The sequence below is a fragment of the Pan paniscus genome, chromosome 2 (genome assembly GCF_029289425.2).
Source record: "Pan paniscus chromosome 2, NHGRI_mPanPan1-v2.0_pri, whole genome shotgun sequence".
Classification (NCBI taxonomy): Eukaryota; Metazoa; Chordata; class Mammalia; order Primates; family Hominidae; genus Pan; species Pan paniscus.
The window spans coordinates 149,977,383-150,121,304 of NC_085926.1; the positions used below are offsets into that span (position 1 = coordinate 149,977,383).

The following is a 143,922-nucleotide window of genomic DNA, read 5'->3' on the forward strand; positions in this document are numbered from 1 at the left end:
TACTAAATTTCAGTTATTTTGTCCCTCAATTCTAGAACTTCCATTCAATTATTTTATATATGTTCTCATACTTTTCTAAAACTCTTTTTGTTATCTATTTTGTTCAATGTATTAAATACAGTTACTTTAAAGTCTATTTTATAATTCCAATATCTTGATTATCTTTGGGTCAGTTTCTAGCACCTATTTCTTCTCTAGATTTTTGATCATTTGCTACTGTCCTCTTGTAGACTTAAAAAGATTTTTATTGAATGCCAAATATTAAGAACTCACAAGGTAAGAGTCCTGGATGTCATTATCTTCCTCAAAGAAGATTTAATTATTTGGGCCAGTAGTTAGAGTACAGACAGATTCCCTTGGTCTAACTGGGGATGGATATGGTACGAGAATAGGATCCAGACATTTTAAGGGCTGTAATATTTTTACCTTGCCCTTATTCCTGTAACTGTGGAATGTCACCATAACCTCTCTTCCTTGGCAGGCTCTGATTTCCAACTTGTGTTTCTCCAGCCTTTTTAACCTGCTTTCTTCTTAGTTTCTCAGCATCTTATGCCCTGGCAGTTTAATGTTTGTCAAATGCCTTAAGACAAGAACTTTGGCCTCATTTCTCTACAAGTCTATTTTCTCTAGAATCTTTGTCCTTTAAGTCTAGCCTGCCTTAGTGGTTATTACATTTTTATCTCTTAATCCCAAGGGTGAGACAAAAGTTCTGGCAAGCCACTTTCTGGTTGGACTGTGCCCCACAGCATGACATGGCAAATAATGGCCAATGCTTCAATGGGAAGAGGCTGCTAAGAAACTACAGCTCCCTTTGACATATTTTCCTTATTTTGGGGATCTGTATCTCCAATCCTGTCTGTCTTCGTTGGTCTCTATGCCTAAATCAGCTAAAATTTTTAAATGGAGATTTGTAGTAGGTTTTTACTGAAGGTTTTGTGTGATACAAGCTATTCTATCAGAGGTGGAGGATTTTTTAAATCAGTTCTTTAACCTTTCGTTTTCCCTCCACGCCTGACTTTTTGTTATTGAATTATATTATATCAAGTTGGAATTTTTCTCAATAATACTAGTGAACATTTTCTTCTGTAAACTTTAGAAATATTGGCAAATTTACACGAAAAAAATGAACTTAGTTGCATTTATCCTAGTGGGTTAAATTGTTGTTATTATTTATGTGCCCAGAGAGGAACATAGAAGAGAACTGGTGAAACCTGAGAATTTTTGTTTTGTTTTCTTTAAATAGAAATCCCAAAAGAATTACATTACATTTTAGCCAGTCTCTTACATCTATTTGCCAATGGACAAGTCCAAATACGGAGGAGTTTTCTTTTTGTTTGGACTGATAAAATTAGCCTATCTGTAATAGGTTAATAAATAACATAGATTATTTATATTTCTATATTTTAGCTGATGGCTTCACTTACATTTATTGAATACTCATCTATAGGAGATAAATTCACATTTAAAAAGATGTCTATGTCAAGTGTCGAAGAGAAGAGAAGATCCACGGGAAGGAAAATTTGTCCCTGCTAATGTAATGTGCCTCCTGTACCAGGAAAAACAGCAGGATGGGGGTGGGGGTGGAATGCATATACATACAGTGGCATCTCAAAACTGCTATGCATTACAAAATAAGTAACCATGAAACATGCATTACAAGAAAAACTATTTAAAGATATAAGAAAACTATGGGAGAAAAAATGTTTAAAAAGATAGAAAATTGTTCATGCAGTTTTAGGGGTAAAAGTTTTATGGATGTTTCTTGCATGACTTTAACTTAGATACAAGAATATAGTTTCATAATGTTTCTTGGTATATTTAATGCTTTACTCCTACACAATTCACTGAAATGACATATCTGGCATTTTGTGGCTTAATTTGAGAACATAATGCCCATTCTAGTTCTTGCTGCAGAAATGCTTTAATATTTTATGTTGTGCTGACAATACTAAGGTGCTTGTCTCAAAGAACTATATTTTGCTGTGTTTATTGACCTTTCTTTTCAACAATTCTAAATGGAAGATACAGAATGGAAGTTCCTTGTTCTCATGTGATAACTGTTAAAGTTAGACTGAAAGAAAGATGTATTATTAACCTACCTGAAGATAACTGGGAGTTGACATGCAGACAGTCACACACAAAGTCAGGAATATGGCTTAATTTTTAAATTTATAGTTCACCATCTTCCTTTTGAATTCCACAGAGCTTATTTATCAGAAATAGAAAATAATCAAACAAAACAGATTTTATTTTTAATATGCCCACTGGCTTAGTCAGACTTATTCTGGAATGAACAGATTAATAAGAATTGAAGGTTTTCTCTTACTCATCTTCTAGTAATGAGTTATTAGTATAATTTCTGATCTATAAGAATATTTATTCGCTTTTTGCTGTATTTGCTCTTGGAGCAAATGAGTGATTATCTACTGTTACAGCAGTGTTCAATCTCATACAGCTATAGAAGTATATCTATATATTCTTCAAAGACTGCCAGAAAGATATATACACCTAAACTGATAAGGATTATTTAAGGATTATTAAAAGAGAAACCATAAACAACTATAAAATGGAAAATGAAAAGATACAACAAAGGTGGACATGAAAAAATACGACAGAGAAGAGTTTTCCAGTTCATTTTAGCCAGTCAGAAAAGCTACCACAATGTGACATTTTGTACAGAAGAAAATTAACTTTTTGATCATCTGGCAAAGAAGAGGCACTCTAAAAGCAATTTTGATTCATTTGTAGATGTTCTAATTTTAGGCTCTCTTTGTATTCTTTAATTTGTTGCTAAAGCATAATTAGAAACTAATGTACATTTTCTCTTCTGCTTTAAGAAGCTTGACATTTAGCACTTAATTTTAACATACAGTGTCACTTCCTTTTATAATCATTATACTTTAAAAAATTCTGCTTTCACAGAATAAAAATAAACACAGTATTGTTATTGCTAACAACTCAAAGGCAACCAAAGATTCCCAAGTCATAGATATTCATACATGAAAGAAAAGTTGCATACTGCTCTTAAGAAAAATGAATTTATTGCTGAAAATATACAAATGGCTCAATATATAGTATTTTGCTGATCCAGCAGCTTGTTGCTATAAAAATACTGACAATTATTAATCCATTGCTTTCCCTTCTGCTAGTGGAGATATTATATCTTTCTATGAAAGTCGCAAGTGAGAGATGAATTTGACATCCTTGGTAGGAAATTGAATAGAAGCAAGAAATCAAGTAGAAATTTAAATCTTTCTCCTGACTCTCACAGGAACACATGAAAATGACTTTTATAATGGCAAGATTTTCTTAGAACATTAAATTGTTATTTTTAAAACATGTTTATTGCAAACTGATATGACTCAAGAGATTTTAAAAATTCACGCCTTTTGAGAATAATGCACATTGTCATTCTGAATAGGCAAGCCATGCTTAAAAATTATCCTAAAGAACAAAGAGTAGAACAAGGGGAAATATTACAATTTGTTTTTAATTACAAAATCCTCCCAGAATTTAAGTTAATTTAAAATTAAAATGACTTTATTTTCATTATTTTAATAATCATTGCCAAATATTTACCGAATGTCTACCAAGTACAAAACAGTGAAGTGAGTGTTACCAGCCTAAGGAGATATGATATAGTCTCTACCTACAGGGGCACATCATTTTGTTGGAAAAGATAAAGTAAGTTTAAAAGGATAGACATTCCCATTACCTATATGCTTCTCCTGTCCTCTTTAAAACCATACAACTCAAAACTCTTTGGGCTTTAATTTAATGTATTTTTGGATTTCTTCTTCTTGATACAAGGTAAGAAAATGGAAGAGGTGGGAAAACCTACCGCAAATCTCAGTGCATCAAATCTTATTAGAGAAAAATGATGAAACACTTTAAACGAACTAGCTTCTAATTTTTTACAGCTATATCATTTGCAGAATGTGAATCACACTGTCACCTAGCAACTATTTATTTGCTCTAAAATTTTTTACCTAAAATAGACACTTTTCCCACAATTAAACTCTATTTTAAGTCTATCACACCTAATTCATTTTCCCATGGATGTCCCAATAGGAGCCAAAATAACTTAAAGTAGAACAGATACGTGACAGAATTGCTTACAGTGGGGTCTCAAGCACCAGATGCTGGCTGGTACTCGCTAACTCAACATGTTATAGATGTTATTTTACAGCCCATGTTCATAATTTGAAGAAAATCAATAAGGAAATATTACTGGATTAAAATTCATCACGGTAGGAGCCTAACCAAGAGGAGACCTTCGTAGGTCCTTCTTTGTCCTTTGCTCTTCTGGGCTTCCCTGAAAAACACTTTTCACATTTTATTGTAATACTCTCCTTATGTTTCTTTCTTCCCAACTAAGCTTTAAGCTACTTAAATAAATAGAGCCTCTCTTGCTTACCAAGAGGTAGGCAAAATGCTAATGTTGGAGAAGTTTTTTTAAACGCTTAAACAAATGAATGGGATAAGGATCTAGGATTGTGTGCTATCTATCAGAGAGGTAATGAGCAAGTAGTAAATAATGTCACAGGATCTTGAGGGCCATGATTTCATATGGCTTGCTACAATCCGGGAACAAGGAGTGTAGAGACTGGTGTTCATGTGGAGATGGACAATCACTAGCTACAATCTTGTGATTGGTTGAAAAAAAAGTTTTTATTAGTGCTGAAACTCAGAATGAAAAATTTGCAAGCAACCCTGGCATTCATAACTTGGAATTGCTTGAAGTTTTGCTTCATCACAAATTTGAATCTCATGTACTATCAGTGACCTGGTGAGTCTCAGCTAGTAATGGAGCTTAGCCTTCAACTTCCTAGCCAATGTTTTGTCACAGTTGTGAGCACTGGGACTTTGTAAATGGAGTATTTTATGAATTCTCTTCCCACATCCATTGTTGTTAAGGAGTCCAAAATAGGAAACATTGTAATTACGGCTATGGGGGCCCCTTCAGCATCTGAACTGCAATTCTTTCATACCCCCCCATGAGTAATAACTGCAGCTGTGATTCTTTGACTTTGGAAAAAGTAGTATAGGACTTTCAAGTATTATAGATCACATATGTGCATTACATTAGCTCTAATAACCTCTGCTGTTTTCAAATAAATATGATTATACTGGTTCTTTCTATAACTCCCTGTGAGATTTTTGTTCTCCAGTTTCCTTTATAAAAAACAATGTGCAATATACTGTACGTATTTAAAGTATACAATTTGATTAGTTTTGACATCTGTACACACCATGAACCATCACCACAATCAAGATAATGAATATATTCATAAACCACAAAGTGTTCTTTAGTCACTCCCACCCAACTTTTCCTGTCCCTCTCCCATCTCCAGGCAACCACGAATATGTTTTCTGTCACTGTAGACTAGTTTACATGTTCTAGAATTTTATATACCTGGAACTATACAGTATGTATTATTTCCTGTATGAATTAATCACTCAGAATACCTGTTGTAGCATATATCAATAGTTTTTTATTGCTGAGAACTATTTTATTGTATGGACATACCACAGTTTGCTAATCCATTCACCTGTTGATGCATATTTGGGTTTTTTCTAGTTTTTGATACTACAAATAAAATTGCTATGGCTATTTGTATGGGAAAATACTAAAGAGTGTAACAACTGGATAATACTGTATGTATATGTTAAACAGTTTAAGAAACTGGCAAACTTACATTCCCACCAGGTTTATGATATTTCCAGTTCTTCATTGCCAACATTTGGTATAGTAAATCTTTATAATTTTAACTATTTTAACAGGTGTCTCATTGCGGTTTTCATTTCATTTCTCTATTGATTACTAATGTTGAGCATCATTTCTCTATTGATTAATAATGTTAAGCATCATGTTGAAAACATATTTGTCATAAGTATACATTCTTTATGTATTTGTCATAAGTATAACTTCTTTATTTATTTGTCATAAGGATACCTTCTTTGATGAAGTGTCTGTTCAAATATTCTGCCTAAATTTTATTTTTATTGCTATTTTTCTCTTACTATTGAATTTTGAGAGTTCTTAATGAATCCAGGATACAAATTCTTTATTATATATATAATTTGCAAGCATTATATCAACTTCATAACTCATTTTTACACTGTCTTTACTATGCCATTGAACGGATTTTAATTTTGATGAAGTCCAATTTACTTACGGAACATATTTTTGATGCCATATCTAAAAATCATAGATTATTGCTTGACCTAAGATCATAATGTTTCCTTTCACATTTACTTCCAGAAGTTTTATAATTTTAGTATAATTTTACACTTTGGACCATGATCCATTGTGTGCCAATTTTTATATGGGCAAGGTCGAGATTGAAGTACAGTTTTTTTGCATATAAATATCCAATTATTTCAGCAATAGTTGTTTAAAACACCATTCTTTCTGCACTGAATTACCTCTTAACCATTGCCAAAATAAGTGGCATGTATGGGTCTATTTCTACACCATCTAATATATTCCATTGACCTATTTATTTATATTTATATTTATGCCAATACCAACTATTTTTGATTACTATGGCTGTATAATAAGTTTTAAAATCAGGTAGTGTTAGTTCTCAAAGTTTGTTTCGTTTTGTTTTTTAAGTCATTTTGGCTGTTTTTGCTTCTTTGAATTTCACTGTAAATTTTAGAAACAGCTTGTCAGTTTAAAAAAAAATGAGATTTTGATTGGGATTACATTGACTATATATGCATGTATATTTGTCTGATATATATAAACAGAGAGAGAGAGAGAGAACATCTTCTAACCCACGGATATGGTTTATCTTCATTTATTTAGGCATTCTTCAATTTCCCTCATTAAATATTTTGCTTTTGGAAGAAGTAGAACAAGAAAGGGTTAAAGTATTATAGATCACATATATGTATTACACTAGCTCTAATAACCTATATTGTTTTCAAATACATATGACTTTATTAGTTATAAAACTATAAAAACAATGTTATACAGTTTTCTGTGTAGAAGTTTTGTATGTCTTTTGTTACGTTTATACCTAAGTATTATATATTTTTGATGTTATTGTAAATACATTATTTTCGTTTTATTTTCTGGATGTTTATTACTAATGTAGAAAAATAATTTTTGTATATTGATTTTTTATCCTTCAAGCTTGCTAAATTTATTTAACACTCAGTTAGCTTTTTTAAGATTCTATCAGATACATATTTTTATATTTGTTTAAGTCAACTATTGTGTCATTATGAAATGAACATTTTGATGTCTGGTAATATGTTACTCAGAAATCTACTTTGTCTGATATTCATAAACACTCTAAGCTTTCTTTCAATCTATGTTAGCATGGTATATCAATTTCAATCCCTAAAAGAATTATGTTAAAACATATTTGTCTTTATTATTTAACTGTACTTCCTATAATCAGTATATAGGATCATCTTGCTTTTCTATCCATTCTTAAATTTATCATTTAGTCTGAGTATATAGGCCATTTACATTTAATGTGATTATTGATATGGTTATGTTTAAATTTACCATCTTGCTATTAGTTTTCAATTTTTTCCATCTATTTATTTCCTTTGCTACTTTTTCTGCTATCTTTTACATTAATTAAAAGTTATTTTGTAGTTTTCTTTTTATTTCCTACCTTTCTTATTAGCTATGCCTATTTTGACATTTCATTGGTTTCTTGGGGATTGAGTAAACATTTTTACATTATCACCATCTAATTTTAAGTGATATTATATCAATTCCTTTTACCTGTAACATAAGAACCTTGCAATACTTTGTCACACATTTTACTTTTACATATTATAAAGCCTACAATACATTGCTATTATTTTTAAAGTCAATTATATTATTTAAAGCTTTAAATAAGAAATAAAAGGCATATAGATTTATCCATGAAGTTACTATTCCCCATGCTTTTCTTTCATTGCATTGATTCATGTTTCCATCTGGTATCAATTTCCTTCTGTTTGAAGCACTGCCTTTAATATTTCTTGTATTGCACATCTGCTTGACATGATTTATTTCATCTTGGATATGTTAAACAAAGTCTTCATTTCACCTTGCTTTTTGAGAGATATTTCCTGGGTATAGAATTATAGTTTGAAAGTATTTTGTTCTTTCAGTATTGAAAGATGTTGTTCCACTGTCTTCTCACTTCCATTGTTTTTATTGTTGTTATGTTAGAGAAATCTGTTATACTTACCTTTGTTTTTCTGTATGTAATGTTTTTTTCTGGTTTCTTTTAAGACTTTTTTCTTTTAACACCAGTCTTGAATAATTTGATTATAATACACTTTGGTGTAGTTTTCTTTATATTTATTGCACTTGGGGCTCACTGAACTTTTCATATGTGAGGATTCTGGAAATTTTCCAGTCACTTTTTTCTTCAAATAATGGAATATGCTTCAGAGACTCTAATTGCATATTAGTAGACTTCCATAAATTGTCCCAAAGATCACTGATCTTCTCTATTTATTATTATTCTTTTCTCTTCAGAGTTCCATTTTTGATAGTTTCTACTGCTGTCTCTTCAAGTTCACTAATATTCCCTTCTACAATTTCTAAACTGCTTCATTCCATCCAGCGTATTTTTATTCTCACAAATCAGTTGTTGTATTTAAAAGTTCAAACTGGGTAGTTTTAAAAACCAAATAGAAGCACTATTTGTCTACCAAATAGAGACATCTTTCATGTCTCTATTTAACTTTTGAACATATGTAAACTAGCTATAATAAGAGTATTAGTGCCCTTGTTTGCTAATTTTAACATTTGTATTAGTTCTGGACCCATTTCAATTTATTGCGTTTTGTCCTCAATGTCGCTTGCATTTTCCTACTTCTTTACAAGCCTATAATATTTGAAACATTTTTTTGCTAGTCATTGTGAATTTTACTTCGATGAGTGTTGGATATTTCTGTTTTCACGTAAATATTCCTTAGCCTTGTTCCATGATGCAGTTAAGTTACTTGGAAATGATTTATTCCCTTTGGATCTTACTTTTATGATTTGTTAGACAGAGTCAGAGCGGTGTTTAATCTAGTACTAAATAATCTCACTAGGCAGGCAAGTCTGTTTTGTGTACTCTACCAAATTACCTTTAAATTGTGAGTTTTTAAAATCTGACTGGTGGTACACTGTTACTTCTAATACTAGCAGGTGATTCCTCAACCTTGGACAGCCTCTTGGCATACATTTGTTAGTCAGTATTCAGCTGCATAATTCAAAGGCTATCTTTTACAGATTTCTGGAGTTTTCTGTTTGTTGCTCTCTTCTGTCTGGTACTCAGTCCTTCAAACTCTAGCTGCCTCAGTCTACCCATACTCTCAGCTCTATCTTCCTACACAGGAAATCTACTGGTATTCTACTAGTTTTCTCCCCATTGGCCTAGAAACTCTCTTAAGGAAGTAAGTGTTGGCATGCATTGGGCTCACCTTTTTTTTGCCTACAAACTCTCAGATACCTGTCCTTCCGGGGGGACTGTTGCAGATGAGAGGGTAAAACGTGTCCCTGTTAGTCCATTTTAACTGTAAGTAGAAATGTCTCTTCACAGTTTTAGTCACATTTGGAATAAATGGTCTTTAAAGGTCAGTGCAGCCATATAAATCAGTGATTCTTTCACAGGTCAGAATATCCATAGCTGTGTGAGTTCAGCAGTCCCAAATTATGTGCTACTCAATAGGCTACTCTCAACTCCCTGTTCTTGTTCTTGGCCTGAAGAGCCCTAGCTTTAGCTCACACAATTTCTTGGGTGATAAAGTCCAGCTACTACCATCACCGCTACAGATCCATAAGGCTCTACGCAGCAAGTAGAAACCACTGTTCCTAACCTCTGAGGTCAGAGCTTTGATGACTGTGGCTTCTCTATTGCCTGTGTGGAAGAGTGGAAGAGCTGGGCAATGCAACCCAGGAACTTGGGTAAGCTCATACCCCTGGAGTGGACTCTGACCAGTGAGAGACAGCTGAACCATCAGATAAATTACCTGTGCTTCTTCTACCTCATGCCCATCCTCACCCAAGAGCTCCCACATATAGTGATTTCATCAGGCTTTTCCAGAGATATCCTATATGATTGAACAACATATTGCATTTTCCTGTGAAATTACTGACCGCTGGATTCATGCCCACCCCGTTTCTTGCCTCATTTCCCTTTTTTCTTCATTTTTATTGCCCTTGCACATAGCTACACTACCCCCACCAAATAACATTTCTGCATAAGTTTTGGTTCACACTCTGTATTCTAGGGTACTCAGGCTAAGAGAGTGGAAAAATTAAAGAATATTAGAAAGACAATAATCATTCCATTAGGTAATACGACTTGTTCCTTTTTTATACAAATTTAAAATGTCTGGTTTGGCATTGTAAAGGAACAAACAAAAATATTTTAAGTTAATATGTTGAAAATTTATCTCAAATTTCCAGCTCTAGGAGAAATATTATAAGAAACTATTGGTCTTGCTGAAGGAAAAACAACAAAACCCAAATCCTCAGTTCCAGACCAGCTGCCAAACAAGGGCAGGCAAAGAATTTCATATGTAGGTACAATGTCATTGTGGAGGCTGGAATTTTACGGCTTTTATCCAGAATATGATTTGGAAGGTCTTTGGGAGAATAATGACCTAACACGTAAAACAACCTGTAGTTTGCCTGCAATTGTAAACACCATCATGACTTTAAATGGAAGAAACTGAAAATGTTTTTGCCTCAGTGCTCTGCCCTGTGTCATAGCTTTGTGACTTGTTTAAACAAGTTTCCTCGGCACAGTGGAGTGATATTAAACATGTAACACCTAGACCAAGTTACAGGCTGTGCAATGGTAGGAAAAAAAGATCATTTGGTAAGTATGAATTAGAAAGCGAGTAAATAAATTTTAACAGTTTATGTTGACAGCATATTTCTAATAAGAATCTCCTGATAATGTGAGATTTATTCATAAAATGCTGTTTTAGCACAGTGGAAGTCATCATTAAATAATTATTTTTAAACTTCCTTTTATAAATTATTCTTATTTATTCATAAGAATCAATAAAGTGAAATGTTGGGAGCTGGAAGAAAATGCTACCTAGTGTTAACACGATTTTTTTTTTAAGAAACTTAAAGTATTGTGGGTTGAATTACATTTCCCAGTAAGACATGTTGAAGTCGTAACTTCAGTATCTGTGACTGTGATCTTATTTGAAAAAAGGGTCTTTGCAGATATAATCACATTAACATGAGCTCATACTGGATTGGGGTGGTCCCTAATCCACTGATTGGTGTCCTTAAAAGTAGTGCAGAGATATACAGAGACACAAGCAGGGAAGAGGGCAATGTGATGATGGAGGCAGAGATTAGAGTGATGCAACTTGAAGCCAAGGAATGCCAAGGATGCAGCAACCACCAGCAGCGGGGAGAGATATCTGTAACAATTTCCTCCAGACCCTCCAGAAGAAACCAAGCCTGCAAAACTCTTGACTTTGCACTTCTGGCCTCCTGAACTGTGAGAGAATACATTTCTGTTGTTTTATTTCATTCAGTTTGGGGTAATTTGTTACTGAACACAACAGAATTTTATGTAGAACAGAAAAATACTCTTGTAATCATCAAGTCCAATGGGCTGTAATTATTAAAACCACAATTTTAAGTGTACTTTTCTGCATAGTATTAAAAAGTTGCTGAAAACATATAGACAGCTGTTTTCTTATGTGTACTAGTCTGCTTGGGATGCCATAACAAAATACCACAGGCTGAGTGACAACAGAAATTTACTTTCTCACAGTTCTGGAGGCTAGAAGTTCATGATCGAGGTGTTGGCAATTAAAGTTTCTGGTGAGGGCTCTCTTCCTAGCATGCAAATGGCTGCCTCCCTGTTGTGTCCTCACATGTCCCTTCCTTTGTGTGTGTGCCGAGAGAGAGACAGCACTCCAGTGTCTCTTCCTCACCTCTGCTGGATTGGAGACCCACCTTTATTACTTCATGTAAACTTAATTGCCTCCACAAAGGCCCTATCTCTAGGTACAGTCACATTGAGGACTGAGGCTTCAACATATGAATTTGAGAGGTACACAATTCAGCCCATAACACTGTGGTTATTTTTTATTTACTTGTTTCTTTATTTTTATTTTTGTTTACCCATAATATGATCCCTTCTTCCTGTAACTTTTTTTTTTTTGAAGTCAAATCTCCCTACAAGACTTGGTTTATATGATTGTTGTAGGAGTAACCAAACCCCCACACCAGGGATGGAATATTACATAGTCCTAGCTACTCAAAGGACTTTATCTTTCTATCCAGAAATGAGCATGAGGTTTAATGAAAGTGTTGGTTGGGACTCTTTACAAAGACATAGTGACCACTACAAATCATATTCCCTGGGGTTGCTAAAGTTAGACTTTACATGATGTGGAGTGAGCCTGCCAGAAGATAAAGCCACATAGAAGAAAGTAAAACCAACGAGAGGAGTGACAGACGACATCCTACTAATATTCATTCAATGTAGTCAGTCAGAAGGTAGTCCCATTATATAGACTTTTGAGTTACCTGAGTCAATAAATTTTCATTTTTGTTTAAACCATAATAAGCTGACATTCTATTTATTCATACTAGTGTCCTGACTATAACAATTCTGAAATTTTAGAAAACTTGTGAATATATAATAATCCTCTATTTTCAGAACAATGATGTTAAATCATGTGATAGGCAGTTTCTAAAATAATCTCCAGTGATCCCCACTTTCTGTTATGTATTTCTCTATACAATCTACTCCTTTTAAAAATAATCCAGGCTGGGTGCAGTGGCTGAGGCCCGTAATCCCAGCACTTTGGGAGGCCGAGGCGGGTGGATCACCTGAGGTCAGGAGTTCGAGACCAGCCTGGCCAACATAGTGAAACCTTGACTCTACGAAAAATACAAAAATTAGCTGGGCGTGGTGGCATGCAGCTGTAATCCCAGCTACTCTGGAGGCTGAGGGAGGAGAATTACTTGAACCTGGGAGGCAGAAGTTGTGGTGAGCAGAGACCGCAAGACTGCACTCCAGCCTCTGCAACCGAGCAAGACTCTATCAAAAAAAAAAAGAATAATCTGAACTTGTTGATTCACTTTTAATGTTTTAATGAACAGAATCAGCATAAGAAATGAGAATCTCACTTAGGTTACGTTATAAAAGACTGCATCTTCTCTCTTGAGTGTTCTGTCTCTTGTTATTTATTGGGTCATTTACCTGGGTGAAACCAGCTGCCATGACATGAGGCTCACCTATTAAAGGACCACATGAGTGAGACTGAAGGTAGATTTTCCCCACACTCCCCAAATAGTTGAGCCTTCAGATAAGACACAGATAAGCCAACCTGATGCTTAGCTACAACTTTATGAGCCAGAAGCACCCAGCTAAGCCACACTTAGATTTCTCCTGCACAGAAATTGTAAGATTACAAATGTTTCAAGCTGCTGTGTTAGGGGTTAATTTGTCACACAGGAATAGATGACTAAGACAAATCACTTTGAATAACAAATTATCAAAGCTACTGGAAAGAAATAATATGCTATAATATATTATTCACAAACAAAGATAGAGCCATTGACCATTTATTAGTTGCTTTCTAGACAGGACACTGATTTTCATTAACACTGAGGATCTCACCTTATAATTACTAATAGGAACAAAGCATCAAAGTATAGAGCTAGAAGAACAGTTTGTGCTTGAAAAACTCAAGTGTGAATGCTGGGTCAGCCACTACTAACTAAATGGTCCTGGAAAATCATTTAAAATTTCTGTGCCTTGGTTTTCCTCATCTATATAATGGAGAAAAGAAAACTTAAAGAATTTCCTGGCGATTATAAATTATGTATGCAGGGCACTGAATCCATGACTGGACATACAGGACAGAGCTCAGTAATAGATGACTATTATTTCTTTGACTATAGTAATTTGTCTTCAAGGTGAAAGATCAGGTTAGCAATAGGAATGCATGACTGGATGTGGTCCCAAGTTGTGACCTCTAGCTTGTTAGCATTGTTTTCTAATCAATTTGCTTGCCCAGACCACAGACCTTATAAGGGCTCACAGACAGCAAGCATAGGAAGGTGTGACAGGCTATTGCGCAATTCAGATTCTCACAGATGAGGTTCCTTGTAGCCCTCCTTTGAAACTGAGAGAGGAAGTATAGGTTAAAGAAAATATCTATGCAATGTGTGAACTTAGTTAGTTTTTCCCCATAATGGGACTTTTCTGATGGTAATATTTAACCAAATGTCCCCAGCACCATTTAATATGCCCCTTTTGGTAAAGGTGTTAAGGCAATGTCAGCTTTGTTTATCTGCTTATACCATAGTTGACTGTGATATTTTCTATCAGTCTAAATTACAGTAATCTTTATATCCCTGGAGGCCAGTTAGGCAGGCTTACAAATCATCAGTCAAATGGGAAAATCAGTACATCTAGAGGTTAAAGCCATTTATAGTCTGGAAAAATCAAAGCCTGTTATTGATTTAGAAAACCCCTGGAGAGTCCTATATATGTTTTGAGTTTGTGAAATCGGAATTATACATTAAATCAATAGAATTATTGACTGTAGCAAACATGAGGTTATTTCTCAATATATTCAAGGCTGATCAGATCCTCCTTAAAAGCATGGTGCCCACTTTAAAAATCCATAACTATAGAGAATCTCTCAAATGGTACCTGTATTGAGTAATAAATAAAAAATTAATAATTATTACTATGAAGCATAGCTATAGAGTTGCCATGAAGATGATAGCTGAGTACATCAGGTGTAGGATAAAACAAAGGATTTTGTTGTTTATAAACCCAGTGTTTGGTGTTTATTTTATAACACAACCTACAACTCTCTATATGTATTTGTGTGTATTTAAAGCATGTAGGAAATAACACAGAATCCAAGGCACCCAAAACTCATCAAAAAATGGAAACAAGGATTCATATGCCGTTATGAAATTAGGCAATCCTAATCCTATTTTAACAGATCAGAGATAGGAGCATTAAAATTATAATTGTCATTTTTTTTTGATTTCAGCAATATGTTCTCATCATAGAAAAAATGGAAAATACTCAAAAAGAATTATTTAAATCATTTATAATTCCAATATCCAGGGATAACTTATTGTAATTTGGCATATATCTCTATAATCTTTCTAAATGAATACTATATCTATATATTTATAGAAATATGTAACACATATTTGAGATTATACTAAAAACATAGTTTTGTGTGCATGCTGCATTTTTACTTAACAGTAATATAATGCCAAACTTGGCTTAATGTTTAATATGTCATTAGGCCAGTATATTGGACACACAAATATAGGCTAGACACTGCATGATTGTAAAGGATATCTTTCAAATAGAATATAACATGCCTCCTGGAGTTGTGTAGTATGACAGCCTATCTTAAACATTCTTAGGAAACACTTGAAATGACCATATGATTGCTCATTACAGGACTATGCCATTCTTTATTAACTATTAGCCTACTCTTAGATGTTTAATTTCTGTTCATTTTTGTTGTTGTAAATAATGCTATGTGAAGTTATCTCTGCAGAAATATTTCTATTCTCCATTCATTCATCCAAGGATGTCCATGGAAGTAGAATATACAAGTCGAAGGATATGTACATTTTAAAGATTCTCTATAGATACTGAAATATATAACAAATGCTTCAAATAACTTCCATGGTCAGTTTTCTCATTCTTAAACCTCTATGTACATCACAGTTCTCCTGGTTTCACTTCAAACTAGAAGAAAAATGTACATCTATGACATGGTTTGGGTGTTTTGTTCCTTCCAAATCTCATGTTGAAATATAATCCCCGATATCGGAGGTGAGGCCTAGTGGGAAGTGTTTGGGTCATGGGGGTTGTGTGTCCCTCATGAATGGCTTGATGCTGTCCTTGCGATAATGAGTGAGTTCTCACTCTGAGTTCATGGTGAATCTGTTTGTTTAAAAGAGTGTGGCACCTCCCCTTTCTCTCTTGCTCTTGCCACGTGACATGCTGGCTGCTAGTCACCTCCCACCATGATTGTCAACTTCCGAGCCCTCACTAGAAGCAGATACCACCCCACCACCATGTTTCCTTTAAAGCCTGCAGAACTGTGAACCAATTAAAACTCTTTTCTTTATAAATTATCCAGCCTCAAGTATTTATAGCAACACAATAATGGCCTAACACAACCTACAACTCTCTATATGTATTTGTGTGTATTTAAAACATGCAGGAAATAACACAGAATCCAAGGCACCCAAAACTCATTAAAAAATGGAATCAAGAATTCATATGCCATTATGAAATTAGCCAGTCCTAAAATCTGACCTCTCTGCATTTTCACATTATTCTCCTCTCTCTATCCCTGCCTTCCTCCCTCCCTTCCTCCAACTGTCAGAATTGTCCTGTAATCAAACATGTTCACATCACAGCTTTTCATTTTCTATTTCCAATCAATTGACCAGTCTAGACCAAGTAGCATCTTGGATCCGTATTACATATTCCTAGACAGTAAGCCAGATTTTTTTTTTCACACTAGTTGTTTCTTCTCACTTAATTGATAACAGTGAAGAACCTCAGATGCCATGACAGGGAGAGAGTAAATGGAAACTGGATAAATTGAACCTGGGTCTGGGACTTTTACTTCAATGACAGCTGCCTATTTGTATATGTTTTATGTATGGGAATTTCTTGTACACTTCCAGAGAAAGAGAGAGAGCATAACAGAGAGTGTGTGTGAGAGAAAAGGTAAATAAAATAAAAGAGAGGAGGCTAGAGGGGAAAAAAGAAAGAGAAAAGAAGGGAAGGGATGGGAATGAAAAGAAATTGATGAAAAAGGAAAGGAAAGAGAAAAGGATGAGAAAGAGAAAGCAAGGGGAGGGAAAGGGGAAGGGAGAATTCTGTGGCTAAAAAAATCACTTGAAATCACTATGTACTACACCTTTTTTGTTGTATCCCGATGGAGAAACAGAACTTTTTTGTATCCTGATGGAGAAACAGAACTTTTTTCTTAAAAAAGAAAGTAAATCTAAAATGTGGATATATGGATACCCAGTATCACATTCATTTCTTTATAGAATACTACCTTTGACAGCTTTTCAAATTCCCATTGACCTCACATTAAGATCTCTCTCTATAAAGGGTTCCTTTAAGGAACATCTTGGTTGCTGTTCCCAGAGACCAATACTTATCTATGAAGCCCCAAAGAATAATAATATGCAACTACCCAAATATCTAAAGAGTAATACTTTTGCTGTGTCAGCCATCTTAGGAATTATGGGACTTTAAAAATATTAGCAACACTGAGATTTTCATGAATTATATAGATAACTTTATGATTCTAGAAACATGTTAAAAGCCAAAAATAGTCCAAGAAGCTATTATGTCTTCTGGGCCACAAATCTGGCTGGTATTAGGGATGACAGTGGAGACCAGTAAGTTGGATTTAAATTAGATATATAAATAAATGTTTATACTTGAAATATTTTGAAGAAACAGAAGTAACTGCAAAATTATGAAGTGTGACTGAGATAGTGTCACAATAGAGAACAAGGAAGCTTAACAGTGCAAGGTTGAATGTAGTGAATGGAAAAAAATAAAATAAAACCATTTCATGTCTTTATTCCATCAAGCTCAAACTGCTTGCTAAACTTCTTACACCATCAATACACAGACCTACCCAGTGTTACTTTCAATGTAATGGCAATAAACTTTCAGTGACATTTGGTGAACTCCATAAAGAAGAGTTTGTTGGTCTTTACCTACTTACGTGAATAATATAATCTCTTCATATTTACATGATAGAGAACTAGAGCCAAAAGCAACAAAAATAAGCAAATAAAAATGTTATTTGTGTTTTGACACATGGTTTAGTTGTCATTAAAGTTTGAGGGTGGCGGGGCACGGCGGCTCACTCCTGTAATCCCAGCACTTTGGGAGGCCGAGGCGTGCGGATCAAGAGGTCAGGAGATCGAGACCATCCTGGCTAACACGGTGAAACCCCTTCTCTACTAAAAATACAAAAAATTAGCCATGTGTGGTGGTGGGCGCCTGTGGTCCCAGCTACTCAGGAGGCTGAGGCAGGAGAATGGTGTGAACCCGGGAGGTGGAGCTTGCAGTGAGCCAAGATCGTGCCACTGTACTCCAGCCTGGGTGACAGAGCGAGACTCTGTCTAAAAAAAAAAAAAGAAAGAAAGAAAGAAAAGAAAAGAAAATAAAAAAAAGCTTTGGGGCTTAAAACTTTTAACGGTGTTGGATTTTGTCTTGACATACTTTGCTCATAGAAATAAAAGTGTTATTGATGTTTGACATTGCCCTTTCGGTCAGCATGACTGAGAGTTCTCAAGACTGCCCCAGAGCCTTCCACTCAGATGATTCCTTTTCTCCTTTTGTATGTACTCATGTGAAAAACAGCTCCTCTTGCTCCCTTTTACTTCCTCTTTTCCATTCTCATCCTATTCTACTTCCCCTTCTGCCGGAGTACATCTCTAAATACTGTTGGAGGAAGGGAAATTAGAAGTTCTACCTGGCTGCTTCTCCAGCTATGAACAAAAGGACTTCCCACCCAGTCATCTCTCAGGAAGGTGCTGCTGCCACTTCTCCATTACGAAGGTGGAGGGAAGAACACAAGGTCTACTCACTCAGAGCACCTCTATACTTAGCCCAGAAGATTTAGGCAATTATTCATTGAAGGTGTTTGAGTAATTGTGACCAAACTATAAAGAGCTGGGTGGTGGCAGTAGGAGAAGAGTGAGTGATTGAGTTTTGAACCCCTGATCAAGTTATTTTGTCCCTTTATATCACACAACGGGCCCTCACTGCCCAGACTTTTCTTGTTACTCTCGGAGACACCTATCGAGAGTATACCATAGATAGCACATGTATTAAATTGCTCTTACTTCTCCTTGAACTGCTACAGTCCTTTCTTTTAGTAATATGGCCCATCCTCTCTTCTCCTCTCTCCCTGAAGCAACAACTTTGTAACTAGTCACCATCAATCCCTTTGATGTCTTGCACATTCCACAGCTCAGGCATGGAATAGTGCTGGCTTATCTCCCCTCCACGTGAGACAAGGGTGGGACTCTGAGTCATGGTCCTACGTTTTTCCTCAGAAAATGGTGGAATAAGTGCAGTTGCCTGGATGGATGGAAGGAGAGTAGAAAAACAACAGGGTTTTTCATTCTGAACTTCATTTAGTACTCTCTAAAATCAAATACAAAATTTCTTTTGACTCCATCCTTTCTCAAAAGAAATCTATACTTCTTATTACTTTGATATTATCTCTTCCATGTAAACACATACCCCAAGCTTATTATGTGAAAGCAAGCCATGAGTTATTTAAGAAAGTATCCTCTATTAACTTGACAATGAAAACCATTATCAAATAAATTATTTCTCTCTAATCTGGGAGGCTAAAAATATTTTCCTTCCTCACCTGGGGATAATTAATATATTTTATATAGGGAGAAAGGCACTGAAATAAATCACATTATTAAATTGGGACCAAAATTTCATTTTCACAATAGAGGAAAAGATTTTGATTAAAACTTTATCTTGAAAAATAAAACCAAAATTATAAAAATGTGATAAAATATAATCTGATATTTAATCAAACTTTGTTTATAACTGCAAACATAGTTCAATTCTTGGAAAAGACAAATATATTTGTTTTTTTGCTGACAAATCTATAGTATTGCATGTTACCACATTCTACACCAAACATTTGATTATTTTCAATACAATTAAGTGGATTATTTTTGCAAATATATATATGTATGTATATACACTCAATCAATTTTTGCAAGGACCTCTCTTAGATCATCTTAAATTCTTGAGTTTTCAAATCATTCTCTTTTGCAACTTCAGTCCTGTCCACATCCTTAGTTTTTTTTTTTTTTTTTCCTTCTCAATTGTTTGCTCATTTGCCAATGGCATTGAATAAGATCTAAGTATTTTTCTAACAATTCTTTCCTGGACTTCATGGAATTCTGTATCTTTTGCAAAACATTAAGTCTCATTTGGTAATAAATTTGCAATATATTTACCTTGCAAACATCCAGGAATAGAGGTAAAGTAAACCACAAAGAGATAGAAAGTTGCATGCAGGAGATGTCTATACAGATTCTACTGTTAAAGCAAGATACTTAAAGGGTATTTGAGAGAGAACTGAAGTTTCATGTTAGTTCATCCATGAATTTTCTTTTTGATTCTCTATGCAACCTTGTAATACAGGTCCCTAGAAAATAACTACACAGATAAACAAGGACCCTGTGTATAAGAAAATGAGGTTTAACTCAATTGGCTTCCCAAGATCTCTTAGAGAATTAAAAAGAAAAGGAAAAACTACTCTATGCTTCTTAATTTGTTCTTGTTTTACAAATCTTGATAAAGTCATGCATATTAAGCAGTCAAAATTCCTATGGAATCATTTGTAAAACTAATAGTGCAAGCAATTAAATATGTCTGGATTTTACTCTGGGTACTAATAGGACTGGTTCCAGGCAAAGCTGTGATGTGAAAGGAAGAGATATTCATGTTTACCCTCCTCCAAGTTTGTGTTAGGTAAATTTTCTTAGATGCTTTGGTACTTGTACTCTTTCTTTTCTGAATTTCCAACACTGTTCTCCTGGTTATCTATGATCACATGACAAACTACACCACAACTTAGTGGCTTAAAATAATATTGCATTATTATTTCTCATGATTCTGTGAGTTTATGAGTCTAGTTACGTGGTTCTCACTTGAAGTCTTATATGTGACAACAGGCAGATGTTAGTTGGGGCTACAATCATCTGGAGTCATCCATAATGATTCACTCATACGGTTGGTAATTAATGCTGCTACCAGCTGGTAGCTCAATTGGGACTGTTAAGCAGAGTACCTACCCTTGGCCCCTCTGTTTGGTTTAAAATCCTCTCAGAATAACAGCAGGAGCATCCAAGAAGTAAACACTCCAAGAGACTCAGGCAGAAGCTGTAAGACTCATCATAGTGACAGCATCAGAAGACACAGAATGTCCCTTTTGCTACGTTCTATTGGCCAAGCAAGTCATCAAGGCCAGTTCAGATTCAACAGGATGAGGAGGAAATTAGCCTACAACTTCTGATGCGAGAGTGTCACATTAGGAAGGCATGTGGAACTGGGGATGCTATTGTGGTCATCTTTGGAAAATATTATCTTCCATGCCCTCCAAGTTGCCTCCAGAAACCAAGGTTACCCAGAGTGTGAACTTGTTCCAGATCCTGCTTCCCCCAAGTGTACCCCATTATGAAAGCCTGTTTTCATCTTCTCTTCACTCAAAATGAACTTTTTCTATGTTTATGGCCTATAACCATGCTTTCTTCTGGGAAACTGAAAAATAATGTAGATTAATGTGTTAATGACTATTGAGCTATTGCCTAACACTGGTAACATATTTGTCGTCAAGCCATAATTTTGTCACGGTAAATGACTTAACTCAACATAAATAATTAAGAACAATTTTTGAATATTTTCAAAATGTATGATGAATAATAGATACCTTCTTATGGGCCATGTAGTAAACTCAGTGATATATGTATATAGTAACTAATTTACTATTCATTGCAATCCTGTGAGTTAGATATTATTTGCATGTTCATTTAGCAGGTAAGGAAATTAAGGCTTAGAGAAAGTAGAAGCCTTGACAAGTATTTCATCACTAGTAAAGGACAGGGTTTGAATTTCTTCCCAGATGTGTATGAGACCCAATTGTTCCTCCAACCACTAAGAATATTGCCTCCCATGCTAACAAAATCTGTCTCCAGTCCCAAGAATATAAAACCTTTTTGAACTTCCTTTTCTTCTAGTATTTTACAAGCCATCAAATTTTCATCTTTTTATGGGATTTTCAAATAAAATACAAAATATATATAATTGTCCTTAACTTTTAATTCATCTTGCCCCTTATCACAAACACAGTATAATACATAACAGTTGAATGAGAAAAATAGTAAAGAAGGTTGATTCTGCTTATTATTTGGTCAAAATAATAAACATATATACATGTACACACACAAAGTAGAGTCTAAATTTGGAGGGTTTTCCAAAATATCTTACTTCAGTCAGAGTAGGAATATTTTCCTTTTACTTGAATCATACCTAGGATTTAAATTTGGTTCAAGTTAAAATATGAAGTGATCCCATTCATGATATTTCTTTATTAGAAAGTATAAGGGACAAATACAAGAAATGCCAAAAAATGAGCTGCTCTCTCAACTTGTAGGAACTTCTCAGTTCTATTGCTATTGCATATATTTATTATTTTCTGGCAGCATCTCTTGGAGTTTGTTCTCTCCTTGTCCTTAGTTCCTATATGTGCAGCTGACCCACCCTACAGTTCTAGGGTTGAAACATAACCTAGAGCCTTCCAAAAGAGTGACCATTTCTATGGCTACAACAATCAATTTAGGGGTAGGTATGTGAAAAAACAAAAAACAAAAACAAAATTTAGAGTCCTCATAAATATTTTTGCAAGTACTCTTAGGTAAAAGACTCCCCTTTGCTCTGAGAAAGCTAATGATGTGGATGATGTAAGCCCAGCATTACACTGGGTGACCCCTAGGCTGTGGTAGGTAATCTGCATTAACTCCTTCTTATCTTTGCATGCATGCCCTTTGCATTGTGACTTTGCTACTTGTGGCAAGAGATGAAGTCCTTAGAAACCATACAGAAAGAGTCTGCCATAAATAAATTATTCAATAGAAAAGTAAAAAGAGATAAATAGAGATTTTAAAGCTGTAGGGACCTTAAGATTTCATTTAAGCTTCTAGATCTAGTGACACATGAAGTCCATCCTGGACTTTGTAGATACATAAGTAAATAAAATCTATTTTTACATAAGCTATTTGAAAGGGGGTTTCTGTCACTTGTGCCAAAATTGATCTGGCTTACATTTCAAATTATGTGTCCTTATGAATTTCAACTTAAAAATTGTAAAATTCGAGATATAGAAATAATAAAATGTTTGAAATAAGCTTCAAGTAGGAGTTACTATTTCTACTCCTTAACTATTAAATATAATAGCTAATATTTATAAAAATACATGGATATTATTTAAAATTTGTTATATATAATTATTACTTTTTATTAATATTAGCAGATCTAATAAACTGTGTAGCTAGTATCTAAAATTCCAATCTCATATTATTTGTAGTTACTATATGCTCAACTTCTTGACCCATTATCAACTATTAAAATACTCCTAAATTATGATAATTCATACTTTTCCTATTTAATATATATTAAATATGGCTGTTTTCTTTTTTAAAATTTTTCAATGTCTTAACACAGTTTATCATTCAACAAACATTTATTGAGTATATTTTTAAAATGTTTACTGATTATATATCATGTGCTAAACACAACTCAAGACATTGGAAACTTCTCAATGAATAAAATATATAAAGCCTACGTTCTTACAGAGTATATGTATTGGGGATGAGAACAATAAGCAAATAAGTATTAAATAATATAATTTATTTTGACAGGTGTTAGAAAAACAAGGGAAGAAAATGACAGAAAGAGAGGTGATATTTTGTGGGGCCAAAAAGTCCTCTCTGAAGTGGTGATATTTTAGTAACATAAACTTGAATTATGGGAAGAAGGTAGCTATGGAAATTTCTGGCTAAAATGTTTTAGGCAGAGGGAATAGCAAGTTATTTAAAATTAAAATAGAAAAAATAAGTACATAGATAAATTCGGCACACAGAAATACACAAAATGTTCATCACTTTTATCTTTTTTGAAATTACTATTTTTAAAAAATATAAAATGTGGGGTATAATATGATTAGATAACACTCCAAGATATTACAACTAGGTTGATGTTTAATAAAATTATGTAAAAAATACATAAGAATATTAAGGGGAGCATCTGCCCAGGGATATGGGGTGGCAGCCTAATGAGACATGTTGGAGCCTGAATGGGGTGAGCAGAGTATCTTCACGAGGAAAAGGTCAGTGACAGCAACATCCCTGCACAGTGTATCAGAGCCCAGCATGAGTGAGGAAAACATGTAAGTTTGGTGTGGCAGTGTAGCACTAGGAAGTTGAATACACAAGAAGCAATGATCAAAAAAATACATTAAGCATAATAAGAGCCTAGTTTCTCAAATGTCAGACAAAAGGGTTACAGACAGGAAAAAAGAAAAAGCAAGAATGAACTCTGTGGTGTTGGATTTTGCAAACAATGGCATTATTGTGAACTATTAGATAGATGATAGCTAGCTAGACAGATGATAGATAGATGATAGATAGATGATAGATAGATAGATAGATAGATAGATAGATAGATAGATAGATAGATGATAGATGCTCCATATAAATGTAAGTGTGTGGGGTGTGTGTGTTTGTGTGTGTGTGTGTGTGTGTATATTCCCTACCTCTCGCAGCTTGGGATCGTTAATCTCCAATAGTAATGAGCACACCTCACACTCAGATTCTGATTTCTAAATAGCATGGTCCACTCAAGGGAAGCAGAACTCCTTGGAGAAGTGATTCATTTAGGGTTGGGAAAGAGAAGCTGTAATATGAGCGTGGAATATCTTGTCAAAAAGAAATAAATTCTTAGAAAATGATAGAGAAATGTCAAAGGGACACTACAGAAGTTACCTTGAAAGGAAACCCACTGACCAAATCTGGGGAAATTTTAACATCAAAGTAAATAATGAGAATATTGGACTGTGACCCATTAAATAAAATGAGAATCCATTAATCCATGCGGATATAAATTAATTAAAATTTTGATGAGAAATTGAATATTTGCATAGCCTCAAAATACCTACCCACAGAAAATATTTATTAATTATAAAAAGAAAGAAAGTATGGTGAGAAGCCTGGAAGATACCACCTAAATCAGGTAATCAAAGTTAACTTCACCAGTAATGGAATAAATCAAACTTATGTGTCACCTGATGGGATGAAAGCATTCAGAGTCACTTTGTGATATTCATGCCCAACTTGCATAACTTTAATCTTCTAATCATGAGGAAACATGTGATAAACCCAGTGGAGAAACATTCTAACAAATGACAGTCCTATAATACCTTTAAGAGTGTCATGGTTCTGAAGTCAGGGAAAGACTAAACAACTGTTCCAGAATGAAGGAGTTCAAAATAAGACGACAACTAAATGTTGCACATAATTCTGTACTGGTTCTTTTCTTATAAAGTACCATATTGAAATAAAGTAGCATATTGAAACTGCTGGAAAAACGTGAATGGAATCTAGGGCTTAGATGGTAGTAATGTATTAATATAAATTTCCTAAATGTGGTTATGTAATAGAAAGTCTTTGATCTATGCTAAAGTATTTAGGGGTGATGAGGCATTGTGATGTTCCTTCACTCTCACATGGCTCAGGAAAGTGTTATTTAAATTATTCTTGCAATTTTTCTAAGGTTGAGATTTTTTTCAAAATAAGAGCATTTTTTAAAACTTAAGTGACAAGGACAGAATAATTCAGCAACACTTAGTGATAACAAGATAAGAGTAAGTATTACAATGAGAAATTGAAGGACCTAAAGTAGAGCCACTTACTCTGCTAGTATTATTATATTATCAACACTAGTTTAGGTCGTCCCCAGGCAGGACTTTAATTCTCAGTGTCAAGAAATTAGAAATTAATATAAGACCCTAACATCTAGAATATGGAATACACACACACATATTTAAAATAAATCTTATGTTTTGTACTTTCTACCTAAAATATGTGGTGTAGTGATTCTAAGTCAACCATATTTTGTCTTTGAAAATCCTGAGCCCTCCATGAAATACCTAGGTATACATACTAACAGATTATGTGTAAATGTGTATTCTAATATAAATTCCTGGACATACAGAAGTCCCAAGTAGGCAAAAATTAGGTAAGTGGTTCTCCATACAGAATTCCCTCGTATACATAATAGTTCTCCTAGATGTTCTACCTGTGAGACTATATTTTAAAATGCTGAGCTAAATTGAATGTGATATAAATATTTACATAATGAAATTCCCAAATTAGGTCTACAAAACTTAATTATAAGTGAAGATCTAATATAAACATTCTTTGGATTTTAGTGCCAGAGTAATTCTTTGAAGTATAGTTAAGAATAAAAGGAAAGTAATTAATAATAAATCACTCCACCCTCAAGAGTCATAAATCTATTTGCACTTTAAAATCTTCATTCTTATATAAAGATTATAATCTTAATGTTTCTTTGGAAAGTGACAAAATTTACATAAAATCAAAAGATTAAGTCTTCTTAACTGACTTTGCTGTCCTTGGAAATGGGAGGTATCAGTTTTAATGGGAGGAAAGACTAATTGATGGATTAATTTCTGTTTGTCTAGTCCTTTGAAGATTAAGTGTTACCCAAACGCAATAATATTAAGATTTATTCATCACTATCAAGAGCAAAGCCTATCATAGATATAAATTCCCCATAATCAATCTTTCACTTATAAATGGAATCAGATTAATTCTATTAACAAAAATTAAAATAAAATGTAAGATTCCAATACCTCCCCCAAAGGACAGCAGCAATTAAGTTCAGTAATTGTGACAAGTATAAATAGTGCTATTGTCTTATTTTATTTTCTGTTGCTTAGAGCAGAACATCTGAAACTAGGTAACCTATAAAGAAAAGGAATTTATTTCTTACAGTTATGGAGGCTCAGAAGTCCAAGGTTGAGAGGCTGCATTTGGCGAGGTCCTTCTTGCTGGTGGGAACTCTCTGTGGAGCCCAGAGGCAGCTCAGGGCATCACAAGATAAGGGGGCTAAACATACCAGCTCAGGTCTTTCTTCTTTTTATGAAGCCACCAGTCTCACACCTATGATAACCCATTGATCCATTAATTCATGAGTGGATCACCTCATTCATGAGAGCCCTCATGACTCAATCACCTCTTAAAGGCCCCACATCTCAATACTGCCACAAAAAAGTTTCAACATAATTTTCAGAGGGAACAAACATTCCAATCATAGCAGCTATGTTCCTTAGTGAATTGTTTTATCTGCAGATAATATAAGCATTACAGAATACATCAAAATGTATCAGATTTGCTGACTCCTTATTTTACACTTACATTAGACTGTGTCATTTTGTTAACTTTCGTAAATGCAGATTGATGCTTGGTCTGAACATAACTTCTGAAAGCATTCAAAGCTTATATTAATTAATAAAACATTCCTTTTAAATTAAATCTTTATACTACTTTAATTTCTTAGAATTGATTTGGAGACATTGGAGGAAAATATATACATATTCCCTGGAGCTTCCAAAAATAATATCTAAGTATTACTCCTAGATAGCATTTTTCTTGGTTTACCATGACAATGAATAAAATTCCAAATTGAGTCATAGATTATAATGTGCTCTTGGAATAGTGCTAACAAATTTATAAAAATTAAAAAAAAACCAGGCCAACACTATTTAAAGTAGCCATGTAATACCTCTTATTTTACTTTAGATGTTTATAGGACTATGTAAACTGAATGACAAATTATTTTATCTAAGACCAAACTGAATTCTTGGCTCCTTTCAGTGGAATTTTATGCGATATCTGAATATATTTTCTGTTACCCAATCAGAACTGTTTATTGAATGTCTTTCATAATCTCAATGTACTGCTAGATGTTGGGCAGGATATAAGAGAATTTTAAGCACACCACCCTGTTCCAGAAAACTTTCAAAATACTTCACAAAGATAAATTTTAAAAACAAGTTAGTATAAATTAAAAATAAATTTAAAAGAAGACAAATTAACAAAGGTAGAGACACAAGATGTTACACAATCACATGCAAAAATGTAAACTTCCTCCCCAACCTAATTCCATACAGACATTCCCTTATTCACTCACTCCAGTCATACCAGCCTCATATCTGATTTGTCAACATGGGAGCTCTTGGGAACTTGCTTTTCCTCTACTATGTTCCTCCCACTTGGAATGCTGATCACCTCAGTTATAACAGCACTCTACATTTATTCTATGTGTTGCCTACCTTTACTGCCTTCAAAGCATTTACTACATTGGAAAATTATTATTTATTTGATAGTTTGTGTGTCCATTGTCTTCTGAACCAATTAGAAGGTCATCTCCATAATGACAAGGACTCCCTCTTTACATTTGCATCCTCAGTACCTAGTACGATATCTAGGATATAGTAGGTGCTTAATAAATATTTGTTAAATGAATACATTAAATATAGAAATGCATTATTATTTTTCTGAGCTCGCAATAAATTAAAATTAAAACATTTTTGTGGGCTCCTAAAGGTATTGTGGGTTCTTAGACTCTATGTCTACTGTGCTTATAGAATAAGTTTACTCTTTTTCCAACGGTAATTTAGATGTCACTTCATCCCCCCAAACACTTCTCTGATCCCAATAACTGTAGAAATGAACACACAACATGCATTACTCTTTTATCTTCTCCACTTTGATAGCACTTTCTATGAGCCCCAATAAACTTCATAATAGACTAGAAGCAAAGTCTGTATCTAATTTATCTTTCTACTCCTCAAAGCTTCCACCACAAAGCTTGACTTTTTTTTTTTTTTTTTTTTTTTTGAGGCAGAGTCTCGCTGTGTCGCCCAGGCTGGAGTGCAGGGGCGCAATCTCGGCTCACTGCAAGCTCCGCCTCCCAGGTTCACGCCATTCTCCTGCCTCAGCCTCCAGAGTAGCTGGGACTACAGGCACCTGCCACCATGCCCGGCTAATTTTTTGTATTTTTGGTAGAGACGGGGTTTCACCATGTTAGCCAGGATGGTCTCGATCTCCTGACCTCGTGATCCACCCGCCTCGGCCTCCCAAAGTGCTGGGATTACAGGCATGAGCCACCATGCCCAGCGGCAAAGCTTGACATTTTCTAATTAACAATAAATGTATTTTGATTTCATATTGGATTCCTATACTAATAATATCAGTTCTAACAGTTAAGGAAGTTTCATGAAACGAAAACTACTTTAGATGGCCCTAGAGGCATTGACGATTCATGTCATAAGTGATAAAATGTTGAACAACTTTGGTAGAAACACTTCATTGCTCACACCTCCTAAAATAATAGATGAATTGGGACCAGATGACAAAGAACCATGAATTTCTTTTTTTTATTATTATACTTTAAGTTCTGGAGTACATGTGCAGAATGTGCAGTTTTTTTACCTAGGTATACATGTGCCATGGTGGTTTGCTGCACCCATCAACCCATCACCTACATTAGGTATTTCCCCTATGCTATTCCTCCCCTAGTCCCCCATCCCCCCGACAGGCCCCAGTGTGTAACGTTCCCCTCCCTGTGTCCATGTGTTCTCATTGTTCACTTCCCACTTATGAGTGAAAATATGTGGTGTTAGGTTTTCTGTTCTTGTGATAGTTTGCTGAGAATTATGGTTTCCAGCTTCATCCATGTCCCTGCAAAGGACATGAACTCATCCATTTTGATGGCTACATAGTATTCTATGGTGTATATTTGCCACATTTTCTTTATCCAGTCTATTATTGATGGACATTTAGGTTAGTTCCAAGTCTTTGCTATTGTGAATAGTGCTGCAATAAACAGACATGTGCATGTGTCTTTATAGTAGAATAATTTATAATTCTTTGGGTATATACCCAGTAATGGGATTGCTGGATCAAATGGTATTTCTAGTTCTAGATCCTTGAGGAATCGCCACACTGTCTTCCACAATGGTCGAACTAATTTACACTCACACCAACAGTATAAAAGCATTCCTATTTCTCCACATCCTCATCAGAATCTGTTGTTTCCTGACTTTTTAATGATAGCCATTGTAACTGGTGTGAGATGGTATCTCACTGTGGTTTTGATTTGCATTTCTCTAATGACCAGTGATGACGAGCATTTTTTCATGTTTGTTGGCTGCATAAATGTCTTCTTTTGAGAAGTGTCTGTTCATATCCTTTGCCTACTTTTCCAGGGGGTTGTTTGTTTTTCTCTTGTAAATTTGTTTAAATTCTTTGTAGATTCTGGATATTAGCCCTTTGTGAGATAGATAGATTGCAAAATTTTTCTCCCATTCTGTAGGTTGCCTGTTTACTCTGATGATAATTCCTTTTGCTGTGCAGAAGCTTTTTAGTTTAATTAGATGCCATTTGTCAATTTTGGCTTTTGTTGCCATTGCTTTTGGTGTTTTAGACATGAAGTCTTTGCCCATGCCTATGTCCTGAATGGTAATGCCTAGGTTTTCTTCTAGGATTTTTAAGGTTTTAGGTCTTACGTTTAAGTCTTTAATCCATCTTGAGTTGATTTTTGTATAAGGTGTAAGGAAGGGGTCCAGTTTCAGTTTTCTGTCTATGGCTAGCCAGTTTTCCCAACACCAATTATTAAACAGGGAGTCTTTTCCTCATTGCTTGTTTGTGTCAGGTTTGTCCAAGATCAGATGGTTGTAGATGTGTGACATTATTTCTGAGGTCTCTGTTCTGTTCTTTTGGTCTATATATCTGTTTTGGTAACAGTACCATGCTGTTTTGGTTGCTGTAGCCTTGTAATATAGTTTGAAGTCAGGTAGCATGATGCCTCCAGCTTTGTTCTTTTTGCTTAGGATTGTCTTGGCTATGCGGGCTCTTTTTTGGTTCCATATGAAGTTTAAAGTAGTTTTTTCCAATTCTGTGAAGAAAGTCAATGGTAGCTTGATGGGGATAGCATTGAATCTGTAAATTACTTTGGGCAGTATGGCCATTTTCATGATATTGATTCTTCCTATCCATGAGCATGGAATGTTTTTCCATTTGTTTATGTCCTCTCTTATGTCCTTGAACAGGTTTGTAGTTCTCCTTGAAGAGGTCCTTCACATCCCTTGTAAGCTGGATTCATAGGTATTTTATTCTCTAAGCAGCAATTGTGAATGGGAGTTCACTCATGATTTGGCTGTTTGTCTGTTATTGGTGTATAGGAATGCTTGTGATTTTTGCACATTGATTTTGTACCTGAGAATTTACTGAAGTTGCTTATCAGCTTAAGGAGATTTTGTGCTGAGACGACGGGGTTTTCTAAATATACAATCAGGTCATCTGCGAACAGAGACAATTTGACTTCCTCTCATCCTATTTGAATACCCTTTATTTCTTTCTCTCACCTGATTGCCCTGGCCAGAACTTCCAATACTATGCTGAATAGTAGTGGTGAGAGAGGGCATCCTTGTCTTGTGCCAGTTTTCAAAGGGAATGCTTCCAGTTTTTGCCCATTCAGTATAATATTGGCTGTAGGTTTGTCATCAATAGCTCTTATTATTTTGAGATAGGTACCACTGATACCTAGTTTATTGAGAGATTTTAGCATGAAGGGGTGTTGAATTTTGTCAAAGGCCTTTTCTGCATCTATTGAGATAATAATGTGTTTATGTCATTGGTTCTGTGTATGTGATGTATCACATTTATTGATTTGCATATGTTGAACTAGCCTTGCATCCCAGGTATGAAGACGACTTGGTCGTGGTGGATAAGCTTTTTGATGTGCTGCTGGATTCGGTTTGCCAGTATTTTATTGAGGATTCTCACATCGATGTTCATCAGGGATATTGGCCTGAAATTTTCTTTTTTTGTTGTTTCTCTGCCAGAACCGTGAATTTCAAGTAGAGAATTTGAGTGTTTTTGTTTTTTGTTTGTTTGTTTGTTTGTTTGACAGAGTCTTTCACTCTATCACTTGGGCTGGAGTGTAGTGGTGCAATTTCAGCTCACTGCAACCTCAACCTCCTGGGCTCAAGTGATCCTCCTGCCTCAGCCTCCAAGTAGCTGAACTACAGGCATGCACCACCATGCCTGGCCAATTTTCCTTTTTTTTTTTTTTTGGTAGAGATGGGGTTTTGCCATGTTGCCCAGACTGTTCTTGAACTCCCTGGGCTCAAGCTATGCACCCATCTCGACCTGTCACAGTGCTAGGATTACAGGCATGAGCCATCATGCCCAGCTGAGTATTGGGATCTTGATGCAGTAATCTATGAGGAGAGCCTGTAGGTTCTTGACCAGGAAAGAAACATGGTGAGAATGTTATTTTAGGAAGATTTATCTCTGAGTTGGGCATTGAAGAGATTAAAGCAGGAAAAGTCTGGAGACAAGGAAACAAGAAAAATTGTAGAAATGAATTAGTATGACTAGACTATGCACCAAGATATAGTTTCATTCTAGTTTTTGTCTTACTTTTTACTTCATTTAATGGTAAATACAAGGCATTGTATTCAGGATATTCATTTTCTAAGCTACTTCTTTTTTCAAAAATTTATTATCTTGGCCAGGTGTGGTGGCTCACACCCGTAACCCCAGCACTTTGGCAGGCTGAGGCAAGAGGTTTGCTTGAGCCCAAAAGTTTGAGACAATCCTGGGCAACATAGCGAGACTCTATCTCTACAAAAAAAATAAAAAATAAAAAAAAATTAGCCAAGCATTGTGGCATGTGCCTGTAGTTCTACTCGGGGGTCTAAGGCTGGAGCGTTACCCGAGCCTTGTAGTTCGAGGCTGCAGTGAGCTATGATCATGCCACTGCACTCTTGCCTGGGTTATAAAGTGAGACCATGTTTGAAAAAAAAAAAAGTCATGATCTTAAATGTCTTGACACATGTTTCATCAGAAACATTGCCTATTTCCTTCACACATGAAGCAACAATGTATTCTTAAATTTTCAGTCCAATTAGTCAACAATCAAGCAATTTTTGAACAATCTTGGTAACTTTTTTTGACTGAGGCCACATCAGATTCAAATGCAAAAGCATAATAAAAATAACTGTTCTATATGTGGTACTTTCTAATAAAAAACTTTAAGTTACACTATTTTATTTATTACTATATCAACAAATTATTGGTATTACATAAAACTCATTTTATTGAAGACAAAACTGGTAAGTTATGAAGCTAAGAAATGAACCTAGTGTATCTGACACAGAGCCCATTTGCCTTCTGTCGACCTTCTCAAGGAAGGTAAACATATACATAAGACCATCATACTAGAAAGTAAGAGAGCAGATGCCACAAGGTCTAAACCCCTGCCCAAAATAAGATCTCATGAAAACACTGAACATGGAAACATGAAAACTTTAACTGGACCTTGAAATTGTAGCTTGTTCAGAGAACATTCTGAATAGAGTAAACAGCAGGAATGAAGAGTGGAGATAAGAATCATCTTGTCCTGTATCTAGAAAGGCTGTGTAAATGATAACACCAGATGAGAGGTTTCATGTTGAGTCATAGAGTGAATTGAACTGGATCAGTAAGATATGGTAAGAAAGAAAAATGAGACACGAAGAATGCTTCAAAGAAGTCTAATTTAAAAAACAGGCCGGGAACGATGGCTCATGCCTATAATCCCCACACTTTGGGAGGCCAAGGCGGGAGGATCACCTGAGGTTAGGAGTTTGAGACCAGCCTGGCCAACATGGCAAAACCCTGTCTCTACTAAAAGTACAAAAATTAGCCATGTGTGGTGGTGGGCGCCTGTAATGCCAGATACTCAGGAGGCTGAGGCATGAGAATCGCTTGAACCCAGGAGGTGGAGGTTGCAGTGAGCCGAGATCGCGCCACTGCACTCCAGCCTGGGCGCCAAGAGCAAGACTCTGAAAAAAAAAAAAAAAAACCAAAAAAACCAAAAAACACCTGAGTATGTGGGAGAATCACCACCCGGGAAGAGGAATATGGACGGAAGAACACAAAGAAAGGAGGGCTGACAAGAGAAAGGATAATGACTTTAGTTTTTAATATGCTATATCCACATGCAGTTATTTTTCATATAAAGTTCCTCAGTAGACAACTGGGGATGGCAAAATTCAACTGAATTATAAACAGAGAGACTAGAAGCTCTTAGAGTAACCCGTTACTAAAGAGAGTGCGGACTGAGCCATGTTGGCATCTATCAAGGAAGCCTGAAAAAATATGGTTACATCTTCAAAAACGCAATACTTAGAGAAAAAAAAAACGTGAATTATATGGGGCATAGATAGTCATGTATATCAAAAAATTGTCAAAAAATTGTAGGGCAAGTTAAAATAGGGATTAAATACACTTGTGTAAAGGTATGATTTCCCTGAACTTAAAGTTGGAAATTTTTAAAAAGGTATGATTTTCCTGTATTATTCCCCATTTACTTTGCGTACAAAAAAAAAAAAAAAGAAACTGAGATTTTAAATTTTGCTCATTGTAGCATATACCAGTATACAACAACCACTTGCACCACAGGAATTTCTGTGTGTGAATGGAGGAGGGGGTCACTGGACAAGCTTACAATGTGCAAGAAGTAGAAATAGGCCTTTCCTTTGTGCTACTAAATTTAATTCTCTCAAAAGCTTGTGATCTGGCTACTATCATTATTTTCAAGTTGGAGAGGTAAGTGTGGAGCTCACACTACTTGTTTACTGGATTGGAGAGCCACTATTCAAGCCCAGATTTGCCTGACTCTGGAACAGGCACTTTTGTCTACTATATTGTAAATTTCACTAAAATTAATGGGCTGAGTTAAGTCTGGATGCTGGAATACGAATGAGTAATTGAATGTGTTCAAAATTATAGGTCACATTTCATCACCATGCAGCAAAGGTGGGTTCCTCACCAACTCTCATCACTATTGCTCAATAACAGGAAATTAAAGATATTTAGCACATTTTTAAATAAATAAACTCAGCTTAATTCCACTTATCTTTTTCCTCCCAAACCTTTGAGGTATGTATCTACAATGTGCAAGGCTCTAGGCCTTCTCTTGAATTCATTTCATAAGCAAGTGGAAGTCAGATGTAAGTTGCAAACAAATAAAAATAAGTAAGAGATTTTATTTCTCTCTGACTTTCATCAGCCTCTGGTGAAATCTTATTTAAGTATTTTGTGGTAAACTCATTCCTTTCCTATCTTGAAGATGACGAGCTTTTTAGTCATCATTTTAAGAAGCCAACTCATTCTTTAACAAGAACAGTTATAGAGAGGCCAAGAGCAATAACTCTTATCATTTTATTCTGAGGCAGTGAATGTATTTTATACCATCTTTGGACACAATGTAAATCTCAGAATCAGGAGCTAGACTGTTTGTTTAAATGAATTAACTTCATACTCAAGTAACTATGATACCTTGAACCATAAATTAAGCTGATTTAAAAGAACTCAGCAGAAGAACATTCCGAAACTGGTTATAGAACCAAAGAAGAGACTGAGATGTTTTACTTTTAAAGGAAGTTATTTTAACAGGATCTAATATACTTCATTTTCATTTTTGGTACAGTGTACTTTGGGACTTGGAAATTGGAAGAAAACTATATGACCATTACTAGAATGCTGTATCAATCCTCCTTACTAACAGCACATTAAAAACTTTTTCCCTTCAAAGTTTATGTAAGAAAAACTGAGTATGATATTTTCTCCTGAAATAAAGAAATAAAAAAAGAATACTTTTATATTAGAGAAAAGAATAATTACATATGTAGATTTGAACTATCTCTTATAATTGAGATTGTATTATTAAGGTCCATTAGTAAAGGTTTTCTTGTTACCTCTAATTTGTGTGTACAGAGAAGATGAAGTTATGTCCTCATGGCCCTCCCCGTATATGCTTTACATGCATTGTCATGTTTCCTTAATACAGCTACTAGGGAATAGATATTACTGTTAATTCCAGGTGATAAAGAAACTGAAGTGTAGAGGGTTGTCACTTGCCCACTCAACTTGTAAGGGCCCCAGCAGGAATTCAAACCTAAGAAAACATACCTCCTTGGTGGGTTGGCAAAATTACTATGTTTACAACATTCTTTTTCTTTTTTAATCAACTTTATTGAAGTAGACTTTACATAGGACAAACTACATTCATTTTAAGTGTCCAGTTCAATGAGTTTTGGCAAATGGATGTGGCCATGTAACCATCATTACAAGAAAGACACAGAACATTTCCACCACTCCCAAGAGTTCTCTCTCACCCATTTGGTGTCAGTACCTCATGTCTTCTTCCTTTCTGGCAACCACTGATTTGCATCACTAGCTACATTTTTCATTTTACTGCATGCATGTTTTGTTTGAAACAAGGTCATTTTACATAAAATGCCAAATGCATTTTTCTTCCTATTTAACAGTAGAGTTTGAAATGATAGGGTCCTTATATTAATATTTGTAAATATTGCCAAATAAAACTCCTAACCAGATACATAGCAATCAGTTTAGGGTTTAAAGGCTTGATGGCAATAAGAAAGGGAATAAAAGACTATATAAGTTTATTTTACAAAACTTGACTGAATGAAAAATCAAGTAGTAAATAATTTTTAAATAAAATAAATAGAAATAAATTTAATATGGTCTTATATACCCCAAAGTGATAGTACCCAACTTGGAGAGCGATCAATATGTCCAAATAATCTGAATCTCAGTCATGTTATCACCAGTCTTCTTTCTGCCTGACATCGTACTTCCTGCCTCCTTTACTCTCCTCGTGTCTCTCAACTTCCCTGCTTCCTTCTTCATACGTAACCTGAGGCTCTCCAGCTACCTTCCTTCTTGGACCTATGAGTCACTTGTTCTGACCTGTGACCCAGGCAACAATTGAGAGCAGCAAATTGCTACAGGGCTTGACTAGCCCGAATGATGTCTTCTTAGTCCTTTACTATCTGATTGTTGTGGTATAATTAAAAGAAGTAAATAATTAGTTACAAACAGATGAACCACTTCAAGAGGTAAAGAAATTACAAACAATGTTCAGATATGCAAAACACACGGCATTTTTTTTCCTATAACTCATCTGATTTTCCTTTGAAATTCCTACTTCTTTAAATAGTAGAAGGGAAAACAAAACACTCTTCAAATAACCTGGGCTACAGAATTTTTTTTCTTCCTTGTTCACTTGTCTCTTCTAATTGACTTTGTCTTTCTCAAGGAGGTCTTTCAGATGCTTTCTCCTTCATGCTTTTTGGAGAGATGGTGTCTGGATAACAATGGGCTTTCTTAGCCATATGGAGGTAGCAGAGAAGGATGCTCAAAGCCACCAAGTTTTAGAAAAGTGTCTATCTACACTAGATGTTCTTTTCTATTTTGATTATACTTGTCTTTTTTTTTCACAGCCAGATGGAGCACATAGGTTGAGCTCTCTACTGCCTCTTCTGCATATCATCTCTCACTTCTTCTCTAGAGGATTAAGCTTTAAAAGAGTGTCCACTCCACACTGGTGAAGGAACGCTACAATAGAGTCAGATCACTGGCACCAGATCTCTCAGTGAAGCTACAGAAAATTAGAAAATCCTCTTATATTGTAGCAACACTAAAATATTAAGGCTGTTGTTTTGCTAAGAACACAGAAACAGAATTTTGCGAGTCAAAATTAGTACTGATGTTCTTTGTCTTCTCTGTCTCTCTCATTATTGTTTTAGTCTCTGATATAGCAATGCCGATCTTCCTTGAGATAAAGTGAGGCTACCTGAAGGACTGTACCCCAAAAAATTAAAGAAAGAAAATCATATTAATAGACATATTTAAATGTATTGCCATGACTTCAACTATAAATGGGGGAAAAAAGAATTCAAAACATACACATTTTTGTTTAATATTGTTTCACAGTGCCCTTTCTTATAATGTCAAAACTTCCCAGCCAGGCATTCAGAATTTTCCAGAAAATTATCCATTTTTTCTTGCACTATTTTCCTGTAAAATACATGTTCTAAACACAACAACCCTTGTTTTCCTAAATGATGTCTACTCTTTTGTTTCTATGTCTTTTGCTCGTACTATCCCCACTATCTAGAATGTCCTCCTTTGATAGACATCTTTGGAAGCCTGTTCACTTAGGCCTAACTCAAATCCCATCTCTCCCGTGAAGCCAAGCAATATTGTTCAGTCTCTATCTTGTTCTACTTCATATTTCTATTATATGTTTTATCCCTCGTATAACAATTTATCTTTTTCTATATGTATTAGAAATTTCTCAGTGGCTCACGTCTGTAATCCCAGCACTTTGGGAGGCTGAGGCGGGTGGATCACGAGGTCAGGAGATCGAGACTATCCTGGCTAACATGGCGAAACCCTGTCTCTACTAAAAATACAAAAAATTAGCCAGGTGTGGTGGCGGGCGCCTGTAGTCCCAGCTACTCTGGAGGCTGAGGCAGGAGAATGGCGTGAACCTGGGAGGCAGAGCTTGCAGTGAGCAGAGATCGCGCCACTGCACTCCAGCCTGGGCGACAGAGCGAGACACCGTCTCAAAAAAAAAAAAAAAAACAAATTTATTTATCCTTCTGTCTTTCACACTAAAGTGAGTAGTTGCAGGGTGGGAACTACAGCTGGTGACAATTCACCCTGGCCTCACTGATAATATTCAGCTCAATGCTTTACATAGTGCTTGGCATGTGGTATGTAATCAAATCTGTGATGTTGGTCGAATGACAATTAAAACAAAATGTTATTTCTAGGTGGGCCCAGTGGCTCACGCCTATAATCCCAGCACTTTGAGAGGCCGAGGCGGGCAGATCACCTGAGGCCAGGAGTTCGAGACCAGCCTGGCCAACATGGTGAAACGCTGTCTCTACTAAAAATACAAAAAATTAGCCGGGCATGGTGGCAGATGCCTTTAACCCCAGCTACTCAGGAGGCTGAGGCAGGAGAATCCCCTGAACCCAGGAGGTGGAGGCTGCAGTGACCTGAGATCGCACCATTGCACTTTGGCCTGGGAAACAAGAGGGAAACTCTGTCTCAAAAAAAAGAAAAAATGTTATTTCTGATAAAATTCAGAAGAATTGTGCCTGGCCTTTTGGGATCAAACAATACCTTATATATAAATCCCATACACAATCTATATAATACAAAGAACTTTACAAAAGACAGATTTTTAAAAATGTACTTTTCTAGTAACCAGAAGAGATTAAGAAGGTCTATGTTCTAGTAACTAAAGGAGATTAAGGAGGTCTTCGTGTTTAAATTGCTACATTTTTTAAAAATAAAAAATGCATTTTTATACTATTTGGAAAATTGCATGAAATTAGGTTTTTAGATCTTGATACCTAAATATTGAATCAATTTAGATTATTTATATTGTAATTTCAGAAGAGCAACTACAGTGATCAGAGTCAAGGATAGTAATTCAAATTAAAAGCAAAAAAATTAGCACAGACTAATTTATATCTTAAAAGCACAGCTCAAGCTGAGCATGGTAACATGTGCCTATAGTCCTAGCTACTTGAAAGGCTGAGGTGGAAGGATCACTTGAGACCAGGAGTTCGAGACCAACCTGGGCAACATAATGGGACCCAGCATATCTTTTTAAAAAGTGCAACTCAAGGTATCTTAACATACTTGAAGAGTAGGAAGGCAAGAGGAGACAATATTTTTATAAGAACATAATTAGGAATAATTTAAATAGCCAAATATGGTATGATGTATTACTTGGTAGAAAGTGATGGCAACAAATTTTAGTGCAATGGGTAAAATGAAGGTAAAAAAAATTAATGTATCTGAATAGAGCATATCGTTATTCAGAAATACATTGACATTAACATTGGCATAGTGATAGCCAGGATGACTGAATGAGCCCAATGCCTCCCAACCACAGATCCATGGATAAAAGATACAGAAAGTAAGACCAGAATCATGAGAAATTTAAAGGGGGAACTAAAAATAGCTCAGGAGTTGTAAAAGTGTTCAGAACAAATCACAAATAAATAGAAAAAAACAATTTTGTTATCAAAGATAGACTTTTTAAAGCTAGGGTGCGTGCTTACCATATTACCCATGAATACTGTCAGTAGCCATTACTTTACATGTCTCTCTAAAGCAGCATTGAAAAAGCTGTTCTGAGTCAGAACATTTAGCAAGAAATGTTCTCTCTGACAGCAGTGCCAAGGGACATCTTGTTGATGGATATAATCAATCACAAAGTCCTCTATTCCCACTGTCATGCTTCATCCAATCACTAAATATTATCTGTACTTTTGCTATGTGCAAGACACTGTTCTAATTTTAGTACACCATAAGAATGAATCATAGCATCTGCTCTTAGGAACAATCTACTCCAGAGGACATATAGATACCTCTATTATAGGAGCAGAAGAAGTATGTGCCACCCAAATTTCTTTCAGGAGTTCGTAGAGGAAAGATTACAAAATATTCTAACCCAGTGCCTTATATACGATCAATATTTGTCACATTGGTTAATGAATTTATGAATCCAGTAATTTTCCTATGCTCCATATAAATCTATTTGAGATTTTCATCCTGTATTATGTTTGTGGCACAAGATTTAGAGTTACCTCTCTATATAATATGTGTGTATATATGTGAATAAAATGACATCATTCAAGATTCTGTGAATAACATCTTTTTTATGAATCTTGGTCTATTACTAAATTTGTACACATGATTTTATGCACTTTGATTATATACATCTTTAGCTTTAATTACTCAGAATTTTACATTTCATAATTTCCCATATTCTCTTCAAAAATCTTTCTATCTCCTGGTTGCCCTCCCATCCTACTGGCTTCAGTTTCTCAGTCTCCTTTGTGGCCTGTGTTTCTTCACTATCTTCCTTATAATTTGGTCTTGCCAGGTTTCTGTCCTGAGCCTCTATTGTGTTCACTATGCATTTTTCTCTAAGTGACAACATTTGGTCTCGTGGTTTCAATGACCCACTAGTCTCACACTATTACCACATCTAATCCCCTAGCTTAGATATATCTTTTAAGCAGAGACTCAAACACTCAACTCTATACTGAAAAGCCACATCTGGATGACGTGACTCAACTCTGTACTGAAAAGCGACATCTGGATGACGTGACACACAGGGATCTGAAACTGAACAAGTCCTATTAATTCTATCACCTAAATATTTCCATAAGCCACACATCCTGCTCATTGCTACACCTTTAGTTGAGTCCCTTATTAGTTCTCAGAAACATTAATTCAACATCACTTCTCTGACTTTTCTATCTCATGCTTGCTCCCCTACCAGCACACCAGGATATATTCGCCACACCACTGACAGACTGATCTTTAGAAAGCTAATCTTATTTTGTTACTTCCCAATTAAAAATACTTTAGTGATATTACATAAATTTTAAAATAATTAGCATGGTATATGCCAACATTGATGACCTGGCCAACAACCACCTTTCTACTTTTACCATTGATCATTCCTATTATTCTCTATAAACCAACTAATAGAAAACTTGCAGGCTTTCAAGATATCCTTTCTTCATTCTGTGCCATTAGAAATGTTTCTTTCTCTGCTCTTTCTCTCTCCTTTATCTGGTTAACACCAACTCAAGCATTTCTCCTAATACATTTCTCCTAATACATCTTCAAAAAGCAGTCTTTAATCATTAAAAATTTTTATATATTGCACCAAATATATTAGGCAGGTTGCAATCTTTGATGTAGGTATGAGTGCTTCTCTAAGATCATTTTAAGAGTTTAAAGTCTTTTTCTTGCTACTAGGAAATCTGAATGAAAAGATAATACAGATTAAAATTGTCATAGCTGTCTATATTGATGGTTAAGAGTTACTGATCTAAAGACATAAGTTTGAATCCTGTCTCTCTCAAGTACCAGTTTGGTAACCTCAGGAAAACATTTATTTTAATCTCTCAGTTTTCTACTATCTAAAGTGGTTGTAGTTAACTGCTTCACAGGGTTTTTATGATACTAAATAAAATGTCATATATGAAGCATTTACATGAATATAATTATCCCAGAAAAGCCCTACACATCATCTACTATATACATTATATAATCTTTTATATTTAAAAGTGTATATCTGATATATTTATGAACAAAATGATATGGTGTCTGGGAATTGCTTCAAAACAATCAGGTGAAGAGAATAATCAAAGATGTGGAGGTATAGAGGAAACATGATTGTTTCTGAGTTGCTAACTCTAAAGCTTGTTGGTGGTATGAGGAGGGTCCATTACACTAACCTCTCTGCAAGAGTATGTGTTTGAAATTTTTTAGAATAGAAGTACTTTTAAAAGTATGAAGATTTGCGGTTTCTTTTATTAGAGTCAGATGAAGTGTTGGCTTGCATGTAGAGATCTCATCATATAAAAAGTATGTATCTTTGACTAAAATCACCCTCTGTAAAATGAGAAGCTATGCTTTGAGAGGTATGACAGAACTGATATGATTTAGGGAACAGAAAATTCAGAACTCCAATCTCATGCTTAGTCCAAGGACATGCACCACAATGTGCTCTGGCTAGCAGATATACCCAGAATACTTAAATTCTCTCTCTCTCTCTCTCCACGCACCCGCCCCCCCACCGGCTTCCTCCCCTCTCTCTCTCCCACCCCCAGAATAAACTGTTACATTCATTTAATATAAACGCATGTATAATATCACATCAACATATACGGTTTCATATTTTTTTCTTTCAACTTTTATTTTGGTTATGGGGGTACACGTGCAGGTTTGTTACATTGAATTATCCTATCCGTGAGCATAAAATGTTTTTCCATTTGCTGTGTCATCTCTGATTTTTTCAGCAGTGTTTTGTAATTCTGGTTGTAGACATCTTTCACTTCCGTAGTTAGTTGTATTCCTAAGTATTTTAATCTTTTTATGGTTATTGATGTGCCTCTCAGCTTGAACATTATTGGTGCACAGAAAGGCTACTGATTTTTGCATATTGACTTTGTATCTTGAAACTTTACTGAAATTGTTTATCAGTTCTAGGAGCCTTTAGACAGAAATTATGGGTTTTTCTACTTATCGAATCATATTGTCTGTGAAGAGAGAGAGTTTGATTTTCTTTCTTCCTATTTAGATGCCTATTATTTCTTTCTCTTGCCTTATTGCTCTGGCTAGGACTTCCAGAATGTGTTGAATAGAAGCGGTGAGAGTGGGCATCCTTGTCTTGTTCCAATTCTCAAAAACAAGGCTTCCAGATTTTGCTCATTCAATATGTCAGCATACATAGTTTTAGATAGCAGAATTGTATTGTATTCTCATTGGATTTGCAAGTGCCCTAAATTTATACATTGTGGACCCTTAAGTAATTAATATAGAATTCACGTACATATTATAATAATTAAGGCCGGGTGCGGTGGCTCACGCCTGTAATCCCAACACTTTGGGAGGCCGAGGTGGGTGGATCACGAGGTCAGGAGATCAAGACCATCCTGGCTAACACGGTGAAACCCCGTCTCTACTAAAAATACAAAAAAATTAGCCAGGCGTGGTGGTGGGTGCCTGTAGTCCCAGCTACTCGGGAAACTGGGACTCGGAAACTTACAAATAAATATGTAAGTAGTGTTATATAAAAGAAGAAGAATTTAATTGGGTGTCAGTACACTAGGATTTTAAGCTTGGTTTCAAATTCTCCTACCTGCATAACTATGACTACATAACTCAAACTCTCTGAGCCTCAGTTTCTTCAACTGTCAAGTGGATACCTTAATTTAAATGTTGCTTTGAGGAGTAAATGCAAGAGAGTGGGAAGAAATATTTTGTGTACTTACAATGTGCTAAGTATTTTAACATTAAAAAACAATTAAGCCTTCACAGGTATTTTGGCTGGGTGCAGTGACTCAGGCCTATAATCCCAGCACTTTGGGAGGCCAAGGTGGGTGGATCATTTGCAACCAGGAGTTCAAGACCAGGCTGGCCAACATGGCAAACCCCATCTCTACTAAAAATAAAATAAATAAATTATCTGGGCAAGGCGACACATGCCTGTTATCCCACCTACTCAGAAAGCCAAGGCATGAGAATCGCTTGAACCTGTGAGGTGGAGGTTGCAGTGAGCTGAGATTGTACCACTGCACTCCAGCCTGGGTGACAAAGCAAGACTCTGTCTCAAAAAAAAAAAAAAAAAAAAAAAGAAAAAAGGAAAAAATAAACCACCTTCACATGTATATTGTCCTCTTTTAAAATTAACAAAATTGGGGTTCAGGGAGATTAAATAATGAGATAACATGGGTATACACAGTGAGCAAATAGTACATAGTAGATGCCTACTAAAGACTTGTTCTTGTCATATTATCCCAGTTCTCTGTTTATAATTTGTATTCAAAACTGCTTTAGAGTAAATTAATTTTAACAGCCAAACCTAAAGAATTTTATGACAGGTCTTTCATCAGATAATATTCTTCTGATGCTTTTTGGTTTTTGTAGATTCTCTTCTTTCAGTGGTTTCTAATATTACATTGTGACAAAACTATGAACTGACCACATAAAAAGTTAAATTCTTATTCCTTAAAGAACAAAAAGTAGATCTACCATTTGACTCAGCAATCCCACTACTGGGTATCTACCCAAAGGACAAGAAGTCTTTATATAAAAAAGACACATGCACACGTATGTTTATTGTAGTGCAATTCACAATTGCAAAGATATAGAAGCTACCTAAGTGTCCATTGACAAATAAATGGATTTTTAAAATGTGGTATATGTACAACATAGAATATCACTCAGCCATAAAAAGGAATGATACAATTTCTTTTGCAGCAACTTGGATGGAGCTGAAGGCCATTATTCTAAGTGAAGTAACTCAGGAATAGAAAACCAAATACTGTATGTTCTCACTTATAAGTAGGAGCTAAGCCACGAATACACAAAGGCATACAGTGTGATACAATGGACTTTGGAAACACAAAAGGGGGAAATCGGGAGGGAGATGGGGATTAAAAAAAACTATATATTGGGTACAACATACACTATTCGGGTAACTGGTGCACTATAATCTCAGAATTCACCGTTATATAATTCATTCATGTAACCACAGACCACTTGTACCCCAAAAGCTATTGAAATATGAAACTACATTTTAAAAATAAAGTTAAATTCTCATAGGAAAATTTAAATATAGATTTTACAATTATATATAATAAAAGTGAATATTGGAGATAAGTAAGAAAACTAATATATATGATTGACAATATTATTTGTAAAATAAATAAGTTAAGGAATAAATGCTTTACTGAATATACAAATAAACAGTCTGTGATGTCGCTGTGTCTTGAGTGTATACACCTTTATTAAAAATAAATGGCTTATTTTCTAGAGTCAAACTTCTTTTTAAAGAAAAAAGTTTATGATTCATATAGTCTGCTTTTGTAAAATTTAGGAGGTCTTCATGCTCGGGAATTTTAGTTGGAAATGGGACATGAATTTTTTTGAGTGAAGTATCCATTGGAATGTGACAATTCACATTTAATATCTCTATTTACTTACATTTGATGGCCCAATTCATGTAGAGTCTGGTTTTTATTGGGAGTTCTGGAGATTTTGGCTTTAAGAATGACTTTGTTTGCAAACTGGAAGTCATATTATACAGGCCAAAATAAATGAAATTACTCCCCAGGACTTTTGGAAATCGCTAAAAATTTAAGGATGCTTTTCTTTGTGTTTATGAAATCATGAACATGAAAATGGTAAAAATGAAATTTTACATACTTTAGATTTTTCAAAAGGTTTTTCTGTTTTACTTTGCTCAATCTTGGAACTTAAAACTTTTAAAGAACTTACACATATACACCATAACAAGGAATAATACATAAATAAGGATAAATATGTTCAGTAGAGGTTCATGTTTACATGAACATTTCCTAGATCATTTTTGACCGCATTTTCTTCTACTGACTTCATACATGGATTCCTTTGAATACAAATTCCTCCTGTTTGTTCAGTTATCAATCTGCTCTCACCAGTGTATATCCTCTGCTAACCTCTCTCTTTTTTTTTTTTTGGGATGAAGTCTCACTCTGTCGCCTAGGCTGGAGTACAGTGGTGCGATCTTTGCTCACTGCAACCTTCACCTCCCAGGTTCAAGCAATTCCCTGCCTCAGCCTCCCGAGTAGCTGGGATTACAGGCACCCTGGCCACTGCATCTGGCTAATTTTTGTATTTTTAGTAGAGACGGAGTTTCACCATGTTGGCCAGGCTGGTCTTGAACTCCTGACCTCGTGATCCACCCGCCTCGGCCTCCCAAAATGCTAGGATTACAGGCATGAGCCACCATGCCCAGCCATCCTCTGCTAACCTCTCTATGTCCCTTGACTCAAGCATTGATGCAAGTTATTCTACTTCATCAGGCAAAGCATCTCAAATGAATTTTTGCAAAAGATTTAGGGGGAAAATGACCTTAAAACTGAATGTCAGACATCATTTCTAAATTTTCTTAACTATGAATCTTAGTTTGTAGTTTAAAAAATATGAACACAATGATGAGTGAGTAAACGCAACGAGAGAGAAAAGGATATATGAAATGAAAGCTGTGAGAGCTCTGACTTCGTTAGGGAAAGGGGAAATGTAATTTAAAGATACAATATAAATAATATTACAGATTATCAATGTGCTATTTATCCATAAATTATATGTTTCTTATTCCTCCCATGCCCTAAGTCTAGTCTTTTCTATAATGCTAATAATAGGGTTGCACTATTACATAACATTTAGGATAAAGACAAAATGTAATCACTTGTTATCCTATTCCACTAGTCCTCTTCCTTTTCTTCTTCTTCCTCCTTTTTCTTATCCTCCTTTTATTTCCAAAACAGTTCAATTCTAAAGCCATTCTATGTCGCTGATAAAGACAGGTGCCTGCAGAGGTTAAGGGAGGAGTTCCCTGAAGAAAAGTATTCTGGTGCTTATGTAGAGGAAGGATAAGGGGAAGATCCTTCTGTGAGAAGAGCCAAGCATAAGGTATCATAACCCAAGAATGTGAAAGATGGTTCCACATTGAAAAACAGCCTGGGATGAGAGTTCTATCAAGGTGAAGAAGGCAGCTTTTAAAATTTATTATTATTTATAGAAATTTACAGGATACAAGTCCAATTTTGTTACCTGCATAGTGGTCAAGTCAGGGAAGTTTTTTAAAATGCAAAGCACAATAATTATTGACTACATTTGAAAAATGTTTGATCCTCTACAATATGTTCTTCAAAATTGTGAAGAGAATTTTTATCCAGAATATAGAAAGCACCTCTTACTACTTAATAAAAAGAAGATAAACCCAAATTAGCAATAAGAAAAAAAGTGAACAGCTCCTTCACCAAAAAACATATGTGGATAGTAAATGAGCACATGCAAAGATGCTCAGCATGATTGTCAATAAGAAAATACAAATTAAAACCACAATGAGATACCGCTCACTACACACTCACCAGAAAGGTGAAAATTTCAAAGACTGATCATATTCAAGTATCATTGAGGATGTGGAGCATTCAAAACTCTTATATACTTCTGATGGGAATGAAAAATGGACAGTTACTTTGGAAATGAGTTTGGCAGATTTTAAAAGTTAATAGGACTCAGTCATTTCACTCCTAGGTATTCACCCAAGAAAAATGGAAGGATATGTCTATACAAAGACTTGTACACAAATGTTCATAGAGGCTTTATTTGCAATAGGCTAAAACTGGCAACAACTTGAATATCCATCAGCAAGTGGATTGATTAGTAATAGTATAGCCATATAATGGAGTATTGTTTAACAGTAAAAATAATGAACTATTAATATATGCAACAAAATGGATACAAAATTATTATGGTGAGTGAAAGATACTAGATACAAAAAATAAACATATGTATAATCCCATTCATATGAAATTCTAGAAAATACAAACTAATATCACAGGATGCAATGAGAACACAGAATCACTTCAGTGATGTTTCTACTAGAGATGCATAGTCTGAATCCAATCATGAGAAACTACCAAACCCAAATGGAGAAAAATTCTATAAAACAATGGCCTGTAATCTTCAAAAGTTCCATGAAAAGCCAAGGAACTGTTCAAAGAATATAAAGAAACATGATAATTAAATGCAAAGACAGACATTCTACCGGATATGTTTGCTATAAAGGCATTCTTGGGACAATTAGGAAGTTGAATGGGATGTGAGGATTAGATTAGACTGAAATAATTGTTCAGTCTTTATTGGAACTATTGATAATATTTGAATGACATCTGATTCAGTGGTAGTAAGGTATCAAAATATATTGCATGATTTTATTTATGTCATAGATATATTTAAAGACTAGCCCAGTTTGAAGAAAATGCTAAAATATCAGGGGAAGGATAGGGCATCAGGTTGGCAACTTACTCTCAAATGCCGTAGGAAAAATGAAATTGTTCTTTGTAATATAATGGCTAATTTTTTCTAAATCTGAATTGATAGATATTATTATTGTTTATGTCAGCCCATCCCAATCATTTTAATCCTATACAGTATTCAGAGTCCTTTTATATAATAAGTTTTAGATTCCTTTAATAAAAATTTCAGAATTTTGCCCTACTGCCCCTACTTGCTCCTCTCTAAGATTGTATCTAAATGTGTAGAAGTAGGAAGGCTTAGGTAGGGCAACCACCAAATTAATAATTATATGTAGACAACAGACACAACTCAGGGCCATCCTGGGAAAACCAGGAGGGATGGTCAATTTAGACTTGTAATGTTGGGAATTAGACATTCTCAGTTTCATTCCAGATCCTCGGCATCTTTTGTACTCAACGTCAATGACACTCTTGTGCTGCTTGCCCTGTTGGCAGTAACAACCTGGGCAATCCATGATCTGATCTCTCTTGAGTCCTGTCGGGTTCTTGTTGTTTCACCTCTACTTGGCACCTGCCCTACTTTGGTCTTAACAGGTACTAAAGAAATCTCTGAGATCTGCTTGGCTGCAATCTCTCATTTGGACCAGACCCACAAGATTTCTTTTAGAAACTCTGCAGCCCTGTCAAGCTTCCCAGCCAGAAGTCCTACAACCTAGGAGTCCTGCCTGTGCCATAAGCAAACATGGCGTGGCTCCAGAAAGCGAAATGCTGGGCCTCTCTCTCTTTTCTTTTTCTCCTAACATCTCTGGACCTCTTTGTTACATTATCTAACACATATTCTCTTTTTTTGGACTTCAACCTCGTGGCTAAAACTTAATATCATATGTGGGTACCTTCTCAGAGTTAAGGGAGAAGATCTAAAATCTGATTATTAGACATGACCCATGATATTGTTAAATATGAACGAAAGGAATTTGGAAATTACTTCCTATCTCTAAAAAAACCTATCTTTTAAGCCTTTTGTAATGCTGCAAAATCCCATTTTAAATGCCAGATGTTGAATGTTAGCCCTTGGTTTCTTATGACAATCTTTCTGTAACAGTTCCAACATGACTCTTTCTTGCGGCAGGCTTGGGAAAAGGTCATCGTGGAAAGAAAAAAGAAAAAGAATACTATATATATATTTTTTAATTTTTTTTTTTTTTTGAGACGGAGTCTCCCTTAGTCGCCCAGGCGGCTGGAGTGCAGTGGCACGATCTCGGCTCACTGCAAGCTCCGCCTCCCGGGCTCACGCCATTAGCCTGCCTCAGCCTCCCGAGTAGCTGGGACTACAGGTGCCCGCCACCGCACCGGGCTAATTTTTTGTATTGTTAGTAGAAACGGGGTTTCACCATGTTAGCCAGTATGGTCTCGATCTCCTGACCTCGTGATCCACCTGCCTCGGCCTCCCAAAGTGCTGGGATTACAGGAGTGAGCCACCGTGCCCGGCCGAATACAATATTTTTCTAATGCTACATAATACCTTTACATTAAATGCTAAAGTCTTGTTTCACGTAAATATTGCAAGTCCAGTAACTTTTCTTAAATTTCTGAGGATCCTCGAGGTATTTCAGGGGTAGATACAAGCTTTTGATACTCATCTCATGCCACTGAGTACACACTTTTGGTACCTGGTTAATTATCCATCTCCTCTTACTCTCTTGGCTTTTAAAAGCTGTTATTTCTCTACAATCCACCTCAACCAGGGGCCCTGAAAATTCTCCAACATTCTGCACAACATTGCATAAGGTTGTTGTAGGTAATAGACTTTCTGAACTTTCAAAGTGAAAAACTTGAAGTTGAATAAAAGCATACCTGTTTCTACACTTTCCTGTTCCTGCATATTGTGTCTAGCCATCATTCCTCTCCTTGGGAAATGCTCAGTAACTGTTGGGAAATGCCCAGTCCTTTAAATGTCAATCCCAGCATCCAAGAATTCAAAACCTTTTTTAAAATTTAGATGGGATGCTTGTTTATTACTCAAAGCAATTCCTTCCTTTTTTTTTTGTCTCAAAATCTCCCAATCATGAAGGCTCTTTGGCCTTCTCTTACATCCCCAAAATGGCTCATTAATTTCTCCTCACCCCCACAAGATGTACAAATCTCTCTCTGGATGAACTCTGCTGGAGGTCTACAATAGAGAAACTCAAAGCTATAATCTAGCCTAGAGACATGCTTTGCTGGTCTGCAGAATTTGCTTGTTTTCAATTCCTGTCTCATGTATTTTGGAAGCAGATAGTTTATTTTATAGTTTTATGGGTCCAGAGATGAAGAGAAATTTTGTCACAATATGGATCATACTGAATCTCATTCATATCTGATTTAAATAATTTAGATGATAATATGTGGGGCTTTTGAGCTGACAAGATTTAGATGAGAGTCTGGACTTGAGCTGATGCTGTAGTAAGTTGACACTTTTGGGGATGTCAGGATGGGGTGCATGTATTTTCCATGTGGGATGGATATTAGTCTTTGGGGCCTATGGTGGACTACGGTAGGCCAAAAAAGCACCTGTCCCCCCCCAAAAAAAGATATTTATTTAAAATCCTTGGAAAGCCAATAAAAAAAATGAAATCATGTCTTTTGCAGCAATAGGGATGGAACTGAAGGCCCTTTTACTAAATGAAATAACTCAGAAACAGAAAATCAAATACCACATGTTCTCGCTTACAAGGAGGAGCTAAACAATGGGTAGACATGGACACACAGAGTGGAATAATAGACACTAGAGACTCCAGAGGGGAATCAGGGATGAAAATTTACCTATTGGGTACAATGTTTATTATTCAGGTGATGGGTTCACTGAAAGCCCAGACTTCCCCACAGTGCCATATATCCATTTAAGAAATCTACACTTGGGCCAGGCGTGGTGGCTCATGCCTGTAATCCCTGCACTTTGGGAGGCCAAGGCAGGTGGATCATCTAAGGTCAGGAGTTCGAGACCAGCATGGCCAACATGATGAAAACCCATCTCTACTAAAAATACAAAAAATTAGCCAGGTGTGGTGGCAGGTGCCTGTAATCCCAGCTACTCAGGAGGCTGAGGCAAAAGAATCGCTTGAACCTGGGAGACAGAGGTTACAGTGAGCCAAGATCATGCCATTGCACTCCAACCTGGACAACAACAGCAAAAACTCTGTCTCAAAAAAAAAAAAAAAAAAAAAAAAAAAAAAAAAAAAGAGAGAGAGAGAAATCTACACTTGTACCCCCTAAATACATAAAAATAAAAATGAGTCTTTTCACATGTGATTAAGTTAAAGATCATGAAATGAATTGATAAACCTGAATTATCTTGGTGAACTCTAGATCTCATGGCAAGTGTCCTTATCAGAGAAAGACAGAGGGACATTTGGGGCATACAGAAGAGCAGAATATATAGATACAAAGCAGAGAACATGATGTGAAAGAGACTCAGAGATTGGAGTGATGTGGCCACAAGCCCAGGAATGCTGGGACAGCCACCAGGAGCTGAAGAGGCAAGGAAAAGATTGTCTCCTAGAACCCCAGGGGAAGAACAGCCCTGGAAATTTCAGACTTCTAGCCTCCAGAACTGCAAGATAGTAAATTTCTGTGGTTGAAAGCCACCAAGTTTGTGGTAATTTGTTACAGCGGCCTTATAATACAAATATAGTGTCTGTGTGTGTGTGTGTGTATGTGTGTGGTTTTATTTATTTATTCAGAAATAGGGTCTGGTTCTGTTGCCAAGGCTGGAGTGCAACGGCACAATCATAATGCCTCTTCTCCATGGGAGCTGTGCCCAGTCAATTACCAGGAGCTACAATATAGCTAGCTACAGGAGTATAACTTACCAATATTTGCTTTTGCTTTAAAAAATAAAGATTCAAATATGAAAATTGTATACATCAATTTTTATAAAAAGACTGATATAAAAACTAAATATTGGAGGAAATATCATTATAATATTCTTTGAGGAGAGTGAAAATAATTATTAGAAAATAAATTATCCTGAACTTCATTAGATTATACACAAGATAAAAGCATCTCACATAAAGTATCTCTTAAATACAAACATGGTTGCACTTATACAGATAGCCAAAAATTCATTTTCTATGGTGTATCCTAGTGTATTATTAGAGACTTGGGGACATTTGGAGGACATAACAGATTATTCATTCATTTATTCTTCATTCAACTCTCATTCAGTGATTACTAACAAAAGGCACTATTAAAGGCCATGGATTTACATGGTGAGCAAAACTAACAATGTCTCTACAACAAGGCACCTATATTCTGGTAGAGGAGTCAGACAAGAAATAGATATATGTAATTATGAAAATAAAGCAGGATGAGCAATGTATAGACAGGGGATACCATTTTCAGTCAAGACTTTTAATTACCCTCAATGTCCATTTCCCTGAATGTTAGCAGGGAATGGGTAGCAACTGTATTTCTTAGCTTCTTTATAGCTAAGATTGGCCATTTCACTGCATCTTAGCCAATAGAACATGAAGAGACATGCTTAATAAAATTTACTCTTCTTCCTCTTTTCTCCCATGGCCTCCATGGAGTGGCAGAGCCTCCACATAGAATGGATCTGTATCCCTGAGAGATGCTTGAAGAAGGTGCCTCCCTCTCATTGATCACCTGTCTATTTCTCGAATGTTATATGAGAAAAAAATGCATTTCTTTTTTGAAACTCTCACTATTGGGTTGCTTTTTAATAATAGCCAAGCCTGTACCTTATCAAATAAATATTTTAATTAACATGAGCGTGGAAGGGCTTTCTGAGCAGAGACCAAATGAACTAAGGAGAAAAAAGATTGTGGAGAGGCAGCATGGTACATTAAGAGCACAGCATCTGTCCTAATTTATGTTGCTTCAAAAACAAGTCCTGACATAGGGACAGGTACTTTTATGAAAGGTGATCCCAGGAAGCACAGATGAAAGAGTGAGGAATGAAAGAGAATAAAAGAGACAAAAGTGTGCCAATAAGTGGGTTACCCCTGAGAGCAACAGGAGCTCCATCCCATTCGGAGCCCTCTGAGAAACTCTGTAGAGCATACCTCACAATAGTTCCCCTGGAAGATGAGGGACCAGGGTACTTATCCACCATACCCATCCCCCATACAGAGTTTCCTCTGAGGCATTAAAGATTTGGCAATTCTGAGCTTCCCTGCATGAGAGCTGAGCAAGCTGCTAAACAATAGCGAGAGAAAGTTCTCAGGCCAACTAGTATAGATATCTAAGTGCCTAAGGTGAGAAGTTATAAGCATTCTGGAATTTACCACCTCCACTGCAGATAAAATCAGAGGTAGGCCAAAGAACAATGTGGCAGGACATTAATGATGTCTGATACAATATCTGAAGCCAGACAGCTAAGATTCCTGTGTGAACAAGGACATATTGTTTAACCTCTCTATGTCTGTTTCCTCTACCTGTGAAGTGAAGATAATTATAGTAACCACCTCCTTATAGGCTTGTTTTATTATATATTAAAAGTTATTATGTATAGTAGTTAGAATAGTGCTTATCACATAGTAAGCATTATTTAAATATTAGATTATTATCTGAGGTCAGAGCTCAATATATTTATTAAGCCTAAAACCATCATCTGTTTACTGTTGAATCCTCAGTGCTTATCACAACCAGTATCCTCAAACAGCTACCCAGAAGAATTGTTTAAGATTGTCCAACGATGAAGTTTACTATGGGGACAGTGATTGAATTTGATTCATGAATGGCCTAAGATATAATTTAAAAGAGTTTCACCAGCCTATTTTCTTGGGTAAGTAACTTTCTTGGGTAATTTTCACATTTCATAGAAAGCTTAGCTATAAATAAAATTCACAGAGTTTATTGGTAAATAGAAGAAAATCAAGGACTTAAGCAGCTAGTTTTTAAAGAAGTCATAAGTGCCAAGAGATTGTGCTAGGAGTTACAAATGGTGTCATTTGAGGCAGGACATGGTGGCTCATGTCTATAATCCCAGCTCTTGGAGTCTAAGGTGGGAGGATCGCTTGATGGCAGGAGTTGGAGACAAGCCTGAACAACAGAGTGAGATTCTGTCTGTATAAAAAAAACTATAAAAATTAACCAGGCATGCTGGTATGCACCTGTAGTCCTACTTACTTGGGAGGCTGAGGCAGTAAGACCACTTGAGCCCAGGAGTTCGAGGTTACAATGAGCTATGATCACTACGGCACTCCAGCCTGCATGACAGAATGAGACTCTGTCTCTAATACATTAAAATTTTTTTAAATGGTGTCCCTTGAAATCAAGAATTGAGGCTGAATTTGAAGATCTTCAGAATACTCCCCAGAGAACGTAAATGTAAAGAAAGACCAGGGAACTTTTGCTATGCCTATGGGAAAGGTAGAGTACTAGAAATAGCAAATGAGAGAAGAAAAAGTCAGTACTCCATACCAAGCAATTAGAGCCATCAATGGACCATAGAGAAAAGAATACACTGAAGTGAGAAGGGGAATAAATGGAATGTTTATTGAATGTAGGTCTCAAAGCCTTGCATTTAGATTTACAGAAGCACTTTTACTTAATCCTTACAATAATGTATTTAATAACTATTACTATCCACTAAGTCATGATAGTCAATCTCACTCCAAAATCCATTCTTTTATCAGACAATGTAAAGAGAGAGAAGGTATCATAAAGTCCCTAATCATGAGCTGTGTACTACATCCAGACTATCAGGACAAACCCTTGAAGAATTTGCAAAAGAGCATCAGGACAAGAAAGATCTAACCGCAGGGCTGCCAGCTCTATAAATTTCAATTGTTTGAAGCAAGGAAGGAAATATCAATTGCCTTAGTCCCTCTATAAATAACATGATTAAGATAAGACTTTATAGTATTCCACAAGACAGAGAAAATAATATTATCCTACCAGATTACCAAGTAGATTTCATGTTCCAGAAACCCATTATGAGATGTCCTGCCAAGTGACAAAATTAGAACCCAGGTTCTCAAAGAAAGGTGAGGTGGTGAAAACTCTGAAACTATGACTAATTTCAAAGAAAATAATGATGAAGATAATATGCTGCACCTTGGCTTGGTTTGGTTTTACATTTAACATACTTCAACAAAGTATCGGGTTTGAACCACAAAGGAAGCCTTAATTTTTAAATTTAAGTAGACTGCATAATATGGATAAACATCTTGGCTTTTTGCTTTGTTTTATTTTGCTTTTGTTTTTCAGTCAAAGGTATGCTGCTGACATTTACAAATAAATTTACAAATACACATCTTTGATGTGTTGGATTATTTAGAAGTTCAGAGGTAACTGTTTACTTTGTTTATACTTTTTATTGTTACTGAAGTTTTTTTTAATTTAATTTTACTATTTTCCATCAGTGGGAAAAACATACATATAAATGAGTGAAATCAAGGTCTAAACATCTCTGGTAAAATATCTTCAAAGATGCTAGAGTAGAGTGAAGCTCCAGTGTTTTATGTGTAACTGTATCCAATAGCAATATGGATTATCTCAACAAGCACAAAGTACAAAAGGGAAGTAATTTCCTTTCATACACTACCTCTGGGAAATTTCTCTGGATGGTTTGTGTGTATGTTTTAATTTGGCAATAAATTTCCTGTTGGCATAATTCTCATCATCTTAATTCACTTTGTAGAGGGCCTAGCCCCACCTAATATATATAGTGAATTTATTTAAAAAAAAAAGTATTACCTGGGTTTCTATTAACAACAACAACAAAAGGTTTATTGAGTTGAACTATATAAAATCACTGATATTGAGCTACTTTTGTTTCAAAATTACATTTTCATATGCTTCAGCCTAACATACTCATGGTACTTTTAGTGGTATAAGAATAAATGATGGCCAGGTGTGGTGGCTCACAACTGTAATCCCAGCACTTTGGGAGGCTGAGGCGGGTGGATCATTTGAAGTAGTCAGGAGTTCGAGACCAGTCCGGCCAACATGGCGAAACCCCATCTCTACTAAAGATACAAAAATTAGTCAGGCAGTGGTGGCACACGCCATAATCCCAGCTACTTGGGAGGCTGAGGAAAGGAAATCACTTGAACCTGGGAGGCAGAAGTTGTGGTGAGCCGAGATCGCACCACTGCACTCCAGTCTGGGCAACAGAGCAAGACACTGTCTCAAACACACACACACACACACACACACACACACACACACACATGATGTCCCCATTAACATCTCTACAGCCTTTTAAGACTTTGAAATATATTCTTGATTATAAAAGATAAAACACAAATATAACATGAAATATCATTATCTAAAATTTTTGGACTCAGTAATAATGTTATTATGAATATACCTCACATTTGGAGGAGCCATTATGGGGTAAGGATAGGTTTAAAGAAAGAACTGGTTTGTCCTATAAAGTCATTACAACACTTTTATATTTTCATCCTTTGATTTACCATTATTTGTACTTTGTGATAAACTTCTATAGAATTATCTAGCATAGAAATTAGCTGATGATTGACTGAATTCATCAATTCAGATCAGTCATTTTCCATCAATATTACATCCTGAGGAGGGTTAAATTCAATTTCTCAATTTGACCATCCATATCAGTTCTATAATCTTACCAAAAATACCATTGTTATGTTCATAGTAGGGCAGTAGATATAACTTGCGAAATAAGAGTCAAAAGATACTGGCTCATTACTAGAGTTTCACTCAGTCATTAACAATTAGTCCAGTCCACCATCATAGGACCAAAGTGACCCACAGTGATGCCACTCAGGTTTGCAGCCTTCCATTCAACCTTGCCAGGTCCCAAAAGCAATTTTACCATCATCTGGTATAATTGAGCTAATAGAGAGTATCAATTCTTTTACCGAACCTCCCTCAAGGTAGTAATGTAATATTTGACTTATCTCATTGCATAATATATCCACTCATTCCCTTACTCAGCTACTGTTACTCCCTAGCTCTATTAACTGTTTAGTTTTGTCCAAACTTTTTCACTTTTGGAAGAGACATGAGATTTGGCCACTGTGCAGGTCCATATTGCTAACAGCAATAGTAGTCTAGCAAGTGTTTCCCCCATTCCAGCCCCCTACCATCCTCTCTTATTTATTTAGGGTGGGATTACAAAGTCACATAACTAGTAGGTTATCTCAAACACTAGGCAATACAGCTACATTTTTTACTGACCCTAATTTTGCTCAATAGGGTAAAGGTACGGCCCACCCCATTAGGGCCTTAGGAATTGTGACATAAAGGCGTAAAGGTATAGTTACAGTCTTTTGTTTAGAGATCTTTCCCACTTCTGGCACTCATAGTCCCAGGTCTGTATCAGGTAGGAAAAAGGAAAGTTGGAGTAATGGTGAGGAGGTTGGGGTGGGGTCGGAAATAGCGTAGTCACACCAGCATCGTCTCTCATATATTTCTCCCCAAATTCCCCAGAAAAGTAGAATTTATCTAGTGGAAACCCTCTCTTGGACCTCCTCATGTTAAGTGTGAAAACACATTCATGAAGATGTGTAAACCAACCTTTCTTGCTTTTACCTACTCCATTTTAGCAACAAATTGTCCAACTGCCTATTCTAATTCCCTATTAAACTGCTACTCAGAAGATTATATCTCTCGGCCTATTGTTGGACATTATGAGCTGTAAAATGTGTTCCTTGGTCTGAAGAAATGTAACTTAGCAGTCCAAATTGGTGCAGTATCTTCTGTTCCAGTCCTTTTATAGTATTTTGAGCATTTGCACCTACCACTGAGTATGCAAAGCCTAGCCAGAGTGTCTATTCCTGTCAGGGCTCATTTGTAGTCTCCAGGGGCTACCAGCATCAGTCCTACTTGCCAGCTATGTGCAGGAGCTTCCCCCTGGGGACTCTGACCCAAAGCTGTTAACAGTCTCTGTCTTTCTTGTTGGCAGACTGGACAGTTCTTATTGTCAATTTCTTCCTCAGAGTATATAAAAGGAATATGTCTAAGATTTGGCAGATCTCTGCATTGCTGCAGCTCCACTGTCCACACATTTCATGGATCCAGGTGGCCTCCTCGAGCAAGTATACCAGGATATCTATTTGCCACTTCCAATCACCTTCTGATCCTGGTGGGGTCTTCAGATTGGCATCAGCATATCCCACTATAACACAACCCTCAAATTCCCATGGTGATTTCCTTAGGGCTATGCTCCATATGTGTATCCCTTTAATAGGCTAGTTTTCTATTGCCTCTATGCCTAACCCTATGGCCAGGATATTGACCATCACATATGACTCAGTAAAAACTCAAATATAGAGACAAATAGCATGCAATTCTGCCTGCCGGCCTAAGTTATTTTTACCTCTTTCAACTAGAATATCAGCCTTCCAAATAAAGTGTTATCCACTCACATTGGAACTGCCAACTATAAACCAAGGGGCTCTTTGTTGATCAATCAAGAGCTGTTAATAGGCACCATCTAAGTGGCAATAGGATTTAGCAGGTCTTCAGGTGGTTTCAAAGTCAGCTCTAGGGGGAAAGATATTCATGGCACCTCCTCGAATTCCCCCACTAGTAGCATGTTCCCGTATAAACCATTTTCATTTTATTACAGAATTTTTCTGGGCATTGTCTTCTCCATCAGAATGTTTCTTTGACATCACTAAAGACATATGGGTATTTCAGGTTACAAGATTATTTTTTGCTTTGCAGACATAGGAGGTTTTCATTCAATTTCCCAATTTGACCATCAGTATAGGGCTGTCTTAAATGGCACACAATAGCAACATAGCTGTCTCTCAGTGGATATTTTTCAGGTCCAAAATCTCAGTGGTCATTACTAGGAAGCACTTACAGTCTTTTGCCATAAGCCCCAATATGTGTTTCACACAGGCTTATTGTACTGAGAATGTATCCATACCAGCACTCCAGTTTCCGGTCTATATTTCAAATTAACCACTTTTCTGGGTTCCCGCAAACTTATTGTTCCTATTTGGTATGTCCAATCAATATAGGAAAATGGGCAGATTGATACACCTTCTGTTTTACAGTAAGTAAGAGAAATATTCCCCAGTCATACAGAATATCCATCTTTAATAATACATTCAGATAAAGGAGATGCAATTGCTCCACTTAAAGTCCATTCAAACATTTCAATTCTTATATAACTCTCCATCTTTAGTTTATTTATTTATTTATTTTGAGACAGAGTCTTGCTCCGTCACCCAGGCTAGACTGCAGCAGCTCGATCTCTGCCCACTGCAACCTCTGCCTCCCAAGTTCAAGAGATTCTCTTGTGTCAGCCTCCCGAGTAGCTGGGATTACAGGCGTGCACCACCACGCCTGGCTAATTTTTGTATATTTAGTACAGCTGGGGTTTTGCCATATTGGCCAGGCTGGTCTCGTACTCTTGATCTCAAGTGATCTGCCCACCTTCGCCTCCCAAAGTGTTGGGATTATAGGCGTGAGCCACTGTGCCTGGCCTCCAAAATTCTTGAGTTGTTGTTGGGTTATAGAAATTCATATCTTCTGCATAATAATCCTGTGTTAGATGTGATTTACAAATTTTTTTTCCTATTCTGTAGGTGGGTTGTCTTTTCACTCTCTTAATAGTGTCCTTTTTTTTTCTTCTTCTTCTTTTTTGTTTTAATAGATAGAGACTTGCTTTATCACCCAGACTGGAATACAGTGGCACAATCTTGGCTCACTGCAAGCTTTGTCTCCCAGGTTCAAGCAATTCTCCTGCTTCAGCTTCCTGAGTAGCTGGCTTTATAGGTGCTCTACAACACCAGGCTAATATTTTGCATTTTTAGTAGAGAGGGAGTTTCATCATGTTGGCCAGGCTGGTCTTGAACTCCTGATCTCAAGTGATCTACCCACATCGGCCTCCCAAAGTTCTGGGATTACAGGCATGAGCCACTGCACCTGGCCCCATCTTTAGTTTATTAATCATTGCATTGCTATATCTTCCCAATCTAACTGTAGGCCGGGTAAGCACTTCAACAATAGGCTTTTGGCCTGTAGTACATGGAGCTTCTATGTCAAGGAATCCTAGACATGTTTCTTTTCTACCCCCTGGCCATTTTACTCACTCAAGTGCATATGGCCTTTGTTCCCCAGCTGGGGATTGGGCTAAGGAATCCAGGCCTTCTCAATATTCTTTATCTTGCTTAGATTGTAGAACCATCATTACAGGCAATTGAAGGTTAGCTTTCTCATTGTCATTATTTTCTTGTGGCTTTTCATACTACTCTAAACTAGGGTGAACAAAGCAAATTTATTTATGGTCCTTCAATGTTGGGGACCCGTAGGGGTTCCCACTGGTCCACTCTACTTCCAAGAGTGTTACATTAAGACTTTTATCTTCATCCTATCAATGTCTGATTTATTCATCTAATTTCTTAATAAGTATTTAATATTTCTTTTCTTTTCTTTTCTTTTCTTTTTTTTTTTTGAGACAGAGTCTAGCTCTATCACCCAGGCTGGAGTCCAATGGCACAATCTCCACTCACTGCAACCTCTGCCTCTAGGGTTGAAGCGATTCTCCTGCCTCAGCTTCCCGATTAATAGGGACTACAGGCACGTGCCACCACACCCAGCTAATTTTTGTATTTTTAGTAGAGATGGGGTTTCATCATATTGGTCAGGCTGGTCTCAAACTCCTGACCTCAAGTGATCCACCCATCTTGGCCTCCCAAAGGGCTGGGATTACAGGCCTGAGCCACAGTGCCCGGCCTATTTAAAGATTCAACCATCATTCTCAGCAAACTAACACAGGAACAGAAAACCAAACACCACATGTTCTCACTCATAAGTGGGAGTTGAACAATGAGCACACATGGACACAGGGAGGGGAACATCACACACTGGGGCCTGTCAGGAGGTTGGGGGCTAGGGGAGGGATAGCATTAGGAGAAATACCTAATGTAGATGATGGGTTGATGGGTGAAGCAAACCACCATGGCAAGTGTATGCCTATGTAACAAACCTGCACGTTCTGCACATGTATCCCAGAACTTAAAGTATAATTTAAAAAAAAAAAATAAGATTTCTACCTAGCTGGAATGAGTCCCTTGTCTCTTACCCCTTTGTTTTGCTCATTCTCTTAAAAATCATTCCAATCTTCTTTGTTATGTTGTTTCAGCATAATTATTTTCCTTTGAAAGTAGCTCTGAGGTTATTGGCTGTAGGTTAGACCAGCCAGAATCTAAGCATAAGGATCTGCCCTAACATGCTCCTTCACTTTTATTTTTATTTTTTCCTATTAGTAGGGGCTCTGCAGCCAGAGACTGTAATTTGGGCCAGCCAGAATCTAAGTTTGGCCCAGTGTCAGGACCCACTTCAAACATTCTCCTTTACTTTTGTTTTCACTATTACTGATAGTCATGACCAGGGGATGGTATAGTTGTTGTTTTTTTCTACTTTGAATTTCCTTACGTATGCAGTGAACCAACTGTCTGGGAGTTGGAGCTATTATTTCAAAATTCCATTAATAAGTTTTGTCTCCAATAATGAACTGAGGTACATAAGTAGTTTCATACCGTAGCTGACCCTGTAGTCATCCAAGAATCAAAAGTTTGTTATCATTTGCCCTTTCATTCTTTCTCTTCCCAAACTACATATTTCAGTGACTCAGGATTATTCTAGTGAATCTCACTTCTTCTGACACCAAATATCTATATTGAGCCAAACTTCAAGTTTTGAGGACACAGTTCGCTAGACTGACAATTGTATGTAAGACTTCTGACACAAGGTACAAGTTCAGGAGTTTCCCAAAACCACCACCAGTTTTGATAATTTACTAGAAGGACACATAGGACTCACTGAGAGCTATTATGCATACAGTTATGGCTTGAAACTGGGAAGGGATGTATTAAGATCAAACAAGGGAAGAGACACACACAGAGCACAGTCTAGAGAGTTCCAAACACAAGACTTCCATTGCCCTAAGGAAAAATTACCCTCCTGGTATCAGTGTGTGACAATATGCTTAGAGAATTGACAACCCAGAAAGCCCACCTGCACTTCAATGCCCAGACTCTTTATTGGAGTTTCATGACTTGGGCATGATTGACTGATTAATTGGTTGCCCACATGGTTGCTCTCAGTCTCTATCCTCCTACTTCTCAGAGCTCAGGCTGATATCACATGGCCCAAGAGGCCCACCATGGGTCAACTCATTAGCCTAAGCTAACAGGTGTGGTCAGAAGTATCCACCAGGAGTCACCTTGTTAGCATAAACTAGCAGATGTAGTTTACAAGGCTCCCATGAATAACAAAGACACTCCTATCACTGGGGATATTCCTAAGAGTTTAGAGATTATTTTCCAAGGGCCAGGGCCAGAACAAATTCTTTACTAAAAAATATACAATTTTAAAATAGATAATCTATTGAATTTCACCTTTGAAATTGTGTTTTTATGAAATTTTTGCTTTTCTTTAGCCCTCTAGGGTACATGAATGCAGTTTCCAATTGGGTGTGAGACACACTGCTAGTTGACCATGCAATATCCGTTCAACCTTTCATCCTTATGAACAGAAGAGAAAATGGAGAAATTAACACAGAAAAGAAAAATGCATAGAAAGAATCAACAAAGCCAAAAACATATTACTATTTTTTTGGGAAAACTAGCAACTTTAACAAAGAAGAAAGAGAAAGGGAAGGAGGAGAAGGAAAGGGAGATCGAGAAGGTAGTGAGAAAAAGAGGTAGGGAAGCTTAAATAATTAACTTTAACAACAAAAGAGAGACATAACGGATGCAGAAATTTTTAAAGATAATATAAAGATGTTATGAAGAGCTTTATGCCAGTAAATTTGAAAACTTACATAAATTGGTCAAATTCCTGGGAACTGAATTAAAAAAGAAAGAAAATACCATAGTCCCATAACCATTAAAGTGTTTGAATCCCTAGTGAAAAATCTTCTGACAAAACAAAAACAAAACTAAAACAAATTCAGATATGGCTTTTCCAGCAAGTTCTACTAAACACTTTAAAAAAAGAATGAAAAAAAGAAAACCTACAATCTTAGACACACTGTGTCAAAGTATATAGAAAAGAAGGAAACATTTCAGTAAGGACAGCATGGGTTCAAGGAGACAGGAATTTAGCTCCACCTCTTGTGCAAAGAACAGTAAAAAATCCGTAGTTCATCTTTAATCTACCACAAAGTGGTTTTCTAAAGCATTGTTACAAGAAGGAGAGTCTTACTGGATCCTTTCACCTCTAAGAAAAAAAAAAAAAAAAAGAGCAAAGTAGAAGTATGCTTATATACAGCAGTAGAAATTTAAACTTATGGTATAATTTATTTTATTAATGGTGTTCTAAAATGAAATATTCAAACAATGAAATGGCTAATATATAGATTATGGAGGGTAAGGGGCCAAACCACGTATATTGGAGGGAATTCACTCTCTTTCTACATGTCTTAACTTGTACTGTCGTCATAATGGATTCTTTCTGTGCTTTGCAATCTTTGCCTTTGCTAAGTTAGCAAATTCTTTTTAGGAAAAAAATGTGTGTATTTCCACATAAGAATACTTTTTATGTAAGTCTTTAACACATTTACATAGGTTTTTATTTTCTGTTTTAGACACTGTTTTACACACAAGACATTCAGTATTTGTTGAAATTAATGAAAGAATAGAGAAACATGAAAACGGTCTGAGAAGACAATAATCTGCTTTGTAATTTATAGACAGCAATTAGGTCAAACAATTATAATAATGATGATGACAAAGAACAATATCTGAGGTACACGCAAAACCTGATGAGGGTTATTTGCCAGTTTTCCTAGCTATTTCTACACCCCTTGATCTCTAGTGAATGTTTCTACTTATAACTACACATTCTGTAAGCTTCACCTGCTGTATTTCAATCAACACTGTAAAAAATGAGGAGAGTCTTCTTGCTTCAAATTTGGTTTTTAGTTAATTACGTGATGTGTATATGATTTTTGTTACCTTTTCTGTATAGAAATCAGGAGAATCGAAAGTATGTTGATGGTGGAATTGTGGTATGACATTTTTACTGACTACTACTCAAAAAAGTTTTATCTATGAGCTCTATGGGTCGTTCCTGGCTTTTGAAAATTTATTTCAAGGAAGTGTTTTTGGAAATGAATTATAAGTATACAGTGTGCAATCTTATGTATTTGCAACTGTCTAAAATGTTATGATACCTTCCTTCCTCCTTGCAATCTGGCATTCATCCATTCAAGACATTTTAATTGAACTCTTACAATATTCTTAATACTATGATAAGCCTTGAAGGTAAACTGTGACTAAAAATGTTGCCAGATAAAATACAGGATTCCCAGTTAAATTTGAATTTTAGATAAACAGCATTCTTGTACTAAAAATTATTCTATGTTTATCTGAAATTCAAATTTAGCTGAGTGTCCTGTAATTTTTTGTTTGTTTGTGATAAATACGGCAGCCCTAGTAAATACAGCCCCGATTTACTCTAACTTACTTTCCAGTTGGCAAGGAAGGCACTAATCAAATAATCCTCCAGATAAATGAAAAACTGCAACTGAGATAAGTATGAACAAGAATAAATTCAAAGCTGAAGAAGAAAAAAATAATTGGTAGATAAACCTGGTCAGAAAGGGGACTTCAAAGGAGACTTCTCTGTGGAAGGGTCGATGGATCCCAAATACAGCCGGGAAGGAAAGAGATGCTCTAGCACTTTTTCTTTAAATGACAGTTTTATATTCAACTTTAATGTTACAAGCAGTAGAAAGCCTAGCTGCTCACAAAGACGCAGAAAACATTCAAAGCCTTGTTTCAGGACCCACCCACAGTCTTTCCAATTTGCCATCTGACTCATAATGAAGCCAGAGGCTGCAAGTTTTAGATATATGCAAAAGTGGTACATTTCAATATTCAATTCCAATTAATGTGGACATTTTCTGGGGTCGGAGAAGGAAAGGTTATTTGTCCTATTAGGCCTCTGACCCTTGCGCCTACCAGAAGTGAGAGGAACCATGCCTGTTTTTAAATAGCAGGGAAAACTTTTTCAGCACAGGCTGGTGGGAAAGACGCAAATCTCTCTACTCACCTGGGAGTTGTCAGACAGGAGTGTTGAAAGTGACTACACCCTGCAGTGCCTCTGGCAGGATTAGGGCTCTCGAACTTTCCCAGTGGCCCAGCTTGTGATTCCTTCTTGCTTTCCAAATTTCCATATGCATGCAATATTTAAAAATGGTCTTGGACAGTTTGTATTAATTACTCAGCTTTTGAATATGCTCATTGTTTAACATCATTATAATAATAGTCCTACCTCAGGTTTATATGTTTATGCCCATATATTTGGGTTCCTTTAATTATCTTATTCATCTTTATGATGTCTGCAAAATAAAAGGGGAATGAGTGTTATTATACCAATTTTTATGGACACGGGAACCTGGGCATAGTCTCTACATGAGTTGCCAAAGTCATTTTTCTGACACAATCCACAACTGGACTGACTGCTTATCTAGACTCTTAGCTTTGTCTGGAGCTGTATCAAGTTAGTTAGAAGTGCAAAGTCCAAGTTTATTGACTGAAAACAAAAACAAAAACAAAAACAAAAAAACCTTTAAAAGATAGCACTGACTGGCCGCGGTGGCTCACGCTTGTAATCCCAGTGAGAGGTGACAGCGTGCTGGCAGTTCTCACAGCCCTCACTCGCTCTCGGCGCCTCCTCTGCTTGGGCTCCCACTTTGGCGGCACTTGAGGAGCCCTTCAGCCCACCGCTGCACTGTGGGAGCCCCTTTCTAGGCTGGCCAAGGTCAGAGCCGGCTCCCTCAGCTTGCAGGGAGGTGTAGCGGGAGAGGCGCCAGCCGGAACCGGGGCTGCGCGCGGCGCTTGCGGGCCAGCTGGAGTTCCGGGTGGGCGTGGCCTTGGCGGGCCGCGCACTCTGAGCAGCCGGCCTGCCCTGCCGGCCCCGGGCAATGAGGGGCTTAGCACCCGGGCCAGCGGCTGCGGAGGGTGTACTGGGTCACCCAGCAGTGCCAGCCCACCTGGCGCTGCGCTCAATTTCTCACCGGGCCTTAGCTGCCTTCCCGCGGGGCAGGACTCGGGACTTGCAGCCCGCCATGCCTGAGCCTCCCACCCCCTTCATGGGGCTCCTGGGCGGCCCGAGCCTCCCCGAGGAGCGCCACCCCCTGCTCCACGGCGCCCAGTCCCATCGACCACCCAAGGGCTGAGGAGTGCGGGCGCAAGGCACCTGGACTGGCAGGCAGCTCCACCTGCAGCCCCGGTAAGGGATCCGCTGGGTGAAGCCAGCTGGGCTCCTGAGTCTGGTGGGGCAGTGGAGAACCTTTATGTCTAGCTCAGGGATTGTAAATACACCAATCAGCACCCTGTGTCTAGCTCAGGGTTTGGGAATGCACCAGTTGACACTCTGTATCTAGCTACTTTGGGGCCTTGGAGAACCTTTATGTCTGGCTCAGGGATTGTAAATACACCAATCGGCACTCTGTATCTAGCTCAAGGTTTGTAAACACACCAATCAGCAGCCTGTGTCTAGCTCAGGGTTTGTGAATGCACCAATTGACACTCTGTATCTAGCTACTCTGGTGGGGCCTTGGAGAACACTTTGTGTCCACACTCTGTATCTAGTTAATCTAGTGGGGATGTGGAGAACCTTTGTGTCTAGCTCAGGGATTGTAAACGCACCAATCAGCGCCCTGTCAAAACACCACTCAGCTTGCTGTAAAATGGACCAATCAGCAGGATGTGGGTGGGGCCAGATAAGAGAATAAAAGCAGGCTGCCCGAGCCAGCAGTGGCAACCCGCTAGGGTCCCCTTGCACACTGTGGGAGCTTTTTCTTTCACTCTTTGCAATAAATCTTGCTACTACTCACTCTTTAGGTCCCCACTGCTTTTATGAGCTGTAACACTCGCTGCGAAGGTCTGCAGCTTCACTCCTGAAGCCAGCGAGCCCACGAGCCCACTGGGAGGAACGAACAACTCCAGAGGCCCCGCTTTAAGAGCTGTAACACTCCCCGCGAAGGTCTGCAGCTTCACTCCTGAGCCAGCGAGACCATGAACCCACCAGAAGGAAGAAACTCCCAACACATCTGAGCATCAGAAGGAACAAACTCCAGACGCGCCACTTAAGAGCTGTAACACTCACCGCGAGGGTCCGTGGCTTCATTTTTGAAGTCAGTGAGACCAAGAACCCACCAATTCCGGACACAGCGGCACTTTGGGAGGCCGAAGCAGGAGGATCACGAGGTAAGGAGTTCGAGACCAGCCTGGCCAACACAGTGAAACCCTGTCTCTACTAAAAATACAAAAATTAGCTGGGCGTGGTGGTGGGTGCCTGTAATCCCTGCTACTCAGGAGGCTGAGGCAGGAGAATTGCTTGAACCTGGGAGGCGGAGGTTGCAGTGAGCCGAGATCATACCACCACACTCCTGCCTGGGCGACTGGGTGAGACTCCATCTCAAAAAGAAAAAGGAAGGAAAAGATAGTACTAAATATAGATAAAGAAGTCACAAAATATGCAACCAGTTAGATTAAACTCATCAAAAATAAACTGACGCATAAAACTATTTTTTAAATCCCACCTATTAAATTGTGAAGTTATATGATTGCCATTATCATGGTAAACAGAATTATTATTAACTGCAACACTTTAGATCCCAAAGGTGGCATATGCTCTCAATTTTACCAATAAAAAAATCTGCAAGTGTGGAAATAAGTAGGTTTTTTCCTCCAAAGATTATTAAGTATTTTTGAATTATAATAGAACAGTGTATACTTTCACATTAACCCATGCCTGAGGAGACAGAAAATGAAAATAAGGTGTATCTTTAATATCTCAGCCTCTTTTTATAGCACTTTATTTCTGAATAACATTATTTTTTATAATTATATATATATTTTATTTTATGGTGGTTTAATTTATGTGCTTTTGGCTCAGAACTGATGTACATATCAAATGTATAAAAGATCTATGGATTTCATAGTTATATAATGCTGTATTTTTTTAAGCAAAGGCTTTATTTTTTCTAGGAAAATTTAGAAACAGTAATACATGTAGTCTTTCAAAAGAGCAAGATTTAATTTTTTCCATTTTTTAAAGGCTAGAGAATTTCCTCCTTATTACTGGAAACTCTACTATTGAAAGCTCCTCTTCATATGTAGGTTTCTATCTTGTTTCTGAGGAAAATAAACAGGTAATTTCAAAAAAGAATGATTATTTGCAGGGCACTGAACCTCAAAAATGATTTTACGCTTTTTAAAACTACCTGTGTTCTTCAATACTGCCCCAGACACTGGAGCAGAAGGAGCTCCAGGGCCTCCTCTGCAGTCAAAGCGACCCCACTTTTATCTGTACCAAGAAAGGTTTCAAATAAAAAGTGTTCCCCTAAAAGAAGCACCATTAAAAATTTCAGGGCAGAAGTATATCTCCCAGGTGTTATCAGATCATGTGTGTGACTTTTTCAATCTGCTCATGAGACAGGCCTACCAGACTTTGAAATTACTTCAAACTTGAGGATCCTTTTGATAATGAACACATCTGTGATTTATGAGAATGTGGTTGTACTTCAGATGGACTGCAATTTTTTTTAAGCATGGTATAGAGCTACTACCTACCATCTCTGCAGATTTTACAGAATTATCTGTGGCAGGATGCGGAAGATGCAGAGCACCTCAGCTCTAACTTTGTGACCAGCTAAAAGGGTTCCAGAAACTTTACATAAGCAATTCCAGTCAATCCTTGCTGTTATCCCGTAACATATTTTGGTAATAATCCTATTACTATTTTCAGACCCTTCTAGAATTAAACCACTTCTGTGACTGGATGGTCGTGGAATCTGTGATATTTAACACTACCTCTCTCTTCCTACCACTTAAACTCATTGCAAAGAACAGAAAAAGTGACTCAATTCTGAATAATTAGTTCTTTATAAGATATGCTGTCACATAGGAAGAATAATATTTTAGATGTTTTTACTAATTCATAAGACATTTCTAATAGGCAGCACTGCGGTAATATGCTTACTAAGTTCCAGTTTTGTTTGACCTGCCAGAAGTAAATTGTTCCTGTAGTTTTAATAATCCATGACATGTAACTCAGGATTTTTTCTAAAGGTTGTCATTATTAGCACTTATATAAATCCAGAAAACATTTTAATGTAAGTTAAGAGCCATTAGGACCTAGGAGGAAAAACGACTCTTAGGGCATTCCTGACATTCAACGAGGATATTTTGAAACAATAATTCCTCCAGACTAACAGGCAGAACCCACTGCAGCCCTATGCTGTGGTGTCTGGAAAAATTCTTTTCATTAGTTCTGTAGATCACAACAGAAGAGGCCTTTCTCACACAGAGACATCTACTCAGCTTGCTTAGTTTTTGATCTCCTTTCTTCAATTCAGATGGATTTTGTAGGAACTTGCCATGTGTCACACTTTACCTTATAAACAGTAATGTATCTTTGGAACAACTCCAAAGAAACTATGAGAACATGTGAAATAGACTAGAGTTTATTTCAAGAAAGGTGCTTTGTAATTATGAAGTATTATGATATGTTGTATGCTATAAACATCTGAACACATTCTGAAGTTGTAGATGTTCGTTTCTTTGGAGTGTGAGACTGCCATACTCACCTTAATAACTCATAATAATCCTGTAGATATTAATATTTACCCTATTCCATTGACTATTATTTTCATTGAAGGTGTGTTTTCAGTCTGAGAAAAAAATAAAAATGACAAACCAGACATTCCCATTTTACATAAAATCATGGTGTTAAAATGAATCAACCATAGAAAGATATTATTTATAAAACCGCTGAATTGTTCTAGATAGAGAGATCCAAAAAGAAAAATCAGACAAGTCATGAAAATAACACTCAACTAATATTCTAAGGCCCAAAGAGAATTGACTTGGGTGATTTAGGGTGCTCTATATTACATTTCTGTATCTGTTGGATTTAGGTTTTTTGCCAAAAGTATCTATTAGAGGCAACCCTTGTGATTTCTTAGTTTTAGTGACTTGGGAATAGGAAAGCAGTAGAAGTAGTGGGAGATAATGTCAGCCTTGGTTAGAAATTCTAAAATCTAATAAATGGAAACAAAGCAGTTTTTGAAAATTATGCCTAAGGCCAATTTTTTTATTATGAATGAAATAAGTAACTTCAGTGAAAGTTTTGTAAAGTATTCAAAATGTTTTCTTGATGTAGTTAGCTTCTTGAGAATTTATGTATTTATTGTTGTTGTTATTTTACTCTATTTTTTGATAGCTGGTTTGTTTGTTTCCTTTGAATCAAGATTATATGCTGAATCTCAATGATGGTAAACCATGAGATTTAGAGAGCTATACCACAAGCAATCTGATTTACCCAGTTTCCAGAATGTTTGCCTGTTTGCAGCAGTCTGCCTCAATACTGAAGTTTAGCATACTTGAAAATTGCAAACCTTTAGCTAAAAATAACCATTACACATTCTCACGTTGAAAGGTAAGCCTGGGTATTGAAACAGTCATTAGTGTAGAGAAGGAGTGCCTCAAAAATACTCAAACAGCCCTTTCAAACAGTCCATTATTTCTAACTTTTCTATTCCTGTCATCACTACCAGTATCTCCCAGATGACAGAGCTTATAATGCAAAGGGTTAATTCCCTACGTTGCTTGGTCTCCTAAGCAATCAGTTACTTTTCTTTTTTAGTTGTTTCCAAATTAGCCTAATCTTTATCACTTCTTTTTCATAATATTGTAATAGACTAATTGTGTTCCCTGTCTATCTCTTTTGACCAAAGGGAAAAGTTTTGCTTGCTGATGTTACAGTGATAAGAAAGGAAAGAAAGAAAGAAAGAAAAAGAGAGAAAGAAAGGAAGGAAGGGAAAGAAAGAAAGGAAAGAAAGAAAAAAAAAAGAAAGAAAAAGAAGGAAGAAAGGAAGGAAGGAAGAACGAAAGAGAGAGAGAAAGAAGGAAAGAGAGAAAGAGAAAATGTTGTTTGAGGTCCTAATAAAGTCTTCAGTCTAGTATTCATACATTTTATCTCTCCAAGCCTGACTCTGTGATCTTTACAGCTGTCATACCTCTTCATCTTACACTCATTTCTGTTTTTTCTTGCTTTTGTTCTTACCTTCTACACCTTTGAATGTTCAGCTTCTCTCTGTAATCAAAATTCTAAAATGCTAAGGTTCAAGTAGAGTTAAACTTCTCCCGGAAGCCTTCTTCAAAAATTTACCCTCAAGAATCTTTTCTGTACTATTTCCAGGACATTTTATGACATGGATAGTGTCAATATACCTGATATTTACTAGTTTTCTGTATTTAAGTTAAATTAGGGATAAGCTGATTCTTATATGTTTTTCTATTCCACAAATTAGTTTTCTAAATTACAGTTTATGACTCATAAAATCAATTTAGTTCACCAAGAAGTTTATTTTTTCCAATGAAATAGATATGAATAGAAAATACCAGAGAGTGGTACATGGAGTAAAGATGAATATTGATTTGTAACTCTTTTGTTTTTGTTTTTTTCTTGTGTGTGTATGCACACTCTTCTGTTTTGCATCCCAATGTACAAATGTATTTTTTTACCATGAATCATGGTCGTAAATATTTTTTAAACTTTACGAAAATTATGTCTATACTCACTCATTCATATGTACAGTTATTCATGCATTCAACATGTTGAGTATGCTGGAAAAATAAAACATAATAAAATAGTCTCTATCTTGGAGGACCTAGGATTCTCTTAGGATAGATTGATAGGTACACAAACAATTGGAGATGATGTGCCTGAATTCTGATATGCAGAGAACAGATAATTCTCTGGGAAGATGAAAGAAGTAATAGCAGTTTCTTAAGTGTCTCCTGTTGGCACTTATTCTTCATTTTCCTAGTCAGAAATCAGCATGCTACATTTTAATTTAAATACTGTAAAGATATTTGTTTAATGCCTAGTTTCTTCTCTTTTAAATGAATTATATGGTTATTGACAAGTAATGAAGTTTAAATGAATTATATGGTTATTGACAAGTAACAAAGCTATCATATAATATAAAATTCTGTTTGGGCAGGTTGCAAAAATAATAAAGCCTCTTCAACAGGCTTGAACTATTTTTTTTAAATGATAGATTCATACTTCAGACAAGCTGTATCTACTTAAAGGAAGAAGTTTCTGTGGAAAAAAATTGGCCTTCGTAAAGTTCCTCTTTACACAAAATAAGAAAACTAACTCATAGTAAATCACCTGTCTTATTCTTTCCTCATATTATTAAAATAATATGCAAGTATGTTGCAATATAATATAAAATTTCAACAGTAGTATACATGTGAAATGCCATATTGATGCCTAAAAATCATATAAATCAATAAAAAATATTTGATAAGCACAACAGATTTAAAATAATTTAGACTGACATTCTATTTTAATTTTTTCTTTCCCAAAATTCAGTGCTCTTTCGTTTGATTGGGTCTACATTAAGAGCCAAATAAAGAAACGTTTGTATAAAAGGATTTTTAAAACACTTGAGAGTCTCTTTGACATAGCAAACATTAGAATCACAATCAAATTAAAAAAGAAAACAGTGGATTGCCATTCTGCAAATGTAACCAAAACATGCTACTGATTTCTAAATAGAGTGTTTTCTTGAAACCTGAAGAAACACACCTCAGATGTGTAACCTATCTGCTCCTCTGAATTCTTAGTACATGCATTTCAAATAAGTGGTATTTTATTCTTTATCCAGCCCTAATTAATTTATGTCATTATTCTTCATTTGAAGTCCATTCGAAGTTTTTACATATCCTAGTTTCAATACGTGATTTTAAAGTTAAGGAGCTTCTCCAAACAGTTAAGTGCATACCCACACTGTCTTTCTCCACATGTTACATTAACTGGAGCTCTTTTCTATGTTGTGCTGCATGACGCTTTTTGTGCAACGCATTTCCAATGGCTTAATCACTCTATAAAGTCATGAGGAACTGTTTGCTTTATTTTGAGGAATCATGGTTCAGAGTCCAAGCCACTGGAGTTTATGCCCATATTAGGAGGTTGATTGAATAACCTTAAAAAAAAAAAAAAAAGGATTCTCCATTTTATTTAGCTTTCTGAAACAGCTTGAAATTTTATTAAATTTTCAGTACATCATGTTTAAGCTAATAATAGGTATAAGCTCCAGGAATGAAACTCCAGTTCATTAGTTTTTCTTTCAAACAATCTAGTTTTATTTTCTAAGAAGTCCTGAGTTTCTCATAATTAATATTATCTGTGTGTGAGTGTGTGTGCTATAGAATTATGAGAATTTTTATATGATTGGCATAAACTGATTTTACAGATTGAAAATATTTACTTCCTTGAGAATTACTTCCTTGGAGATTGTGTAGCATTTTTCAATGTAATTGATCTGTCTTAATTCTTATATCTCCTCTGGCATACAATATATTGTTAGTTCATCCAGATCAAGACATGATAGCTAACAACTGTATAGAGTTTTATACTTTCTTTTTTTCTTATTTATTTATTTTATTTATTTTTATTATTGAGTTTTATACTTTCAAAGGCTTATCTCATACACTAATAGATTTTTTGATGTCCTGTTAACCACATGAAGAACACAAAGCATGAAATATTTTTGTTGCCAATTTATAGATGAGAAAACTGAGGCCCAAAGAGGTCTTCTGACTCCAAATTCCATATTCTGCATATATATATATAACCTGAGTATATAAAATAGTGAAAAGTCAGAATTCTTAGAATTGCCCATGATTACTGTCAATATGTTGAGATTCCTCTTTTGAAAGTTCCGTAAACTCAATCTCTGTCTTTAGAGCTAACCCCCTCTCTTCTCCTTTACCTCTCCACTCCTGCTTAGGCTGCCTGTCTTCGTGCTGCTCGGCCCTGAATCCTGTTTCAGTAGACTTTGGGAACTCAGAGTAGGGAAAAACTCTGCAAAACTCAGTGTCAATCTGAAACCCGGAGTGAAAATCTAGTCAGGGAATGAATTATCTAGAAACTAAAAATTCTAGGGACTGCACTAGGTGCTTTCCATCTGGTAATTCTTTTATTACATATAACAATCTATGACAGGTATTTTCAGCCCCACTTTAGGATGAGCTTAGATATAGAAATGTTAAATGACCTGTCAAAATTCCCTTGATATACAGGGAGGATTCTAGGATTCACCTCAAGGTCCATGTGACCTAAAACTTAGGATCATTTCACTACATCATTCTCTCAGAACATGCATGCAAGAGTGCTTGTTCTCACAAGTGGGGTTTCTGAAGATGGTTTAGCCTTTTCTTAAGTTGTTGTTTTGTTGACCTTTGTTCAAGAGCATAAAAACATTCAGCTTTTTTTTAAAGCAAAAAGTTTACGTCTGCTATTATTTTCACTTACGTAACTGGAAGACCTGACATATACAGTGAGCTTTAGAAATTCATCACTCAGACCATAAGAAAGGATTTGCTCTGAGAAGCTGTGCAAACTGTAGTTATCAAAGAGGATTGGATTGAAATCAAAAGCAATTTGTATTACAACTGTCAAAAAAAGTCCAGGTTAAGCTGCATTACATGATATTGGCTTATAGATTAGCTATACTCCATAGATGACATATTTAATTCATGACAGTGTTTGCAGCCCCTAAAGTAAGAAAAGAGCATGCAAAACATAAACTCCTGGATAAGGACAATCAGGGAAATGGGAAGGCAGAGTAGAAAATGCTTGTTAAAAATTTTCAATAAGTATCTGTCTTTTGAAAAAGTTTTTCAAAATTTCACACAATTAAAGCCACCTAAATTATTGTTTAATTATATTTAATTTTTAATGCCCTAAATATATAATTCATCTTTTTTTAAAGCAAATTATCTCGTTAATCTAAGAACACTCTTTAACTCCTATGTTTGTTTGGTTTTCAGTCAGATATGTTCAATTCCAAAACAATTCAGAGTAATTTTGATATAGACGAGTGTAAAGTCAAGGAGATGGACTTGTCTATAACTAGTCGTGTTCACAAAATAAATCAACATTCCCAAGTTTACAGAGACGCATATACAAGTAATTCTTACCTTAAGAAAATCAAATGTATAAATGTTTGATTTATGAAACAGACAAATCATGCCTTATGTTCACTATAGAAGGATCTATTGCTACTCTTCGTAACACAGATAACACAGATTTCAGTTATCAAGACAACAGAGATACTTACAATGAAAATTCCCAGGTTCTAGTGAATTTTTTTTTGAAGAACATATATTCTTGATTATTGACTGCATTTTCTAGTTGTTTTAAATGAATTCTCCTCTATCCTTCTCCCCCAAAAAGTCATACTCCTACCTAAAGTTCCAAGTAAATTTGGAAGGTATCTTTGCATATGTGGCATTAAAATATGCACTGATTCTTCAAACTTAAATTATCAGAGAAAATGTTCTTTTCCACAGAACAATAAAACCAAAGAACGGGCTACTTTGGGTACCAATCTTTAAAATGCATGTAACTTTTATAGGAGCCAAGAGGAATTTCCCTGGGTCAGGCTGTTCCTCTCAGTTAATTGCCTTGGAATTATGAGCCTTCTTTTCCCTGCAGTGTAGAAATATTAACCCTTGCAATGACACACTCATAAGCCAATTAATAACAACATCCTGACTCTTCGTGTTTTGTGATTAACCTTCACAAACCTAAAGGGGTTGAAAAATCTTTGAGATAAAGTAGTTTCCATCAAACATCTTAATCTACTAACAAATGGGACTAAAAATAACTCTGGCATAAAAGTTTTGGGGGGAAAGCCAAATAGAGTCTGTTCACTAACTACTACAGATCCCCTCCAAAAGACAATACACTTCCATGCAGGACACAACCAGACCATTAAAATTACTGGTAAGGGCTGGGTGTTGTGGCTCAGCCTATAATCCCCGCACTTTGAGAGGCCGAAGTGGGCGTATCACCTGAGGTCAGGAGTTCGAGACCAGCCTGGCCAAAATGGCAAATCCCTGTCTCTACTAAAAATACAAAATTAGACAGGCGTGGTGGGAGGCACCTGTAATCCCAGCTATTGGGGAGGCTGAGGCAGGAGAATTGCTTGAACTCGGGAGGCAGATATTGCAGTGAGCCGAGATCACCCCATTGCACTCCAGCCTCGGTGATAAAGTGAGACCCTGTCTCAAAAAAAAAAAAAAAAAAAAAAAAAACTTAAAAATTTTGCCATAAACTGAGAAAATCATTTAAATATTCTAATTATAAAACTATCAAAGCATTTTTTCTATCTTTAGGTTTATTTGTAGATAAAATATGATTATAATGGTTTGGTGCCAAAAATCTCATAGCAAAAGATTATAAAGAATTTCTATGCAGACAAAAAAACATAATGATCATTATTTTCATTATTTTTGAATTGACAATTTCAAAAACAATGTTGAGAAAATCAGTGTAAGATTTGGTAAAAAAAAAAAGTTAGACTCCTGCCTCACACAAGATGTATTTTTTAAATCCAAATGGATAAAAGGGTTAAATGTTAAAACAAAATAAAAGATACATGCTATCAACTATAAAAGTATTAAAATGAACTATAGGTACACATATCTATAACTATGACTGAGGAAGGCTTGAAAACATAAATACCAGAATTCATCATAAATATTTATCATAAATTCATCATAAACTATAAAAAGTTTGCTTTGAATAATGATTCCTTAAGCAAAATTAAGACAAATTATAAATTGGGAAACAATATGTAAAGCAAACATAAGAAAGGATAAATACTCATAATATATGAGAGCTCCTATGAATCAATATTATATGAAATAACAAAAAATAGAAAAATTTCAAAAGAACAAAAAAATGCAAATTGCCAATAAATGTGTGAAAAGATGTTTAACCTCTTTGATAATAATGGGGATAAAAATTAAAATAATGTCATATCTTTTTTGTTCCCACTAGATTAGCAACATATAAAGCTGATAATATCCAACATTGGAGAGAAAAATGGACACTCTTATAAACTGTTGGTGGGAGTATCATTTGGTAATACCTTTTTAGAAGGCAATTTAGGCCAGGTGTGGTGGCTCAGGCCTTCAATCCCAGCACTTCGGGAGGCGAAGGTGGGAGGATAGCTTGAGCCTAGGAATTTGAGACCAACCTGGGCAACATAGTGAGACCTCATTTCTATATAAAAAAAGGTTTTTTTAAAAAAAATTAGCCACAAATGGTGGCATCTGCCTGTAGTCCCAGCTGCTTGGGAGGCTGAGGTGGGAGGACCTCTTGAGCCCAGGAGTTCAAGAGACCTTGTCTCCAAAAATAAAAAATAAAAATTTAAAAATAATGTAACTTACCTAGAACATTGGACTTAAATTTAAGACCTGAAACTATGCACTTCAAAGAAAACATAGAAAAACATTTGCCTTTATGTATTTGGCAATGTATTTTTAAATATAACACAAAGACAAGTAATAAAAGGAAAAATAAATTGGACTTGATGAAAATTTAAAACTTTTGTTCATCAAAGGACACTATTGGCCAGGTGTGGTGGCTCATGCCTGTAATACCAGCTACTCGGGAGGCTGAGGCAGGAGAATGGCGTGAACCCAGAAGGCAGAGCTTGGAGTGAGCCGAGATCGTACCACTGCACTCCGGCCTGGGCAACAGAGCAAGACTCTGTCTCAAAAAAAAAAAAAAAAAAAAGAAAGAAAGAAAACAATGAGCTATCACTAGACACTTATTAGAATGACGAAAATCCAAAACCCTGACAACACCAAATGTTTGCAAGGATGTGGAGCAACAGGAACTCTTATTCATTGCTGATGGGAATGCAAAATGGTACAACTACTTTGGAAGACATTTTGAGAGGTTTTTACAAAACTAAACATAGGCTTAACACAAAATCCAGCAGTTGCACTCCTAGGTATTTACAAAAATGAGTTGAAAACTTCACAGAAACCTGTACGCAAACTTTTATAGGAATTTTATTCACCAAAAGCAGAGCAAAACCAAGTGTTTCTTGAATAGATGATTAAACAAACTTGACATACTGTGCAATGAAATTTATTCAGCAATGAAAAGCAATGAGCTATCAAGCCATGGAAAGATATAAATGAAACTTAAATGCATATTGCATATTATTATTCCAATTATATGAAAGTCTAAAAAAGCAAAACTGTAGCAGTGGTAATCAGATCAGTGGTTACCAGATGTTCAGTGGGTGGTGGAGAAGGACTAGCTAAATGTATGAAACAGGGGAATTTTTAGGGTGGTGAAAATATTTTGTATAATACAATAGTGGTGAATGCAAGATATTAAGCATTATCAAAATCCATAGGATTTTATGGCAAAACATAAACCTTAACAGGTACAAATTTAAAAAAAAATTAGTTTGGAGAATACAAGGATGGAATGCAGAAAGTGACAAGTCTAAGTATATGACAAGTTTATAAAACAACTTCACTGAAGGTGGTTAGGGAATAAGGTGCTCACCCACTTAACATTGGGAATGAGTGTAATCTGTAAAGTTAAAGGGAAATAAATTGTATGTACACTGTACTGTAGCTGATAAAGTTGTTTCCCTTAATGGTACAGATTAGCAATTTTGAAGTCACTAAACATACATACTAGAATTGAACAATTAGGCAAATTGATGGCAAATGGTTGGAATCAGACTTCTTGCTGCTAAAATGAAAGGCTCAAATAAGCAAGGGAAGAAGACTAGAAGGATCCATATGGTAATGGATTAGAGTTGGATACATCAATAAGAACTTATATTTAGTTTGCTATATCTGCTGATGTTTACCTGTAGAAATATTTATAGATTGATAGATAGAATTTTTTTTTTGAGACGGAGTCTTGCTCTGTTTCCCAGGCTGGAGTGCAGTGGTGCGATCTCGGCTCTGTAGATGGATTCATATATATACATATTTCTCCTTGATCTGTCTGCTGAAAGAACCTGGAAACAATGGCACTTTAATTGCAAAGAGCACACATAGTGCTCAGATCTTGGTTTTTAATACCATTAGAAAAGTGTAAAAGAAACCAAAGCTCCTTGGAGAATTGGCTGAATCTAGGAACAGTGCATGACATAGACAAGATAGGTCCATACTGATATACATAAATGATTAAATAAATAAATAAATGGGGGAGAAGTGACAGGTCTCCTATGGTGAAGAATTTTTAATACCTTACAGATACACCACCTTAAGAACGCAGAGCGTAACTTTCCACTCCTTTAGTGTGAACTATATACATGGTGGCTATAAAGAGGATTATATAAAAAGAGAAAAAGGAATAACTATATAGTGGAGAAACCTGACATACCTCAAGCCCAGTGATAAAGGTTAATATCAAGAGTGGCAAGTCATACTGATAGTATGCATGCTTAAAGTATATTGTGAGAATGACATTATATCTTAGTGGGATTCCTCTCAAAAATAATTACCATAATTTAATTATGAGAAAAACATCAGACAAATCCCAAGTGGGAGACAGTCTATGAAATACCTGACCAATAATTGGCAACACTGTGAAAGCCACCTAAAACAAAAAAAAAGTCTGAGAAACTGAAAGCCAAAGGAGCCTAAGGAGAAATGACTATTAAATTTAATGTGATATCCTGAATGGTATGCTGGAACCCAAAAAAAAGGCATATTAGGGCACAGTTTAAAAAGAAAAGAAAAGACAAACCACAGACTGAGAGAAAATAGCTGCAAAACATGTGTCTGGTAAGGGACTAGTATCTAAAATACACAAATAACTCTTAAAAGACAGTGATAAAAGCAAAAACTGGATGTGGGATACACTGGTACTCTCTTTACTATCTTTGCAATACTTCTATAAATCTAAAATTCTCGTTAGTTGATGTAGTTTCTTCCTAGCCTCGATGGTCTTTACAATTTGGCATGTTTTTGCAGTGGCTGGTACCGGTTGTCCCTTTCCATGTTTAGTGATTCCTTCAGGAGCTCTTTTAGGGCAGGCCTGGTGGTGACAAAATCTCTCAACATTTGCTTGTCTGTAAAGGATTTTATTTCTCCTTCACTTATGAGGCTTAGTTTGGCTGGATATGAAATTCTGGGTTGAAAATTCTTTTCTTTAAGAATGTTGAATATTGGCCCCCACTCTCTTTTGGCTTGTAGAGTTTCTGCCGAGAGATCAGCTGTTAGTCTGATGGGCTTCCCTTTGTGGGTAACACCACCCTTCTCTCTGGCTGCCCTTACTATTTTTTCCTTCATTTCAACTTTCATGAATCTGACAATTATGTGTCTTGGAGTTGCTCTTCTCGAGGAGTATCTTTGTGGTGGTCTCTGTATTTCCTGAATTTGAATGTTGGCCTGCCTTGCTAGATTTGGGAAGTTTTCCTGGATACTATCCTGCAGAGTGTTTTCCAACTTGGTTCCATTCTCCCCATCACTTTCAGGTAGATGACTTGATTGTATATCTAGAAAACCCCATTGTCTCAGCCCAAAATCTCCTTAAGCTGATAGACAACTTCAGCAAAGTCTCAGGATACAAAATCAATGAGGAAAAATCACAAGCATTCTTATACACCAATAACAGACAAACAGAGAGCCAAATCATGAGTGAACTCCCATTCACAATTGCTTCAAAGAGAATAAAATACCTAGGAATCCAACTTACAAGGGATATGAAGGACCTCTTCAAGGAGAACTACAAACCACTGCTCAGTGAAATAAGAGGATACAAACAAATGGAAGAACATTCCATGCTCATGGGTAGGAAGAATCAATATCGTGAAAATGGCCATACTGCCCAAAGTAATTTATCGATTCAATGCCATCTCCATCAAGCTACCAATGAATTTCTTCACAGAATTGGAAAAAACTACTCTAAAGTTCATATGGAACCAAAAAAGAGCCCGCATTTCCTAGTCAATCCTAAGCCAAAAGAACAAAGCTGGAGGCATCACGCTACCTGACTTCAAACTATACTACAAGGCTACAGTAACCAAAACAGCATGGTACTGGTACCAAAACAGAGATATACATCAATGGAACAGAACAGAGCCCTCAGAAATAACGCCACATATCTACAACTATCTGATCTTTGACAAACCTGAGAAAAACAAGCAATGGGGAAAGGATTCCCTATTTAATAAATGGGGCTGGGAAAACTGGCTAGCCATACGTAGAAAGCTGAAACTGGATCCCTTCCTTACACCTTATACAAAAATTAATTCACGATGGATTAAAGACTTAAACGTTAGACCTAAAACCATAAAAACCCTAGAAGAAAACCTAGGCAATACCACTCAGGACATAGGCATGGGCAAGGACTTCATGTCTAAAACACCAAAAGCAATGGCAACAAAAGCCAAAATTGACAAATGGGATCTAATTAAACTAACAAGCTTCTGCACAGCAAAAGAAACTACCATCAGAGTGAACAGGCAACCTACAGAATGGGAGAAAATTTTTGCAATCTACTCATCTGACAAAGGGCTAATATCCAGAATCTACAATGAACTCAAACAAATTTACAAGAAACAAACAACCCCATCAAAAAATGGGCAAAAGATATGAACAGACACTTCTCAAAAGAAGACATTTATGCAGCCAACAGACACATGAAAAAATGCTCATCATCACTGGCCATCAGAGAAATGCAAATCAAAACCACAATGAGATACCATCTCACACCAGTTAGAATGGCAGTCATTAAAAAGTCAGGAAACAACAGGTGCTGGAGAGGATCTGGAGAAATAGGAACACTTTTACACTGTTGGTGGGACTGTAAACTAGTTCAACCATTGTGGAAGTCAGTGTGGCAATTCCTCAGGGATCTAGAACTAGAAATACCATTTGACCCAGCCATCCCATTACTGGGTATATACCCAAAGGATTATAAATCATGCTGCTATAAAGACACATGCACACGTATGTTTATTGTGGCACTATTCACAATAGCAAAGACTTGGAACCAACCCAAATGTCCAATAATGATAGACTGGATTAAGAAAATGTGGCACATATACACCATGGAATACTATGCATCCATAAAACATGATGAGTTCATATCCTTTGTAGGGACATGGATGAAGCTGGAAACCATCATTCTCAGCAAACTATCACAGGGACAAAAAACCAAACACTGCATGTTCTCACTCATAGGTGGGAATTGAACAATGAGAACACATGGACACAGGAAGGGGAACATCACACACCGGGGCCTGTTGTGGGGTGGGGGGAGGGGGGAGGGATAGCATTAGGAGCTATATCTAATGTTAAATGACGAGTTAATGGGTGCAGCACACCAACATGGCACATGTATACATATGTAACTAACCTGCACATTGTGCACATGTACCCTAAAACTTAAAGGATAATTTTAAAAAATCTAAAATTCTCCTAAGATAAAAGTTCATTTTGAATGCAGTTAAAAATCCTATCCATTTTGAAACAATACAAATTTTACCTCAGAATAGACAAGCTGGAACAAAGCAGTGAAGTTCATTTATGCTGCATTATTCCTGAAGAATTCATAAGAGGTTCTGGCTTATTTTACTTTTCACCTAAAGCCAAGGTGTGTGTGTGTGTGTGTGTGTGTTGGGGGTGAGTGGGGTGGGCAGAGGAGATGATGATATAAAACATTTCTTCCATAGCTTTTTCACTTTTTAAATTTCTAAAGGCAGGATATAGTCCACAATTTACGGGAAAGTCAGGATATAGTCCACAATTTACGGGAATATTGGATATCCTACAGATTTTGGATTTTGTTAAGTTCACTTTGGTTTCTTCTCTGAAAAGCTGTTATCAAATCAGTTGTGCATCTTACAATCTATGGTGTTTTATGATTGAAGATAAATGGTCTATGAACTCCATACAAGTGTAGACAACAACACTGTTCTTCCCAAAAGAATCATTCAGTTCTTTCAGTTCATACGACAAAATAACTCTACAAGGAAAAAGTTGTATTTGTTTACTTTTATATTCATAATTCAACTTTGTGAATATATAGGTCAAGGTTTACTGAGTTCAGTTTTAAACATTACCTTTAAATACTATCTTATATACATATACCAAGGCCTTCTGACTGTCACCAACCAAGTTAAAAAATACTTCAGGATGGGGTATTTGAATGCTATCCCATTTTTTTTGTTTCATATTAAACTTCTAGAGAATTGAGTGTTGTACTTGGATAATCTCAATACTGAAATCTGTCCCAAATCACAGCAACAGTGCAAAATAGGTAAAATTTCCTGTGTTGATTGGCACACTCTCTGTCTTAGTCAGTTGGGCTGCTAGAAAAAATTACCATAGACTAGGTGGCTAAAACAACAAACACTTATTTCTCAAAGATCTGGAGGCTGGGAATTCCAAGTTCAGGGTGCTGGCAGACCCCATGTCTGGTGAGGACCCTAGTGTTAATTTGCAGATGACCATCTTCTCATTGTATCCTCACATGGTAGAGAACGGAGAGAGATAGCAAGCTTTCTCTTTATTTTTCATGAGGTCACTAATCCCATTTGTGAGGCTTCCCCTTCATGTCCTAATCACCTCCCAATAGCCCCATTTTCTAATATCATTATATTGGGGTTTAAGATTTTAACATATGAATTTTGGGGGACACAAACATTGAGTCCATTGCACTCCCTTATGGCATATTACCATCCAGTCTCTCTTCTTTAAAGGCCTTCAGCTGTGCATGGTGACTTTTTGAAGATAGTCACCATAATTCCCCTCAAGGAAAGATTTTAATCTCCAAATTCCCTCCCTGAGTTTTTCTATCCATAGTTCCCATTCTTGTAGAGACTTCTTCATCCTTTCAGATGTTATAGATATATGATAATTGACAACGTATTAATGATAGTATATTAATACAAGGGTCAGCAAACTATTGCATGGCCCAAATCCAGCCTGTACCTTTCTGTGAATAAAGTTTTCTTGGAGTCCAGCCACATCCATTTGTTTAAGTATTGTCTATCACTGCTTTTGCTCTACAATGGCCATGTTAAATAGTTGGGATGGAGAACATACAGCCCACAAAGTCTAAAATATTTATTATCTAGCTCTTTATATAAAAAGTTTTCTGACCCATATTTTAATACAGTTGACTTGAGCAACACATATTTGAACTGCACAGGTCCACCTATATGTGGATTTTTTTCAATAAATATACTGGAAGATTTTTTGAAGATTTGTGACAAGTTGAAAAAAATTTACATATAAACCTGTAGTCTAGAAATATTTTTAAAAAGTTTTAAAAAAAGGTCAGGTATGTCCTAGATGCAAAAATATATGCACATACTATTCATCATTTGCTATAATAAAATGTATACAAATCTATTATAAAAAGTGAAAATTTATCAAAACTTATGCACAAACACAGACTAGACATGGAACCATTTACAACTGAGAAAAATATAAACAAATGTAAAGGTGTAGCATTAAATCACAACTGCATAAAGTTAACTTTAGTATATACTATATTACCGTAATAATTTCATAGCCAGCTCCCATTGCTATTGCAGTGAGCTCAATCTGCTTAAAACACCATTTCACACTAATCATCTCTGCATGAGCAGTTTGTCTCTCCAGTAAATTGCATATTGTAGTAAAAGATGATCTCTTGCAGTTCTTATACTGTTAGTGTCTCATGCAATACCGTAAACCTAGAATAACACTATGGGACCAATACAAAGTGCCACTGGTGAGGAAGGAAGTGCTTCCAAAAAGCTGAGACTAGTCATGACATTACAAGAAAAAGTTAAATTATTTTATATGTATCATACGTTAAGGTCTGCAGCTGCAATTCCCTACCATTTCAAGATAAATGAATCCACTGTCAGGACCACTGCAAAAAAAGAAAGGGAAATATATAAAGCCATCACTGCAGCTATACCAGCAAGTGACACAACCTTACGGTTTTTGTGAAATATCTTTTTACTCATAATGAAGATGCAGGTTTTATGTGGGTTCAGGATTGCTATAAGAGAGGCATACCTATAGACACTACTATAATTCAAGAAAAAGTAGTCATTGTATGACAACTTAAAGCAAAAGAAAATTATGGGTTCTAGAGCTAGAGGTTTAATGCCAGCAAAGGATGGTTTGATAATTTTAGAATGAGATTTGGCTTTAAAAATGTCAAGATAACAGGAAAGCATCTTCTGCTGAACTAGAGGTAACAGACAAGTTCCCAGACACTACTAAGAAAATAATTGAGGAGAAATAATATCTACCTAAACAGGTTTTTAATGCACACACAAGTTTCCTATTCTGGGCTGGGTGTAGTTGCTCATGCCTGTAATACCAGCACTTTGGGAGGCTGAGGTGAGTGGATCACTTGAGGTCAGGAGTTCAAGACCAGCCTGGAAAACATGGTGAAACCCCATCTCTACTAAAAATACAAAAATTGGCTAGGCATGGTAACACATGCCTGTATTCCCAGCTACTAAGGAGGCTGAGGCAGGAGAATCACTTAAACCCAGGAGACGGAGGTTACAGTTAGGTGAGATTGCACCCCTGCACTCCAGCCTGGGTGACAGAGTGAGACTCTGTCTCAAAAAATGAAAAAAAGTTTCCCATTCTGAGAAAACAAAGCCACAATAAATGTATTATTAAGGAAAAGAAGTGAGCACCAGAAATTAAGAGAAGAAGAGACAGGCTAACTCTACTGAATTTTTGCAAATACAGTTGAGTTTATGATCAAGACTGCCCTTACCTAAAAGCTGCTAAACTCTGAGCCTGAAGGAAAAAAATAAACACCAGCTTTCAGTCTTTTGGTTGTACACCAACCCGACCTAGCTAATGAGAACCCCTGTTTGGGATCGGTTCCATCAATGCTTTGTCCCTGAAATCAGAAGGGACATTAAATCAGAAGCACATTACCAGTAAGGAGCTGCCTTATTAAAATTATTTTGATATTGGACAGTGCCCCTGGTCACAGAACCTCATGAATTTAACACTAAAGGCATCAAAATGGTCTACTTGCCCCCAAACACATCTTTAAGTCAGCTTCTGATAAGGGGGTCATAAAGACACTTAAGGCTCATTGCACATGGTATATGAAAAGGATTGTCAATGCTATGGAAGAGAACCCCAAAGGAGAGAACATAACCAATGTCTGGAAGGATTACATCATTGAAAATGCCATTGTTGTTATAGAAAAGGCTGTGCAAGCTGTCAAGGCAAAAATGAGAAATTCCTACTGGAGAAAATTGTGTCCAGATGTTATGCATGACTTCACAGAACTTATGACAGCCAATCAAGAAAATAATGAAAGATATTGTAGATACAGTCTTTTAAAAAACGAGGACAGGAGGTGAAGGGTTTCAAGATTTGGATCTTGGAGAAATTCAAGAGCTATTAGACACTGTACCAGAGGAGGTAACAGAAAATGACTTGATAGAGATGACTGCTTCCAAATGTGCTGGACAATGAGAAAGAAGACATAGAAGAAGCAGTGCCAGAAAAAAAATTGATATTAGACAATCTGGCCAGAAGGGTTTCAGTTATTCAAGACTGCTCTTGACTTCTGTTGTGACATGGACCCTTCTATCATATAGGCACTGCAACGAAAGCAAATGGTGGGGAAAAGATTAGTAACATATACAGAAATATTTTTAGAGAAATGAAAAAGCAAAAAGTCAGAGAGAAATTAAAACGTATTTCCATAAAGTTACACCAAGTGTGCCTTCTACTCCTGCCTCCCTTCCACCTTCTCCACCTCTTCTGCCTCTGCCACCACTGAGACAGCAAGACCAACCCCTCCTGATCTTCTTCAGCATACTGAACATGAGGATAAAAATATTTATGATGATCCATTTCTACTTAATGAATAATCAATATATTTTCTCTTTCTTATAATTATTTTCTTAATATTTTCTTTTGTTTACTTAATTGTAAGAATACAGTATATGATGCATATAACATACAAAATGTGTGTTAACTGACTGTTCATGTTATCATAAGGCTTCTGGTCAACAGTAGGCTATTAGTAGATAAATTTTGGGGGATTGAAAAGTTATATGTGAATTTTCAACTGCAAGGGGGATCAGTGCCCCGAATGCCCACACTGTTCAAAGGTCAACTGTTTATTATTTGCATTGAGATATAGAGGTAATTCAGCAGGTAATTGATTTGAAAGGGTCCTGCTGCATAATAAGAGATGGCCGCCGCTATATTCTACTTCACTTTTGCTTTACAAAGGTATTGTAGAAACAACTCATTAAGTAAAAGTGGTGGTAATAATGTTGAGATAAAGCTTATGAGACAGAGAATCCTGTAAGCACAGGCATTCAGTATTTTATTAAGATATCTGACAAATACATTATGCTCTACTTATGATCAAGATTGAGAAATGTTGACCAAATTGCAGTAAGGTCAGGCAAATTTCACAACTAATTTTTTCTAAATAGTTAATATGAATCTGAATAGTCATCTAGGAATGTACTTCAGATTCTGGCCTTATTCAACAATTTTATTAATGCCTATTATAAGGTCATTTGCTGCATGCTGATCAAACCTGTATATAAACAATTTGGGAGTAATAGATAATATGTTAACTGAAAGAATAGCAATATCAACAGATTAAAACAAGAGACTAATTATACCCAGATGTTATTTAACAGGTATGTAATGAAAAGTTCTAATTGTGGTATACAAAACCATTTACACAACTATAAAATATGGGTCTGATGCCTTAGTAGCCTGGTGGGAAACATTTAAGTTTAGTTGACAGTAAACTCAATATGATTTCCCTTTGTATAGTAATTGCTAAGAAAAGTTAATTATGTTATTATGTATTAATTGAAATATGTGTCCAGAAGGGAGGAAAAATAATCATACAATATCCAGTTAATATGTTGTGTTGTATTTAGTGTTCAACTTACAGAGAAACTTTCACAAATTGGAATTTGTCTAAAGCAGACCACCTAGAATAATGAGGGACTTGACATTAAGTTACAAGAATAAAAGCAATAAGAAAGGGACAATTTAAGCTGTTGTTTTCAGATTTGAAGGGAGGACTCAAAGTTTTAAACTTGCCTGTAGCGCTAATCTTTGGATCAACATTAAATAAACAAGTAGAGTTGACTCAAAAGATAATCAGCTTAGTTAGCTGTATACTCATTATCAGTGGGGCCATAAAAACAGATGATGAAAGTAATTCAGGAATCAGAAGTTAAACTAAGTTTTTCCTAAGACACTTAGAAGATTCTCTAAGATTTATGATTCTTTAGGTTTTAGTTGCTATGTTGTTGATGATGTTTAAATGAAATGCCTCACTCCAAGTACCTTGCCATGACATTCTCAATTTTTTTATCTGTTACCTACCCATATATCCACCTTTGTCTTCTACTATGCCAGTCTTGAGTCTTGTGCACTTGGTGATATTTGACCATTTCTTACCTATAAGAACAGCAATTTCATATGGTTAAATCCAATAATCTAAATTTTCTCCAAAGATGCCTTAAACTTTCCAGCCTCTAGGTATATACGATTCCATTTCTGTAATGTAACAGTCCAGAACACTCTCCACCTCCACTTATTCAAATACTACTTTGTGTTTAAAGTTCAGTTTGTCCACTCATCCATGAAGACTTCTTTAGTCATTTCAACGTCTGATTGTCTACCTCTGCACATCTTTAGGACTTCTCACCCAGGACAAATGATATTGCTTTATATGGTTATTTGCCTTCTGCTATTAAGCCCTGGCTCTCACAAGTGCCATACCCAGTGTTTATCGAGCTACAGTATGACTTTCCAAACAGTAGGGGCTCAATATCTAGCTGCCGATGATACAGTTGCAAAGTTCAGAAGTGGCTAACCACTCTGCATCTGAATATAACTGATGCTGAATGAAAGGCTATCATAATTTCTCACAGGGTCTCTGACCCATGATTCACTGTAAAATGTAATTAACATACAGTTCTCATACTTTGTAGTTAGCAGAGACAAAACTGAACATTTGTAGGTACATGCATATTAGGAAGGCTTTGGGCAGTGCAGTTACCAGGGTTGTTTGTGTAGAACTATGAATTAAAGAGTTTTGCAAAGGCAGATCTAACATTCTTTTCCGCACAATGAGGTAAATCTTCCATTTGTACATTCACTCCCATTTTCATCTCTTTCTCTCCTTGAAATTTGTTTTGCAAGAACATTTTAATGCATTTATCTCCTTCCCTCAGCTTGTGAAATTACTCATGCCTGGGATGCATAATCGAGAGGTGTCCTCTTACATCCATGGGATTTGAGGCTTTATGAATCATTCCAACATCAGAAGAATGTTTGTATAAGAAGAAATAGATTTATATGAAAAAATGTATAAAGAATTTTTAACAACCCTGGCTCTTGGTTTGGGCAGGCTTACAAGGGAGAATTTCTATGTATGCAGGCAGCAAATACATATAGTTGGCAACATTTAAATATTAAAATAGCTTCATGAAGGCAGGTGCTTTTTCACTGGGAATTTGCAGTGTGCATTTTCATCAATTTATCCTCCTCATTTTTACACATTGGAAAGGAATGTCTTTAATCCTCAGATTAGCACATGGCAGTCCTTTAAAACTGGAATTACAATTTCTCCAAGCACACGGACATACGTGGTATGGAAAAGGGATAATTATCTTTACAGAAAAGCTACTAGGATGATTTGCCTGAGGGTGGATATGAAATCCTCTGGACATATTTCAGAGAAACAGCAATTTTTAAAAACATGATAGTTAGCTACTCTCTACTTGAAATAATGAGGTTTGTTTTTATTAATGAGAAGTTCTGGAGTTCTGTTTTCATAATGGTCGAGACATTGTGTGTGTGTGCATGTGTGTGTGATCTCTAAAATTTTATTTATACTTATTAAAATTAGGTTTTAGGCTACCAAGAATTTTTGAGAACACTAGAGGCTCCTTGTCACAATAGGAATCATCGGAATTTCAGTAAATGTTATTTAGTCTAGGGAAGCCCTTTCAAATGAAATGGCTAACACTGGAAATAATGCTGGCCATAGGAAGAGTGTGGTTTGTGGTTAGAAAGCCTGCAACTTCTAGTTCTCCAAAAGATCCTTTTTGCTGTATTCCTGTTCTCCTCATTTTTTGAAGTTTCCTAGCATATTTGATTTTCAGAAACTTTTCACAAAAATACCTGAAATTCTTTCACATAAATGAAAATGAATCATTAAATGTAAAACAAAATATTGGAGCTGTAATGGAGACCTGGGTCCCATCAAATCCAACTCCTTTAGAATTCTATAGAAATGAAGCATGCTCTACAGAAGTTAAGTGTACAACTGAATTATTGAAAAGCTGGACATGCAGACAGTGTGTTCATTCCTTTTCATCATTGCCCTTTTAAGTCTGTTTTATCAAATACTTCTTTCCTGCCCTGGGATAAAATCTTGGGCTTTTCCAACTACTCTCAGGTATTAATGAATAGTGTGAATGAATAATCTAATTTTCCAAGCATTGAAAAGTTTAATATCCGTATCAGTTAGCTCTGGGCGCCATAACAAAATACCACAAACTAAATGGCTTAAAATTTATTTATCACAATTCTGGAGGCTGGGAATTCCAAGATCAGAGTGACGGCTGATTTGGTTCTTGATGGGGTATCTCCTCCTGACTTACAGATGGCCACCTTCTTGATCGTGGGGAAAGAGAAGGAGAGATCTTTCTCTCTCTTCCCCTTCTTATAAGGCCACTTATCAGATTAGCACTCTCTCTCCTCCATGACCTCATTCAGCCTTTACTGCCTCCTAAAAGCCCTATCTCCAAATATAGTCACATTGGTGGTTAGGGCTTCAACATCAAAATCTGGGGGAAGGGGACACAATTCCAACAATAACAATATCAAAGCTTCTGTCTCTAATTCATAGCTGAGGCCTAACTAAGCCAGTTTTGGAAAGTGGTCACCTTTTTCCAGTTTTATGTTATTATTCATCCTAGCTTTTGTATTCCTCAATGGTCACAAAGCTGCTTCTTTCTTATGTGATGTGGAAGAAAGATGGGGAAAGAAAGAAGGGGAATTGGTATCATGTAGTTCTCCTTTCTCTATTCGTGCACTTGAGCAGATCTCAAAAAGTTTGTACTTTTAGGGTGTCCTTGGGAGCTTTTCAAACAAACCCATCATTATTCAGGGTCCTCTTCTGCTGAAGACCACAATGCTACAGAGTGTCTCCTCTAGTTGACTGTGTATGACACCTTCCTCAGTCCCTGCTTCTGAGTTTCCTACAGAGACTTTCCTAGTTGTGTTGCCATGTTCCTCTAGTGACCTTCATAGTCAGGCTCCCCTTCCAGATAACTCAAATCCAGCTACCTTCTGGGAGCCATGCAAATGTCTACTTTAACTTGTCAGGAAGAAATAACAATCAAAGCTAGCACTCACTATGTGCCAAACCCAGTGTCAAGCACTCACCATACTTCAACTCATTTCATTCTCACAACCCTCATTTGAATTATTTCTACAAAGCCACAGAAAAATTAGTTACGCAACCATGAACACTTAGTTAATAAGTGGTGGATGTGAAATATGGACTTAACCAGTAGAGACACAGAAACTACACTTTGAACCACTGCACCACACTGAGAGAATGACCAAGAGTGTTTCTTTTCCTCCAAATCTGTCTCATCACTCTGTCATCATAGGCAGCTCCAGCCTCAGTTTCTAGGTGTAAGTCAGGGACTCTTCCTCATTTTTTTCCAACTGAAGGAGCACAGACTAAGTCCTTCAAGGGTTTCATGGAAGTCTGCCTCATTCGATTTATCTGGAAAGCACCACCTGCTCTCCTCTATAATGAGAAGGAGAATAATCAAAACAATGTCTTTGGACAAGCTCACTGGATCCTTTTAATGAACTCATATGGTATTGTTTAGCTAAAGATGGAAGATCCAATTTTAAGGCCCCACTCAGATGGCCTAGAAAATCCCACTAGAACATACGGGTATTTCATACCTGGTGCTTTAATCTTTGAGGCCCCACTGAAATTTGCCAAGGGAGGGAGCGTACCATTTTGACATTCTATTTAATGAATTGCTCACTATCACACAATTATCTAGTTGCTAAGCCAGAAAGAAAGTAGTCACATAGCTACTAACAAAGTTAACAAATCTCTAGGAAAACATGGATTTTCTCAGGAATCAAAGCTAAAGGATAAAATGGCAATGTATGTGGGTATATTTCTGGGGTGTGTGTGTGTGTGTGTGTGTGTGTGTGTGTGTGTTTAATCCGCTATCCATTCTGTCTTCTAACAATAGCAACCATATTTTCTTCTAATGAAGTACTCCACTTATACCTCAGGCTATGTGATCCAGGCAAAATTTACTCAGCTCCCATAGTTCTAGGGGTAGGTATCTGAACTCATTGCAGCCAAACTTCATAGCCACAATAACCAGTTAAGGGATGTACAAGGGACCCAGTTTAGTACAATGAGAGTTTCCTTAGACTTATTCTGGAACTACTATAAAACAGATACCTTATTTCTTCTGGACTTGCTAAAACTGGTAGCCAATTTTTCTACCAATGGAGATGACCTACCTAGGTATGAAGCGCAAATATAGGAAAACAGCCTGAAAAGAAAGTGAAAGAATCATGATGGCATATCAGAAACTCTGGATCCAATCATATCTGAAGCTAAATACCTAAAATCTTCAATTATATGGAATCAATACATCCATTTATCAATCAACTTGAAAATAAAATATCACAATAGAGTATTAATGGATGGTAAAGAGTTTTTACAGGGCCCATCATGGGGTGTGGACTGATCCTGTTGACACTCCTGAAATTATATTTCATATGTAGTTGATTTTCCTGCTTCTCTACCCCAGTCATTGTCAATGTCCTATCTGCATCACTTTGCAGTCACCTTTGTGCAGAGTCACGGGATTTTAAATTCAAACACCTGAGACTCTGCTTGAAGGCTTCTGGCCATGAAAGACCTTTCTGCTTATGCATTGGTTAGGCCAGAATTTCTGAGAAGTTTATGCATCCTTGAAGTAGACTTCAAAAAATGACCATAAAAAAATTGGTAGATAAATACCCTAGTTCCCTCACACCTTATTTGAGATGACACACAGCCTACCAGAGGTCCCTAACAGAACTGAGCCACTATTTCCACAGAGATAGCCTGCTCAATTATACATTTAATTGGCTTTCTTCCCTTACTCTAACTCATCACTTTCCACTTCCTTAGTGACTTCTTGAGATCACCTCCTAAGTAAACTATTTGCATTCAGAGTTTGCTTGTAGGGAAACTCAATCAAGACACCTTGCACTGGTTACGTGTCCTCTGACACACTTATAGGTGTAGTGGTGATGATTAGCACTGTCATTGTACATAAAATCTCTTGGACAAGGGAGTTTTTGGACAAGGAAGAATTTCTATCTATGCAGGCAGCAAATACATATAGTTGGCAACATTTAAATATTAAAATAGCTTAATGCAATCAGGTGCTTTTTCACTGGGAATTTACAGTGTACATTTTCATCAATTTTGCCTGCTCATTTCTACACATTGGAAAGAAATGTCTTTAATCCTCAGATTAGCACATGGCAGACCTTTAAAACTGGAATTACAATTTCTCCAAGCATAGGGACATACCTGGTATGGAAAAGGGATAATTATCATTACCCCTGAGCTTTCAAAAACACTTCAACTACCACTTCACCCAGGATCTAGCTCACTGGCACAAGTGAAAGGCAGCATTGTATCCTTTTTCAATTCTGAGGTTTTCAACCATTCAATGCGTAGGAGAATCTTGTCCCAAGACAACACATTGTCCCATTTCCCACAAACACACCAACTTTTCAGAAGCACCAAGATAGAGTGAACTCTCCTATATAAAAGGATCACAGGGTTACGTTGAATTTCTGAATGGGAGAGGGCCCTTCCTTCTTATCTAAAGGAAGAGAAATGGTATAAGAATTGATTTTCACACAGGAAGGGGAATATCACACTCTGGGGACTGTTGTGGGGTGGGGGGAGGGGGGAGGGATAGCATTGGGAGATATACCTAATGCTAGATGAAGAGTTAGTGGGTGCAGTCCACCAGCATGGCACATGTATACAGATGTAACTAACCTGCACAATGTGCACATGTACCCTAAAACTTAAAGTATAATAAAAAAATAAAAAATAAATAAATTGTTTTACTTTACATATGAAAAGGTTATAGAAGGAATAAAATATTTTAGCTTAAAAAAATTGATTTTCCATAAAATGTATTATGCATTCTGGGACAATTTTCAATGTAAAATAATTACTCCAGGAAAACTGGTGTGAACTGAGACTGTCACATGCAACCTGGGACATATAGAGTTACCCTAGGTAAGACCCAAGGTAAAAAACAAAGCAGAACTCTCCTTAAGTGAAAAGATTTCACAAGTTTCCCCCAAATACCTCTGCTAAGCAGGACTTTAATACTTTCAAAGTGGGCTGCCCCTTTTTGTCAAATCTTATATCTTAAAATTACTTTTCCATGAGCCAACATGCTGCCAATACAACCATCTATTTTCACTTTCCTCAAACAAAATTTATGCTCCCTGAGAGTATAACCACTTCACCCACCTTCCAGGAACATTTACATTTTAAAAGGTAATTTTGTTAAATTATGGAATGTACTATTTAGAAGAAACAGAATAATGTGGTAAGTAATTTTTTTTTTACTTTTCAAGTATAAAAAAGGATATTTGGAAACAGGGAAACTTTCATATATTCTGCCAGAAAGAAAGTAAGCTTTTAGCACTAGATTTATTGTGTAGAGATTTTCAGTGGAGTGTCAAAATAGTTTCCCGCCTCATGTGGACTTCTTATTCCAAGCCCTACTATGTGAAGGGTGCACCCTGGAGATTACCAGGGAGAAGGCCCTACCTTGGCTCTTGTCTCCAAGATTCAGAAGGCAAGTATGGGTGGAGTATATCCACACAGTTTTTGCATTGGGATTTCAGTACCACCCTTCCCCAAACATCAATTAATATTATTATAATATGGTCAGATTTCAAAGAGTCATGGAGTTCCTTTATTTACTGTTGATCAGAGTGCCAATACCTCTGCAGTTTTTCATAAACTACATGTAGCAATTCTATCTTTGTATCCATCATATTGCCATAATATCTTCCAGATGTTGCTTTTCTTTACACTTTATTGGACCAAAACAACAGAAACATGTTTGTATTAGCATACATACACATGTGAGCACATGAACACACATACTCTATGTCATTTAAGTGTAGGTTTTCAAAAAACTGTGCAGTTTACTTTGACTTTCAGCCATACACAATTGCTCAGGTAATGTTTTGAACATTTCTAATGTGTTCTTTTGCATCTCTGAAAAGAATAACCTTTGCCTTGAGTACATAACATGTGTATAGGGGAAATTATAAATTCTTAACTGAAGAAATTCAGAGAAAAAAACACACTGTATCACTTAGGAATTGACTCTGGCTGCTAGGAACAGAGAACTGACTATAGTGACTAAAAATGTGGGCATTTTATTCTTTCATTAATGGAAGTCCAGAAGTAGGCCCTCCAGGGTTGGTATGGTGGCCCCAGAAAGTCACTGAGGGCCTAGGCTCCTATTATTTTTGCTCCACCATCTTTAATACATGGCTTAAATTTTCAAAGTCAAAAAATGGCTCATAAAGTGTTACCATCACAGTGGCATTCCAAGAAGAAAAAAAAAGATAGGGACCTCTTTTGAGTTTAGTGTTCCTCTGATAGAAAGAGTGTGATATGACCAATCTCTCTTAAATCCTTGTCTAATAGGGCTATTTGCTAAACAATCCCTTTAGTTAACGCTCAGCCTTGCCTTGGGGAAAAATTGCTTAGTTTCTACTGTAATTTATCTCTCCCTTGTCTTCTACCTCTGAAGTGATATATAATATCTGGAGGAAGAAGTATGTGGCTTGGGAGACTTGGTGTCTTTAGCAAGAGAGTGCAATCACCTGGCTTCACAGTGGGCCTTCAATGACATCCATGGGTCTCCAGTGTCCAGTCTTTGACTTCCTACTACCTAAGTGTCTTGCTGGCCTCCAGGACAAAAGTTTGTAATTTTTTGCTACAGTGAAGCATGCTATTTCTTTACCTGCTTGATTCAGTTTTCTTCTTGATTCAGTTTCCTCTTGATTCAGCTTTTCCTGTATATAGACCCATCTACTATTTCTACCTCCTAAAACAGCCTCCTACATGGCAACCCACCCATCTCCTTTGCTGTCAACACAATGTCCACAGTACATAGGAAATGAAAGAGCCTCTGGGATGACCCTACAAATTCTGTATGCATGACCACGCCACTGTGCCCTCATAATTGCACTAAGGCTCCCCTGCATTGGGCTAGGATACCCTACACAGCAATTTCTTCCTTAGGTACCCACAAAGGAAACAGAACAAGAGTGTACTGACTTGGTATTGTTATCATTTATCAAACATGTTGCTTCTCTGGATCAAAGCTGGAAAAGAGAAGTCTAGATATAGCACCTGATCTCTTGGAAATATTAACAAGACAAATATTAATTTGTCTTCCTAAATACATGAACTCATCAGCTTTGCACTAATAGACCTAAACTATCCATCTGCTGGAGGAAGACTAAAATGTATTACAAAAAGAAACCACTTATTGCGGTGGGAATGAAAAGAGATATTTCACTGCTGTTATGCAAATAAGATAATGCAGTAAGAAAAGTGTCTTGCAAGCCACTACATTATCTTGAAAAATGATCCAATAAACTTTTTAAAAAATCTGTTTTTCTTACCGTTTTGTATTTCAATAACCAAGCCTGGAAGATCAGTATCAGAGTTTTCTCCAGTGTAGAGAAAATGTCCCTGTCTCCATAAGGTTTGAGAGGAGATCAGAGTTATAAAAGAGTTTGGAACAGAGGGAGAAATTCCCAGAAGATGGCACAAAGAAGGGGAGATAGGAAGATAGAAGAGGAGAGAAAAAATATGTTGATTAACAGGAGAGCAAGACTATCAGAAACGTTTCCAAATCTTGAGCCTTTGGTTATCCATACCAATCTGTGATCTTGTCAGGTGGAAGAAAGTCTTAAGATTTACCTTTCCTAGTCACCTTTGGTTTCCATACAACTTAAACAGGTTGTATAGAAAACTTCTCTTAAAGTGGTTGAGAATCGGGTGTGGACTTTGGCAGATGGGATGGTTTTGGCAGGGACAAGGTGGATTTATGGAAAGCGCAGCAGAGTAGACCACCAGATGGAGCCCAAGTGAGCTTTACAACTTGACATTGAGGGGCCTATAGCAGCATCAGGAAATGAACTGGGTTATCCATTTCTTTATCCATCCACTAGACTCTTACCAAGCTGTCAGAGAGACTAGAGTGTGCACCACTCCACCACAGCCACAAATCCATACAAAGTGCCGAATGAACAAGTAGTGACAAGGCAGAAAGAAGACACTGCTCTGTAGATACATTTAGGAAGAAAAGCTGATCAAACTAAGCTTTCTCTTTTTCCAGAGAAACGGTATTAATGACGTAGAGAAATCATATGAATTATCCAATTGAGCTAAGTTTTAAATCCGGCTTGGTATTTAGTAGTCTCTTCCCAATTCCTGGTGAGTATTGGTTGTCTTCGCCTCTCTGAGTTACAGTAAAGTTTTTGACTCCTGTTATATTAGGATTCCCTCTCCTCAATTAGACTCAAAATCCCATCCTATCACCTGCTTCCTGCATTGCAATGTCCTGGAAAAATAAATTAAAAGGACATTTTAACAGTAAACCTACTTTGCTTCCTAATTTTTGAAATAATCAGATCTGCTTCCAAATCCTCATTAGCTGTATTGATGAGCTGAACCAAACAATGAGGAAACATTCACAGCTATACCTGAACTTTCAGCATGGGCCCCACTAGGAGAAATCTTTTTGCTTCTATGTCCTTACAGCCTCATGTTCTTTTGCTCTATTCGTACCTTCTAAGTGGTGGGTTATATAATCTTTTAAAATACACATGTAGAACAATCCAACCTCTATGTTAGAGGAAAGTAAAATGATGTCCTCACAAAGGTCTAGTTATATCCTCTTCATTCTTCCTACTAAATATTGAATCTATTTAGACCCCTGAGTTCTTCTAATGGAGTGAGGGTATTATTGTATACACCAGATAGGAGTGGCCTCACTCTACTCCCCTCCTCCTTCCACCTTTTTTTCAACACATAACCAAGAGCCCTTCCTGCAGATTTTGTTTGTTAGGGCAGGTTGGTAATATGTTGACCACCTAATAACATTGGCAAGAAAATTGCATAAAAGTTGAGTCCTACATATGATTTTACTTTATAGTCATGAAAGACTTTCCATGAAGTCAATTCTCACTGCCCCTGCCTCTTTTCCATGCTTTTTAAATGGGATATGAGTACTCACATATGTGGGAGTGGGTCAGCGATTTAAGAAATAGCCGAGTAACATTTTCCCAAAGAATCAATTATACTTAAAGACTTGGATAAAAACCATTCTCAAAATCCTATGAACTTATGCCTAAGCAAGAGTTTTAAAGAAAGTTCATCTTTGAAACAGAAGACTTTGAGCTATAGTCCCAAATCATCCCATACCCTCCCCATCCCTCAAGACACATGCTGTCTCCATCCACTGCCAAACTTCCTCATTTCATACAGATAAGAAGCTTTGGATTTTTTTTTTTGCATAAGTCCATGTAAAATTCAAGAGTTATCATATTTAAGAGTGAAATTGCCCTAAGGAAACTTTCTACTATTATAGTTTAGTAGTGAAGTAAGGAAAGTAGGGAAGTAAGGAAAGTCCGAATTTGGGGCAATGTATGACTGTATATTTAAGATAATCTGGTATACAGGTTCTTGACACAAATTCTCAAAGGCAATCAGAGTTTTTGACTATTTAGATATGAATTATCAATATTAAATAAGCTAAGAAATACCAATTGGGTTTTGAAAGAAGTAAAATTGGGAGATTATATTCATATAAATTATGCTATTATTTGGCCCTGATTTTGTGTGTGTGCGTGGTGTGAGTGCATACATGTGTGTGAGTGCATGCACATGTGCTTGTGTGCATGTATGCATGCCTGGGTGTGTGCGTGTACACATGTGTGCATGTGTGCATGTATGTGTGTGCGTGTGTGTTCTACACTAAAGTGAAGTTTGTTCTGCAAGCTACTGGCTTGGTTAAAAAGGTTTGGAAACATGAGTGCAGTTCCAGTCATAACATTTAGACCTTCATTTCAATCCCATAATAGTTAGCTTAAGTAATGTCTAAATATTTCTTTAAGCCACAATATCCTATTTTCAGCAACGGACTCTAAATCATAATGCACTGTATTTGCCTCTTTCTGACTTGGAATAAGTTCCCATGTGGAACAGTTGTAAGCTCCTTTGAGATGTATCAACTGCACCAAGATATAAAGTAAGACTGGCAAAAGGAAATATGTTTGAATCCCTGCTCTGACGAAATAATTCAGAAAAATTTTATCTATATGCTCTGCATCTGATTTAGTTCTGTGTTGGCATCTGCTTCTCATTGAGCAGAATCACCTCTGTTACTATTAAAAGGCCAAGAGCTGTCTTTGAAATTACAATGACGTGCAATTAAGAAGTTATTTCAGTTATCAGCATACAGTAACTCAACTAGCCATAGTTAAGAAAGTGTATAAATTCCAAAGACATTCAAAACATCTGGATTTGGATGCTTCTCCCTTTCCATAATTGATGTGTTAGCTGCTCATGGGTGAAAGAACATACAGCACATTTTAGGGACATCTGTTTCAAGTTAGGGTTAATTGATTTCCATTCATGTCTTTCTCTTTTTTTGCCCAAAATATATCAGAAAATACAGATCAGGAAAAAAAATGCATTTCAAACAAGCTTTTGTATTTAAATGCATGTATTAAGAGAGAAATATACAATTAATATAAAACTTTCTGGAATCTTTCACTACACTATGACTCAATTGTGATAATTGTCCTCAAAATCATAACTAAGACATTGAGTAATTAGTATGTCGTCATCACTGTGTTTAGTAATTTACAATCATTATCTTTTTTTTTTCTTCTTTCTTTTTTATTTTAGACAGAGTCTCACTCTATCACTCAGGCTGGAATGCAGTGGCGATCTCGGCTCACTGCGATCTCTGCCTCCTTGGTTCACAAGATTCTCGTGCCTTGGCCTCCTGAGTAGCTGGAATTACAGGTGCACCCCAACACGCCTGGCTAATTTTTGTATTTTTTGTAGAAACAGGGTTTCTCCATGTTGGCCAGGCTGGTCTCAAACTCCTGACCTCAATTGATATGATTTTCCAAATGAAGAAAGGTAGTCAGAGATGGAAAGTAATTTGCCCAAGGGCACAACTCTTAGCAAAAGGAACAGCTGGAATTCTCACCTAAATGGTTTGATACCAAAGCCCACATTGTATAATTGCACTAATGGGTTATAAAATGCAATAGTGACAAAACCATTATATGGCACCAATCCTGCTGTGTGCAAAGCCTTACATGAAGTACGTTCAAAAATTTTTCAACTTATGGAACTGACCACTTCACAGTCTGCAAACCATTTCATGACAAATTTTAACAAGGAACTGGGACTGAATATTTTCCCAGTAGTGTCCATGACTTGGTAAATCTGTAAACCTCTCTGAATCTGGGTTTCCTAAGGTAAGCTGGCTGTATCTATAATAGTAGGATTGCTATGAAGATACAGGGTATTAATCTGTATTAAAATGTTTTGCATACACAGAAGAATAATTTCCTGAAGTGTTAAGTCAAAAGCTTACTTCCCCAGAAATCGTAACAGATGTTTTGAGTGAAAAGAGTTCCAGGTCAAATTTGTTTGGGAAACCCTGCATTTTGCTGTAACTATTTACACCTACTACCCACCCACCCACCCCACCCCACATAGAAGACATGTGTTACCTTGTTTAAAACCTCTGCCATCCTTTTCTGGTAATGGGATTCATGCTATTGGGATATTCCTCCTCCTCTGACTCCACAGGCTGCTGGTGGAGCTGCTACTCACCCAGGAATTACAGTGGAGCAAATGACCTTATGCCCTGGAACATTTTACCTTGCTACAAGAATTGTGGGATATATCCAGGAGCAGTAGCTCACACCTGTAATCCCAGCACTTTAGGAGGCCAAGACGGGCAGATTACTTGAGCCTAGGAATTCAAGACCATCCTGGGCAACATGGGGAAAACCCATCTCTACTAAAAAATACAAAAAATTAACCAAACATGGTGGCAAGCATCTTTAGTCCCAGCGACTCAGGAGGCTAAGGTGGGAGGATCGCTTGAGGAGGAGGCAGAGGTTCAGGAGGCAGACGTTGCAGTGAGCTGAGATTGCACCACTGCACTCCAGCCTAGGCAACAAAGTGAGACTGTGCCTCAAAAGAAAAAAAAAGGAAAAAGAATTGAAGTCTAAGACTGTGAACCCAGACCTGTTGGTGGTCATACTCTGTCATTGCTGTAGAAATAAATTCATCTAACTTGCTTTTTGGCTTAAGCTTCTTTGACTTTGAGGTATGTTGAATATACTCTTTGTAGAGATTCACTATGAGAAACACTAGAAAATGTTAGCCCATTTCAACAAAGTGTGGGTTTGAAAAATCAGACATCTGTCTCTAGGAGTATGTTATAAAAGAAGAAAAGAAAAATCAGACATATGAAGTGGAAATAAAGTATTATTAATAATAAGGAAATTGACAAAGTATTCTATGATAATCTTTTTAAAATTTTTTTATTGATACATAACATTTGTACATTCGTATGGGGTACACGTGATATGTTGTTACATGTATAGAATGTGTATAGAATCAAGTCAAGGTATTTAGGGTACTCATCACCCCAAGCATTTATCATTTCTATATGTTGGGATCATCAAGTCCTCTCATCTAGCTATTTGAAATATACAATACATTGTTTTTAACTATAGTCACCCTACTCTGCTATCAAACATTAGAACTTATTTCTTCTAACTCAATATTTGTACCCATTTACCAGCCTTTCTTCATCTCCCCCGCTCCCCCTACCTCATCTCAACACACATCCTTCCCAGCCTCTGGTAACTATTGTTTTACTTGCTACCTCCATGAGATTAAACTTAGTGAGGAAGGCATGTTAAAAGCTGACATAGGCCAAAAGCGAGGCCTCTTACACCAAGCAATTAGCCAAGTTGTGAATGCAAAAAAAGTTCTTGAAGAAAATTAAAAGTGCTACTCCAGTGAACCCACAAATTATAAGAAAGTGAAACAGCCTTCTATGCTGGTAGAGAGAAAGTTTTAGTGGTCTGGATAAAAGATCAAAGCAGCCACAGCATTCCCTTAAACCCAAATCTAATCCAGAAGAAGATCCTAATCGCTTCAATTCTATCAAGGCTGAAAGAGGTAAGGAAGCTGCAGAAGAAAAGCTTAAGCCTAGCAGAAGTTCATTCATGAAGCTTAAGGAAAGAAGCCATCTCCACAACGTAAAAGTGCAAGGTGAAGCAGTGAATGCTGACGTAGAAGCTTCAGCAAGTTATCCAGAAGATCTAGCTAAAATAATTGATGAAGGTGGCTACAATAAATAACAGATTTTCAATGTAGATGAAACAGCTTTAAATTGAAAGAAGACACCATCTAAAACTTTCATAGCTAGAGACAAGTCAATGCCTGGTTTCAAAGCTTCAAAAGACAGGTTGACCCTACTTTTAGGTGCTAACTTTAAGTTGAAGCCAATGCCCATGTATCATTCCAAAAATCCTACAACCCATAAGAATTATGCTAAATCTACTCTGCCTGAAAGAGAAAGCCTAGATGAGAGCAATTCTATTTATAGTATAGTTTACTGGATATTTTAAGCCCACTATGGAGACCTACTGCTCAGAAAAAAAAGATTCCTTACAAAATATTACTGTTTATTGACAATGCACCTGGTGATCCAAGAGCTCTGATGGAGATGAACAAGGAGATTAATGTTTCCATCCCTGCTAATGCAATATATATTCTGTAACCCATGGATCAAGGAGTAATTTGAAGCCTTATTGTTAAGAAATACATTTTGAAGGCCTTTAGCTGCCATAGATAATTATTCCCTTGGTGGATCTGGGCAAAGTAAATCAAAAACCTTCTGGAAAGGATCCACCATTTTAGATGTCATTAATAAAATGTGTGATTCATGGGAGGAGGTCAAAATAATAACATTAACAGGAGTTTGGACAAAGTTGATTCCAATTTTCACGGATGACTTTGAAGGGTCCAATATTTCTATGGAGAAAGTAACTGCAGGCATGATAAAAATAGCAAGAGAACTAGAATTAGATGTGGAGCCTGAAGATGTCACTGAATTGCTGTAATCTCATTATAAAACTTAAACAGATAAAGTAGTTGCTTCTTATGAATGGGCAAAGGAAGTATTTTCTTGAGATGCAATCTACTTGCGATGATTCTGTGAACATTATTGAAATGACAACAAATGATTTAGAATATTCCAAAATCTTAGTTGATAAAGCAGCAGCAAGGTTTGAGAGGATTGATTCCAATTTTGAAAAAAGTGCTATGGGTAAAATGCTATCAAACAATATCATATGCGACAGAGAAATCTTTCATGAAAGGAAGAGTCAACCAATGCAGCAAACTTCATTGTTGTCTTCTCTTTAAAAATTGCTGCAGCTACCCCAAACTTAAGCAACCACCAGTCTGATCAGTCAGCAGCCATCAACATTGAGGCAAGACCCTCCATTAGCAAAAAAGATTATGGCTCACTAAAGTTTCAGATGAATGCTAGTATTTTCCAGCAATATAGCATTTTAAATTAATGTGTATATATTGCTTTTTAGATATAATGTTATTGAATGCTTAATAGACTACAGTATAATGTACACATAATTTTTATTTGCACTGCAAAACCAAAAAACTTGTGTGACTTGTTTTATTGTGATATTTACTCTATTGCAGTGGTCTGGAACTGAATCCACAATATCTCTGAGATATGCCTGTATATAATCTTAAACATTAAAATAATTCCAAAGATATGGATATTTGGAATGATAGCGTTTCATCCTAAGCCCAACTTGGTCTTCATCTAATATCCCATGTATCAAATTATAAAGCTTAATTGGTAGAGTCTGCACATTTAATAAGGAATACTAAACTGAATGGCATCTTCTGGTATTAACTCACATCCCCATTCTCAGTAGCAGCCATGAGTTTCTAGAATTGGTGATGTCTGTTAACATGCTTTCAATGAAAGCAACAGAGGATGCTACTCAAAATAGCTCTAAACATTAGACAATGTATAACCTTGCATATCCAGAGGATTTTATCATTGACTCAGGAACTATTCAACTTTTCTTTCTAATTCCTCAGCTTTGCCCTCAGGCTTATCTCTTCCACCTAATTGCAAGTGACTGTAGCAGCTCCAATTATTGCATTCTCATCCCTCAAAAAGACTACAAAACTCCGTATCTTTCCCTTGTCCCTCTTATTAAGTAATAACAGTTTTTCCAGGTGCCTCCCAACAGGCTTTCCTTTGTGTCTCATCAGCTGAGTTACATCATGTGACCATTTCCATTTCTATTACTGGAAAGATAAATAACTGGTTTAAACTAACCAATATTTACCCTCCTATGGTGAGAGAAGTCAGACTTAAAGCAAATGGTCTCCCATTACTTCAACAACTCACAATTCTGTGTATACATGGAAGGAGCAGAAATAGGGGAGAGCAATGTCTATCACAAGTACCTAAAAAATAAATGTTTTGGGTGCACAATTACAAAAAGAAAAAAAATTCAAAAAAAGAAAATGTAAGTTTAAAATAATCTCAGAGGAAAATTAAAATAAAATAGAAATTACCTTAAAATGTCAATAAATAAATATATTGCATTTTATATTGTCATTGGAAATTATGTTAAGGGAAAACTAGTGCAGCTAAAAAGAAAATTTTTTTGAAAAAATATCTTACAACAGCTAAATTAGGAGAAATGAGAGCTATATAAATTATCACAATTTAGTTAATATTCTTCTATCCTGCCTGTTAAAATGGGCCTCCAATTGACATTTAAAAAATATGCTTAATTAGATTCACAGATTAAAGTTTTCTACTGCAGTTAATTTAACTACTTTCTAGGTAGATTTTATATATATATATATATACACACACACACACACACACACATATACATATGTGTGTATATCCGTGCATGTATATGCATATATATGTATGTGTACATATACACTTTTATGAAGAACTGATCCTGGTTCTATAGAAGGAGAGAAGCAGAGTCCAATATAGATTGATTTTGTTTATAAAAAGAATTTTTTACAAGATGTCTTTTATACACACCTGTGAAATATTTGTTGCTCTGTAAATGAATGTGTTGGCACTCTGCCCCACAGAGTTTTATATATTTTAAAACTAAAATGTCTTCCTAATTTTTTTCATTAGATAAAACGTTTCCATGCTATAACAACAACAAAAAAATTGTCAGGGGTCTAACTGTGCTTCTCCATCCCCGCTCCTAAAGCCTATATTTTGGGAGCAGAAATTTAAAAAATGAGTGCCTCCTTCCCGATGTCAGAGCAAAAGCCAGATATCTCAGAGAGCAACTCCCCACAAGGGTGAGGATGTGGTTCACTGTGTGTACAGTGCATCAAGGCAATTTCTGTGCTGTTTGCTTTCTTCCCAAACCCTGTCTGTCTCTGCTCCTCAATCTAGATACTCATGCCCCCCAGAATTAGAAAACACTCTGCTTTCCAGCAGTCTCTCCACCATCACATATGGGCACACTCTCATGTGTGCTTAAAACTTTTCAGCCTGGTATACATTTTCTGTGGACTCAGGCTGCCTTCCATAGACTTGATAGCTACCTAGGCATCAGGACTAAGAAGATACACATAACCATGGTATGACGTAAAAGAAGAATGATCCAAGCACCCTTTCATTATTATTTAATAAGCATTTATTATCTGCCAGGAACTATGGATAAAGATATTAAGAACAGGTGTTCTTAATTAGCCAGGCATGGTGGCATGTGCCTGTAATCCCAGCTACTCGGGAGGCTGAGGTGGGAGAATTGCTTGAATCTGGAGGCGGAAGTGGCAGGGAGCGGAGATCGTGCCACTGCACTCTAGCTTGGGCAACTCCGTCTCAAAATAAATAAATAAATAAATAAATAAAGTGGTCTTTATACTCAAGGAGCATTTGGCTAGAGAGAAAGAGAGAAAATGATAAAAATAATTAAGTACAGGAAGATAATGAGGTGTCATGAAAGATGTACAATGTATAAGTAGGCCACCAAGGAGGAATTCTCTCTGAGGACTTCAGAAAAAAAGATTGAGGGATGATATTTTGTTCATTAATGATACAGGTTTACTATATCCCATCATTGCAAAATGAATGCACTCTCTTAATGAAATCATAACTCCACATCTCTAAATAATCACCAAATAGACATAATGCTGGATTTACTCAGTCCTGCTTGGTTGCATAAGTTTGAAATTCACCTTCTTTCAAAGCAGTGTTTTTAGTCACTAATTTCACAATCTGTTAATAGTTTATCTGAAAGATAATAATGTTCTGCAATTGTTATTAATGAAAAGAGTTTTCTGTCACTGTTTGTTGAACAAGGAGAGATGACCCAAACCCAGGTTCAGTACACGCATGAGGTAGTCCACTGAGATCCATAGAAGGCTTTCATGAAATAGACTTGGAATCTGTACATTTTGCCAAGAGGCAATGAATTGAAAGGTATGTCGTTTAAAGTCCTATTTACTCTGCAGGCACCTTTTTGACTCACTGCTAAAAGTACCCATAAAAACTCTTGAGCTAAAACAGTTTAAGTTGTCAACTGCACTAAGGAGGCCATAATCCATGGATCATGATCCAAACAGATAGTGAGAGCTCAGCCTGTCATATTGAAGCTTAGTAAGAAAATTTTGATTGTAGCTTGGTGAACTGATTAATGAACTAAAAAAAAATTCTTCTGAATTCTTAAAGGGGCTTCTCGTACTCTGAAAAGATTGATTCAGTCAATAATTTTCAATATTTACCCCAGCTTCTCATAAATATTTCTTAGCACTGTTCTTATCTAGACTAAAAACGAAACTAGTTCTTCCAGGCACCCAAAGCCACAAAGCTTCAGCTGTAGAAGGTCCAATTCAGTCATTCATTACCAGGCGCACATATAATGTGGTTAATCCATCCTAATTGAAGGTTTTTTACTGCTTTTGCTTTTTATGCAAACTTCCGTAGACTCATCAGCATGGTTCTGAATGAAATGTATTTCTCCACATTGATATCTCTCACTCGTACTTGTGATATGCGACAGGTGGCAAATAATTTACAAAATGCAAAGAGATCTGTTGCCTAGTAAACAATGCCTGGGACTTTAACTTACTCATTTCCTAGTGTTGGGGATGTAGATTTGAGAAGTAATTACACACAAAAAAATTCTGCTTCAATTGAGAGGGTTCCAGTAATATCTGAATAAGTCACAAGTGACCACATCAATATAGAGCTCAATGTGTTATTTAAGAAATAGTACAACTGAGAGGCCGGGCGCGGTGGCTCACGCCTATAATCGCAGCACTTTGGGAGGCAGAGGCGGGCGGATCTCAAGGTCAGGAGATCGAGACCATCCTGGCTAACACGGCGAAGCCCCGTCTCTACTAAAAATACAAAAAAAAAAAAAAAAAAAAAAAAAAAAAAAAAAAAAAAAATAGCAGGGCTTGGCGGCGTGCGTCTGTAGTCCCAGCTACTCCGGAGGCTGAGGCAGGATGGCCTGAATCCGGGAGGCGGAGCTTGCAGTGAGCCGAGATCGCGCCACTGCACTCCAGCCTGGGCGACAGAGTGAGATTCTGTCTCAAAAAGAAAGAAAGAAAGAAATAGTACACTTGAGAACTGAAGATGTTTCCTAAAGGAGAACTTTGCTCATTTCTAAGCCATCCATCACATAACTCATATGAGACTCATATGGTGTGCCTGGAGTATAATAGACCCTAGTAAAAAAATGACCTGCAGAACTATTCCAATTAGATCCTGTTGGCCCTTGAATCATTAATTCACTCAGCAAGTTTACATTCATTGAAGATTGGCTACATAATTTTGGGGGGCTCAATTCAAAATGAAAATTCAGGGTCCTTTTTAAAAAAGTATTAAGAAATTCAGAACAATGGCATCTGAGCATTAAAGCAAGAGTGTGCCCTTCTAAGTGCAGGATCCTGTGTAATTAATTACACAAGTCCCACTCAGAAACCCAGTCTTATATTCATTACCTATTGTGCATTGTGTTGAACAATGCATGGAACAAAAACATGAATAAGAAATAGTCAATGGCCAAGCATGGTGGCTCACACCTGTAATTCCAACATTTTGGGAGGCTGAGGCAGGAGGATCACCTGAGCCCAGGAGTTTGAGACCAGCCTGGGCAACATGGTGAGACCCCATTTCTACAAAAGATGAATAAGTTATCTTTATTAACAAAAATAAACATTTAAAAAATTAAAAATAAATAGATCTTGCCTCCAAGCAGTTTACAATCTAGGATCATACCTAAAATCTGTAAGTGTTGTTAATTACATTAAAAATATTCATTACTCAGGTTAGAAGAAGAAATGAAGGAGTATATCCACTTTGGCTACCTGGGAAGTGTATTCTCTCTATGGGCAATTCCCTCACACTATGTAATGGACACACTTGTGTTTTTTATAAACTTCAGTGTATTTGAAAATGCTGTTCTTTATGACTGAACTGATTTCCATCGAATCTTTGCTTGGCTAATCCTGCCCATGCTTCAGGTCTCACAGTTTTACCAACTGAGAGATTGAATTAGATCGCCAGTTTCACTCTCATAGCTCTCCAGATCTTGCCTTCCAAGTGTCTATCATAAGTTTTTAGTTTTATATTTAAGTTGGTGTTTTTTGTTTTTTGTTTTGTTTTGTTTTGAGATGGAGCCTCACTCTGTTGCCCAGGCTGGAGTGCAGTGGCGATCTCAGCTCACTGCAGCCTCCGCCTCCTGGGTTCAAGTGATTCTCCTGTCTCAGCCTCCTGAGTAGCTGAGACTACAGGCACCCGCCACCCCGCCCAGCTAATTTTTTGTATTTTTAGTAGAGACAGGGTTTCACCGTGTTAGCCAGGATGGTCTCGATCTCCTGATCTGGTAATCCACCCACCTCGGCCTCCCAAAGTGCTGGGATTACAGGCGTGCGCCACTGTGCCCGGCCGGTGTTTTGTTTTCATTTACTAAAAACTCCATGAATGCAGGGAAGCATCCTTCATTGCTGTTCACTGGCATCTCCCCACTTCCTATTTTAGGACTAGGCCCAGGGTGGCACTTAATAGGTATTTGTTAAATAAATATCATTAAATGAAAATCCTAATGGAAGTGGACATAAGCAATAAGAAGTTAAAAGGGAGTAAGTGTAAATAAAAAGACTGAACAAACCTGTAAGTTATTAGAAAATAGTTGGCCGGGCGTGGTGGCTCACACCTGTAATCCCAGCACTTTGGGAGGCCGAGGCAGGCAGATCACGAGGTCAGGAGATCTAGACCATCCTGGCGAACATGGTGAAACTCTGTCTCTACTAAAAATACAAAAAATTAGCCGGGCATGGTGGCGGGCTTCTGTAGTCCCAGCTACTCGGGAGGCCGAGGCAGGAAAATGGCGTGAACCCAGGAGGCGGAGCTTGCAGTGAGCCGAGATCGCGCCACTGCACTCCGGAGTGGGCAAAAGAGGGAGACTCCATCTCAAAAAAGAAAAAGGAAAATAGCGAAGAGCCCAGTTTGTCTGGAAAGTGGGTTTTGACTTATACTAGGAAATAGAAGGAATTGAAGTGCTTGGTGGGGAAGCCATATTGTAGAAGGAATTAAATAGAAGGAATTAAAGTGCTTGATGAAGAAAGCCGTATTGTAGAAATACTTGAGACCCTAATTGGGGAGTTTCTATGTCATTTAGTAAGTAATGAATGGGGAAGGTTGTTGTTAGACTTTTTTAACCAGGTAACTGTTTAAAATATATATATAAGAAAATACAAAATTGTATTTTGAACAGAAGTGCTTCTAAGCAACTTACGGGCTTGATTGAAGCGTTTTATGGGAGAGATGATTGTCTAGGCAGTATATTTAAAGAAAGTTAAGGCATGAATTTGAATTGAGAGAGAGGATTTGGGGAGGAGATATAGGAACAAAGATGAAGACAAGAAAAATACTTGAAATTTTGTTAATAGAGTGATTTAATTTAGTCATCTAACTTGTCAGTTTTGGGGAAAATTAAAAAAAAAAAAACAACCCTTCTCCTTTTTTTCTAATCTTCTGTTGAATTAATAAACTATTAACTACAGTACATTTGCCTAAAACAGGAACTTAAAAGTTGAGAAACATGCTTAAGTTCAGTCTACACTAACCACATGCAAGTTTCATTTTCAGTCATGTTAGCTAACAGAACTGCAAAGAGAGACTAAATCTTTGATAATGTGTTTTTTGGAGTGATTTTTTAAATGGATTATACAAACGTTACCATTCATATTACTTAGAGGCATCTGAGCACATTTTGAAATGAAGTGTTTCAGTAGAGAAAGAAAATCCTCACCCCCACCAAAAAGAAAAAAATTGGGGATTTAAAAAAATTAAAAAATAAAATAACTCCATCCTTGGAAAAGGCTTTTTTAAAATAAATTAGATGTATGAAACAGAAACAAATGAAACAAAATTTTTTTGTGTGTTTAATCAGCATCTAAGAGGTTTATTAAATTGCCTTTCTAATGTTGATATAAGGCAAAAGTGCAACCACTACTTCCATTAAAGGGAGAAAAAAATGCTAGAATAATGTAGAAAAGAAATTATTTCTGTGCACTCTATGATAGGCTGATCATTTCACATCTTGGCATATTGCTGTTGAATGTGGCATGTGAAGTTGGACGATAGTAAAAAGATTGTTGAAACTCAACGATTACAGCACATGCTTTAAAACTCAAGGGTTTCTATTGCTGGGTTTGTGACTCAGATGTCATTCCTAATAGGGTTATTTTGTGTTGCTGCTCAGTTTTTAAACTCTTACTACTTAATCTCTGAAGATGAATAATAGTCTACTTCAGATCCTTCATCCATTTTAAGACTTTCTTTCAAACAAACTACACAAATGATAAATCAAACTAATGTATATTAGCAATCATTTATGATTTCAACATGCATCCTATAACTGTACTGAGTGGTGATGATGAAAATAATAAGAAAATATACCTGTCACAAGACAAAATTACCACAAATTTAATTAAGATCTTAATTACCTTTTACTTGTGATTCTAGCATCAGGCAACACATTGTTTTATAAAATAGAATGGATGTTTTGATGAGCCAAGCAGAGAAATTTGGCTTTATAGACAGAAAAGGGCTGAAGAAAGAAGAAACAGAACAACAACAACAAAAAATGGATTGGTTGCTTCAAAGTTAAAGGTTAAAGTGAAGGGGACTTCCTTGTCATGCCCACTGAAACTGGCCTGTTTGGGGATTTGAATATTATCTCTCTCTCTCCTGATTGCTTGGAAGGTTAGATAAACAACTTGGTTTCAGCTTGGTAGTATGGAGCTTTAACGTGAATAATTCCATTTTGGTTTGGTCTCTTGGGCCTAGTACAGGAGCTCAGTTCAAACCAATGGCCTCCCATAAATTGTATTTGACAAGCCCCCAAAATAACTCTTAGTGCTCTATCCTCTACTTTGATAATTATTCAGAAGAATATTCAATGCATGAACCTAACTATGTAAAGCAGCAGGCATACAAAAATATTTTTTTTCTCATGCCAAGCATATTATAGACACTATTCCTGAGATTTGAAAAAAGAAACATATGTGCCACAGGTAATGTAAACAATATTCCTAGATATTTTTTGTTATCTCATGGTGGAAAAAAAATTGGCTTTGCTGCAAGCTGATTAGGAGATGAAGAATAAATATTCTTTTGCAAAGAAATTCTGTTTATCTATCATAGTAATTGCATCACATTCACTTCTTTTTGTATTAAACTTTTGTTCCTTATATTAAAAAATCTCTTGGCAAAATGTTCCTAACTTTTCCCTTGCTTCCACATAAATAATTGAGACACAGAAGGTATATGGTCTGACTGACTTTAGGAAAAATATCTACCCTTAATAAATGAGAAAATTCATTGAAACGGCTCCTCACATTGAGTAGGATGAGTAAGCAGTCAACAAACACATTTTAGCTAGTGCTAGCATCAGTGAGGGCACCATCAAGCTTTGGACAAGGTAACACAATTTAGATTCTGACTGCCTGGCCCACAGTTTCCCATGTCTTGAAGAAGCAAATAGGACTTTCAATCAGTAATGTTAACAGCTTCTTTTTGACTTAGAAAAAAAAAAAAACTGTGGAAGAGAATATCAAGTGAAACAAAGCAACATTTATAAATGTGAATCTAAAGAAAATTTTGCTCTCTTTTATTTCCTATTGTTTTACAAGCATATTTGCTTTATTTCACATTGACTAGTCATGTTAAAAATTGAAGAAGCTCATCACTTTGTGTTTATGTTGATGTTAGAAAAAGACAAGACAAAAACTCTGTTCCATAAGCCAAAAAGTTGCTGATATCAAATATGCCTGTGTAATATAGGCATCCCCCTTAATATGGCCTTAAACATTTATGTACCGTTTAAATCTCTGTTCCCTTGAGAACTTGGTTTTGGGGGTTTTCTGTTTTGGTTGGTTGGTTTTGATTGTTTTGGTTGAGTTTTTGTTTTTATTTTTTAATCTGTAAAATGAGTCACAGCTTCCTGACAGAAGAGAAGGAAAGACTAATGTGTTAATATTTTAAAAGAACACTCAGGTAAGTACTCTGCTTACCTCCCTGTAAGTCTTATGGGTATTGTAAACAGCAGATGGATTAAGAAGACTAGAAAGGCATAAACACATGCTTTGCATGTGATTTTATAAGATTATTGCAAAAATGAACTCTCCGTACACAGGCTAATCGGAGACATTACAGGGTTGCTGAAAATGCTCTGAAGAAAGCAATCATGTCACATGGTGCAGTAAACAAATGCTGGACTTGTGGAGGTTTGGGGGTTGGGTTATTGTCAAGAAAGCAGAGTGCTGGCTGGCATTGATGTAACTGTAATTATTTATAATAGAGCTTCTCAAAAATTAGCTAGTATTCCTGGATGATAAAACATAAGACTGTTGGGCCCTATGTACAAAGTTTCTGATTCACTAGGTATGGGTTAGGTCCTAGAATTTCTAATACGTCTCTAAGTGATGCTGGTGTTTATCTAAGTGATGCCAGTGTTCCTGATGAGACCATTGAAAGAGGAGTTTAAACTAAATTAAGAGCAGGTAAGGAATGTAAATATGAGAAACTGTCACAGTAGAATGTAGTGAAACTTTGACGAGAGAGAAGTATGCCCTGCCTAAAGTATTCAAGTTGAAAATAAAATAATAATACCAACAACAATTATAATAAATGCAGTTTTAAACAAAATGAAAGGATATGAGCCTGATTCATCCTGTCTGCTTCTTGAATTTCAAGATTTCTTAGGGTCCTCCTCTAAATTTTTATATACTCCAAGTACAAACTTGATTATGACTTTATTGAATTTGGTCTCTGTATTTTCATAGCGGAAAACTGAGGCTCATGGAGAAAATTAGAAAATTTAGTGAGAAAGCCACAGTGAAAAATCTCAAAAAGAGGGACTTTTCAAAAATAATTACAGACACCTAGGAATTTAAGAGGTACGCTGCCACTTGCTGCAGGAGGCTCAGGAGAAACTGATAAAAGTCCTGGACAACAAGTATTAATAGCTTGTTGTAAAAGTATCCAAGGGCTGGCACTTAAGGAAAAGAAAGCCAATATTTATTGGAGGTCTATGATATGCTGTAATTTCTTCTAGGCATCTTTTGAATGTTTTTCTCATTTATCTTCACAATTATTCTATAAGACGGTATTGTTAGTACATTTTACAGATAGGAATCTAAAACTCAGAAACATTAAGAAGCTTGCCTGATGTCACATATCTAGTAAATGTGAGATCTGGGAGCTGAACAGAGGCCTGTCTTTCTCCAATGACCATTTGGTTTTTGTTATATCACTGGCTTCTGCTCAGCCGCAAAATTGAGAACATGAGAGAACTGTTTCTACATGAAACCCCTCCCTAAGTCTACTTTTCTATCTGAAAAAAGAAATTAGCAAATTCTTTTCAGATAGTCAAATAACAGAACCATTATCATCCTGGAAGACAGACAGTACTTTTAATTATTTTATCAAAATACTCCGGAGAAAGGAAAGTAAAATGCAAAGAGCATAAGTTTTAGCAGCCAACTAAGCTAAATTTAAATCATGGTTTCATTACTTCTTGTCAGTCTGCTTTTCTCAGTAACATACCAGGGTGAGGTAAATTATATCTAAGTAATATGAGAATAAACAGACCTATATGACCCAACTTAAATTTAACTGATGTAAATAAAATGTTCAAGCATAATCGCTGCCATATTACAGATGTTATAGAAATATTATTTCCTTCTACCTTTGTCTAAGTTAATATGATAAGCCAAAACACTCAGAAAATGCTCTTACTACTTGTTAGCAACTCACTTTTGTTTTTCTCAGCAGTCCCTTATCTGAACTCTTTTACTTTTGTTTCCTGTTCCATTGGTCTCTTCTGCTTTGCAATGCTTCTAATGCTTCTAATCTTTTACTGAGCAAAAATGCCTTTGTCTCATACTCTCTTATAAAATACATATTAGCCCAGATCCTAACATTCTCTAAAGAAAAGATGCTACTGAATGCAATGTTTAAGTAGCCTGAAATTGCACCTGCATTATCATATTTCATACTTTCATATTTTTGTTTATATTTCTTTGAAATTAGTTTTAGTCTTTCCTGTGTATAAAAATAAATATGCTCATTGTAGGAAATACTAAAAATGCAGAATTTTTTTAAAGTCCTCCAAAATTCTGCAACTCAGAAAACCTCCACATTGTTAGTATTCTCAAAAAAAATTTTTTTTTTGCAGGCTTCCTTTCACTGGCTTCCTTTCACTGTGTGTGTGTGTGTGTGATCATAATTGGCTACTAAATGGGTTATTTCACTTGAAATAATACCATATTCTTTTTCTTTTGTCATTAGAAAATAATTTAATAACATAGTTTTTAATGGCTGCATAATAGTTCATCATATAGCTATCCCTGCTTTATTTGTTTATAATCTCTCCTGGGAAAAGCACTGCAATACAAATATCTATTTAAATTGCCATTGCTTGAAAAATAGAACTAATGAGAAAAGACACAATTACAATGCATATTCAGTCTCATAATTACAGAGTTTGTACAGCTGTGGCTTTGGCAACAGAAGAATTAATTAAAATATCAAAAATTCACTATCATTCACTAAGTGACTCATGAATAGTTTTACAAGTTTATATTGTATATTGTTCTTATGAAAATGTTCATTGATATACCATTTTGTTATTGTTAGGAAGGAAATAATTTTCTATAAATATTTGTTGAGTAAACAGAAATAAAAAAGACTTTTGTATCTTTATATTCCTATGGTACTAAAAATATTTTCCAAGAAGGGAAATACTGTTTCCTAACATTACACAAAATACATATGATAGATGGACAGAGGTTTATATAGTCATTGAAAGAATATTTCAGATTTTAAATTTTAATTACTTTGTTCATATTCAAATTCCTCTATCAATTCTTTATTCACAGCTGCTATGTGAATCCAAGCAAATTTTTCATCTAGTGACCCTCTCCTGCAAAATCTTTAAAGACAGTTGAACTAAACAATTCTTATGTCCATGTCAGCCCTAAAATCCTACATTTCTGTGTTCTAACAGGTTAATTAATATGGTTTCTAAATCAAAGCATAATAAAATTATATTAGGTACCTTGTTTTTGAGGATGAAAGAGAATATGCTCAAAAAGCTTTATTAATATTTTTCAGGTATACTGCTATATGTCAGCTAAAACTTTGGAAATTAAATAATTACATAAAGTATTATGACTATAACTGCTGATTATATAGAACACATGTAGGCACAAAACATGCATCTAAAAAAGATCTTGCTTACTTAAAAAAAAAATCCTGTTTTTAGAGCACTATCGTTTTGATAAGATAAACCATTTGTGTAAGGCACAATGAATGGCAAAATTCTTTTATCTTATCAAATAGAGGGTTACATAGGAAAGGATGCATTCTCCAGAATTTTGATAGTGTAAAATATTTAATACTGTAAGAGTTCTTAGTGGATCAGTAAAGACATACCATGAAAAGTTATTTTTGAGGAGTACTTAAGCAGTTACAGTGTTATCATATGAAGGCAAATTATAATATTCCTTCTTACTAGCCAGGCCTCCGTGTACTTTTTGATCTTTTCCCTAAATGCATTTCATATTCCTTGGTTATATCTGAAGAAAGCCAATACCTTTAGTCCAAACATAGGAGAAAAGTAATCGGGGCTTTCACTGGAATCCAGTAGATGAATACATTATTTATTGATAACCTTTGTTATGTGTACACAGCTGGGGATGGAGGTGTGGTCAAAGTGTAGTAGAGATCACCAGAGGACACTTCAGACACCACTAGGACTGGTATGGCTTTCTCCTCTTCACTCCTGTTTTAAAGATTGCTCAGACTTTTTCAAGAAATGTGTAGAAATATGTTTGAGGCTCAGCATGCTTCTCTTATTTTGCTGATAAAGAGTCTCTGGCATTAGCCAGACTTCTTGGAATAGTAATATTTTTTAATAGCAAACTAACATGTCCTCTAACAAAAACCTTCCCTTCCCACTTTTTTTTAACCAGTTTGCTGAGTTCCATGTTAGTATTCACTTTTTTCTTCATAAGAGCCTAAAATGCCTTGCATTTTGGCAAAGTGAATTTATTTTATTTTTTAGCTTCTACATTATTTAAAACAAAAAGTGTCGACTGCTTGAACTTTCATTTTTATATCAATCAATATTTCCTGGTCTCCTTTTCAAACGAGCTGACTTTTCTGAAGATTTTTAAGAGGCCACCTGATTTCAGGAGTAAAAATAAATAAACGAGAAGAAAGTATTTACTATTTTCAACTACATCTGTGGCAAAGAATCAAAATGTGCATATATCCCAACTGCGAAGTATCTCTAGTTAAAATATAAGCTGGTTAACATTAACTTTAATGTTAGCAACCTCACAAATGCCTTCTCTACAAGTCAGGGCCTCACAGAAAGCCATAAAAGGAAAGGAATATAATTTCTCTTGCTGGCACTTACTGAAAAGCTAAAATAGAATAGTAACAGAAATCATATTTGCCAGCCCTAACTGAAGGAATTGTGAAACATCTCAGAAGATTGTAAGTTATTATAAAAATGTTGTAATTACCATGCTATTAACTATGCCTTATAGGAGTTGAAACTTTTGTTTAACCAAAAATTATTTCAAGAACAGACAGCTAATTACTTACATTTAGAAAATATATTGCATACAAAGATATGGAGCATTTTAAAACGTAGCTTTAGGTTGAAATGCAGTAGTCCATTTTTTACTCCCTAATAAGAACTAGGATTTTTGAAATGATATTTTCAAGTATAGTAATAATATCTTTGAAATAATTCACTTATTTTTCCAGTTGTTGGCTTCAAAAGATTTTTAAAAACTGTGTCATTTATTTCATAAATTCTGATTTCTTTAAAGCAAACATGAGTGTGTGAAAGTTAGTTAAAGCACACCTACAGTAAGAAATTACGTGATTCTTACAGTGAGTTATTGCTCTTTTTAAAAGTGATGCATTGACTATGGCTTGGGTAGCTTAACCCTTTGAAGTACACATATCTGCATATACAGATTACACATGTTTTGGAAAATGCGTAAGTTTTGAATTACAGGTATGTGTGTGGAATTGTGAGGTCAATACAGAAAGTTTGGATAAAATGCCACTTTGTCAGAACGCTAAAGATTAGTGTCAGCTGTGGGATCTTTTTGTTGATGTAATAATGCACATTTCAGTTCACCTTAAACAATGACTATCTTGACTACTGTATTATGTCATTATATACTGCATTTATGGCTCTTTCAGGAATAACTGTGAAAGCTTTATTGAATTATTTTTCATTTCTTTTCTAATTACAATTTTCAATTTATGTCATATCCAAGGGAACATAACAAGAAACTAAATCAATTTATTTCTCTGTGTTTCTTTTTTACTAAAAAGAAAACTAAGCTTTTCTGATTTTTTTCTGAAATTGCTTTTTTATGCTTTCTTAAAAACAAATTTATCTTTAAATTTAAATTCAAATATGAAACCCCTTGCCAAGATACATGTTTAGCTTTTTTTTTCCTTCAGAGAATTTTTTTCCTGGTAAGAATAATTTATATGGCTGAGGCTTTAGTCCCAAAACAGTTTTAAATTGAAAAAAAAGTGGCTTTTAAGAAACCGAAATGCCCATTTTTTGTCTTAAATGAATCTACCAATGCCTCCTTTCTCCTTTTCTCCACTATCCTCCCTCACTCACACTTCAACAAGTCTACCCCCACACTATTTTTCACACTGTTTCTTCCCTAGAGTAAGTCCTTTTCAGGCTACCTGGTGGTTTGTCCACAGCCTAGGCAATGCAAATATCACCCAAATGAGTCCCTGAGATACATGTTAATAGAAGCTATACGATGTAATGTTAAGAACCAGTTGGCTTCTCTGTCTCCAAATACTGATCTAATACATGTTTGCAGATTAGATTTACAATGGATGAATTTACATACAGTTCTGTGCTCTGTAGAGAAATGTAGTTGCTTTAGAGTCGGAACGGCAAAATGTGGCTCTTCTGAACCTAGAAGAGAAAATTCTGACCCCTCCTCCTTCCCCATTTTAATGGTTTGACTAACCACAGACAAACACCCTTAGCATATTTGGGGAAGTAAGTTGTTATTTTATCGGTTTGAGGACTTCTCTAAACTTATCTTTTATATGCTCTCCAGCCCTAGGCTGTGATGTTTTCTGGTTGTCTTTAAATATCTGAAGAGGCAAAAGCTCTTGCTCTCAGTTCTTATTAACTTCTCGTCACAACAGGAATAGTCTGTTAATCTCATTTGCCTATAAACTTATTTTTTTCTTTCCTTGGTTTTCTACCCATAACATTCCCCAACTTAATTTGCTGCTTGGAACTTCTATATTGAAGACCACCCATTTCCTTATCTATTCCCTGCTCATTCTTCACTGTGTCTATGGATATATCTGATGCTCTCTATTCTTAAAAGGATGAGAAAATAAGAAATAGGAAGAAACTGAGGGGTTGTTTTAAAACTCAACCAATAAATTATTGACATTACACCTAGCTGATATAAATCTATACACTCGTGGGTTCAAGAAATTTCATTTTCTTTTACGATCACGATTTAAAAGTTTAATTCTAACTCTGAGACATCTTCCCATTGGGATGACAGGAAATTCAATCCCAGGCACTCTCGGTACTCCCCATCTTCTCTCCCTCCTCTTCCCCCAGGCCCAGAGTGTTAAGGAATAGAAGTCACAAATATGATGTGGAAACAGTAAAAGGTGGCACCTTTTCAAGATTGTGCCCCTCCTCTACATAGGCCCATCTGATTTCTGATCTTGCTTGGACAGATCTTCTGTATTTTCAACAGAAGGCATAAATGTGAATTTTTATGTGAATTCTCTCAAATTATAAATATTTATTTAAATGATGCCATTTAAAAATATATAGCTTTAAGCCAATTCAGCCCATTGGCCACCATTTTACAACTTCTATCTTGGACATGGTAAGTGCCATAAGGGCACTTGCCATCAGGCTGCTTCGGCCTTTCTGCCCTGCGTGAAGGCAAGGGTCGGCCTGGCTATCTGTCTGATAACTTTTCAGAGCCCAGGGGCTCAGGGGAGATGCTCACTTAGATAGCCTCTACCCTAACATTTGGTGATTATCATTTATTACAGAGTACTTTGTGCTTCAGGAGTTCTCTAGTTCTAAAGGTTATTTGCACAAGCAAAACAATAAAAAATTAATTACACCAAATAGTAGGCATTGCATGGTTCTTATCAGGTGAAACTAGAGGAAGTATTTGGCATGTTTCTTTATTCTTTGCAGAGATTCCATAATTCCAACACTATGAGGAATATATTGGTAAAAGGAGAGAAGCTGGTGTCTGGCCCCCTAATACATGATGTGCTTCAAAAGTCCAGGCATGAGCAAATAGAAGATGTGTGAATATGGACATGGATAAGGGAAAGAATGGAAAACAAAATTGCAAGAGATGATGTAGAGTAAACTGGATAGGATTTGGTACCAAAGATATAGACAGTGACTGGAGGAGGGCAGAGTAGACACAGATGTCTACAGTTTAAGGACTCTATGGATAAGAGGATGAATTTTCCCTTCAACAAAATATTGACTAATGCCAAATTAGTTTCAGATGATCTATAATCAGTTCTATTTTCAACAAATCAGATCATGACTCTCCGCATCTTAAAAGTTTCCATTGGCTCTCTGATACAAATGGGACACATTTTAGCCTCTTCTACTTGGTCTAAAAAGTCCTTTAACATACAACCTCAAACTGCCTCTCTAGTCCTTACATAGCACCCTGAATGCTCAATATTCTACATCTGCTCAAACACACTATTTTTTTCTTTGTTGTTTCTAAAACATGCCAGGCAAATGTCACAAGTATGTTGTATTCTCTGTTAAATTGGCAGAATAAGTTTATTTAAATCAGTTTGTGCCTAAAACAGCTCTCATTTTAGCTCTTGCCTATCTTTCCCCTACCCAGATCCTTTGAAAACAACTTGAGATAGTGTACAGAATTATGGTCGTCCAATAGGTTTTTACTTTCTTAAGACTGATTATTTCAGTGAAAATAAAAATTCTCTACCATTCTTACCAATTAAGTCACTTTGAACAAGTGACTGAACTGTTTTTTTTTTTAAGTTTGGGGTGCTAATTGTGAACATTAAATAAGACCATGTTTGTACATTAGATAGTCAAAAAATGTTAGATTCCAATTAACTGATCAGCAATTTGGCCAAAAGGAAATTGAGGCCACAAAAATACAGGAAATGGGAAAAGGGAGTGAAGGGTAGAAGAAAAAAAGAGGAAATATAGATAGTTGTGTCCCTCCAACAGAGTCCCTTTAGATACTGTTTACTGGTAGACAGTAAATAGGCTCTTCCTAGAAAATTTAAAACATATATTTGTTAATTTATCAAGTGCTAGAAGTATAAATTTACTTAGTAAAATACTGCTTCTATTAAAAAATTAGATAGCTTTGTAGATAACTTATAAAAATGCTTGATTCTCATTATCTATTGTGTCAACAAATCTTTAAAATGAGTACCATTCCCTGTCAAAATCACACTAATGCCATATTTTTGCATAAAGTAAACATTCCTGATGACAGATGGAGGGCAATAAATATGCTTGAGAAAATACCTTATATTTCAGCTGGCCACAGTGGCTCACGCCTGTAATCCCAACACTTTAGGAGGTCGAGGCGGGCAGATCATGAGGTCAGGAGATGGAAACCATCCTGGCCAACATGGTGAAACACCATCTCTACTGAGAACACAAAAATTAGCTGGGTGTGGTGGCACATGCCTGTAATACCAGCTACTCCAGAGGTTGAGGCACGAGAATCGCTTGAACTTGAGGGGTGGAGGTTGCAGTAAGCTGAGATCATGCCACTGCACTCCAGCTTGGTGACAGAGGGAGACAGTCTCAAAAAAAAAAAAAATTACATTTCTATTCTTCCCAAAAGATATCTCAAAGGTGAACTGTGAATGAAAATCATTTTCTACAGCAGTGATATGGTCTGGCTTTGTGACCCCACCCAAATCTCATCTCCAATAGTAACCCCCACATGTGGAGGGAAGGACCTGGTGGGAGGTGATTGGCTCATGGGGATGGTCTCCCCCATGCTATTCTCGTGATAGTGAATGAGTTCTCACAAGATCTGATGGTTTAAAAATGTGGAACTTCTCTCTTTCTCTCTCTCCTGCTGCCAGGTAAGACCTGCTTTGCTTCCCCTTTGCCTTCTGACATGATTGTAAGTTTCTTGAGGCCTCCAGAGACATGTGGAACTGTGAGCCAGTTAAACTTTTTTTCTTTATTAATTATCCAGTCTCAAGTCGTTTTTTATAGCAGTGTGAATGTGGACTAATACAAGTGGTAAGCTGGATTTTGAGATAACTGACAGGAAGAAGTTTGGCTGGTAAAATGAACACTGTACTTCTGATACCCTTGGTTGTTTTCAGCTACCATCAGTTATAAGACTTCAGAAAGGTCTTGTTTGTGCCTGTCTTCAGAAAAAATAAAGAAAAGAAGGGAGGGAAAGAGGGGCAGGAAGGAGGAAGATAGGCTATATTGCCTTTGGTCTGGAATTTCAGCCACAATTCCAGCCTCGTATTTGCTAAACACCTGTTTCTGGCCCTCTAGTTTAATTCTCCTGCTGTCCTAACCACTTAGTGCTAGATCCATCTTTGTTCTCTCATCTCTGACATTGAACTTGGCTGAAATTTGTCATACTCTATTCTCTTTCCCATAAAGGTAGTCTGTGTTCATTCCTAGCAAATGACTCTCTTGTGCCAAAGGTCATCCACCATTTAGTCAAGCTTCCCCACCTCAACAGAGTCTAGAGAATTAGATTCACAAATCCTCCCACTTATACCTCTATCACTACTGTGCAACTCCCCATTCTATTCATAAAACTGGCTACTCATAAGAAGAATATCTTTAGGAAATGGTTTGTGGCTGTGGAAAGCTCAGAGATAGCCCTCTGGCTCAAAGGAAGAGTTAATTTAAGTCACTTCAAACAGATTACGTATCTGTTTTTTCCCTCTCTGTCTCCCCAATCCATTTTCTATGATTAGAAAATAATGTTTAAAAGTGATTTGTGATTCAGCTCTTGCTGCAAAGTGGGTATTTGTAGTTACAACTACAAATTGGCTTAACCAATTAAAGTCTTTGTGCAAAAAACCTTGGGATGAGAAGGTGCTTACACTGACAAACCAGTCAAGATAAAGCTTTTCAAAGCATCTGTCAGGAGGAGACATATGGAGTGAACACTGCAAATGAGGACAGCTAACTTGTCCTTGTCCTTCTCCTGTCTTTTCACTTTTCAGAAAGGTTCAGAGAAAGAAGGTACACAACTTTCACTATAATTCATTCCAGTGATTCTCCTAACATTGCGGCTAGGAAGTTTAGTTCTTTTAAGCGCGCATCTCCTTTTTTCCTATAGCCATTTAGATCCATTTACCTTTCTGCTGAATTCAATGGCAGCTGTTCAGTCCTCCGGTGTACCTGTTTCATAGTCTTTGCTAGTGTTTGATGTACTTACTATGTCTAGTTTATATCAACTTGTTCCTTTTGACTCATTTCCTTAGGTACAGTCTCAAGGTTTTCATCACTGTTCAGTTTTCAAGATGTTCATTGTAGTGATCTGTGTCCTTGTCTGTATCAACGTAGGATTTAGTTTGCATACATTAACGCAGGCTTAGAAAAACAATAAACACATTTGTCTTTTCTAATGTAATAAGGAATCTGGAAATAGTAACTGCTGCTGGTTCATCAGCTCATCAGCTCAAAAAATGTTAGGACTTGGCTCCCTCAGGTCCCCTAGATACTTGTGATTACATGATATCTGCACCATCTTCAGTCATCAGTCCAAATTCAAGGCAAGAGAAAGAAGGACAGGGAAAAGGTCAAGAGGCCCTACACCTGGTCAGGGCAGCTGAATCTGCTAGCCCCTTTAAAGAGCTTTCCCAGAACTGTATCCAATGACTTCACTTACATTACTCTGGCCAACTATAATGGTAGGGAGGACTAGAAAGTTTCGTATTTTAGGTAGGCTCCTTGACCTTCATACAAAAATTTTATATTTTGTTAGGAAGGGAAAGGAGAGAATTAATATTAGGTAAACAGTGAACAGCCTATATTATAATGTCTTTCTCTTCTACAGGATCATAAATCCTTATTCATAAGAGAAAAAGCACAAGTTTTTAGATTAAGGACCCATGGTGTAATGGTTAATTTTATGTGTCAACTTGACTAGGCCACAGTAACCTAATATTTGGTCAAACATTAGCCTAGATGTCATTTTGAGGGTACTGTTTAGATGTGATTAACATTTAAATTAGTAGGCTTTGAATAAAGCAGATAATTGTTCATAACGTGGGTAGTTATCATCTAGTCAGTTGAAGGCCTCAATAGAAAAAGACTGAGATTCCCAAAGGAAGAGAGAATTCTGCCTCCAAACTACCTTCAGACTCAAACTGCAGCATCAGCTCTTTCCTGGATTTTCAGCCTGATGATCTCCCTTAGATTTCAGACTTCCCAGCCTCCACAGTCAATTCCTTAAAATCTCTCTCTCTCTCTCTCTCATTCTCTCTCTCTGTATGTTTGCAGAAAACATACACCCACATACATATTCACGTGGTTCTGTTTCTCTAGAGAACTTTAATATACTGAGTTTGAATTTGGGATTCCAGACCAACTAGTTAGGTAAATTTGGACGGGTACCTAAGATTCAGAATCAGTTGGTATAAACTAGGAATACCAGGGATGTAAAGGCTGTGTTCTAAAACCTTGAATAGGTATATGGATGGTGGGTGGGAAGTACGTGGGAGGAATCTTCGGTCTTCTCATTTCATTGCTGTACTCTTGTTTCAACTGCATCTTCATTTCTGTTTATTGGGATTTAAAAATTTGAGCTTCCCCATTAAATTTTATTTGAAGAAGTTGATCTGATTAAAATAACACAGCAACTGATTTTAAGTTTCAGTTTAGTTCTGACAAATAAGTTTTTTAATTAAATGGATTTAGCTCAAGATATTCTGGGATCTCCAACTGGTAGGGTCAGTTGGGATTTTAAGCGTAGGAGCTGATCCAAAGTAGACGAGATCCCCTAAAATATTCAATGCCCCAAATCACAGTGTCCTAAGAGGTGTTGCTAACCTAGACTCAATTAGTATAAATATATGGGGGATTCAGTCTAGTGTGTAAAGAACAACAGTGGGAGTTGTCTGACAGTGAAGAAAGTTGAAGTCGATGTGTTGTGGTGTCATCGGTTGAAGTCATTGTTTAGTTTGGTCTGAGGCTGCACAGGTAATTCTCTGCCCTCATTCTGGAAGTGGGGGAGGTGGTCCTGATACATCACTCACTCTTAATCAGACTCCCTCAGGAGCAGAGATTACTCTTGACACCTAAGTCTGTTAACACAGTGAGTCTAGCGAGGACAAATAAGATCTGACACTGAGATCACACAGGGCCTTTTTATTACATAAAACTTTTTGCCCACAAGAGATATTCAATAAAAACATGTTAAATAAATAAATCCACTGTAACACTGTAACTTAAACATTGAGTCTAAAGGTCAGCACACTGTTTAATGTAAAAGTATATGTGTGTTCTTAAGGAGATGTTCTCATTAGATAGGGATTTGTCAAAGTTTCAGAGATTATTTCTTCTCGGAAGGAAATTCTTGTTTTTCAAGCTCTAAGAACAGTTCTAGAGAAAGATGTTAAATTAATAAGAAAATCGATATATGGTGTTTTAGACCATCTTACCACGTATTTTTCTCTTTTTTATTAGGCTACATGAGAACATCTCTACAAGGAGAAAAAATAATTTTTATCATAATATTAAGAAATACAATACAAATAGAGTTTACTGTTGGAACTAACTCTATAATTGACCGAAATTAGTTCTCTGTGAAATTTGACCAATAGATTTTTTTTTCTATCATTCAGTTTATTCTGTAATAGCTTTAAGAGAGCTATTACTGACCAAATGACTATCAAGATGTAGCTTTAATTTTATAACATAAAGTCTGTAGCAGTATAAATAATTAAGAGCTGTTGTTGTTGACATTGTTGTTAGCAGGCTCTAATTCCTGAGAATTCTGAGTACAATTCTGCAGCCTTGGACAAGTTACTTGGTTTCTATAAATTTCAACACTTCTCTCATGTGTTAAATAGAAATAATAATAATAGCACCTATTCCCTGATGTGTACTGATTTTGGAGATTAAATGAAAAAGTGCGTATAAAATGCTTAGCCAAGTGTCTAACACCTAATGTTTGAAAATTAGATGTTTTAGTCATAATTTTTACATTCTGATGGCTAGGTTTAATAGGTATAAATTGTTTTTCATTTTTAAATATAAGTGAAATTTTGTTAAGTGGTTAGCTTAACATTGGAGATTACAATCCTCTCCTATGTGCAAAACGTCTTATTCCTACATGAAAAATACTATCTAAACAGTATTATAGTCTTAAACAGCTCTTCTTACTTTGTCTTAGGGGAAATGTTCTCATGAAATGAAAAGTCCTTCTTCAGATCAATAAGTGTAAGATCAGAGAGGCAACGGGTCAGGAAAATCAGTATGAAGGATGAAAAGTGGGGAGGGAGACACTGAGGAACAGAGGAAAGGCGAAAAGACCAAACTGCTGAAAGTTTAGGGCAATGGCTTCTGGGTAACTGGAACTGAACCCTCAACACTGGGGCTGATTAACAATTGTATCACTGCTCTCCCCTCCCCAAAGACTACCCCACTGGGCATCTCTATTATTAGGGCTCTTATTATTAGGGCTCTTCAGACTAGTATTCTCAGCATTATCTCAAGGTGATTTTCACATGAGCTACTTTCAAAGTGCCTGAAGTATGTTGCAACTTCTGTTATTTACTACTTATAATGTAGGAACTCAAACTCTATAGGATCACAATTAAGGAAGAAATGGGGGCAGTGAGATTAGGAAAGACATTAAACTTAGAAACTACCAAAGGGAAAATTTAGCTCAGTGGCCTAAGGATGTTTTGAATTGCTAAATACTGTAGGATGAGGCAACGGTTTTTTAGCCAGAGTCAAAGGGCTTAAAGTGGGCCTGAAAGCAGGGAGACTGCCAACCAGGAGAAGAAGGCAAAAACAGCACTGGCAGATAGAACTGAGGCTAGCTGGTTGTATTAGTGAAGAGGCAGTAGTTCTCTCAAGGAAACTGGCACTGTTGGCATTGGTTCAAGTTGAGAAGCAAGCCAGAATCTGAGCTGGAAATCTGAAACTCTCACAGACTTGAAGAGCATTTTGATCAATATCTCTCCTCTATTCTGCTATTATAGGAAGTCTGTATCTATTGGTTTGATTATTTAGCTTTCATCACCACCCAAATAGCAATATCAGAATTGCTCACAAATCTATAGTTAACTAACATTTTGTGTATTTTTTCTCTTTATTCTTATTTGACTATATTCTTCTATCAGTAGTAATGCAATTTTTCAGTTCATATCTCCAAGTATATAACATTTCTATTTTTCAATTCTTTCCTTTTTGTTTTCACCTATCCTGGTAGAAACCTTCTCAGCCAGGAAGAGTGAAATTGCTCACTAACTGGGGAAGGCAGCTTTCTGCCCAAGTGGGTGTTTTGTTTTGAGATACCCTCAAGCAAGAATTTTGTAACAGACACAAAGAAGTCTCAAGGCAGATCTATTGAATAGTAACATTCAAACCTTCCTCCAGGAGGAATTCATACACATGCTACTGTTGTTTTCATTTTGAGTGACAGCATGATAAACTGGAAAGAACAAAAACTCTTCTGCCACACAGAGCCAAGATTGAATCCTGACTCTCCTATTTTTACTCTTGTAAACTTGAGCAAATGATTTCACCTCTGGAGTATCAATTTTTTCTTCTGTAAAAGTGAGATGTTGTTCATTTTGGAGAACCGTTAGCATGAGGTAAGAAATTATAGGGGGAGATACAGCATATGATAAGCACTCAACAAATTGTCATTTTCATTATCTTTGTTATTACTAATCATATTTCCCATATTGTCAAGTCATTGTAAAATATTGATAATTTTATATATGTTCTATGAAATTATCGTACTTTCCATACTTGGCTAATTAGCAAACATCTTTTATTATTGGATAAAAGGTAAGGCTCTTCAAGCATAGAATTTACAGAATGTATGTGGTGGTGATGCTGATTTTCACTTTCAGAAATCTTGGTGCTCAATTCCTTTCTTTAAAATTCTGATAGTTAAATAAGTGCAAAGTAAGACATAATTTTGGCCAGGCACAGTGGCTCACGCCTGTAATCCCAGCACTTTGGGAGGCCAAGGCAGGAGGATCACCTGAGTTCGGGAGCTTGAGGCCAGCCTGACCAACATGGAGAAACCTCGTCTCTACTAAAATCACAAAATTAGCCAGGCGTGGTGGTACATACCTGTAATCCCAGCTACTCAGGAGGATGAAGCAGGAGAATCACTTGAACCCGGGAGATGGAGCTTGTGGTGAGCCAAGATCGTGCCACTGCACTCTAGCCTGGGCCACAAGAGCGAAACTCCATCAAAAAAAAAAAAAAAAAAGACATAATTTTTGCCCCCAGGCAAAATTAAGCTAGGACGGAATATGGAGAAAACACAGGAAAGAAAAACTCAATGGATGCTATATATATATATATATATATATATATATATATATATATATATATATGAAACGAAGTTAAGAGAAAGTTGGGTAGGTGGATCAGGAAAGGCTATGATAGCCTTTAAAAGATTTAACATAGAGACATGGGGAACAGAATGAGGAGAAGGAAATTTTGGGTGGAGGGACCAGCATGATAGTAGACGCCAGTCCAGGCAGGGTGTCTCATACCTGATATTTCAACACTTTGGGAGGCCAAGGCAGGAGGATTTCTTGAGGCGAGGTGTTCAAGACTAAACTAGGCAACATAGCAAGATCCTATCTCTACAAAAATATTCTAAAATTAGACAAGTGTGGTGGCAGTCACCTGTAGTCTTAGCCGCTCAGGAGGCTGAGGTGAGAGCATTGCTCAGAGTTCCCAGGAGTCCCTCGAGCACAGGAGTTCCAGGTTTTAGTGAGCTATGATCGCACCACGGCACTCCAGCCTCGGCCATATCGCAAGACTGTCCCTAAAACAACAAAAACAACAACAAAAAGATAGTAGATACAGGATACAATAATTTGTGGCAATTTTGGTGATAAAACTGTTGGCACGTTGCAGAACAACTCTTTTCAAACTCTTAATAGATCAACCACCTTTCCAAATAAAATGTTATGTAGAACTCTAATGTAAAAGATTTCAAAGTTATAATTAGAATACAGTTACTTTATAGGTTCAAATCTAGCACAATTATTCTACAGTGTTCTGGCCTAATGACATCTAGACATTTGAACCCCAGGTTAATAAACAGCAATTACAGTCTCAGCATCCACTGTACTTGTAACAAAACTTTGTAAAACTTCTAATGAACTACAGATTATTAGGTTTCCAGATAATTCATTTGAAAAACCACTATGGTAGAGGATCTGAAGTACAAACTGACAGATTTGCCCTTAACTCAGTTAAAAATTTGAAGGTTTTTTAGTGTGGGAATGATATAGGATAACACTTCTCTGGAAAGGCTAATTTCATAAAAGGAACAGGATGAACTAGATGAAATAAAGATCAGAGACAAGGAGACCTCATTATTAGGAGGCTGTTGAAATAGTGCAAAAGGGGTTGAACCATGGTGGAGTAAGAATGACGTATTCATTAGCATTCTAGTTTAAATTACAGCTTGATTTTAATTTTACAATCTTAATGGTACTATAGCTATTATTACTTATACATTTAACACATATAATTTTGTTGGTTTTAATCAAATTTTAGTTCTCTGAAAATTAACTGTATTTGGTTGAAAATGTTAATCTGAAAGAGTTTTTTTGTTGTTGTTTGTTTTTGTTTTTGTTTTTCTTTAGAGTTTTAGTTCTTTAGCTCTTGGCTTAGTTCAACCTTTCCAGCATGAGACACATTGGATGTAAATCACATGCCACTATTTAAATGTATAAAAGTATTAATAACTTGGTTTAAGTCCAGACCCTTTATTTTAAATTTCTATTTTCTATTACATGACTTAATATAGACAGGATTGTATTTTTTCTTAAAATCTTTTCTAAAGAGTAGGCTTTCATCTGATACTGAAACCAGAGTTTAGAGAGAAAAGTTTATAATAGCTTTGTTACAAGGCTCTAAAAATCAAAGGCAAGTATTTCGAATACATAAATAGCTACGTCTAAAGGTTCTATCATACTTTATTTATCAATCATCACCAAGCAAAGCGATATTCCATGTAAGTAAAAATTCCAAAATAATGAATGTTTATCACTTTAGATGCCTTGTTTTTCCATTTCATTCACTTTGAAAACCTTCTAAAATGCATTCCACACTGCCTTGCTGTTGGAACAACAGTATCATTACAAAATTTTCTTAATACTCTTTTTCAAATTTCAGATTCCTTTCTGGGTACTATATAGTCATTTCTGTTTCCAAGGCACCTAATTTCTTCAGATTTCTCATTGGTAACCATTAGTTAGCCTTCACAGAACACTGAAACAATAAACATACAGGAAAGGTTGTTACAATTGCATATAAAGTAAAATTCTCATGCCTGTAATCCCAGCACTCTGGGAGGCCAAGGCTGGTGGATTACTTCAGGTCAGGAGCTGGAGACCTGCCTGGCCAGCATGGCGAAACCCTATTGAGAGGTGACAGTGTGCTGGCAGCCCTTGCAGCCCTCGCTCACTCTCGGCACCTCCTCTGCCTGGGCTCCCACTTTGGTGGCACTTGAGGAGCCCTTCAGCCCACCGCTGCACTGTGGGAGCCCGTTTCTGGGCTGGCCAAGGCCAGAGCTGGCTCCCTCAGCTTCCAGGGAGGTGTGGAGGGAGAGGCGCCAGCGGGAACTGGGGCTGCGCGCTGCACTTGCAGGCCAACTGGAGTTCCAGGTGGGTGTGGGCTTGGCGGGCCCCACACTCGGAGCAGCTGGCTGGCCCTGCCGCCCCGGGCAATGAGGGGCTTAGCATCCGGGCCAGCGGCTGCGGAGGGTATACTGGGTCCCCCAGCAGTGCTGACCCACTGGCGCTGTGCTCGATGTCTCGCTGGGCCTTAGCTGCCTCCCTGTGGGGCAGGGCTCGGGACCTGCAGCCCACCATGCTTGAGCCTCCCCCACTCCGTGGGCTCCTGTGCCAGCCCGAGCCTCCCCGACCAGCGCCGCCTCCTGCTCCACAGCACCCAGTCCCATCGACCACCCAAGGGCTGAGGAGTGCGGACGCACAGCGCAGGACTGGCAGGCAGCTCCACCTGCGGCCCCAGTGCGTGATCCACTGGGTGAAGCCAGCGGGGCTCCTGAGTCTGGTGGGGACTTGCAGAACCTTTATGTCTAGCTAAGGGATTGTAAATGCACCAATCAGCACCCTGTGTCTAGCTCAGGGTTTGTGACTGCACCAATTGACACTCTGTAACTAGCTACTCTGGTGGGGACCTGGAGGACCTTTATGTCTAGCTAAGGGATTGTAAATACACCAGTCGGCACTCTGTATCTAGCTCAAAGTTTGTAAACACACCAATCTAGCAGCCTGTGTCTAGCTCAGGGTTTGTGAATGCACCTGTCGACACTCTGTATCTAGCTACTCTGGTGGGGACTTGGAGAACCTTTGCGTGGACACTCTATATCTAGCTAATCTAGTGGGGAGATGGAGAACTTTGTGTCTAGCTCAGGGATTGTAAACGCACCAATCAACCCTGTCAAAACAGACCACTCGGCTTGCTGTAAAATGGGCCAATCAGCAGGATGTGGGTGGGGCCAGATAAGAGAATAAAAGCAGGCTGCCAGAGCCAGCAGTGGCAACCCGCTGGGGTCACCTTCCACACTGTGGAAGCTTTGTTCTTTCACTCTTTGCAATAAATCTTGCTGCTGCTCACTCATTGGGTCCACACTGCCTTTATGAGCTGTAACACTCACCACGAAGGTCTGTAGCTTCACTCCTGGAGCCAGTGAGACCACGAACCCACCCGGAGGAACAAACAACTCCAGATGCACTGCCTTAAGAGCTGTAACGCTCACTGCGAGGGTCCGCGGCTTGCTTCTTGAAGTCAGTGAGACCAAGAACCCACCAATTCCGGACACACTATCTCTACATCTCTACATCTCTATCCTAACTTTCTAATCTTTCCACCACTTTTGGGTAATGGTCTTCTGCTCCAGCTAAACCAATTCTTGATGGTCTCATTTCACCATGAAACTATCATCTGTATTTTCTTTCAAATTATCTGGAATCAATCCCCAACTCTCAAAGCCTGCAGCAGAGAGAAAAGAACACTGAATATGTTCATCATTTTGATTTTGAAACCAAAAGTTTATTAAAAGTGACAAAGAGGCTGAAGGAAATCCCTATAATGCTTTCTTTCATCATTTCCCAATGTGTGATCAGTACAAAGCTAGGCCTTCTGTATATATCCTTTATTATCCTGATAAGTTATTTTTATGCCCATTTTTAAGGACAAAAAACAGAAGTTTAGAGACATTAAGTAGTAAAGTTGTCTCTCAGTCTCCGTGGGGGGACTGGTTCCAGGACCCCCACGGATATCAAAATCCACACTAGCTGAATTACTTTACATAAAATGGTGTAGTGTATGGATATAACCTATGCACAGGTTTCCACCTATGCACACATTCCCATATATTTTAAACAACCTTTGATTACTTATGATACCTAATACAATACCTGTACATCACTTCATTCTTGTGGGTTCAACGTAGTTCAGTGCATGACAAATTTAAGTTTTGCTGTTTGATACTTTGTGGAATTTTTTTCCTATATATTTTTCACTCACAGTTGAGTTGAATCTATGGATATGAAATGCACAAATACAGAGGGCTAAATGTGTGTCCAGAGACATGGAACAGAACATTAAAAATATGGGATGAAAGCCAGGTTTGCCCAATCTCATGGTGCTGCTTCTTAGAGCAAATAGCATTCTCATGTTTCCTGGTCTCACTTTTCATTGCAAAAGAGTCTCCATTTTCAGAAGCAACCTGGCATTTTCATGAAAGCTACCCTGATGTGCTCTGTCCTCCCCAGTTGCCAAAACCTTTTTTCTCCAGGTTTTGTAAGCCTGAGAGCATTGACTTGTTAAATTACAAGTAGCTACATAGGGAACCAGATTAATACACAGCAGCCAGATTCATACACAGAAGCATTTTAGTAATGAACTTGAGAAAAACTAAAAATTTTCAGGAACGTACTGGAATGTCAGGCACTGTGACCAGATTCTTGGAAGGTATTTGGGGGCAAGGATATTTACTGGAAACCCATCAAAGGCAGAAAAAGCTGCTCTTTGAAATGTGTATAATCTGATCTTTTCTAGTGACAGAATGACAATTTACATCCAATGTTTGTGGTAGTAGAAGAATTGCTTTATTTAGCAGAAAAGAGGGATATGGCTGGTAATGGTTGATGTCTCTGTGTTTAACATGTAGATTGAACAGGAAGGGTGAACTATTAGAAGTAGAAGGCAGATGGAAGGACACGACAATTGAATGAAGTGTCAGAAAGAAAATAAATGCACTAGATTTTCTTTTCACAGAGTAACATTTTCCTTTCCGTGACAAGAGACAGAGGGACATGCTTATAGATGACAAAGCAATTTTCTTCAATTTACAGTACTTCTTTAGTGCAGGGCGGTCCAATAGAATATCTATAATAATGGAACATTTTTATATCTCAGCTGTCTAATAAAATACCCACTAGCTACATATGGCTATTAAGAACTTGAAATGTAGCAAGTGCTATTAAGGAGCTAATGCTTTTAAATTTTTAATTAATTTAAATTTAAATAGCATCATATTGGACAGTGCAGCAGGCAAAATAGGCATTGAAGCCATTTCTCCACCTTTCCTGCCAAATTTAATAAGATTAGTTTTGGTTACATTTTATTTTTTTCTAAGCATTATCAAGAATTTGAAGCTATATTGCTGGTAGTATAAGCTAGCTTACTCAGGTGAGAAGTCTAAAGGAAGTGATATGGATCAGCCTTTCAAGCCTTGATCCATACTGTGTGCTATCACAAATAATGTTATTGAAATAAAAGTAATTTCACAAATATGTATTAATAGTATCTATCCAAATATACAAATAAAAATCATTTATATAAAATAGCATGGGATGTTAACGAGTTAAAGTAAAAATTAGTTAAGATGATGGTTCCTTTTGTGCCATAGAATGCGCTATCTGGAAAAAACATCAGCCAGTGACGTGAACCTCCTTCCTTAGTGGTTACATATTGCGAGGAAAGGAGGAACAATAAAAAGAAGGAGAGAATATAATTCAGGCTTTTCAAACTCAAACATCTACAGGTTCTAGGCAAAATGTTAATATGGGATTTATGAATCCATGGTAAGTGTGCCCCTCCCTCCCCCAAACCCCCACCCCCACCACTCCAATGTATTCTAGTCTTCTGGTTACACCAGGGGACCATCTGCTCAGTCAATCTGCCCTCACTACCACTACCACTGCCCAAGTCCACCTGAGGTAGCCATCTGGCCTCTTTCATGTATGTTTCAACACCACTGTACTAAATGATTTCTATAGTCATCTTTAGTCCTGGCACCCTTTGATTCTAAGATTACATATTCAATATCCTTGATGGAGGAAAAAGGAGTCCTGCTTGAGTCAAAATGCTAAATCTTGGAGTTTTGATGTATAAGGATAATTTTATAACTGCTATAACCATTTATGAATAGAGGCTTTAGAGATTGTTATATGTGTTTTTTTCCTATGTAAAGTACTATTCACTGTTTATTTGCACACCAAGTTAGAATCTCTAAATTAGGGGAACTAACTAGTAGTATGTTTACCTTATTTATTTTGCGTATTACCACAAAATATCTACCTACCTCCAGTCTAGGAACAAAATAGGTGCTCCATAAATATTTAAGAAGTGAATGGTACAGAGATTCCTATAATAAACACAATCAAACATATTTGTCTGCACAGTTAAGTGTTACTACTGAAAAACTTCTAAATCCTTTAACTGTGACAGTGTCTGACAGCATAGCGGTCATTTCATTTTGTACTTTTGTTCACTTTTAATGTCAGACCCAAAAAAACATGGCAATAGTTAAAGTCAATGATGAGAATTTATACCTGCTGGTTATGAATCCTCAGAGAGTGGCCATGGAATATTTCACTTATCTCGGGCTTTATCTCACCCACAAACCTAACTCTGTCTCCTTCCCTCAACTCTCAAAACTTGGTAATTTTCAGCCATTAGTTTATGATATGTGCTGAGATGATTTATTTCTGTTTATTCTGCTTAGGAACTATGAGATTTATGGATCTGTAGGTTTACAGTTTTCAACAAATATGGAAATTGTGTCTATTCTTTCTGTCCTCTGTTCTCCCTCTTTTTCATTCTGGGTCTCCAGTTACCTATATTATCCCACAGAGTATTGAAGCTGTTTCTGTTTTTTAGTTACTATTTTCTCTGTGCTTCATTTTAGATAGCTTCTGTTGCTATAGCTTTAAATCTACTGATCTTTTCTTCTGAAATAAATTACTTACCACTGTTAATTTTATCCAGTGAATTCCTCATTTCAGATATTTAATTTTCATCTCTAGAAGTTCCATTTGTTTCTCTTTTACATTTTCTATTTGTGTCTCATAATTTTTATGTTTTCTTTTATATCCTTGAGGATATGCAGCATATTCATAATAGATATTTTAAAGTTCTTGTCACCAATTTTATCATCTCATTCATTCCTAGGATTGTTTGTCTCTATTGAGTGACTTTTCCCAGTGCCAAACATTGTGAATTTTAATTTGCTGAGAGCCAGATTTTGTTGAATCCCTTTAAAGATTGTTAAGCTTTGGCCACATTTTAGAACTTTGGTCTTTTGAAGCTTCTTTCAAAGTTATTTTAGGAAAGGTCTAGAATAAAACTTACTCTGGGCTACTTTGGCTCCATTTCTAAGATATGGGACCTTCTGTGAAATTTACTGGATGTTTTTTGTATTCAATAAGGCATCTCTACTCTGGCTAATCGGAATTCAAAAAACTACCAGTTCTGTGCGAGTTCTGTGAAGTGTTCATCTTACATAATTTTTCTCTTCCTGGAAGATATTTCTAGTTTTGACTCATGGGACTTCACAGTACTCATGCATATTTGGTGTTCAGCCAAAGAATTATAAGGATCTCTAGCCAGATTTTGGAAGTCTTTCTCCACTTAGTTCCTTTATCTCAGGTACTTTGCCCCACAAATTCTAACTGCTGCAGCCTCCCAAATTGGGATATTTGTCCCCCCAGTTCAATGAGATTCCCAGGCTTATTCTGGTTTCCTCATTCCTTTGCTGCAGCTTGAAAAGTACCTTCAAACAAAATGCTCCTCATTTGTTTCTTTTTTCAGAGACCATTATCTGCACTGCCTATGGTCCAGGGTCTGTCTTTCGTTTTTTCCTTCCAACTTTTATTTTAGGTTCAAGGGGTACATGTGCAGGTTTGTTACATGGGAGAATTATGTGTTGCTGGGGTTTGGTGTACAAATGATTTAATCACCCAGATACTGAGCATAGTCTCCAACAAGTAGTTTTTTAGTCCTGACCCTTCTCCCACCTTCTACCCTCAAGTAAGCTCCGGTGTCTGTTGGTCCCCTCTTATAAGTTTCCAAGTTATAAGTGAGAACGTGCAGTATTTTGTTCCCTTTCCCTGCATTAATTGACTTAGGTTGATGGCATCCAGCTGCATCCATGTTGCTGCAAAGGACATAATTTGATTCTGTTTTATGGCTGCATAGTATTCCATGGTGTATTGTACTGCATTTTCTTTTCTTTTCATTTTCTTTTTCTTTTTCTTTTTTTTTTGAGATGGAGTCTTGCTCTGTCGCCCAGGCTGGAGTGCAGTGGCACGATCTGGGCTCACTGCAAGCTCCGCCTCCGGGGTTCACGCCATTCTCCTGCCTCAGCCTCCTGAGTAGCTGGGACCACAGGCGCCCGCCACCACGCCTGGCTAATTTTTTTTGGTATTTTTAGTAGAGACGGGGTTTCACAGTGTTAGCCAGGATGGTCTCGATCTCCTGCCCTCGTGATCCGCCCGCCTCCGCCTCCCAAAGTTCTGGGATTACAGGCGTGAGTCACCGCGCCCGGCCTGTACTGCATTTTCTTTATCCAGTATACCATTGATGGCCATCTAGATTGATTCCATGTTTTTGCTATTGTAAAATGTGCTGCAGTGAACATACATGTGCATATGTCTTTATGGTAAAACGATTTATATTCCTTTAGGTATATAACCAGTATTGGGATTGCTGGGTTGGAAAGGTAGTTCTGTTTTAAGTTCTTTGAGGACTCTCCAAACTGCTTTCCACTGTGGCTGAACTAATCCAGTTTCTAAAAATAGATATTTTCTATATTTACTCAGTTTTCTAGTTGTTTATGGGTGAAAGTTAATTCTACACTCTGTCACTCCCCCAGGGCCAGAAGCAGAAGTCTCCTGGTTTTCAAGCATGACTTCCTATTGTGCTTATGGTTTCACTTCAGTTGCTTTTAACACACAACATCCGTCTTACCACTGTGCTTATATGTATACAAAATTAAAGCATTCCTGAATAAGTGATTGTTTTTGCTTAGGTTATTGCTTTTCCTATTCTCAAGAGAATCTAAAATATTTTTTGATCTAGATTTTTGACTGGAATATCAAACCACTTTTGAGACAAGAGGCTTTTGTATTTGAGATGGAGAATCAGGTGGAGACAGAATTAGAACTGTTCACTCACAGTTCCAATTATTAGTGGTGGTATCTGCAGATTCAGGCTGCCATAAGAATAACTCAAATCTCAGTGAGAATGAAAGTATGATATTATATAGATTTTTATTATAATTAGTTAATTATAAGATAAGAGACAAAATTTTCTCTTGTTGGTTGCTTTCTCTTCTAGGTGTTATCTATTACTCTGTTTTCAGTGAAACCCAGGATTATGTGACAGAAAGTTTTTGTATGAAAACTCCTTGAAAATCAGTTTTAAATGTAGCTACAAAGTTAGGCAGTTACTACCATTCCAAATTAGGAAGAAGATGTAGCTGCAGATCTAGTTAGGCAGAAATTATCACTTTTTTTACCTTTGAAGATGAGAAATATAGAACTATTACCAAAATTGATCTTAATGTAATAATCATCATGAAGCATTAGTGAACATATAAGTTAATAGCTTTGTTCCATTTGAATCAGAAAATTCACAGATTCTATGTAGTGCCAATGGTGCCAAGATTATATTATATCATTGTTTTAAAATTATTATTCATATCTCTATAATACAATTCAACCAGAAAAAAATGATTATTTTTTTTAGAATCAGGGTCTTGTTCTGTCACCCAAACCGGAGTGCAATAGCACAATCAAAGCTCAATGCAGTCTCAAACTCCTGGCCTCAAGTGATCCTCCCACCTCAGTCTCCCAAGTAGCTGGAATTACAGGCGCACGCCACCAAGCTCAGTTAAATTTTTTTATTTTTATTTTAGTAGAAATGGGGCTTTACTATGTTGCCCAGGCTGGAAAAAAAAAATGATTTTTATGTGCAGAATTAAGATATGCTGTGTGCCCTAGAGGAAGAAGAATACCCAAGTGATTTTTGGTGTTGACCTAAACCTTTATTCAAGAACACTCACCGTTTAATAATAATGTTTTACTGTATACATTTGTAAGTACATAAACCACATTTTAAAAAATGCTCATCTATTCCTAAAAATCATCCTAAGTAAAGTTACTAATTGAATCTGGTAAACAGCAAAGACCTTTTTGTGACATATTTCAGAGTGAAACACCCATGACTTTTAACTTTAAACATTTAGCAGCGTAAACAGTGGTAAGTTTGCCTTAGACCATTTGGAAAATTGCCTGGAAAGAGTTTGGGTCTTAGAAAGAATTTTGCTTCAACGTGAGATCTGTGAATTGGAGAGCTGTGAAATACTGTGCAGAGAGGCACCAACACTTTCCCGCCCCCTTTATAGTTAGTTGTAGGACTTCCTTGTAACAACACCCCTTTTGAAAACACTATTACAATAGATGATAGTGCATTGATTCAGTCACATTTCTAGTCTTTTGTAGTACAGTTAAAGATTGTATTGTTTTCTTGACCAAGCTAAAATAAAACAGATGCAAGTAAATCAGACAAAGATGTGAATTTGGCGTATGAGTGGACACGGTAGAATTAATATTTATTCCTTATTGTTTAGTTAAGCAGTGTTAAACATATTCAGTTAATATGAACAAGGGGGTAATGCTTTCATAGTAAAAACTGCTAAATTTTGTAAATTTTGAAATTTAACAACTTAAATATTTGAAAAAGAGAGTAATGGGCAGAAACATGATACTAAAATCTGGAACATCTACTAAAGAGTAGAATAGTTCATACACTGAATCACTCATTCAACAAATACCTGTGAATGCTCTGTGTGTGTGTGTGTGTGTGTAATTATAAATATTTTTGTGCTAAGTGATATGGGGAATGCAAATTATATTAGGTCAAAGTACAGCCATCACCAGTCTAATATTCACTGTGATGGGAAAATAAGACACTATTAGTGCACAACAAAGTGGAATTTATTTATTTATTTATTTTTAAATTTGTACAGATTCAGGAGGTACACGTGCAGGTTTGTTACTTGGATACATTTTGCAGTGGTGGACTTTGGGCTCAGTCTCCTGCCTTTTGGAGTTGGAAGTGTTTAAATGTTAAACTCTTCTGGAAACACCCTCACAGACAGACCCTGAAATAATGTTTTACCAGCTATCTGAGCATCCCTTAGCCCACTCAAGTTGACACATCAAATTAACCATCACAAATGTTTTCAAAGGAGAAAAAACTAAGTTTTAGCTGAAGAAAGACAAAAAGACGAAATTGGTGCTTAGGTCTACGGATTGTGATGATCTCGCTTTGCAAAAACATCTGGATATACTATGAGATCATGCTGGAAGATCCTCAGATTAGTTCTCAAGAATCTATGAGAGTTTAAATAGGAAGCAAATACTATTTTCATTTTAAGAAGGTATTTATTTTTCTTTTTAAAAAATATATTCTGGATAAATTTTTAATATTGATGTCATAACCAAAATTTTATCAGGGTATATCATATTCTGTTTTGTCAGTTGTGCTTTTATTTTTAACTAGATACTAAAATGTGAGTAAACAAAATCTCAACTAAAGTTGATTTCTTCAGTTTTTTTCTATTTCAAAACAATTTTAAAAGGAAAATTATGATAAATTTAGAGATATAATAATGTTAATAAAATTACCCAATATAAAGCCAGGTGCAGTGGCTCACGCCTGTAATCCCAGCACTTTGGGAGGCCGAAACGGGTGGATTACTTGAAGTCAGGAGTTTGAGACCACCCTGGCCAAGATGGCAAAACTCCGTCTCTAGTAAAAATACAAAAATTAGCTCGGCGTGGTGGCACATGCCTTAATCCTAGCTACTCAGGAGGCTGAGGCAGGAGATCATTTGAACCCAGTAGGCAGAGGTTGCAGCGAGCCGAGATTGTGCCACTGCACTCCAGCCTGGGCGATGGAGTGAGACTCTGTCTCAAAAAACAACAACAACAATATAAATAAACCAATAAAGGAATACGGGATGTCAAATTATTTATTCATAAAATAATTGATTAATATTTGCAATAAAGGCAGGAAATCATTTAAGAAATATATCTTGATTTGTTTTACTAACTGATGGAGAATGTTCTTTCTTATTATCTTTTCCAAACAATACTTTATGTCACCATGGAGAAAGAGCATGATTCACCAACAATTCAGTACGGTTTTTTTCAGGTTCTCTGTGTAATAGTTTTAGACCTTTTCAATTAAAACAGTTGAAATTCTTGCATGTAAAGTATGCTTTAAAATATTTCTCTTTCTCAATCTTGCTACCTAATAGCAAGTGTAACTTTATAAGATATAATTTTAATCAATGCTCACCAATCAGGAATTGTTAATTTTTTCAATTTGCTATATATGCTGAAGAACGAGGGAATTTAGTCTTTTGAATGAAAAAAATTGCTTTCTTAAGAAGTCAGAGTAGATGATATTCTGTTTACTACATGAATAATACGTATACAAATATAAAATAACATGATAAATATGACAAATATTTCATAAATAATATGAAAATTGTGATAAAATAATATAATATAAAATATAAAATATGTGTGGTAAATGATAGATCATATGTACAAATTGTCTATAGTTTTGAAAGGTGTTTATTATATTTGACTTTTATAAATTTTTATTTTTTTCAGTAATATGCTATGAATTTGAAATGAATAAGCCTCTTTTGTATGTGCCAATCATGTATGTAACTATCATTTCCAAAGTGGAAATAATCTGGGTTTCTAGTTATATTTAAGGAGTTTTTACAAAATTTTGAAAGAATCCCCAAATGTTTTCTTGAACTTTATCAAGAAACAGTAATCCAAAGTTAATTACGTGCAAGGCAAAGAACTATGTTCCAGTTTACATGCGATCAAATAATCAATAACTTAGAGGTGATTTATTTTAAATCCCCTCATTTTGCAAATGTAAAGCTAAAGTCAAGAAAGGTTTGGTAATTTTTTTTTGTATTTAAAAGTTTAAACCTATAGAAGAGTTGAAGTAATAGTATAATGAACAACCATATAATCTTCACTGTTTGATAACATTTTGACAAATTTCTTTGTTCTCTTTTCCTCACACACACACGTGCATATATATGTATGTTGAATTTTTTGTTTAATTACTTGCTGTTAAACATCATGATAGTTTACCTCTAAATGTTTTAAAATATACCTGCTAAGTAGGACATTCTCCTACAAAAGCACATTACTATTATTACCTCCAAAATTACTTAGTATAATTCAGTTATAACATCTAATGTATCATTCATGTTCAGATTTTTGTCTCCAACATGTCTTTTATAATGTTTTTCTCTTTATACTGGGTTTCAATCAAAGTTCATTCATTACACTTGGTTAAGAATCACTGGAATCTTTTAATTTAAAACAATTCCTATGCTTTTTAGTTTTTGTTTTTAATGATACTGAATTTTGTGAGAGTCCAAGCCAGTTGTCTTATACAATGCCCGCATTTGGATTTGCTTGATTGTTTCTTTATGATCAGATGCAAGTTAACATTTTTGGCACAAATATTAGGCAATTAGTTGACACTAGATAGTTCTTCTTGCATCAATGAGGAATCACATAAAGTTATATTGTCTTACTTTTGGTGATCCTAAATTATATCACTCAATTAATGGAGTGATCTCAAGATCTCTTCATTATAAGGTCTATTTTCCCTTTGTAATTTAAAAAAGTTATCTGTGATATGATATTTTTAGACTGTGTGAATATTCTGTTCTCTAATAAACTTTCACCAATTGGTTTGCAAATCTCTGATATTCTTGTCTAAGTTACATATTACTTTGGGGGTTGTATAATGATGATGTTTTAACTCTATAATTCTATATTTATTGTTAACATTCCTCTCTATGAAAGACAACTCCTTTTTTTGAGGCATCTTTATTTCCTTGTCTCATTCCTCACCTTTAATATAGCAAATGCTCTAGTCTTCATCCATGCACCAACATCTACCATCCTGGCCATTTCAGACATGCCTTGAAAGCCACTCAGTCCCATTGGCTCTGAAGGGCTCTCATGGCTTCATGGCTCCCAGGTCCTCGTGGCTCTGAAGGACTGAGGAATGACTGGACGCGAGAGGTCCAGAAGAAAGGGTTTAGACTCAACCAAGTCACAGTTTAATGAAACTGAAGTTTGGGTAGTAGGATTAAGGCTGACGGACAGATTATTTATTTACACTTTTAGTGAACAATTTCAAAAATAAGACAAGCAGTAAAATAGTAAAATAAACCCTCAAATACCCATCACTCAATTTTGACAACTTTTAATATTTTGCCAATTTTATTGGATCTATTTTTCACTCTATTTTTTGTTGTCTAATTGTCTAATGAAAATCCTATGCATGATGTCTTTCTATTCTTATATATGTCAGTATTTATTAAACTGATAGGGTTTGTGTTATGCAGAATTCCAAGATCATCCCCCTAGATTCCTGGACCCTAGAGTACACACATTTTATCCCAGTCATTCAGTCAAACAGTGATGTAGGCACTGCTCTAAAGAATTTTGCAAAAGTAATTAAGAACCTCAATCAATTGACCTTAACGTAGGAAGATAATCTGGGTGGGCCTGGCCTAATCATATGAGCCCTTTAAATCTCAGTCTAGAGGTCAGAGACAGAGGAAATCAGAGATTTAATACATGAGGGGGATTCAACATGCAAGACATTCTCCATTACTATTAATAGCTTGAAGATAGAGGGGGCCAAGTGGCAAAGAATGAGTTCTCTAGAAGCTGAGAGTCTCTCTGTTCAACAGCAAGTAACAAAATGAGAACTTCAGTCCTAAAAGCATAGATAACTGAATTTTGTCCACACCCTATATGAAATTGGACCCTAATCCTCAGATAGGAGTAGCAACCCCTAATGTTGCGTTGTTTTCAGCAGTTTAAGATCCTGATAAGAGAACTCAGCCAAGATTCCTGATCCATAGAAAGTGGAGATAATAAATTTGAATTTTTTCAAGTTCCTAAATTTATGGTATTTTCAAAACTATAGAAAACTAACAGAATTATAATAAAACTATATATTTGTGTATATAAAATAAAATAAAACTGTAGCAAACTAATTTTTAAGAAATATCACCACCATACCATCATCACACCTAACAAAATTAACAATCATTACTGGGGAAAAGACAGTCTTTTCAATAAATGGTACTGGGAAAACTGGATATCCATATGCAGAGAATGAAACTAGACCCCATATCTCTTGCCACATACAAAAATCAAATCAAAGTGGATTAAAGACTTAAATCTAGGATGTCAAACTGTGAAACTATAAGAAAACATTGGGGAAACACTACAGGACATTGGTCTGAGCAAAGATTTATTGAGCAATACTCCACAAGCACAGGCAATCAGAGAAAAAATGGACAAATGAGATCACATCAAGTGTAAAAGCTGCACAGCAAAGGATACAATCAACAAAATGAAGAGACAACCCACAGAATGGGAGGAAATATTTGCAAACTACCCATCTGACAATGGATAAATAACCAGAATATATAAGGAGCTCAAACAACTCCATAGGAAAAAATCTGATTACCTGATCAAAAAATAGTCAAAAGATTTGAATAGACATTTCTCAAAGGAAGACATAGATTGATGGGCATTTGGGTTGGTTCCAAGTCTATGCGGCACATATACAGCATGGAATACTCTGCAGCCATCAGAAAGGATGAGTTCATGTCCTTTGCAGGGACATGGATGAAGCTGGAAATCATTCTCAGCAAACAAACACAGGAACAGAAAACCAA

At 36.4% G+C, this 143,922-nt stretch overlaps 1 long non-coding RNA gene across 2 annotated transcripts; it reads right to left on the reverse strand.

Moving 5' to 3' along the window:
- Positions 1-29,068: 29,068 nt before the first annotated feature.
- LOC130541370 (uncharacterized) lies at positions 29,069-118,491 on the reverse strand. Of its 2 annotated transcripts, none has more exons than XR_010111672.1 (3): positions 118,435-118,489; positions 64,924-65,212; positions 29,069-32,039 (listed from the first exon to the last, which is right to left on the reverse strand). It is a non-coding gene; the product is annotated as an uncharacterized LOC130541370 (long non-coding RNA). The 2 variants fall into 2 exon arrangements; XR_008955416.1 differs by lacking the exons at positions 29,069-32,039; positions 64,924-65,212 and adding exons at positions 72,724-72,880; positions 88,083-88,157 and having other exon boundaries at positions 118,435-118,491.
- Between the last annotated feature and the right edge of the window lie 25,431 nt (positions 118,492-143,922).